Below are 144,179 nucleotides of genomic sequence, written 5' to 3'. Positions count from 1 at the left end.
CTTCCATTAAAAACTTCTTATACATATCCATGTGTAATATAACACTATTTTCAACTTGCTCTTTTTCATCAGCTGTTAGAGTGTCATATATTTTCTCTATGTTCTTCAATTTACCTTCCTCTGTGATTTCATTCAGTAGTATATCAAGAGGGGCCAAATCTTTGTTTGTCCTCTTCTTCTTCTTGGGTGTCAGTTTCTTCTTTGGTGTGGCCTTTCTTACCGGAGATCTCACTGCTTGTTGCTTTTGCCTTGTCCTCCTGGGTGAGGGTGAGGTTGCCGATGAGGGATCTCTTTTTCTTACAACTCTTTTGAAAGTTGCAGGCATGTCAATTCCTGAAGAAGTACCTACCGGTGATAGGTGAGTTTTAGGTTGTGGAGCTGCTAACTTATCCTCTGTTATACCGGTTTTCTTCAATACATCTTCTTTGATGGCTTTTGCTTGTCTGGAACCTTTCCTTACAACTGGCTCAACCTTTTTCACTCTCTTCTTAGATTGTATTTGACTTTTTATGGTTTCAGCACTACCAAATACTTCTTCTTTAGGTTCTCTGGGGGCTTCCAGAAGTGCTTTAGCATATGTTTCAACTATGTGATCATCTATTTCATAGCCCATCTCTGTTACCCAAACTATCCTTGGGATGACCGCTTCCATCCAGATTTCATCTTTCTTGATTACAAAGCATATTTCATCTTTGTATTTGTCTACAATCTTCTGTGATAACCTTATTCTTTTCTTCATTTTGGTCTTTAATGCTTGAAAGAAGTCATGAATATTGTTTTCCTTGTTCTCACCCATATTATTGAATAGTTTTGTTAATTTTTTGCCTACCGGTATATCATATCCAAGTTCTCTATAACCTATACCGGGAACCTATTTTGTTATGTGTAGCATCAGACATACTAACAGATTTCCAAACCTGAAAGTTCCTTTCTTGTCCTTCTTGATCTTTCCAAGGTTTTCAATTAATTCATCTTTTAACCATTCACATATATCAATTTTTGCATTGTCTGTGACCATGTCATAAGCACTCTTAATGCATAAGCTTGAAACTGAATTAAGTCTATTTGCATGAGTAGCTTTATATCCTAATATCATGTTGATGAATCTCACATTGATATATGTTACATCATTAACTCTTAGGGACCTCTTGTCGAACGTTGCACCAGTTAGGTTTATAACTAGGTCATTGGAAACCTTCTTGGTTTTATCTCGTCTTTTACTAGTGGCCGGTAACCCTGTGATAGCTTTCACAGCTTCCTTGGTGATCTTGTGGATTGCATCTAACCAGAAAAACTCTCCATGTACCCTACTCAAGACTATCCTAATCACATCCTTGGGAAATTCAGGAATGCTAAGGATCTCTGTAAATCCTAGGGTCTCAATGATCTTGTGTTCATTTTTTATATTTATGGTATTATCACATATCACGGTTTTATACATGGTTTTAATTTCTTCATCTCCTAACTCTTCAATGTTGCAGTGGATGTACATTCTGGGGTCTTCAGCATAAACAACTCCCTTAGGAATTTGAGAAAAAGCACCCAAGGTATCATCCTTCTTTGCTATCTTGGGAACTAACTGAAATACGGGCCTAGGTCTTTTTATCACTTCAACAACAGTAGGGTTTGCTATATATTCAATTGCAGAGGTGGATGCCATGATTAAATACCTTTTACTGCCTTTAGGATGGATGATTGCTTGGAGTGTTATTGCTTCTTGCTTGAAATTCCTTAGCTCGGAATCTTCACGCTCTTCGAAAATTTGAAATCTTGACGAAATGAAATGGAGCCAAAACCTTAATTTTATAGTGTCTTTTCGCCATCTACCACATTAATTGCATGCCAGTTAAGTATTCACTTAACATTGTTTGTCGTTAATAAGTAATTTTCAACTTCTTATCTCTAACTGAGGGAATAATAATAATACATGTGTCATTAGATTGCCAAACCCTCAAAGAAACTTTCTTCAAATGGATGAAGAACTTCCTGCCAACGGAGCACTGCTCTGTCCTACCGATGAAGCATCACTCTATCTTGCTAGTGAAGCATTGGTTGGTTCTACCGGTAGAGGAGTATTCCCAATATTTAGATCAGCTTTTCTAATCCATTGTTTTGAGAATTCTTGCTTAACCTCTTCAACTTTTTCTTTACCTTTCAAGCTAGAACTTTTGTTGTCTATCGGTGTTCCTTTACTTCTACAGAATTTAGCAATATGCCCAATCTTGTTACATGCATAACAGGTTACATTATTCTTTTGAATAGCTTTCCCATAACCTATGTCGGTTTGTGTTCTGCATTGATTGGATAAATGTCCAAATCTTCCACAAACATAACATCTCACATTCATTCTACAGTTTTCAGAATTGTGACCTACTTTGTTGCATTTAGAACATTGACCGGTGGGTGTGTTGATATTCTGATAATTTCTAGATCTACATTCATTTTCTCTATGACCATACTTATTGCAGTTAAAGCATTTACCATTGAATTTATAAGCATTAGGTTGTCTTACCGGTTTGATGTGATCCTGAGTATTTGCAGTCCCGGAGCTTTCACCAACTTCAAAGCCAATTCCAAAAGTGTCACCTTTAGGTTTTTGATTTTTCAGCAAGGTGCCAAGTTCCTCTGAGCTTTTCTTGAATTTTTCTTTGTGTTGATTTGCAGTTTCTAGTTCTCTTTCTAAGACTTCCTTTTGTCTCATCAGTTCATTTGAGTCATTCTGAGTATGCATCAAATCTGTCTTCAACATGTCATTTTCATAGGTAAGTCTTGTGTTCTCATTTGCTGCATCAATTAGTCTTTTGGTTAATTCTTCTTCATTCTTCTTCCTATCCTCAATATCTTTGCAAAATCTCATAGTCATATCCTGCACTTCATTTTTTGTTGTCATGATCTCTTGTTTCAACTTGCTTATCATATCATTAAGTGATTCCTTTTCATCATTCTCATTTTGCAATTTTTCACAAAGTTCTCTTCTCTTATTTCTTGCAACAACAAAATTTTCTTGAAGTGCCTGAATGATGTCCTGAGTTGCCCTTAAATCATCTTCTAGTTTGATATTTTTCAATTTCTCTGCATCATAGTCTGTAAGAGCTCCTTCAAGTTGCTTCATTAGATTTTCCATCTTTACCGGTGTCAAGATCTTCCTCAAGCTGTTAGGCTTTTGAAAATAGAGAACCATGCTCTGATACCAATTGTTAGGAATCCCACAGATACTGAGAGGGGGGGGTGAATCAGTATCTGACCGGTGAATGGAATTTCTTAACTTAAAACATGTAGAACATAATATAACAGTGTACCGGTATGCAAGAAATAATGCAATAAACAGAATCAAGAACATCCACATGAAAAGCACACCATAACACAAGATTTTAATGAGGAAACTCGGTGTGGGAAAAACCTTAGTGGGATTTGTGACCCACAATATTCACTCACTAGCCAATAAGAGAATATTACTTACAATAGGGGCCTGCACATGTAGGAAGGCCAACTGCCTAGAGCTCACTGCTCAATGGGAAGTCTCACTGACTTACAATAAGGATTATACAAATCCAATATCTTGTACTGCTTTACAATAGCATCTTCAATGCCTGATTTAGTACTGATTCCTCCTCTGTTCTTTACATATACCCCTTGACCTATATTTCACACAATAGGTCTGCCTAATATTTTCCTATAAATCTTCTACATATCATCATAAATGTCTACAATGATCTCTTTTATATATAAGATATAAAAGTCATTTTACAATTTGTCAAGTCGACTTACACATTTTTACAATAATAAACAAAATATAGTATAACAAAATCTTGTCGGCCTCTGTGCCGGTGTCGGTGTCCTGAGTGCCGGTGTATACTGTGATCTGTTGATGCCGGTATAATGCTTTTGTCGGTGCCATAAGATTGCAAGGTTGCCATCAATGACAAAACCTTCAATCACATACAATGTCTCATTGGAGTGTGCATATGCCAACAGGTAAAGTACAAGATATTGATGGTCTAAACGAAGAATTTTTAAAATGGGGATTTGAGCTCCTAGCTCCACATATCAAGAAGATCTTTAACGAAGTTAACCAAAACATTTTTCTAGTTGAATGGACAACTAGTGTTGTTATTCCTCTCCACAAAAGTGGATACATCAATAACCCTTTTTATTATCGTACTATTATAGTCAACCCTCTCTTTGGAAAGGATTTTGGGAGTATGCTAGAATGTAGGATTAGTAAATGGACAGAAAAAAAAGGGAAAAAGGGCTAGAGGGTTGTCTAGTTTCCGGCCTAAACACTCCACCATTGACCATTGCATTCCTCTAAGGAATTTCAAGGGTAACACGGGTAGAGGAAGAACGCAGACAAGGGTAACACGGGGAAGAGGAACATAGGTAGAGGAATGTAGGAATATAGGAACACAAAGAGTAATAGAAAGCATCAAAACTCTTAACATGAGGAAAGAACGAAACACAAGGCAGGCATCCTGGTAGGGAAGAAAGCCCATCAACTTTCTCAAGACAGACAAAAAGGGACAAGAAAAGATTTTTCTTGAAGCAAACAAGGGTAAAGGGTCCCACAAGCAACGATAGAAAACACAAAAGTTCAAGTTCACTATTGCCTTTTCCTTATTTCCCTTTATTTCTTTAATAGTTTCTTTTGTCTCCCTCTGCAAAAAAGAACAAAACAAACAAAGATTTATGAAAACTGGCAAACGCACACTTAAACCATGATAAATGATCAAATGGTAATCAAACAAAAGGGTTTGAATGAAAACTCAGACATGGCATGTCAAGGTTTTAGTAATGTAGGGGCTCAAAAATACACTTTTAAAAACCTCCTCTCAGGTGTAAACATGGGCTCAGAAACCCCAAGAGTGGTAAAATGGACACCAAACAAATTCAAACCAACACGAGGACTTTCAAAACCATTTCCAAGCTCAGAATGGGGAGATTTTGTCAAACTATGGAATTCTTGTTTACCAAATTTTCATCAGTTTAACATGGATATCATAAGTGATAATCTAATTTTTGTAAATGAAAAGCAATATTTGGGAATATTAAGACATAGGCAAATCCGTAAGAGGAGGTAGTTGTAGAAAAAGAGGCTTATTATGATTCTACCAAATTTAGCTAAAAGTAGCTCCACATTAGCTATTAAGATGTATGATCTAGCAACTAATCAGATATATCAAGAGTGGAACAATAACAAAAACAAAGAGGTGCTCGCTTTCAAGGATGAATATGAGACTGTACAAGCTAAAACTAAAACTTGTACATTAGACAAGGAGACAAGGGAGGAAGGTCATCAAGGAAAGCAAGACAATAAAGATTTATATAGTCCCACGATCTCTCCTTTGTTGTGGTCGTTAGAACTTTATGTAAGTGAGATCATGAACATGAAGAAGAGGATTGAAAAGTTAGAAGCAAAGGGGTAACAAGAAGACAAGAGAGTGAGGAAAATTATAGAAGTTAGTTGGAACCTTGAAAAGGAGAACAAGATGTTAAAAGAGCAAGTAATAAGTATGTAATACAACATAGAAAGTGGACAACAAGAGTTAAACAATGTTAAACAAGAGATAGAACAAGCAAGAGAAGTAGAGAAAGATAACTCATAATCAGTGAAAATAGATATCATCGCACAACTAGAGGAGTTCCAATAAATAGTACAAGACATGGAAACGAGAGAGAACAAGCTAAAAGAACAGATAAAAGAAGCCAAATCTTGGACGAAAGTGGTAAAGGAACCAACAATGGGTCAAAAGGAGATCATAGAAAAACAAATCAAGAGACAAATAAGAGAAGAAAAAGACAAACAAGACAAGGAGGTAAATATCATCATCAAGGGATTTTCTCAAGGACAAGCTAAAGTGGACAAGTTGTATTCAAATAACATATAGGATCAAAAAGAAAATAGGAGAAGGAAAGGATAGGCACATGAGAGTTACTCTAAGAATCTTGGAGGACAAATCTATGATCCTAAAAAATAGGGGGATTCTTAGAGGTACTTATATTTACCTAGATGATTATTTGAATATTGATCAAGAAGAAGAATGAAGGAAAGAATGAGAGAAAGTGAAATCAGTAGGAGATACAAGGAAATGGGTATGGCTGAAAAATGGGAAAGCTCAAATCACCAAGCGATGGACATGTAAGAAATAAGGATTCTAGGCCCCACTGGAGTATCTAGACATGTTAAATTGGAATTGCAGAGGTTACCTGTGGAGAAGAGGATCGAGGTTGGGGCCTATAATAGAGGGGAAAGACATTATTTTTCTTATGGAAACACATGAGTATTATGGGTGTAGGATTCTAGACTTTGAAGGACACATTAAAATTTTTGTGTGGAATGAAGAGACTGAGATATGTAAAGGGCATGGAGGGATCACAGTTTTAATAAAAGAAATATGGATTGATATTGTGAAGTTAAAGAAAGAGGACCCAAACAAACAATTTATATGGCTTAAAATAACAAATAATGAGGATACAATTTGGATGACAGTTTGCTATTTTGCTCCAAAAGGTTCAAAATTCTAGAAGAGGAATTTGGATAGCGAAGACCCTTATGCTACACTAAAGAAAGATATCTTAGCTTTTAGTATTGTAGGTGATATTATCCTAATTGGTGAATTCAATGCTAGGAGTGCAAACAATCAATCTATTCAGTTGAGTAGTAATGTAGAGGATGATAACAACCCTTTATGGCTAGGGTAAAATGAGGGACTTACAAGAAAAGAAAAAGCAAATAGAAAGTAATATCATAGATTCCCAGTGGATAGATTATGGAAAGCTCCTGTATGAATGAACAAAAAATCCCTTTTCCCTCTTTTTCTGCTTCATGGATTTCAAAAAAGATTTTGACACCATCCTTAGGGATAAGATTTGGTGTATAATGGAAGAACTTGGGGTTCTTAAAGAGTTGGGTTGATGTCCACAAATTGTATGAGCAATTTATAGCTAAAATTAGAACTAAAGATGGGATGTCTAAATGTTTTGGCAATGACATTGGAGTCAATCAAGGGTGTCCTTTATCTCCCACATTGTTTAGCTTATATATAAATAAACTTGAAGAGTGCTTAAACAATATGAATGGGGAAGGTGTTCAGTTGGAAGGATACGTGGTGAAATTGCTTTTATATACAGATGATCTTATTGTTGGCAATTGACACTCATCTGGTGGATACCGATGCTTGATTATTGGTTTAAGGGTTGTCATTGATGGCAACTCCTCATGGAATTATATCCAGTAGCTATAGATCTTGATAACAGAAACTGGATGTGAACCAGTAACCAGTTAACCAGTATTTCAAGTTGAGCAGAGCAGTTTTGGTCTGGAAGATTTCTAGTCATTGTGGTGTTATGAATCATTTATGGGATGATAGGGAAAACATAGAAACATCATTTTATCATCTTTTTGGGGATCCTCTTTTTTTTTGGTGATCCGGTCAAGCCGACTCAATTCGACACGTTACACTACAGGCCAACATGATAATTATCTATTTTGTGATTGCGGATATATAAGACTGGTGCAGAAGATATTTTGGGTGTGTGGTATGATAGTATGTGAGCAAGTAGTGATCAAGAATCCCTTTTGGCACTATTTCACATGCGCATTCTTGATCTGGTAGATGACTGAGATAGTAAATAAAGCAGAGTAGTAGAGGTGGTACAGTTAGAGTTTTGCATTTAATCGGAACTCATCCAAGCATTGTTAGATACTATTTTGGAGTTCATTCATTATAATTGATCTGTAAGGAAATGAATCTTCTAGGGTTGTAGCCCTTATTGTAATTGAGTTGTAAGCTCTAGGCAGTTTGCCTGAATGCTTGTGATTTCCCCTTCATGTAATATTGTTTTTCTACTCGCCATAGTGGAATAATATTGTGGGTTCAAATCCCACCGTGGTTTTTCCCATTTGGGTTTCCACGTAAAAATCCTAGTGTTATGATTTTATGGTTGATTGTTTTGTGTTTCTGCATTTCAATTTCATGCTTATTCTTCTGATGGTTTAAGATTAATTCAAAAAATTTAATAACTGGTAGAACACTAATTCACCCCCCCCCGCCCCCCCCCCTCTTAGTATTCCTTGATTCCAACAATTGGTATCAGAGCCTAGTTCCTCTAAGGAAGCCTAACCGCTTGAGGAAGGTCTAGGAGATTGAATCAATGGATTCTGGTTTTTAGAAACAACTTTGTGCGGTACTTGAGGATCTTGATGCAACAAGAAATGAGATGAGCTCCTTAAAGAGAAACCTGAATGCAAATAAAGACTTCATTAATGATTTGAAAGATCAAGTCAATACTTCAAGAGACAAGAGGAAGGAATTGATGGACAAGATGAAGGAATTGGTGGACAAGCTGAAGGAGAAAGAAGATCAATGCATGGAAAATCAAGACAAAGTTGACAAGCTTGAGAGAGAGAATGTTGTGTTGAAGAATGAGATGCAATCCATTGTGATGAAGCTAACTAAGGAGATTGAAGACCAGAAGAAAAATGAAGATAATTTGACTCAATCATTGAAGGATAGAGCAAATGATTGCTTCAGGCTTACCTATGAGAATGATTAGTTGAAGCTTGAGTTAGCACAATCAAAGAAGAATGGTCAAGAACTTGAGAGACAAATTGTTACCCTAAGAGATGAATTTGCTACTGCAAATGAATACAAAGACAAATTCAATGCTAGCTCGGCAAGGCTTGATGAGATGCCAGAAAGTCACAGACATGGAAAGGATGTGCAAGGACTTGAATTTGACAAGGGTGAATCCTTTGGATCTAGACAAGGCAATGTAAAATCTAATCATAAGAAGAGAAAGAATCCTCTGGTAAGACAACCTAATGCTCATAAATTCAATGGTATATGCTTTACTTGCAATAAATTTGGTCATACGGTGAATCAATGCAGAAGTAGGATGAATAACGGTCCTACCTTTATCGGTCAGTGTTTCATATGCAATAATTTTGGTCACAAGTCAAATATGTGCAAAATAATAATGAATAACTTTCAAAACAAGAGACGCTATGCTTATGGGATGTTTAGACATATCTCTAACTAGTGCAGGATGAGACCAAATAAGATGAACTTCAGACCTATGCAAAATGTAGTGTGTTGTGCATGCAACAAATCTAGGCACATTGTAAAATATTGCAGAAGTAAAAATATTAACAAGAGTGCTTGAAAGGTAGAGGAGATCAGAGACAAGCATGAGAAGATGTGGGTCAAAAAAGATGAATCCAAGGCAGATAATGGATCTGCACCTAAATTCGGTGCAAGATCTTCATCTAGTAACTAAGGCATTTGGCCTTAGGGGGTGGCATCTTCATGCAAAATCTTGTAGAACCCCCTTGGAGAGATCTATGATCGATCATGGTAGATTGCAGACATTTGGAGATGATTATTCGGATCTCTAAATCATCCGGTGAGTTGATTGATGTTGGACAGGGCATCCAATTGAACCCTATCAGTGCATTTATGTCAACTTGAAATTAGGGTTTGTGAGGTTAAAAAGGGCAAATGTGAATCATTTCTCACATTGTGATCGAAGAGTTTGATAACTCAATGATGAAAGAATAGTACCAAATAGGTACTAAGAGGAGGGGGTGAATCAGTACAGACAAAAACACACTCTTAAACCGGTTTGTCAGCAGACACTGTGCATTGACAGACAAATAGTAACACCAGTCCTAAAACAGAGTACAACCAGCAAAAACCCAAAATAGCTAAGACAAGCATAAACCGATTGATACCTATCTTCTCATATACTCTTCATTTCCATTTCACCCTAATACATGAACAAGTAATCTACCATCAAAGATATACATATGAGCAACTAGATCAACATGATTTACTGCTTGATAGAAAACAACAAAGCATCACATGAGGAAGACATCAAACATAACACACATATTTTTCACGTGGAAACCCAACTGGGAAAAACCACGGTGGGGATGAATACCCACAAGCTTGTTTTTGAACTCTTTAGAAGTCCGCTCTGTTAGGAGCCTTGTCCAATTAAAGACTGATATAATAGGTTCTATTAGGAATCGATCCTGTTAGGGATCACCCAGTTAAGGGATGGTAAGAATACCCGGTAAAGGGTTAAACCCCGTTAAAGGTTACCTTGTTAGAGGATTTCAAGAACTCAATTGTTTTGAGTCACCCTGTTAAAGGATTTGCAGCAAGCCAGTTAAAGCTACCCTATTAAGGGATTTTCCAACTATTGAGGTGGTTAGAGATCAACTGGTATTACAATGATCTGGTGATAGCACTTAATGCCAATGCAGATCCGCTTAAGCTCCTCTTCAGCTTCTGCACTTACACTCTACAGGTATCACTTCTCTCCTTTGGTCTGGCAAGAATCACGTATCCCTTCTCTTGGATACACACACATAACTTTTGCCAACATCCTTAGAAAGAATCACAACATCGACCTTATAGGAAAATAGATAGGTCGGTAGCATAAACCCTAAACCCTAAAACCTGTTAGGTTAAGGAATTCAAACGATTCAATCCTGACCGTTGAGCACACTGCATTAAATGCAACAGTCTTGATCCAATCTCCATCATCCATTTTTCACCGATTTCATAGCAGTTGATAACCCATCACACGTTATCACCGTTTACAGACTTTGCACATTCCCGAGGTAGATAGGAACAATCTCCTTCATGCAAGATCCTTCACGCGCACAAGGCTTACGTGGAAACATAATTTGTTCTTCGTTACCATGCTAACTCATCACACAAAGTCACCGGTTGAGCCACACAGGCTTGAAGCACTTCAACCAGAAACCCTGAAGTTGAGACTACCAACCGGTAGTCATACAACGCTTCCATGTGCTGGTTCCCATAACCATATGCTGGTTCGCCTTGAACAAACACACCGCTTCACTTTGGCACAAATGTCGGTTCACGGTGTTACACCGGTTCTCACATATGCCAGTTCTCACCTCTTCAACATATTGACATCAATGACAACATACAATGTCATTATGTCCTCATACCGGTTCACATAATGCCAACAGAGTTGAAGCAGTAGAGCTAGGTGAACCAATTTCCAAGGAGATCAAAAGATTTGAGGCGATCTTATAGAAGCTATTGTGCATCCATCATGAACAAAAGGTATTTTCAAAAGCTTATTTTAAACCCTACATTTCTTAGAATGGTATCATATTCTGTTAATACGCCTTTGGTACTTGAGGTTTCAGAGAGAGGAAGGTTGCAATTTAAGAAGCACCCATTTAAGTCTATAGAAGATGATCCAAACTGTGCCTTATCATCTGTGTATTACGGTGTTTTGCATGTTGACAATGTGAGAGCCTATATTCACTGCATCATTAAGGAGGAATTCAAGAAGCCGAAGGCTGAACTGGTTCCCTCCAAAGCAAAACCAAAGGAGACCAAGTCTACCCCTACTTTGGTAATACCATCAACAAGACAAAGCTCATCCAGAGTTTTGAAGCAAAAAGAGAAACCCAAACGAACCTATGTTGTTGTATCTCCGGTGGCATCTAAGACTGAATTATATGATGAAGAAGAAAAGGCCAAAAAGAAACGAGATTTTTTAAGAGTGGTAAGGAACCACAATCTGGTGGTGCAGTGCAGGGCAAGAAGGCTAGATCAAAACCAACCCTTATCAAAAGACCCAAGAGCAGAAGGAATCTTAGAACACAACTTGTTGATGATCTTGAAACTGATAATTTGCAAGGTAAATATACATTTGTTCCTCCAATGACAAAAGATCAATTGATTGACGAGATAATTGTTGATGGAAATTTGAAGAACATTGGAGCTTACTATGAAAATCTAGTTGAGGAAGATCAAAGAAAAGTTGAGGAAGCTATTATTTTGTACTTACACAACTTTAGTAAAACTTTGATTGAACTGGAGTGTAGCATTCCTAAGGATTTATATAATATTATTGATGTGAGGAGGTTGACAGCTAGTAAAATAGATAAAGAAATGAAAGAGAGAGAATTGATCAATGTTTACACATGTATCTCCCAATATGAATCCAAAAGGCTTATTGAGGAAGCAAATAAGAAGGAATTCATAAGCAGGAATAGGGTGAACAAGTTAATGATTGGCAGAGTTGAAGAAGTGAGGAAGGAAATTGAGGAAATCTAGAGAGGGATCATAAAGAACAATCCTTTATATAGTGAAGTAAAGGAAGGTGTTGGCATATGGACACTCCAATGAGACATTGTGTGATTGAAGATTTTGTCATTGATGGCAACCTTTCAATCCTATGGCATTGGCAAGACATTATACTGGCAAAGCATTACACAGGCAACCTTGCAATCCTATGGCACCAGCAAGACATTCTACCGGCAAAGCATTATTCAAGCAAGACAGTGCACCGACATCAGCAAGATCACTCTACACCGGCACAGAAGAAAAGATGTACACCGGCACAGAAGAAAAGATGTACACCGGCACAGAAGAAAAGATGTATACCGGCATAGAGGCTGATAGGATTTTTGATATGTAATATTTTGTTTATTATTGTAAGCCAACTTGGCAAATTGTAAAATGACTCTTGTATATAAAAGAGATCATTGTAGACATTTGTAAGACATGGATAGGAATCAAAAAGAAAATTATTAGGCAGACCTAATGTGCGAATTATAGGTCAAGGGTATATGTAAAGAACAGAGCAAGAACCAGTACTGAATCTGGCATTGAAGATGCTATTGTAAAGCTGTACAGAATATTGGATTTGTATAATCCTCATGTAAGTCAGTGTGACTTCTTATTGAGCAGTGTGCTCTAGGCAGTTGGCCTTCCTGCATGTGCAGGCCTCTATTGTAAGTAATATTCTCTTATTGGCCAGTAAGTGAATATTGTGGGTCACAAATCCCACTGAGGTTTTTCCCACACCGGGTTTCCGTGTTAAACATCTTGTGTTATGGTGTTCTTTTCATGTGGATGTTTTTGATTCTGTTAATTACATTAATTCTTGCATACCTGTATACTGTTACTTTATGTTCTGCATGTTTTATATCAAGAAAATTTCATTACCGGTCAGATATTGATTCACCCCCCCCCCCCTCTCAGTATCTATGGGAACCCTAACAAAAGGTGTCTTCGGTGATTAGAAAAATGAAACTCAGATAGAGGGACATCCGGAAGATCAAGGCCATGTAACCCTTGATGCTAATCCTCCGGTGCTAGAAAATATTGAAGTAGTCCCTGAGATCCCAAAGGATGACACTGATTCACAGGATAAAGGCAAAGATGTTGAGGAAAAGGAACCTAAGAAAATAGAGGTGTAGGGTGTTGAGGTAGATAAAGGGAAGAGAGTTGTTGATGCTCCAACAATTGACACTCCTCTAGTCAAAGGGACAAGGACCCTACCTCAAATCTCAATCAATCTTGATGGCCCTCTTGATATTGGACAAATGTCACCAGCTGAGAAGTTGATGCTTGCAGTAACTGTACAAGCTCAGGCCAGTCAAGATCTGGTCAAATCAAAAAATGAAGACAAAAATCTTATTCAGATGTCTGTTGATGTTTTGTAGAAAATAGTGTCGGATACAACACTAGATCCTAACTCTAACCCCTCCAGAAAACTATTTTAGTTGATAAGTAATATAAACACCAATTTTGAATCCTTGGAGAAGACCACCACCAAGCGAGTATTGGATAGGTTTAAAGAGGTTCGTATGCAAACATTTTGAAAAATGATAGAGTAAGATTGAATAAAAGTTTGTAGACAATCTCTGATGCACTAACAGAAGGTGGTGATTTATATAAGTCTTGTCTAATTTTGCCAAAGTTTGCAGCTGACATAGACAAGCAAAAAAGTATTTGCCAGGGTAAGCTAGTTGGTATTTCATAGTCTTTTGATTCTAATGTAGCCCTATCCAGCAATATAGAAGGGCACATAATGGGTCTCAACAATTAGATCTCGAGCCTAAATGCGGAGAAGGATAGAATTTTGAGAAAAGTCGATGAACTCCGGAATCTAATTGCCCTCAGATGGGCACCATGTAAAGTAATAAGGTTGATTGTGTGAAGGCTATGGCACAACCTGTTTTGAATGAATTGAAGGATGTGGAGATTCATGCCTATGTTTTCAGCACTCTCATTACAGTTTTAGATAGCTTATAGAGTGGGTGGGACACTCATCTAGGATTTTTGAAGACCATTTTTGCAGATATCTTCAAGTATGTATAAAGTGTCTGGTAGATACCCTTGTACATAAATTTTTGGACACCGCCCCTACTTTGGCATTATTGTCAAAGGGGGAGAATAAAGGTGAAAAATGTACAATGAATAAGGGATTAGAAGAGTGCAATGTGCAGAGCATGTTACAGGTTTTTGAGGTTTTGATCTAAGGGGGAGCCTTAGAAATTTTGATAGCAATTTTGATCTGGTGTACAGGTTTCAACACTTAGTCATTTTTCATGAGTGTTGCCATCAATGCCAAAGGGGGATATTGTTGGAAATTGACACTCATCTGGTGGATACTGATGCTTGATTATAGGTTTAAGGGTTGTCATTAATGGAAACTCCTCATGAAATTCTATCTAGTAGCTATAGATCTTCATAACCAGAAGTGGATGTGAACCGGTAACCAGTCAACCGGTATTTTAGGTTGACCAGAGCAGTTTTGGTCTGGAGTTTTTTCGGTGATTGCAGTGTTATGAATCATGCATGGATAGGGCCAACATAGAAACATCATTTTATCATCTTTTTGGTGATCTGGTCAAGCCAACTCAATTCTACACGTTACACTACAGGGCGACTTGATAATTATCTATTTTGTGATTGCAGATATATAAGCTCGGTGCAGAAGACCTTTTTGGTGTGTGGTATGATAGTATGCAAGTGAATAGTGACCGAGAATCCCTTTTGGCGCGGTTTCATGTGCGTATTCTTGATTTGATAGCTGACTGAGACAATAAACATATCAAAGTAGCAAAGGTGGTACAATCAAAGTTTTACATTTAACCAGAACTCATCAAGGCATTGTTAGATGCTATTTTGGAGTTCATTCATTGTAATTCATCACTGTAATTGATCTATAAGGTAGTGAGCCTTCTGGGGTTGTAATCTGCACAAGGTTTGAGAGAGCATTTGAAGGCTCTTGATTTATTTTGTCAAGAGGTCGGGATGCAAGTGAATACTAGCAAGACCAAAGTAATGATATTTTCTTTGAAAAAGAAGAAGCAACAGGTTTATTTTATATTCAAGGGAATCCCCTTAGAGATAGTGGTAGAATACAAGCACTTAGGAATTGATTTTCACAATAGGCTCAACTAGGAAACATGTAGATCAAAGAGGATTCAATGGGGTTGGAGAGCTTTATACTTTCTTCAAAATAGATGTAGGAAAGCAGAGTTGTGGGATTGGAAGACTAAGAAAACCCCTTTTGATTTGTTAGTGGTTCCAGTTATCCTTTATGGGTGCGAAGTTTGGGGAATAGCATGTCAAACCTCAAATGGAGACAAATAGAGATAATTCAAAAACATCTAATCACTAGTAGCCTCAAAGTCAAATCAATAATACCTTATGAAGTTCTTTTGGTTGAAATTGGTATGTACCCATTTGAGGCTTCGATGGTCATTTGGTCGTTATGCTACTTAAAAAAGGTAGAAAGTATGGATAAGCACCGTTGGCCCAACTTCATTGTTGAAGAGAAATCAAGTCATAGGAAAAATACTTGGAAGAAACAAAATAGAAAGTGGATGAACAAGAGGGACATAAATTTACATGGTTGTCCCAACTAAAAAGAGGAGATAAAAAAGTGGGTGTTAGAGAAATTTAGGAATGCCATGTGGACAAACCAACTAGGCAAAAAAAAACATAATGTATTCAAGAATTCAACCCTACTTAGGAGCATAATGAAAAAGAATACTTGAGATTTACGATCAATGGAAAGGCCAAAATTCTAATTGCACCATTAAGGATTGGATCACATGATTTGAGATGTGAAACAGATAGATGGAAGGTGCCAAAAGCAGATTGGGAAAAAGAACATGCATTGTTTGCAACAAGAGGGCAGTAGAAACGGAATGTCATTTCATTATGGAGTGTGTAGTGTGTGAAGACGCTCACAACTAGTTTGATAACGAATTAAAAGTGGACAGTATGAACGAGCTTTTTGAAGAGTCAAGGCTTCACAAAATAGTGAGTCTCTTAATCAAGATTCACAAGACAACTTGGAGCTTTTGGGTCAACTTGGAGCTTTTGGGTCCCTTAGGCCTTTGGGTCTCATGGATATCATTAAAATTCCTTCATTCAAATGTTAGAGTCTCTTTGCTCGTCGATGATATCTCGACCTCTTCTTTTCTCTCTCTATATTCTACCAATCCATGACAAGTGGGTTGAAATATCCCACCTTGTTTTGGATATTTGATTTTTGATATTTTTATTTTTTTTTGTATTTTTTGAGTTTTTGTGTTTTTTTTGTTTTTTTTTTGGTATTTTTGCATATAATAGAAATCAAAGTTGAAACTAGAATTAAACAAATTCTAACACTATGAAATTAATTACTTTATCAAACTGATTTTTTTTTCTTTTTGTATTTAATTAAAACTATAAACATACCTAGTCAATGCCTAGGTTTCGAGGCAACATTATTATTCAAACACTCAATTGGTGAATATATTTGTTGTTGTGTATTAGATGGCTAGAAACCAGATTTGGTACAACTCCAAGTCATGGACTTAGATTTAAAATTGGTACGGTCTAATTAGGTCTAAAGATGGATCGAAAATGCACGCCTGAGCCTCCACTTTGTACTAGGAATGTACGACCTTCTCTAGGAGATGGTATGACTAGCTGTGATGTGTTCTAATGCCTATAACTTGTGATTTATTCCTCAAATTTGTATGCCTTTATTTTTTGATAATTTTATTAATATTATTTTATGATTTGATTTCAATGTAGCATTGTGATAATCCCTGAATAAGATTATCAAATTAAGTGTCCTTAGGTGATCCTTCACACCTACAGACATTGTCCTTCTAAAGGGATTATGTTCTAAAAAATCTATGGCTTCCAACTAGAAAACCCTTGTTTCAATTCCTCTCATAAAATATGCATTCAAGAATGAAGAATGAAGCTCTCAAATGAGCCTTTATATTTCTCTCAATAACCCATGTACCTTTGGCTCATTAGTCATTAAATTGATTACTTTATCAACTTTATTGAATTTCTCCCAAAGTTGGCACCCACTTTGTCTTATTAAAAAGTCACTTTATGTAATGACTAATAAATAATCATTTTGTCCCTTTATAATGTCATAACATAAAGTCACTTAATTTAATTTAGTACAATAAAGTTGATGCTTAATGAGACTTTAATAAATTAAATTAAATTATTAAACCTTGGTAAATGGCCAAATACAAATCATGAAGCCAATCCCACCAACTTTCTAAATATTACCATGATGCCCATTGTCAATCATGTGACTTACTATAAATAGTATGCATGACTCCAAATGCTTAACTTGCTAAAAATAGTAAGTGTGTATCAAAAAGTCTTGAATGATCTTGGGGACACATTCCACAAATAAACTAAGATACTAAGCTAAATATTGTCACAATAAACTCTCTAAACTCTCCATAGGGTCCATTAAAGCCATAAAACTCCCTCCAAAGGGTCCCCTAGCCATGATGTTAGCCTATTGGGACCAAATTCATAGGCTAACCCCTAGGAACAATTGATGCTTAGGAAGGGGAAATTACATGGGCCCCTACCCCTATATTAACCATTTTATTGTGTGATTTAATTTTGGCGCTCGTTTGGCATATTCAACCAAACTTTGCACGTAGGCTCCACCATCTCATTTGCTCCATCTAGGCAATTTTGCTACCACAATAGTACTATCTAGGCTTGTTATTTGTTTTTCAAACTGGGTGGTCATTTTGGTAGCCTAAGGCTTAATCCAACCCCCTTTTTTCATTGGGCTCCATTTAGGTGATTTTTTCCATAGAGTATGTCTTGGGCATTCAAATTAGTTTTTCATGTTCCATATATCATTGAAAAGTTAGTTTCGCCAACTCTACTATGGTGCATGTCAATTAGCTTTATTTTTTGTCTATCAATATTTACTTTAGCTTGAATTCAACTTCTCTATGTGCACTTCTGAGATCATAATTTTTTGCCACAATCTTTAATTTCTATCATTCTTTACAACGTTGGAAAGGTATTGAGGATCTCTATCATTCAATCCATGCAATTTTCTATATTCAACACTAGGTACTATCTTTTGAGTTTTTGCATTTTAAATAATTTGCTTGATAACTTGGTCATCCTTGTATTTTGAGAAGTACAATTTTAGGGGAGCTTCATTTTATTGTTGCACATCATATTTGGAGATATCTATACTCATGTGTTGGTTTTATCTTTATGATTTTGAAGAATTGTCATAGTCTATAATCGGTTTTTCATTTCATCGTTATTTGATCATCATGAAGAGGGGGAACTGCAAACAATGGAGCGATGGCATTATAACTCATCTTAGATGGGATCATTTGTTGCCACATTTGTATGATCTTGTTCCTCTACCGAGCACACATAGTAAGACATTTGATTGAAATTGCAAGAGGGATCATTTCTTAGGATTTATTGCTATGCATGTAGATGATGACATTTTGGAGTCTATTATTGATTTGAAGTGTCCTCATTCTCTTTGGACTCACATTTGGGAGTTATATGGAAATCATAATATACAACCATTCCCAAATTATCCTATTTCAAATTTCAATGTGCCTCTTCACCCTTTAGAGATGATATCATATGATTGTGATACTATTAAAAAAATTGATACTTTGGAGTATCTTGAGACTTCATAGGAGGTTATTGTTGTCATAAAAGTTTGCACCCTTGCCTGAGCTATTAACTCAGGCAACCTTGTGGAACATGGAAAAAAATTCCAAGTGTGGGACCTTGACATGTGAGGTTGAGTCTATTAGACAGATCTGATACCGGGAGTAAAATGAGAGGGGGGGCGAATCAATTTAGTATTAGAAATTAGAACTGTCTAACAATTGGTATCAAAGCATTAGTCCTCTCTGCAGAAGCTTAACCGCTTGAGGAGATCTGATGGCAACTGCATCTAGTTCTACATTCAACCCCTACGAGAAGGAGAGTCCTAGATTTGATGGTACAAACTACAAAATATGGAAGGAGTGCATGAAGATTCATATGAGATATCTTGGAGCTGAAGTTTGGGAGATAGTGGAGAAAGGGTATATACCTCATGATACTAATTTTGGAACATCGACACCTATTGATGAACTGAAGAGAGCTGAAAAATGATGTTAGAGAAAAAGAATCATTGTTAAGCGCCCCATTTGATGAAAAGCTATTGAATGTCATAGAGTTGGAGAATGCAAAGTTGATCTGGACAGAGCTTGAAACTCTTTATGAAGGTGACTAGGCAATGAAAATTACAAAACTTGAAGTTTTTCAGGTGAGATATGAAACTTTGAAGATGGAAGAAGATGAGAAGACAAGTTCTTTCGTGGATAGAGTAAATGAGATTGTTATGCGAATGAAATTTTGTGGCGGATTAGTTAGTGAGGATGAGATTGTGTCAAAGGTTTTGAGAGTTATACCTTCGACTTATAAGATGAAGGCTACTACAATCAATGAACTCTGGACAATGTCAAGTACCCCTGTTACCAGAGATACACTACTTGGGAAATTGATTGCTTTTGAACTTGAGGAACTTGGAGATCAGAGTGCTACTAAAACAAAAATTGCATTTAAAGCATTTGCCTCTGGTAAGCAAAAGATAGATTGGAAGGAGATGTATGCTAAAGATTTGGAGGACATTAAGAGAGAAGAAAGAGAACTTGATGAGTTGGAAGCCCTAATTGCTAGAAGAATTCCTAAAGGACCAGTTGGAAGTAACTATGAAGGAAAAGTGCCTTTTTAAATATTTTTCATGCAATAAGACTGGTCATTTTGCTTCTAGATGCCTTGAAAGAGTTGCTAGGAATCATGAAATATTTGTGAAGAGTTATAAGCCTAATCCAGAATATCAAAACATACCTAGATTTAGAAGGAATAAGGATAAATCATGCTATTATGATGTGATGATGATTTTGGTATTACTGATGATGACAATGATGATGATGAACCAGTGAGTGGATCTGGCAATGGAAGCTCCGGTAAAGATTGGATTTTTATTGCTATCAAGGATGATTTTCCAGAACCTATCATTGAAGCAACTCATACTAAGGAGAAGGCTTTAGCTGCTAAAATTGAAGAAAAGGGTGAATGGGTTATAGACAGTGGATGCTCACATCACATGACCGGTGACAAGAGAAAATTTCTATCACTACAAGAATTTGATGGCGGATTAGTCAGATTTGGAGACAACAAGGCATGTAGGATCAAAGGCAAGGGAACAATATCATTGGATGGTAAGACTAATACTGATAATGTTTATTATGTTGAAGGATTAAAGAATAATATTTTAAGTGTAGGTTAGATGATGAATAGAGGATTTCATTTGCAATTCAAGGATAGAAAATGCAAGATCATCAATAGATCTGGATTGGAAATTGCTTTTGGAACCTAGACCAATGGAAACATTTTTCAGTTGAACTCTGGTGAGAAGGCTTGCTTGATTTCTTATATTGATGAAAGTTGGTTATGGCATAAAAGGATGTGTCATATAAATTTTGATTGCATAGTAAAGATCAGTTTAACACAGGTTGTCAGAGATTTGCCCAAGATTGTCAAACCTCATAATTCGGTATGTAGAGAATGTCAAATGGGTAAGCAAGTCAGAACTTATTTTAGAAGCATACATAATAAATCTAATGAAATTCTTGATCTTGTTCATACTAATATGTGTGGACCAGCAAGGACTAAAATCTTTCAAGGTGATAGATACTTTATGTTACTTATTGATGATTATTCTAGAATGACGTGGGTAGCATTTTTGAAAGAAAAATATGAAGCTCTTGAGAAATTTAGAATCTTCAAAGCTATGGTTGAGACTGAGACAGGATTGAAGATAAAATTCTTAAGATCAGATCAAGGTGGTGAGTTTACATCCGATGAATTCAACAACCTTTGTGAGAAGAATGGAATCAAAAGACAATTTTTTGCACCTAGAACTCCACAACAAAATGGGTTGGTGGAAAGGAAGAATATAACCATATTGGATGCGGCAAGGACAATGATGACAGAAGCTAGATTGCATGATATCTATTGGAGGGAAGATGTCAATATGACTGTATACACTTTCAACATAGTACACATAAAAGGTGATACCGGTAAGACTCCTTATGAATTATGGTTTGGTCATACTCCTACTATTAGATACTTTAGAATTTTTGGAAGTAAATGCTACATTAGAAGAGATGATGCATTGGGAAAATTTGATCCTAGAAGTGACGAAGGAATGTTTTTGGGTTATTCTACTAAGAGAAAAGCATATAGATGTTATAATAAAAGATTGAATAAGATAATGGAGAGCATAAATGTTAAGGTAGATGATCAAGGCAGTAATCAAATCAGATCATATGACTATAGATCGGAAGATGAATTTATCAGACCTGAATCGGTAATGCAAGAAGCTTCTCAGAACAGTGAATTAGTGACTCTGGCAACATCAAAAAATTCAACTGTGACTATTGAACAATAGAAAGAGTCAGTAAATCAAGAAAACTCAAAGACTCCTAGGTATGTGAAACTAAACCATTCTGAAGATCAGATCATTGGAGATAAAAGAAAAGGTGTGATGACTATAAGAAGGCTAGCTACTGAAGAGGTATATTTGATTTCTCAAATTGAACCAAAATCATTTATTAAAGCAAGTAAAGATGAAAATTGGATGAAAGCAATGGAAGAAGAATTAAATCAGATAGAAAAGAATAAGACATGGGAACTAGTTCCTAGACCTAAAGACAAAAATATTATTGGAACTAAATGGGTTTTCAGGAATAAATTGAATGAGGAAGGTCAAATTATAAAAAACAAGGCTAGATTGGTTTGCAAAGGTTATTCACAGGAAGAAGGAGTTGATTATGGTGAGACTTATGCTCTGGTTGCAAGAATTGAAGTAGTAAGACTATTTCTTGCCTATGGTGCACACAAGAACTACAAAGTATATCAGATGGATGTCAAATGCACATTTTTGAATGGATATCTTGACGAGGAATTCTACATTGAGAAGCCTGATGGATTTTCTTTATCAGAAGACAAGGACATGGTTTGCATATTGAAGAAAGCTTTATATGGACTAAAAGAAGCCCCTAGAGCATGGTATGCTAGATTAGACAAATATCTTTCAAAACTTGGTTTTAGCAAAGGTAATGTTGATAGTAACTTCTATTACCAAATTGAGCATGATGGCATACTGATCATTGAAGTCTTTGTGGATGATATTCATTTTGGAGGAGAAGAAAGCCTATGCATGAAATTTGTTGATGATATGAAGAATGAATTTAAAATGTCTATGATTGGCAAGATGAAATTTCTCTTAGGTTTGCAGATTACTCACACTGATAAAGGTATTTTCATTTGTCAAATTAAGTATGTGAAGGAGTTACTTAAGAAATTTAGACTTGAGAATTCAAAACCTGTCGGTACTCCTATGATAACTGGTTGCGAATTGTCAAAGGATGATGAATCCTCTAAAGTAAATCCAAGTAGATATAAATCAATGATTGGTGGATTGTTGTACTTAACTCAGACTAGACCTGATATAATGAATGTTGTTTGTATTGCTTCTAGATTTCAGTCAGATCCTAGAGAAACTCATGATATTGTTGTCGAGGAACTCATGATATTGTTGTCAAGAGGATATTCAGATATTTGGCAGGTACAACAAACCTTGGGTTATGGTATGCAAAGAATGAGATTTCAGATTATGTGCCTATACAGACTCTGATTAGGTAGGAGATGTGGATGACAGGAAGAGAACCACTGGTGGTGCATTCTTTCTTGGAAAGAAGTTTGTTTCATGTCTCAATAAGAAACAATCATGTACTTCATTATCTACTGTTGAAGCAAAATATGTAGCTTCTACAACCAACTGTACTCAGATTTTATGGATGAAACAGATGTTGAAAGATATAAGGATAAGTTATGATGAGCCTATTGTTATTCACTGTGATAATACTGTTGCTATTGATGTGTCAAAGAATCTAGTATTTCATTCCAAATCAAAACACATTTCTATAAGGTATAATTTCTTGAAGGGAAAGGTTGAAGCAAAGGAAGTCAGATTGGTTTATGTGCCTACTAAGGAGTAGATTGCATATATTCTAACAAAACCATTGCCTAAAGATAGTTTTGAGTATCTCAAAGATCAGTTGGGGGTTAGCAACCCTCTGGAAGAAACTTAGAGATGCAAAAATGCATCAATCCGGTAAGCTTATCAGATAGTTTCTTTGATCCGGGTTGATGAGATGATGCTACTACTCATGGGGAGTAGTCAGTTGTTTGGTTCAATATTTTTGGTTTGGTATCCATCCTTTGTCATTGATGGCAAAGGGGGAGAGATGGTATTCATGTGAAAACCAGTCATATCTTTGAGGGAGATTGTTGGCATTCCTTGGCACTTGGATGTTTTTCAGATTCAGTGTTGCCATCAATGCCAAAGGGGGAGATTCTTGGCATATTTTGGATTTGATTTAGTGTTGTCATTGATGTCAATATTGTATCACGGTTGGAGGCTATCCCAGTTGGACCTATCCCGATTAGTCTTGGTGATCATCTTGGTTTTGGCTATGATTTTCATCTGGTATGATCATTTCTATGGAATTAGTATTGGATGCTTACTTTGGATGGTTATATGTTTGCCACATTCTATTGGTTCATGATTTGCTTCTCTGGTTGCTATCGCTTTTGTTCCCAGTTGGTATTTCCTAGTATTGGTTAGCTTTACTGGTAAGTGATATTTGATGTTTTGATCAAACAATTTTGGTCCGGCTTATGGAATTGGTTTATATCATGTTGAAGGTGCTTCTTGATCATATTCTAAGTAATTGGTGACTTTGCATTGTGATGGTCCTATTTGGATCCAATTAAACTTTTTGTTATTTCACTAAGGGTTTCTACCGGTTGGTGAAGCATGCTGGATTTTGGTCTTAACAAAATTTTCGGCAGATATAATTGTTTGAATACTTGGTTTATGTCCATGGTATGTAATATAAATCATAATATTGGTCTGGTGATACCATGTAATATAATTTTTGTTATTATGGGTTTTTGGGTTTAGGGTTTAGCCGACCTTATCATAAGGTTGATGATCTGTATTTATAGGTGACTTATTCATGTAATTGATATATCAACGGTTTTTGGGATCGATGGTTATGTCTACATTATCAGAGGAAGGTTTATGTGCGAACAAGTGATATATCATTCAACATAAGGTTTTAGGTATTGCAAGGCAGACATATGTGCTTAACCAAAACTGTATCAAGTATTAGGAGATGCTACTTTCATAGTTCATTCTTTCCGGATTGGAGTCCGATGTTTTGTAAGTCTGTGAGATTTCTCTTTTGTGATGAGTAGTGAGCTCTAGGTGGTTGGCCTGATTGCAAGTGCAATCCCCATTATAATTATTTCACATACTGTTGCAGAAGTATTATTTGATTGTGGGTAGGGTTTGCCACCATGGTTTTTTCCTTTACTGGGTTTTCCACGTCAAAATTTTTGGTGTTGAGTGTACTGTGATTTCATGTTTTATCCTTCATTGTGTTGGTTTCTTTGTGCTCCGGTTCAAAGGTTTTGATATGCAATAGTTCTGATTTTTTATAGTAAATTAATTCACTCCCCTCCCCCCCCCGTCCGAGTTTACTCTCGGTATCAGATCTGTCTAACAAAGTCTTCAAAGAAGACCAACTTCCTTTCCAATCAGGGTGCAATGTTGAACCAACCCAACACTTATAAAGCTTACTCCTAAACCTATCTTAATGAATTAGAGGGAAAATGAGAGAGAGTATTGAATATGTAAAGGGGGTGATGCACCAATTTTAGAACTTTGATCCTCTCTTCCTATGAGTACACAAGACATCAATAAAACTACCCAAAGACATACACAATTTTTCACTTTAATCAATATCTTGAAGAGAATATGAAGGTCAGAGCTTAATGAGACATTGCAAGGAGCTAAGAACATTCACAAACAAGATCTATTAAGTAGTTTCACATATCATACAATCTGGAAATAGAGAAAAATGAATGCAAACAGAAAGGTAAGATACTTTACACAAAATGTTCAAACTAAAAGAGGCAAAAAACAATAACTTTATTAATGCAAGGTAAGGCAACACTTATAGTTACAAAAAAAGCATATTTTTTATAAGAGAAATAGGGAGAGGACCTCAATAATATGTTACAAAATTGCCTTTAAAGTGCAGGCATAACTTTGATTGGTCAGAACCGCTAACCAACTAGGGTTAGGTTACAATAGGAAAGAAGATATACATGAATCAGATCAAAGATTTGATTTCTTGCATGTTGAAACAAGTCCATATGATGGGAAAGACATTGTTGCAGTTAATAAAGGTAGGAGACATCAAAATATAGGTGGCTTTGCCAAGGAGATGGCATCTGGTTGTTCCCTATTAGGACAAGAAAGTCTTTTGTGCATAATAAATGAGCATGGGTAGCTTTGAGAAGCATCTCTAGAGTGTGGACGAATTAATAGAAACCACCTTACATCAGCTGGAAGTGGTTGGGGCAAAATTGGATCAGATTCGGGTCACCGACGAGGTCAAAAAAAAATGTTGACCTGCTAGTCGTCAACAACATCAGACAACCATTTGAATTTGTATGCCTTGCATCAAGTTTGAATGCAAGTCATTGGATTTGACCTTGTGGACAAATGAGAAGCCTTGATGCATCATGGAAGTCTTCATAATGTGCGATTAAGACAACATCATCGATCTAGATTTGTGTTGTTGAGATCGAGCCAGGAGTTCCTGTTGTAATACCCTAAAAATGGTCATCTAAACCATGGGCCCCTAATCTCGACTACATCACCAAGGTCCTAACCAAAGGCATTTAAATCAATCTTGAGCACCTAATTAATTAATTCCTAAATCATCAATGTCACATGGCAAATTAATCACTTCAATCAAATAAATCATCAAATCTCTTTAATCCATTATCCTATTTATTTAATTAAATATCCTAGCATATTTAATTAATAAATCAATTTGCCAATAAATCATCAAAAAGGAATTAATTTGAAAAAAAGGAATTAATCACCAAAAAGGAATTAATTTGAAAAAAAAGGAATTAATCTGAGAAAAGAAATCAACTTGAGATATTTTGAAAATCTAAATTGAGATAACTTGAGAAATCTCAGAAAAGCAATTAAATCAATTAAATCTCAAAATTGAATAAAAATATGCAATAAATCAATTTTCTTTGATTTTTAACTTAAAGCAAAACAAGTTTTTTTGATTTTTTTAAAATCAAACGAATCTTGAGCAAATAAAGGAAACATGCATTAAATCAATTCTTTTTAATTGATTTTATCTCCAATGCAAACTCAAACTTATAATCCAAAAGCATCAAATCAAGCTTTATTGAATTTATCTCAAGATCAACTCAATCTTATCTCCTCTAAAACTAAGAAAAGCACCCAATAATCTCAATTCACCTGGATTGTGCTTCTTCTCGGAGAATCTCGTCTGCTCATCAATCGATCTCGACCATTGGTCTCTCTTTGGATTTCTATAAATTCAGGCTCTCATCTCTCAATCCAGTATTCTAGAGATTTTATTGTTATCATGTTGGTTTTTCTCTAGATTCATTGAGAATATTGCACATTAAGAATATTGCATCTTAGCTTATTGCATATTAGCTTAATCATGTTAGCTTGATAGAATCATATAACTTGATAATTATTGCTTGCATCTATATTTCATATAGATTAAATCCTTTGTCTTGGTGTAGTCTAGTCACTAGTATTGCTTAGATAATTCTGAGAGCAAATCTATACTCGCATCTTTTAGGAGGCAATAGGTCGATTTGTTATGGTTTTTATATTTATTGATTTTGATCAACTAACCATGCATGCAATGATTTATTGAGTGTTTGTGTTTTAGATACAAATTCCAAATTTCACACACACATTTTTGGCGCCCACCGTGGGGCGGGAAACTCAAATTTTTGGCCTCGCAGATCATCAAATTCTCATCTTTCGGATTATGTTCGTACATTCTTTGCAAAATCTCGTACGACATTATATTCATTATAGTACGATATTTTATCTTCTGTCGTATGGGTAGGTGAGAATTCTCGTACGGTCAGGAGAGAAAGTTTGTATGATTTTTTGCTTTCTCGCATGAAAAACATAGTACTTTTAGGGATTTTTCTGGGACTAATGTTGACCCTGATTTGTTTTCTGTCTATCTAAGTGATTTTCACAGCCTAACAAGTTTTTGCAAAATGTTTGTCCAAGAATACGCCTATATCGCTAAAAAATAATATGATTACTGATTCGTTGTTTTTGCAGGTTGCCTAAGGAGATTCAAACAAACTTTGTGTATTCTTAATTGTTTTCTAGGCACCTAAATTGCGATGTGGTAAATAAACACATCTATTTTTTGTGTTTGAGAAAAGTCTTAAAGGTGGGATAGTATGCTCTTGTGTGCACAAACAATAAAAAATCCAGACCCTAAAAGCTTTTCTAGTTTGAGATTTGTGTTCCTTTAGCAGACTTGTCAAAGTGGGAAAAAGTAATCAACCTATGAGAACGACCCAAGTTAGTACAACTAGACCCAAGCATTCCAGCTCACTGTAATAAATAAGCCTCTTTGAGATTAAAGTCTCAGAGGATGGAGTTATTTGAGTTTTCTCTTTGAGATTTCTCATATCGGGCATTTTGTAGGGCCTCGCGGTCTCAATCACGCTTGCGTGACTACATATTGCTTGGTACCTTGTCGGGCTATAGGCCTCAATCATGCTTGTGCGACTTCAAGGGGTAACTTCGAATGAAAACCCTTATTAAGAACTCTAGGATAAAAGCTACCTGGTTCACCTCCGAAAGGGGAATAATCTTTGTGCAGGAGAGATAGTAACTCTCCCAAGATACTTTCCATATCGTGCCCCCATTAGTGTTTGGAGTTGATTATTACGGCGTTAAGAATCCATTGCGTGAGACTCAGCGGTCGTATTCTAATTAGCTACTGGGTGTGTACCTAAGTCTACAAGCAAAGGTTGTCTCTCTCAACCAACTTCCTTAGGATTTGTGTGATGTGCTTGAATTCACTTTACATCTTGCATGTTTGTTGTGTCTTTATCCTTGAACTATCTGAAACTATCACTGAACAACCTTAAACTGAAATTGGAAAACTTGAATAATCAATTGAAGCATCAAACTCAGTGGTTAAAACCCTATTTCCTGTCAAAAACTCAGTTCCTGTCTGATCTTATTCCATACGAGTCAAGACCTCAATTGCCCAGTTTGTCGTACTGATATCTGAGAATTGTCATATGAGCCTCTATGTATTGTCGTATGAGCCTAAAACTTTCACTGTCTTCTTTGCACAACTTTTGAACACTTATAACAACATCTCATACGAGTAACCTAGTTTGTCGTCTGGTTACCTTAAGTTTGTCGTATGGTCTTAGGAATTTTGTCGTATGAAAATCTATCTTCCTGAGTCTAGAAAACTTTGTTTGCATGATTCTGATATCTTTTATAGACCTCTGTCATACTTTCATGGTTAGTCCTAATACGTCACAGGACAACATATACCCGGTCTTTTTCATCCTAAGCATAGCATCTTGATAGTATGCCCCTATCGTTGTGTTACATGATTTTGTCGGTTATATCCTAGCTGGTTAAATCAATCATCCATCAATCTGATCAATCTGATCCACTCAGATCATGTCTTATACATGATAGATCGTTCTTGAAACTAGAATTGATCTCAATCTCTTCATCCAACCATCACCTCAAACAAACATCTAGCTTTGATTTGATCTTGATATATATATCACTTCTAGATCTCGGTCACATCGATTGTAAATGCCTGTTCGAACCAGGAGCTCTCATGAGAATTTTGACGAAAGAAAGAGGCAATCTTTCTCATTGCAAACTAATCCATTCTTTCAAGAACAACCAATCTTTGACAAACTTTCATCTTCAATCCAACCAATCTTTCACAAATCTTTGTCCTCAAGCCAACCAAGTATTGATCAACCTTCATCTTCCAATATGTCTAAGGAAAGACAAGAAAGAGAGGCTTCTAAACACAGTGCTCGCGATAACCTTAACACTCATGCTACTGATAGTGACGCCTCATCTAGTGATTCTGAACCTTCTAAACCTGAAGAAGATACTATAGTTAAATGTCAAAAGGACAAGGATTTCAAAAAAAATGATGAAAATTATCATGGCCCAGAAAAAAGAAAAACATTTTCTAGATTTGGCTAAACAAGGAGCCATAATTCCTACTGGTTACAACATTAAAAACATTATCACTAAAGAAGAAGAGACACCACTATCGTTGGTAACCAAACAATTGCAAGCATTGCAAACTGAGATCAAAGAAATGAAAGGCAAAGATAAATCTTCTATGCAGTATTCTTTGGACACAATCTGCCCGTTTCTATTCGACAAGAATCTTCACATGCCTCCATTTATTTCAAGAGCAAAAATTCCTAAATTTGATAAATATGATGGCAACTCGGATCCTCAAGACCATGTCCGAGGATTATGTGCTCTATGTAGGTAATTTATGCATGAACATACATATCTTATGCGTCTCGTCCCAAGAAGTTGAGGAGGACAAGCTATGGAGTGGTTTTCAAAATTGCCTACGAGAATTAAATCTTTTGAGGAGCTTGTCAAACTATTTCTCCAACAATACTCCTATAACATCCGTCATCCAATCACCATGATTGACCTCTGCAATGCAAAACAAAGAACAAGAGAACCTTTCCTCACTTTCCTTCAACGTTGGAGAAAGATTTTCTCTAGATATTCATGATCCATTCCTAATTCTGAAAAGATGGACATCTTTGTTAACATTCTAATTCCCGAGTTACAATATAATATTCAAATGCAAGTACCTCCTTCATTTGATAAGATGGTGGACAATGCTCTCAAAATAGAAGATGTGCTTGTGAAGAAAGGATAAATCTCACTTTATAAGGAAACACAACATGGCTCTAGTTGTAAAGAGAAAAACAAATACTAGAAATATGGCAAAGATAATAATAGAAATGTTGTGAACGATGGAGTAGTTGATATTGTTAAACCAAAATCAAACCAACAGTATTTAATCTGACTAGTGGCACACAGGCCCGCAAAGCTGTTGAAAGTGCTGCGGGAAACCCTCCTAAGAAATCGAAAGAGTGGTTTAAAGATAAGCCTTGGATTTCTAAGCCTAAACGTAATTTCACTCCTTTGGGAGAATCCTATGAAACAACTCTTAAGACTTTGTTAGCAAACAATCTGATCACATTGCCTGACAACTCCAAACCATATGATCTTGAAGTCAAACCCAAATGGTGGAGGGAAAATAATTATTGTGAATATCACCAAAACAAGGGTCACACAACTAATAACTGCATGAAACTCAAACATGAGATTCAAAACCTTATCGATAATGGCAAAATTATTGTTGGGAATCATGAAACCAACTTTGATCACAAAGATTTCAAAGATCCCTTGCCTACTTATGAGCAAGGAGATTCCTCTAAATCCAAGGGAGGTGCCAAGATAAATTACACCTATACCAAAAACGATAACGTCATCAACATGCTTGAACCTTCTCAATCAGAGCATTGCAATATAATCATAATCAAAGAAGAGCAAAACAAACTGAGAGTTGCAAACGTTGTGACCCATGCTCAAGGAAAAGTTACTGTCAAAGGAGTTGGTTCCTCATCCTCTGATCAAACATCATCATCAAATTCATCAACATCATAAAAAATGCCGACATCTTCAAACAAACAACCAACTACAATCACTACTAAGCCTTCTCCATCTAAACAGCTGGTTTCACCATCTTCTTCCAGTTACAACATTGTTGAACAACTAAAACGAACTACTGCTCAAATCTCTATTCTCAAACTGCTTAAGATCTCTCTTGCTCATAGAGAGATCTTGGAAAAATATTTGCTCACTACCAACGTCCCTACAAACTTAGATCTAGATCGGTTATAATCTATGGTGGGTCACCCAACCTCACCTCACTACATGTCCTTCTCTAAAGAAGACGATAATTCCTTGAACCATCCACATAATCAGTCATTACACATTAAAGTCATGATCCATAAACACCGAGCCAAACATGTTTTGATAGATGGAGGTGCTGGGCTGAACATTTGTAATTACAATCTACTCATACAATTGGGATTTTATGAGAATGTTATAGATCCAAGAAAAAAGATAACAATAAAAGCTTATGATGAAGAAGAGAGAACCTCTAAGGGTCTGGTGTTATTACCAATCAGGGTAGGACCCCTGAAAGAGATGTTATTTGTCAGGTGCTTGACCTTCCTCTATCTTACAACATTTTGCTGGGTAGACCATGGATTCATGATATGCAAGCAGTGCCATCTACAAACCATTAGTGCTTGAAGTTTCCCTATAATGGAGTTGAGGTCAGTGTTTCTGTTGATACCAACTATGCTTGCAACACATTAAAACAATGTATTGATACTCTTGTTCCTCACAACAGAGCAACTATAGCTGAGAGTTCAGAAGCTATGATGAAGGAATTAGAAAATAAATTGAAAATCACAGATGTCGGCATGGGTGGATACAAGATAGAACCTATACTTTCACTGATGTCTCTCCCCCCATCACCTAAACAGTCTGGAAAACCACATGAAGCTATGAAACCAAAAACTTCACCTGCAAACATCATCTATGATGGTACTTTTGTACAATCCTCTGCTTCCTTTGCAAATGAAATAGAAAGAGACATTTGTTCTCGAATGGATTTACAAAGGGGAAAATGAAGATAGAGAAGTGCAACGTTGTGAAATTTCCCCTGAACAATATGGTAAAGGCTATTAGATAATCCAACGCATGGGGTATTCAGGTACAGGTCCTCTGGGAAAACGTCAAGAAGGAATTACCGAACCTATCAAGCTTCAAACCAAGTCTACAAAGGACAAAAAACTAGACTTGGATACCATCTAGATAAACCATCAAGTCAAAAGCAAGAATCTTATCAGCCACATCAAACACTAAAGGAAGGAAACATACAACAAATTCAAGAAGAATATGAGAAAGAACAAGAAGAGTCGGCAATCAAAAGAAAAGAATTTTATAACCAAGTTCCAAAGGTACCAATAGGAAAAAGATCAAAAGTAGAAATTCTAGAAGAAATGAGAAAACAGGTGGAAAGAATCAAAGAAATTTTTACACCATTAAACATTCATGTCACATATAGGGGAATGATGTCAGAAGGAGATTTAGAAACATACTCAAATGAGTATGAATGGGGTCCAAAACCTCTATCAAATGCATCTACTAAAAAAAATCTTGAAGAATCCAATGATACTATAGATGAAGCACAAGAAATAGCACACATGAAGCTACAACGAGAACTATAGGAAGTTAGACTAAAAAGACAAGAAGTTTATGAGCAACAACTAAGAAAAAAGAAAGCACAAGAAAATCACTCGCCTACTGTATCTCCATCTAATGAGCCAAAACAAATCAGGTATGGGAACACAACTGAAGAACTGGAGGCTAGTCAAGTAGGACCAGTCATCAGTCCAGAAGAAGCTGAATGGGAAAGAAGACATAAACTAGCAGAGTCATCAAGGCTATGTGAACATGTATGTCAACTATAGGTTATCACTGAACTAGAACAAGAAGGAACTTGCAGCATAAAAGATGTTCATATTGATACCATACATGTTTTTATAGAGTCACTTGAAGAGGAGTCAGATGCTTCATCTTCTAACTATGATCAACTTGAAATAAGCTCCATCTATGATATTACCTATTCAACACCAAACTATGACTACTTTGTCATGAATGTTGAAAATTTGTCTGAAGAAGCTATTGTTGTTGAACCACAATACGTAGTCCAGTCTAAAGTAGGAGAAGGGTCTAGTGATAGGTCTATTGGGTTAGATTCTCTAAATGCTAACGTAGGCTTCAATAATAATGTTATGATTCTTCCCAGTCTCAAGATGCTAACGCAAGGTAGTCTTCTAGAACTCAACTTGACGGTCCAAGGTTGTGATGACAATACTGCGAATTCCCTTGAACCCATCAAATCTTTATCCCTTGTACACCCTGAGCTTATTGACCGTACTCTACAAGACCAACCCATGGATATCCCTACTTTTTCCAATGACTATGCCTTAGCATGTTACCTTAATGTAGTTGAACCCATGAACTCTTCCATCAATGAACAAAGATCTCAATCATCATTTTTGATCTCATTGTTCATCAAGCTCACGTTCAAACATTTTGTTATGGTTGAAATGTTTCTTAGTCGATCCTTGAATTTTGTAGCTTCATGATGGGATCTTTATTATTCCAACAATTTTAATGGATTCAATCGTGTTATTCCTATTATCTTGCCACTTTCAAAATCATTTTTCAATTTTTATGCATGCAAGAATTTTTTTTGAGTTGCACCAAACTTTGGATTCCTTCGTATAGGATGACAATGCATCACACAAATTTCCTCACATTGTGCTGGGATCCTAGGCAAAGACCTTCAAATTTGTGCTCCAAGTTCCTTATTATTCGTACTTTCTATTTTTGTTATCTTTTGTTACTTTTATTTCTTTTTTCTTAGATATTTTAACACTTCACTTCCTTTAAGAATTTTAGTTGATCAATTTTATTTTCTCATTAAAATTATAATTTTGAAAGGATTACCAACATAAAACATGAATAATAGGTTCAATCAAATGATAACATTATCAATTTATCTAAATGTAATGTGTGAAATGACTCTAACAAGAAATTGACCTTCCTTTTGTAATAGTCAAATTTCATGCACTACAATGTGTTTTACAAATAATATTACAAATTGTTTACCCTTTCGTTTTATATATAGTTATATCAATGTTTTCTTACATGCTCCTTGTCCATACGCAAAGCCCATATAAATTCTCTATTTAGTAGGAAGTTATAAATAATCAAACAAGAAAACTATACTAAAATTATATAATAGAATATCTTGTTAGCAACAACCAAGAAGGAAGACTGAGAGGGGGGGGGGGGGGGGGTGAATCGATCTTCATCGAACTATAAAACTTAATCACAAAACATAGATCAAATAAATTGCAGTAATAAGATAGATAAGCAAATTAAAAGACTAAGATTTTGACGTGAAAACCTGGTTAAGGGAAAAACAACGGTGGGAACCTACCCATAGTAAGATGATACTCTGTAGTAGTATGTGAAAATATTACAATGGAGAATGCACATGCATTCAAGCACATTGCCTAGAGCTCACTGCTCAAATATAATTGCCCGAAAGGCTAAAACCCTCAGGGAAGTCTCATTGACTTACAACAAGATTCAGACTACAATCCGAAAGAAATGAACTGAAAGAATAACATCTCCAAATGCATGATTACAAGTCCGGTTAAGCACATATGTCTACCCTGCATCACCAATCTCTCCTCAAACTCAACACCGAAGGATAAATCACTTGTTAGCACATAAACATCTCTCTGATAATACAAACATAACCTCGATGCCTAAATTACATGAATATATCACCTATATATACAATTCATCAACCTTGATAACAAGGTCGGCTAAATCCTCGACCCTCAATTACAAAATTACATCACACGATATAAAGATCGACCACCAGACCAATATAATGATTTACATATCATAACATGGACCTAAAACAAATTCCCAAACTCTCATCTCCACCAAAAATCACACCAAGATTAATCGCAACATGCTACACCACCAGGAAAAACCGCATAACACGAAAATCATCACCGGTTCATAGAAACCACCAATAAATCGCACAATGATCAATGTAGATCACAAAAACAAATAAGACATGATTAGGAAACACCAACAAGCACGTTAGAATCATTAGGAACAATTGAACCAACACCACTTATCAAATCTTCATCAATCAACGTCTGAAAGCACAAGAACACAACCAATCAACAACTATCACGAAGAAAGATAACTTGCAGAGCACCAAATCACGATCCATCTGAAATGAAGATACATAAGACCATCTCGAGCAATATCCCAAAAACTCAGCACAAGATCTGATCACACCAGAGGATACCGAATTCTGCAAAACAGTGATCAACAAAACCAAACTACAAACCAGATCATAAGATCTTCCCAATTTGCAATCACCAGAGCAATACATAGGAATATGTTGATATCAATGACAACAACATATCCTAGCAGCAACAATAACCAACAATATCCAGCATATCTCTGATCTAGTGAAACCATATAACCTAAGATAAGATCATTTTCAACATGCCTCCCTCATGTAGCTTTTTACGAATGATATTATCTACAACTCTTAGCAAATATAAATTGCAAAAAATATTTAAATTATATTACAAATTCAATCAATGTGATTACCTTGTGCTTTGATAATCAAATCAAATTGACCACATCTAAACATATTTATCTTAGTGAACATAAAGATACAAATGAAAGCATGCTCAAAACGTCTTGATATTGAATAACCATGTAATGTGATCACACTACATCCGTATAATATACCACTAAGTGCGATAAAAAATATTGATATAATTTTTTTGACACATGTTTTTTATTTTCTTATTTTTTTAATTGTGTAGTGGGTGTTAAGTTTATTTATTTAAGTACAAATTTGTTTAACTGTCAAATGGATGAATGACCTTGTTACATTCTATTTATTCTAGTTCAATGCAATGATAACAAAATGATGGAAGAATAAACATGCACCATTAAATCTTTGAGTAAAATAACTTATGGTATTCAAATTTTGATGACTTTGCTTGTTTGCTCTGCATACTCTAGTTTGTAAGGTTCACTATTATTTATATAAGACTTTAGGTCTCACACATTTCTTGTTTTCTAATCTCCTAATGAAATAAATATGTAAATAAGATCATTGCTATGTATTTTTATTAATTAAAAAACTTGTTAAAGTATATAGTTCTCTTTAAAAGTTTTATGAGTGTGATTAAGTTGTAAATGTTTAAAGCATTGCTATAACAAAGACTTGCATTCAATTCATCCATGAACTATTGGTCAAGCTTTCATAATTTTCTCAATGCATTGAAAAGCACACGTGTATACTTAAAGCTTTTACTATTGAAAAATCTTCACATTATGATTATGCTAAATATCAATACATTGAAAATAGTACATAGTATGCATGCTCGAAGATGGGATAGTCATAACACTATCATATTTTTTTTTATTAAACTGTAATCATGATGATTACCCCCATTTTATTACTTTTAGGAAAATATATTATATATGGATTGCGCACCATTTTCCTTTTGCCCTTACATTCCTAAATCTCTATGAATTTATAGAGCTAACTTGTAGCTACTATATATTCGTTTACAACAAAATCTTGCATGCATTCTCACATTCTATACCTATTACATTTGACCAATACCAACAAAATTTGGCACCACTCTAGACATTATACTACTATCCTAATATATAATAGCTTTCTATACCTATTACATATGTCCAATACCAACAAAAATTGGCACCATTCTAGAAATTATACTACTATCCTAATACACGGGGGAGGGACCAATAGGTGACAGGGGTACCAATACATGCTATAGTAGTTGGACAAAATGGCACTAATAGTGGAGCACTAAAGATGTCATGTCAATGCTTTATCCCCCAAAAAGTACCTCTAAAATTAAAAAAGAATCTGATCATGTGATGCCATATCAACACCCAAGTAAACACAACTTAGTGCACACCTATTAGTCTTATCACAAATTTGGACCATTTTGAACACCTTCACAAAAATGTATGCTAATGTGGTATCATATTCGACCATGTGACCTTGAAACTAATTTTTTAAGTAGGGGACTTGACAAGTCAATTGCTCTACAAAATTGAGAATGAATGAATGAATGGATGCTTTTAATGATGTCCATGAGGCCGAACAACCTATGGGACCCACAAATAACCAACAAATCGGATAAGTACAAAGGGACCACAAAGAAGAGACCAACAATCCATGTCTACTTAATTTCTTTTTCTTTTTGTATCTTGGATCTTCTACTATGTATCTTGATCAAGAAGTCAATGACTTTTGTTATCCTTTCTTCCTCAAACAAGTTAGCCAAGGTGCCCCCATTTAGTGTCTCAATGTAATTGCTGCAAATATCCTTGTAAGTTGAACACTCCATAATGTAATGTCATTCCATTTCTACCACATCTTAGGTACAATAACAACATTTTCTATTTGTTAGTTCTTCTTTAGGTATCATCCATATTTCAGTTTCACATTTGAGTTGGTGCAAACTAGTTTTCAACTGAGCCATTAACAAACTTTTGCTTTCCATTTTATTTTTGCTCCTATATAGTTTTTGGGAGTATGGTTGAATGTGGGACTAAAATGATTGACATAGTATATTCATTTCCTCCTAGGTTGCCCTGTCCACATATTTTCTTTGAATTTTAACACCCAAAGGCCTTAGAACTTTTTTGTCATGGGGCAGGGATGCAAGTGAACACTAGCAAAACTAAGATCAAGATCTTTACTTTGAAGAGAAAGAAGGTTCATAGGGAATTTGGTTTTGAGGGCAACCCATTACAAATGGTTAATGAATATAAATACCTTGGGCTCGATTTTCACAATAAACTTAGCTGGGAAACATTAAGAGCGAAAAGGATCCAATGAGGATGGAAAGCCTTATACTTGTTGCAAAATAGATGTAGAAGAGCCGAGCTATGGGACTAGAAAACTAAAAAGACTCTTTTTGGCCTTCTTGTGGTTCTAGTGGTTTTATGTGGTTGTGAGATATGGGGCAGGGACACTTCAGAAAGTAAATGGAGGTAGATAGATAGATTACAAAAATACTCAATCACAAATAGCCTCAAGATTGAATCATCTGTTCCATACGAGGTTGTTCTAGTAGAAGTAGGGGCTTTTCCTATTGAGGCAACAACTATGGCCCGGTTGATAAGTTATCTAAAAAGAGTAGAAAACATGGAGACACATCGTTGGCCAAATAGCAACAAAAGAGAAGCTAGAAATAAGAAAGAAAACATGGATGAAGCAAAACATTAAATGGTTGAATAAATGGAGTATTAGCATAATTGGCTGCCCAAATAACAAAAAAAAAATAAAAAAGTAAGTGCAAGGAAAGTTTAGAGAAAGCATGTGGACATGACAACTTGAGAGAAAAATGAATATTATATTAGACATTTCAATCCCACACATGACCATACACAAAATAATTACATAGGAATGGATATAAAATGTAAAGCAAAAATGTTAATTGCTCAAATCAAAACTAGTTCACATCAACTTAGGTGTGAAATTGGAAGATGGATGATACCTAAAGAGGAGTGGGCAGATAGAAAATGTAGATATTGCACCCAAGGGGTTGTGGAGACAGAATGACACTATATCATGGAATGCCCATCTTACAATGTTATCTGGATCCACTACATTGACATGCTAAATGTAAACACCTTGAGTAGTTTATTTGAAGAAGAAAATATAACAAGTCACATATTTCTTGATCGAGTTACACAATTTAAGATCCAAGATGCAGAAGGAAAAGGAAAATGAGGTTTAGTAGATTGCTCTTTGGTCTTTGCATACTCTTCTTTGCTGGCTACATGTGGGTCCCATAGGTTGTTTAGCCTTGTAGACGTTATTAAAAGCATTCATTCATTCATTCTTGTACGTACTTTTTTATTTCCCCTTTGTTATTGGGGCATTCCTTTATATTAATGTCCCACTTGTTCATCCATGTAAAAAATTCAAAATATCCACATAAAATTTTGAAAAGCGTAAAGTTAGAATGCACACATATAAGACCCTCTCCCTATCCTATACATTAAAATGAAATTATTTTCTCTCTCAAAGCATTCGCTTGGGGACGGGGATAGACATTGAATGCTTAACCAAAATTCAAATCATTAAAATATAACTCCAAACAAAACATCTTATCCCAAACATTTAAAACGCAGTTTAAACTACTTTGCTTCGACAGACCTCATTCCCTCGCTCTCAGCACCATATATTTGCGACGAGCCCAAAATATACCGACACAATTCTGGAAGGGGCCAACACCTCGGCCGCACAATGGCCTTCTGCATAAAAAATATGATGCCCATAGTTACGTGCAGCAGCGTAGACAGTGGTCACATGCTAAGAGCCGCAGAAATTGCAGACAAATCAGCAGGCTATACAGCCCCACATCCAAATGCGGGGTGTGTGATTGCGCGGGGTTCCAAGATTGTTGCAGAAGGGTTTCTGTATGGCCAGGGGACGAGGGCCGCGGAAATAAAGGCGCTAGAGCAGGCCAGAGAGCTTGCCAAGGGGAGCACAGCTTATGTGAACTTGGAGCCTGGTGATTGCCACGGTGATGATACCTCTGTTAATGCTCTCATACAGGCAGGCTTTTTTTTCCCTTTTTCTTTTTCTTTTTTCAAAATTCTTGTTAATTTCAAGAATTAACAAGAAATTTAGTATAGAAATGGTTCTAGAATTGTAACTTAAAAAACTTGCATAAATCCAGATTAAAATGCGCTACACAATTATACTGATATCAGAGGTATGGACAGCTACCAATGAAAAAATATCTCTCCATATTCAACTTGGAGGAATTAACTACGAACCTAATTTTATACATTGCTTGGCTTTTTGCAACTATATGTGTTGCTGTGTGGTCAATGGCTAACGAAGTGATTCATATGCAGAATTCAGAGGGTCATTTTAGAAGAAAGATAGATTTGTATCTAGAATCTTAAAAGACGCATGACAAGCATCTTGCCAAGGAAGGGAAGAGGATATATGGCCGTGCGAGACTCATTAAAATATAATCTTTCATTCTCATATTTTAAAGGTTTTTACCAATGTTCAACAGAGTTCTCCAACGGGGATCGGGTTTCAGGGATGATGTGGTGAGGGAGGTGGTAGCGTAAATACATATAGTATCTGAAAAATTAGTTATATAAATATGTGTAAGTAATATGTATACGAACTACACATGAAACTTTGTTACATTATATAAAGTTTACACTAATAAACATTAAAAACATGAAAATGATTGTCTTGAAAATTTGAAATTTGAACATTAACAATGGTGGATAAAGTTTTGGAACTTTGGGAGTAAAGTGCAAATCAAGAATAAGTTTAAGAACTGTAAATGAAACTTTGGCATACTAAGTGAAATTTAAAGTTTTAAACTAATAAACATAAAAAACATGGAAATAATTGCGTAAACAATAAGATTGGTGGGTGGAGGTTTGGGGTCAAGGGTCACTGCCCCTTGCGGGGGACTCGATTATGGTTTTACTTTTGACTATGAATATGTAGAGATTTGCAACAAGGGATATATATTATGTAGATTTTTATGATCACGATTCATCATTGGCCTATTACTTGCTTAGACTTATAGTTTGATGGGTATTTGGGGGCAACATCGAAACAAGGTTGAGGGTAGCACCCGTAGAGGGGGTCTAGGGGTGTATGAGAGAGTTGTATTGAGATAGGTCTAGATCTTGGGGAGAGGGAAGAGAGTGAGATAGAGAGAGGTAGAGAGAGGGGATATAGGAAGAGTGATAGAGAGATAGGTCCAGAGTTTGGAGGAGATAAAGAGAGTGAGAGAATGCTGATAGTAGCTTGCTGATTACTAAAATTTGAGTAAGTCTGAAAATGTATAAATCTTCTAAAACCTAGAATCTACATAATAACTTTTAGAGATTTGAAATCACACTCAAACATTCTGGCAATATATACATGAAATATAACTTAAAGTATACTTGAATGTTATATTTCATGTATATATTCTAATGAAGATAGCGAGACTGACTTGAAAACAAGGATGTCGTTTTCACAAAATTTTTACCATTTTTTTACTTTAGGGCCGAGTTTCTAAGTGGGGGCTATAGGAGACTCCTAGGCGTCTCAATAGCGGTGGCGATTTGGTGGGGGGATGTCCTTGTCCCATTCTCATGTCTTGGGGACATCCTCATCTTGGAAATGGGGGAAAAGGTGGGGACGTGTCCCTATGGTACACTGGTTTTTACATGTTTTTGTATTTTTAATTAGAGATCCCTTCCCAAGTTTCCACAAAATGTGATATTGCAAATCAAGGAGAAATGGCTTAGAAATTCCAATCACTAGTAAACAAACTGCAACATTAACAAGGTGCTTGTCTTAGGGGATTATGTCTCGAATTGTCGGGCCCTTAAATCACGTATTTGATATTTGATAAACATATGTGCTTACGTTAAGAAGTGATTCTCTTCTAGTGGGTTGGGGTAATCTATCTAAAAATTATTTGTAAGGAATCCTAACTTGGAGTCAACACCAACAAGTAGAACCTTTGTGATTCTGCTTGTTGCATAATTTACCATGATGATTATTAGAACACTGTATGAATCCATGCCCACTTCTGCCACATTAAACTACAAGCGATACGGCAAAACAAATGCCTTATATTTGTGTGGGCAAAATGCCTTACCCATGTTGGACAAGTTGCTTTGTTATTATTGAGGCATGGGGATTTATATCTATTAAGAATCTTCTTTAGTGTTAGTGGAATCGCATGGTTATTAGAAAATATGTTCAAGTGTATTTGAGATTAAAATTATTGGATTTATGAAAGGTTTGTAATTTAATTAGTTGATCATAATCAGTCAAGGTGATTGTATGTTCTTTGAGTACATCATTAAGAAAGGTTGATATCTTCTAGAAGTATAATTTTTAAGGAAGAATGTTAGGATCACGTCTTAAAAGATTTTGATGAAATGAAAGAGATATTAACTTACACTTGTGCTCCCATATAAAATTTTATAAATAATCAAAATTTAATTTAAAACCTTTAAATATAATTAAATGTATCTTTATCCCATAAAGATTTCAAATTATATGTTTATCTTTGAGAAGGCTTTGACTAGTGTCTTTAATAGCTTAAAAACAATTATTTTGTTGTGTTTTTCAAAATTGCAAAATGATATCTTCTATGGATAAACAAGGTGTTGATTGTTGTAAATAACAAGGGGTTATCATGCTCAGATATATGTTTATTTATCATCTTTTGTCAAAGTTAAATTTGTTTGTATCTCTTTGCATTCTATTTGCAGATTAATCAACTTTGGTCTTTTATTCCCAGCAGCAGGTTTTTCATGGACCTTTTGCATAGCTTGTTGCATTTTTTTTAATATAATTGACATAATCTTTTGACAAGAAACTTTTCTAAATTGGAAAGATTCTTTTGCATATCCATGATTTGCTCCATAGCGAGACTAAGTTTGTTACCCAACAATTCATCCTCATCCCTTAAATGTCGAATTTCTTTTAGGAGCGGTTACTGCTGGTTTTGGGACACTAAAAGGAGATATACATCTTGGCCTTGATTAAAAATATTTTGTTAGAAGGGGTCAGTTGTACGAACTTGTAGAGCTCATTGCTTAGGTTGATCGTGACATTACAAGTTCTATTGATGGACACTGTATTGTTCCCACAAATGTTGACTGAGTTGAACCTCCTTGCCCTCTAGGTGTGCCACTTGGTCTTATGGACGTGATATTGCTTGTCAATATGTTTTTGTGGAATTTCTTCATGTGTTGTTTAATATCATTTTTATACCATTATTGCTAAGAGTAGTCACCTTCACACCTTTACACTTAAACTTCTTATGACTTAATGATGGTAGGTTGCTTCAATTATTTTGACCAACACGAGTTCTATTTCTTCTTTCACGTGGAACCTAAGCAAATGCAACATTTGAGACTTTCTATTTCTCATGATCGCATTCCAACTTTTGTTGATAGGGCATTGACAACATGTGTGTAATCTTGCTCCGTTTGTTCTCGTCCTTGGTGCAATTGATGTGACCTTTTGTACTTATCCGTAATGACCGCTTCCTAACTAGTTTAGTATGGTGGACAATTAGCCTATCTAGTGGGTTCTCGTAGGCTAATTTGGTAGGGTTAGGGAACTTTGGAGACAGTTGATCCAGCGGGATGGCAGTATCAGAGGTTTAGTTGAGCTCCAACAGTTATTATGAGCATAATCCCTTTTTCTAGAGTGGTTTCAGATGAGTTCTCCCATACTTACTATTTTTGGTAAGTCAGTTGTTGGCATCGACACTGTCAGTTGTTACTATTTCTATTTTTAGATATGTCGGTGGAAGCAATGGTGTCTCAATATTGGGTATAATTTGATGATTTAAATTTAAATAACGATAAATTAATATTTTATAAAATCAAATTAAATATATTTAACTTTATCGTTATTTAATATATTTCAAATGAAAGACTATTAGGGCACCGAGATTAAAGTAAGAGTGTACATTTTTTTTAAATAATGGAACCTTTTTGGAGAGATGGATGCACTTTATGAAGATATTGATCTTATTTTAATGTTTTAAAAGGCAAATTAGTTAAAATATCAAAAAATAAACTTGCAGCAGACCAAAAAGATATAATTTTTACCTCCTAATATTCACCATTTCACATGATTCATGTATTTGAAGCAAAGTGAGCATACCCAACACCAAAAAAAATCCCCAAAGAATAAGGCAAGGCGAGTATATATCATGCCACAAACATCAATGCCAAAACAAGGAAATCATGAAGACTGCTGTGTCAGAAGTCTCACAGTCCACTACGCTGATAAAAGAAAATCCTGTTGATATGTTTTTCAGCGAATAAAGGTTGGTGTTTTTCAAAAAAATGCTCAAAAAGAATCATGACTCCTTTAAAAACACGACTTGACTTCATCCTATGTTTGCTGAAGAATATCCTTTTTTAAGCCCCTAAACTAATTTCTGATAAATGCGTCAGTTTTGTTAATAAGCTGCAAAGACTTTATAAGTTAGAAATTTAAATGAGCCGCCCAACCTTTATTTAGCATTCATCGCATAGGAAGAATTAAGCCACAACAACTATAACATGTACTGACTAAACTTTAAGACTGCTTGATTCAACATTAAAATTAGGCCATTGCATTAATAAATGTTCATGGGTGATGTGTCACTCAGGAGTAGACAAGCAGGCAGGTGATGTGGACAAACAGCCAGCTCAAATTGACATCTAAGTAGCTCAAACACATAGCCAAGTAGCTCAACCAAGCAACCAATTAGCTCAACCAAACAATCAATCAACTAGCTTAAGCAAGTAACCAAGTAGCTCAACCAAGCAACCAAGCAGCTCAACCAAACAACCAACTAGCTTAAGCAAGTAACCAAGTAGCTCAACCAAGCAACCAAGTAGCTCATCAACCAAGCAGCTCAAAGAGCTAGACAACCTTGATCATCATCCTTTGACAACAATGACAAAATGTGTAACAATCTCCTCCTTTATCATTGATGGCAACCCAACCTGAAACCAAAACAACTCTAAAACAATGTTGCTCCCCTGACTTACTACTCCCCCTTTGACATCAATGACTGAAACCAAAGAGAGTAGGGTATGTAATGTCCCCTTTTGGGACAATCCTAGATCTTGCCCCAAAATCATTATAACTTTACCAATTAAAATGTCTTTAGCAAGATAGATTATGGTTTAGGTCTTACAATCATGTTAGACAACATTTGGAATATAATTCATAAGACCAATTATTTCTATAAGGGTTAGGGATTTAACCACATATAAATGCATATATATTAATAATTATCTATAAATTGTGTAATAGCCCTTTGAACTTCAGAAAGCAAGCATCGATAGTTCCTTTTCCCATAATCAGCCATAATAGGGGTTGGAGAAGAAGCACAATAAGGCGCTTGGAATTCGCCACAACTAAGCCCAAGGGCGTGGAGCATCCAACCAAGATAACTCGACCCCTTGGCACAGGGTAGATGGATGGACAACCTATCCTTGGGTAAAGTTTGTTAACTGCGTGCATTTTTTAGCAGATACATTTCTCTGTAGTACCATATCTTTTTTCGACTTGGGGTATATTAGGTTACATAGCAGGAAAATTGAATATGTGCTAACCGTTGTTTGTGTAAGATAAATAGTTTGCATTTATTTCTCTGATGGTAAACCATCTGTATTTGTTTCTCTTGAAAGGTTTATTTTTAATTTAGTGCTACCAAAATCATGAATGGCAATTTAATTTAAGGGCAAAAACTGGGGAAAAACCTTTCTAAAAATCTAATTGTGAATTTCCTCTTTGTAAAAATTAAAATCGAGTCTAATTCATTCTTGTAATTTTTTTTGTATTATGGGTTAAGTAATCTATTATATAGGTCCTTTTGTATTATGGATTGAACAACGCATTATATAGGAGATAGTAAACATTATTTTCTCTGATCAGCTCTGAGATCTTGGCTTCCAAGCCTGCTAAAGTGACCTAAGGGTCTAGTTTATACTTTATCGCGTATATTGTAACTTGTTTCCTCCATATTTAATATAAAAAAAATAAAAATCGGGACAACTTTGGGATAAAACCAAATTTTAACTAATTGGAGAATTTGGCAGCGCGGGTTATAGTTTATGACTTAAACATGGCTTTCTAATATTGATTCATTATTTTCAAATATAAAATTTGAGAGTTTCATGTTAAAAATTAAAGTGTATTTGAGTTTAAATTTTCCTAAAGAGGGTCTTGGAACTGAGGTTGTCATATGAATTTCAATATTTCATTTGTTGTCAAATTTTCTTTCTCAGAAAAGACTAGTTCACATAAAATTGAACTGGAATTTTGTATAATTTGAAGACATGTTGATAAGAATCGATATGCAGTTCTAGTGACTAATTTTGGAAAGAAGATCTAATTTGAACTTTTACTTAATAGATGAATGTATACTGAATAATGTTCTATTTTGTCTATTGTTCATAAGGACTGATTAGTTGGTTTTCAGGCAGGAGTTTCAAAAGTAGTTGTTGGGCTTCGACATCCCTTGAAACATTTTAGAGGAAAGGCAATCAAAGCTCTAAGAGACGCAAGAATAGAAGTGGATGTGCTTGGAGAAGATTTGCAAAACAAAAATATTCAGGTAATGAAAATGTATAATTTTTGATGAAATCCTAAGTCTCAATTTATTTTCTTTTTCCATGTTTTGGAGTTTTTCTATTACTTTATGTGCTTACAGCAGTTTTATAATTTGTAAATATGCAAGGTTCTATAAGAAAGCACATTTTGCAATATTACTATTAAAATAATATTGTAAATGATTCTATAATGTTCATCTTAGTTTGTTTAGTTAGTTTCTAATTTTGGCTTCAGTTCACGATTGTTTCGTTTAGAAACATCGTCTTGTAATTTGTTATAAATAGAGCCTTATTAGAATAATATCTTTCTCTTTGTGTTATTAATGGTCATTTAAGTTGTTTCTAATTTCGCCTCTAGTTAATGATTGTTTCTTTTAGAAAAATCATCTTTGTAACTCTATTTAAAGGAGCTTTGTCTCCTTGATTAATTGAACAACATTGATTCTTTGAAATCCATATGCTTTTGCATCTGTATTATGGTATCAGAGCAAAAAGAAAAATTTTCGATTTTTTGAATTCAGTGCCAGTACCTCTTCTCAGTTTTTTCGTTTTCCGTGCATTGGGAAACGTGCAAGATGGCGTCATTGACCAACTTGATGTTGGAAGGCAGTCAGCGATTTAATGGGAAAAATTATAACACCTGGAAGCAGCGCATGCTGACTATTTTTGAATATCGCTGCCTGGATAATCTTGTTCTGGGCACGGAGTCCCGTCCTCAAACACCTGGAGTTGACCAGGACAAGTTTGATGACCGCAATCGAGAAGCTGTTATGCTTCTCAAGCTCTCTGTTATAGATGACCAACTACCTCAGATTCCTTCCGACAAGTCAGCTGCAGAAATCTGGAAGCATCTGAAGGAGTTGCATGAGACATCCGACAAGAGTCGAGCCTTTTTTCTGAAGAATCAACTGTTCTCCATTATGATGGATGAACGCATGTCCTTACAGGAGCATCTTACAAAGATTAAGGACATTCGAGATCAGCTCGAAGCTATTGGCCGGCAAATGGAGGAAGAGGATATGGTAGTCATTACTCTGAAAAGTCTACCAAAATCGCATGAGCACTTTATAGAGACTCTCAACATTACTTATACTAATGTTGATCTGAAATTTCCAGAGCTATGCACCAAACTTATGTAGTAGGATCGTTGGAAACAATAGTTTGGTAGCGGTGCTACTTCAGCCTCCTCAGAACATGCCTTTGTTGCGAAATCCTTTCACAAGGATAAAGGCAAATCCCAGTCATCCTAGTCCTTTCAGCAGAAGGGCTCTTCTCAGTCTCAGGATGGTTTCAAGAAAAAGAAGGTTCAATGCAATTACTGTCACAAATTTGGTCATATGATCAAAGATTGCCGTACCAGATTGGCTTCCGAGCAGCGAAAGCAGGGAGGGTCTCAGCCTAAAGCCAATGTTGCTGAGCACAGAGAGCAGAAAGAGTCTGCCTTTTATGCCTTCATGGCTAAAAGACCTGTAGATCATGTGAAGTCTTTTGCCTGGTACATTGATTCTGGTGCTTCTCATCCTTTCACTCATAGGCGTGACTGGTTTGTTGAGTTCTCCCCCTACACTGATTCAATTATTTTTGGAGGTGGTGAAGAGTACACTGTTGTCAGCAAGGGCAGCGTTCAGATATAGTCTGGAGGGAGGAATCTCATATTCCTCAATGTGTACTATGTTCTTGGTATGGAACTTAACCTCCTTTCTGTTAGTCAGATTATGCGGCATTCTCCTCAGCTGGATGTCGTTTTCAGTACACATAAGTGCTCGATTGTCGATCGTGCTTCTAGCACTACTATAGCTGTGGGCATTGAGGATCATGGTCTATATAGACTTGTGGATATTGGCAATTCTCTTGAACATGCCTTCGCAGCTAAATCTTCATCTATCAGCAGTCTCTGGCATCAGTGATATGGTCACCTGAACATTCATTATCTTGCACAGCTTGTTTGGGAAGACTTAGTACATGGTCTCCCTGATATTCAGACTCAGAATCATCGCATTTGTGAAGCTTGCCAGGCTGGGAAGCAACACTGGACACCGTTTTAGGATGGTGACTCATGGCGAGCCTCTAAGGTACTGCAGCTGGTCCACGCTGATGTATGTGGTCCTATGAATACTAATTCTGTTACTGGGTGTAGGTATTTCTTGCTTTTTGTTGATGGTTTCAGTCGTAAAATGTGGGTGTATTTCCTTAAGCAAAAATCAAATGTGTTTACTGTATTTCAGAAATTTAAGGCCTTAGTAGAAAAAGAGTCTAGTTCTTCTATTATTACTCTTAGGTTTGATAATGGGGGGGAGTTTTGTTCTTCTGCTTTCTCTACTTTCTGTGATACACATGGCATAAAACGTCAGTTAACCACACCATACACCCCTCAGCAAAACGACGTTGTAGAACGTCGTAACCGCACCATTATAGAAATGGCTAGGTCTATGATGGAACGTAGAAACGTTCATAAGAAATATTGGGTAGAAGCAGTGTTCACAACAGTCTATCTTCTTAATAGGTCACCCACTCATGCTGTTAAAAATAAGACTCCTGAGGAAGCATGGTCTGGTTGCAAACCTAGGATCAGCCATTTGAAATTTTTTGGCTCTTTAGCTTATGTGTGGATTCCTGATGCCAAGCGCACTAAGTTGGATTCCAAGAGTCAGAAGCTCATGTTTACAGGGTACAGTGACAACCATAAGGCTTACCGACTGATTAATGTAGACTCTGATCGTCTTATCTTCAGTCGTGATGTTGTCTTTGATGAAGAACGAGGACCATTTCAACTTTCCTCGTCTCAGTAGCATTCTGAGGATCAACCTTTGAAGGCTTCTGACTTAGGTATCCGTCTTCCATTCGGTTCACCTGATGGGAGGGATGATGCAGATTCTGTATTTGATGATGCACTACCTGAGTTTCCTTCAGAAGATGCTAATCTTCCTCCTACTCCTGATCCTGATCCGCTTCCTCTTCCAGTTATTCCTCTTGCTCTTGATGTTGGCACATCTACTCTTTGGCCTAAATGGTGGGCTAAGACCATCAGTGCTCTTCGTCCTGATGAGCTCATTGAGGGTAGAACTTCCAGAAATAAGGGCAAACAACAAAACATAGTTAATTTTTCTCTTATGGCTAACATCCACAGTATCTATGAGCCTCAAACATATGCAGAGGCCAAAGGGATTCCAGAGTGGGAACATGCAATGGATGCTGAGTTCCAAAGTCTTCAGAAGAATCACACCTGGGTTCTTTTAAATCTTCCTCCAGGGAAGAAACCCATTAGTTGTAAATGGGTATATAAGGTCAAGTATCATGCAGATGGTACCTTAGATAAATATAAGGCCAGATTAGTTGCTCGAGGATTCACACAGCGAGAAGGCATTGACTATGAGGAGACTTTAGCTCCTACTGCCAAGATGAGTACTATTCGTCTTCTTCTCGCCATTGCAGCTCAGTATGGCTGGAAAGTCCATCAGATGGACGTGAAGAGTGCCTTCCTCAATGGTGAATTGCAGGAAGAAGTCTACATGACGCAGCCTCCTGGTATCAAGGTTGCCGGTTGTTGTGCGAATCGCACACCCATCCCTGTCTTGGACAGGGACCCCCCGGTTTGTGCCTTTCTATCTTTGCGGAAGAGGAAGGGGATATGAAGGATCAAGTTGGTGAGTGATGGAGTCTGAAATGTCGTCTTGATCTTCAAATGCCCTGAAATTTGGCTGTCTGGAATTTCTTGACCCTGAAATTTGGCTAAGTCTGGAATTTCTTGACCCTGAAATTTGGCTAACTCTGAAAAACTGAGGAATCCTCCAAAAACTAGAATTTGCAATATAACTCCTGGAGGGCCAAAACCACTCTCAAACATCCTGAAAGTATATATGGAATATAACTTAAAGTATAAGTGACATTTCCTTTATATCTTAAATGTCACTTATACTTAAATGTTATATTCCATAAAATGTCACTTATATAACTTAAAGTATAAGTGACATTTCCTTTATATCTTAAATGTCACTTATACTTAAATGTTATATTCCATAAAATGATCCTTCGGCGAGATCTTGACAAACTTGCCCAAGTGCCCAAGCTTGCACTTCTTGCGAAAAACATTTAAAATCGCTAAAATGCCCAATTTCGGACCCTGGGGCAAAAAGTTAAAAAAGTGAAAAAGTTGCCAAAAGTGCCTTAAGGTCCGAAAATTCACTTAAGTTGCCAAAAGGTGCTTTAGGTCCGAATTTCACTTAAGTTGCCCAATTTCGGACCCTGGGGCAAAAAGTTAAAAAGGTGAAAAAGTTGCCAAAAGTGCCTTAAGGTCCGAAAATTCACTTAAGTTGCCAAAAGGTGCTTTAGGTCCGAATTTAACTAAGTTGCCCAATTTAGGGCCCTGGGGCAAAAAGTTAAAAAAGTGAAAAAGTTGCCAAAAGTGCCTTAAGGTCCGAAAATTCACTTAAGTTGCCAAAAGGTGCTTTAGGTCTGAATTTCACTTAAGTTGCCCAATTTCGGACCCTGGGGCAAAAAGTTAAAAAAGTGAAATGTTGCAAAAAGTGCCTTTAGGTTCGAAATTCACTTAAAACCTCAATTTCGGACCCTAGCTCCGAAATTTGAAATTTTGGCGAAATTTCAAAAATGTTCAAGAGCTCCGAATTTGCCAAAACGCGTTTAGCTCCGAAAATACTCCCAGTTTGCCAAAAAACGCTAAAGGTTCGAAATTCGTCGAATTTGCAAGAATAGCCATAGTGGTCCGAAGTTTTTTTCGATTTTCAAAAACGCCTTGGAACTCTGAATTTGCAGAGGTGTTCAAAGGTCCGAAAATTACCCTTCAGTTGGAATAAACTCCCAATGCTCCGAAAATATCTCTAGTTCGCAAAAAACCCCAAGCGATCCGAAATTCGCCAGGGGGTTAAAAATCGCAAAGTTCCAAACATGCCCAGTGGTCCAAAGTTTGTTATAAATTTGCAAAAGGGCGTGAATGCTTCGAAGTTCTTTCAAAATCGCAAAAATATGCCAAGGCATCCGAAGTTCGTCCCTAGGGTTTTAGAAAATGCAATTTGAAATTTGTAGAATAGCGCCAATGCTCCGAAATTCGCCATAAACTTCAAAAACTGCAACGCGAAGAAGCAATATAGGGAATTCGAAGTTGATAAACCCTTCCCAGGCTTCGAAAACCAGAAAAGCATGTGTTAGGATTTTTTAAAAAATTTGCAAGAGCTCTTCAAACCTCCAGAATCGCGCTATAAGAAGTTTTCAAAACGCCATAAATCCATTCAAAACGCCCAAGACTCCAAAGGTAAAATCACGCAGAAGCAAATCAACCAAGGATCAGATTTCACATTTGAACAGAAAGGAGAAGCATTTTCAAGATACATCTCACAAAGAGCTTCTCAAGCCAGACGTCGTAATTAAATTTAATGTTTGTTAAATTAAATTATTTAATTTTTCAAATTGATTTAATGAAATGAAATTGATCGTTCGCAGGTCGCAGGACGTCATTGGAGAACCATGAGAAGGCCTCAAACGCAAATCGAAGAAGGATCACAATTAAGGCCAGGCGCTGAAGACTGGAAAGGAAAAGATGCAACAGCGCGAGAGCAACCAAACATTGGGAACCGTGCCGCTGAACAAAGATAAAGTCCACCATCGGGACCAAAGACCAAAGAACACTCTAAATGCTGCAAAGTTTATGCCTTCTCGAGAAAAGGCACACAGTTGGATTTAAGTCCAGAAATTCAGTTTTAAAACTGAAACTGCTTTATTGTAAACTGCCTATGGGTCCCGCACAAGATATTTTTGTGGATAACTATTCCCAACCACCAAGAAGATTGGATAGACCTGAATTAAAGCCAAATGGTGGCAGGTAGTTGAGATAGTTGCTGGTTGGATAACTGAGAATTAATTCGGCATGGGTTAAAGCTGTCAGCTTCTAGAAGGCAGATCAGGACCCTTGGATGCAGTCCATCCTGGCCTCTGATTCAAAATTGTAAAACTATAAAAGGTAGAGGCCTTTCTTTTGTAAAGGGTTAGATAGTTGGAGACTTTTGTTAGATAGTTAGATAGTTAGATTTTAGAGTTAGAATAGGTTAGATCTTAGCAGTATCATAGAGATGCTGCAGAAATTGTTGTAATAGGCAGATGAAATCAATATATAGACATTGATTTGGTGTTAATAGTCTTGTTTTCATCCTGTTTGCATGGTTTCTTTTAGTATTTTAGATAGATCTTTTTGTTTTGGGTGTGCAGGTATTTGATAGATTCAGGCTCATACCACTGAGGATATACTGATAGTGTGTCCTTTTGTGTGGTTAACCAGAGCCTTCGACTGTGCTTAGTTCAATTGCAGATGTCCGTCTAAGCTGCGCCAAAATTGGGTGCTTAGCTGTGCGTCTCCAGCCTGAAAATCTTCCAAGTCCCTTTGAAGATTGCACTGTTCTTGCAAGGTTGTGAGCTATTCTGGCCAAGCAGGAATTGGTTATGTTGAATCCGTCTACCCGCATACTCGTGTTGTTAGTTTTAGATCTCCTAACCCTTTCCTTTTGCTCTTTATTGCGTAATTCGAGAATCACAACAGATTAGCTTGTTGCAAATCGTAAGTCCCCTTGTGTTTCCAGCATAAACACATCAAGCCACTGAAAAATCCCACAGTCAAGACCTGACAAAAGAAACCTTGAGGTTGTCTCCTCTGATCAAACTTAGAAAACAGCATTAGAGACTTCCTTATCTCAAGAGAGATTAGGATAATCAGTTGGCTATTCTATTCTGCGTTGGCCGTATGGAGTTTGCAGCAATGCAATTTCAGACTCGTCAACACCGGTTCAGAATCGCAAGTGTGTAGACTTCGGAAAGCACTCTATGGACTTAAACAGGCTCCTTGAGCATGGTACATAAAAATTGATCAGTACTTGGTTGCTCATGGCTTTCAGCGTAGTCCTTCAGACAGTAATCTGTATATCAAACACTCTGGTAATGATATTCTCTTTCTTGTTGTCTATGTGGATGACTTGATCATTACTGGGAATTCAGCACATTTGATTTCAGAAATCAAACAGGATTTGTGCAACACTTTTGATATGACAGATTTAGGACTTCTTCATTATTGTTTGGGTGTTGAGGTTTGGCAGACTGATAGCAACATCTTCCTTTCTTAGTCTATGTATGCCAGTAGCTTGCTTGACAGGTTTCAAATGCAGGATTGCAAACTTGCTTCCACACCTATGGAGACCGGTCTAAAATTGTCAGCCAAGTCTGATTCTCCTCTTGTAGATGAAACACAATTCAGGCAACTAGTGGGCAGTCTCATCTATCTCACTGCCACTAGACCTGACCTTAGTTTCGCAGTGAGCTACATCTCACGCTTCATGACGGCCCCTAGGGCTGATCATTGGGTAGCAGCGAAGTGTGTCCCGCGCTATGTGAAAGGCACCTCGGATTATGGACTTCTTTACACTACGAGTGATGATCCTAGACTCAGTGGGTTCACAGATTCAGATTGGGCAGGCTCAGTTGATGACAGGAAATCAACCTCTGGATATGTGTTCAGTTTGGGATCTGGTGTAGTCACCTGGACTAGTAAGAAGTAGCAGGTAGTGGCTCTCTCTTCGACGGAAGCAGAGTATAGAGGAGCTGTTAAGGCAGCTTGTGAGGTAGTTTGGCTTCGCCAGATGCTTGGAGATATGCAAATATCTCAAGCAGGTCCGACTCCCTTGTTTTCGGACAATCAGGGAGTTCTCAAACTTGCCAAGAATCTTGTCTTCCATGAAAGAACCAAACATATAGAACTTCATTGTCACTACATTTGGCAGTTGGTTGAAGACGGAGCCATTCAGTTGCTGTATGTTCCTACCTTGGAGCAGTCAGCAGATATATTCACCAAACCCCTCAGTCCAGATAAATTTTCTAAAATTCAGGGGGTCTATTGGTGTAGTTGATAGATTGAGCATTAAGGGAGGGTATTAGAATAATACTTTATTATTTTATTATTAATGCTCAATATTGTAAACTTAGTGTAAATATCTTTAATAAGATCTTGCTCGATCTTATTGGTAGTTTTTGTTTAGAAACTCGCCTTCTTGTAATTCTTTGTAATCCTATTTATTGAGCGTTTGCTCATTGTTAATATCACATTCAATTTTTTACTAATTACTTGTGTATTATGGTATCGGAGCAGAAAGAAAAATTTTGTTTTTTCTAAAAAATTTCATTTTTTTCATCACTGAAAAAACAAATCTAGGGCCTGTGATTTTTTCAGAATTCGAAATTCAATTTTTTTTTTCTAAAGGGTTTTCTTTCAGGCGGTTTTTTCTATTGTTCTTCGTGTTTTTTGTGGCGGATTTATTTTTAACCAGACCTTCGTCTCGCGATGCCATTAATCCTCTGTGCGTGATGCGATTTTTTCTACTCGCAAATTTTTTTTTTGCCATTTTTGGACGGAAATTTGCATTTTCGATTAGGGTTTTTACCCTTCAGATCATGTCAATTTTTTTTTCTGATTGCAGATTCTTGGTGGTTTTTCAAGATCTCAATTGGGTTGTTTTCAGAATTTTGTGGGTGCATCGTTTTCCGTGCCTCAAATTTCGTGCCAGTGGATTTCAATTCTGATTTCAGATTCTTTCTAGGTTGTCTTTGGATTTTTTTGGGTCAGCTGTAAAATTTTCTCGAAACCTGTGCCAGCTGTACTTCATCTGTTTTTTGAAGTCTGTATTTGTATCTGCCTCTATTTTTTGCATTGGAATTTGTGCCTGGACTTGTCTCAGTACATTGAACCTCGTACCTCAGGTTTTGTGCACTTAGCATCTTCTTAGTACCTCGCTTTTCGTGCCTCGAAAAGCGTGAAGATGGCTTATGGGCATCAATGTTTGTTTCGGTTTTTAATATTTTTTTACCTGAAATTTTTTTTGATGGGTTTTAATATTTTTTTCCCTTAAAAAAGTCTCTGGGTTTTTAAATATTTTTTGTCCCTGTAAAAAAAAATCATGGGAGGGTTTATGATTTTTTCCTCAAAAATTGTACTTTGCTGCAGTCTGTTTTTAGTCGCACCTGGAGTTGTTGTGTGAACATTTGCACTAGTCTCTTGTTTGCAGTCTATTTTCGAGCATCTTGCTCATCTGCAATAGTTTGGAGGGGTTGCCGATTTTTTCCTCAAAATCGTGAAAACTGTTCTTGGTGTGTCTCTAGTTATAGGGAGGAACAATTCTCCAACATCAGGTTGGACGGTTGGTGTTGTTTTGGGTATCTCCAGAAGTTCTCCAGTTTTTGGGAGGGTTGGTGACAGACTCATCTCAAGTGGCAGAGTTAGTGGTAGGCTCTTGTCTTTTGTTGTAGTGTGTTCTGAGAAGAAGGGGGCAACCTTCTCTGTTATTTCTCTTGGTAGTTAGAACGATGACCATTAAGGGAGGGTATTAGAATAATATCTTTCTCTTTGTGTTATTAATTGTCATTTAAGTTGTTTCTAATTTAGCCTCTAGTTAATGATTGTTTCTTTTAGAAACATCATCTTTGTAACTCTATTTAAAGGAGCTTTGTCTCCTCGATTAATTGAACAACATCGATTCTTTGAAATCCATATGCTTTTGCATCTGTATTAAGCCTTTCATCTTTATTGTAAATATTGATTTATAATAACATGGTATCGGAGTGGGTCAATGAGGTTTTTCAAGTTTTGGTGAATTTTTTTTAAAACTTTGTGGCCTCTTTATTGGAATTTTTTTCTAGAAATTTTTAATCAATTTTTTTTTTTATGAGAAAATCATTAGAGCAATTTTTTTAGATTAGCATCGTGAGGGTTCGTGGTGTTTTTCTTTGCAAACATTGAGGGTTGTTCTATTTCCACGACAAAAAGGTTTTACGTTGGGTTTATACTCAACGTCTGGGGTTACAATTGCTGATAGGTCTAGTTCTATTTCTGTGCATGTTATGAACATATGTTTATCGGGTGGTGTTTAATCTTCTCAGTCCACGTGGGCTTCTTTTTGCGGGCTTGTGTTTTTTCTTTACTTGCGATGGTGACGAACGCGAAGATTTTCTACCTTTATCCCACTTGGCTTCAACGTCTTTTCACGGATTTCTTCTCGCGCGACCTGCTCTTTTTTGTGATGGCGTTTTGTTTTCGAGGCTTGTTTCTGTGCATGACTACCACATTTAGGGCTTGCGATCTGGTTTCTTTCTTGCTTGACGGGTCTATGTTTTTCACCTCTTTTGTGCGACGACAACTGTTTTCTTCTCTTCGCGTGATGACTGTATCATTTCGTGTGGTGGTTTCCCAACCTGTTTGTGGGTTTCTTAGAAAATTGTGAGGTTTCCGTTGGGTTTAATAATTTTTTTGTAAATTTTTTTTTTGGGGTTTTATAATTTTTTCTTGAAAAAATATTATTGCTGGGTTTTTTCGATTTTCTCCTCAAAAATTGTCTATGTTTTTTTAATATTCTCCTAAAAATGGTGTCTGGGTTTTTTGATTTTTTCCAAAAAAGTCATGGAAGGGTTTGTCGATTTTTCCACAAAAATTGTGGTTTCTTGCAACTGTTTTGGGTCACCCCTAGTGGTGTTCATTTGCAAAAGTTTTTGATGATTTTTTGAACAAAATCATGGCTTTTTTTTTGAAGCAGTGGAGGGTTTGGCAATTTTTCCTCAAAATAGTGGTTTCAGTTTGAGAACTTGATCTTCGGGTCTTTGGATAAAGGGAGGGACAGCTTTGTTACCCAACACATGTTGGAAGGATTGTGGTTATATCTTGGTCATCTCCAAAAGTTCTACAGAACTAGGGAGGGTCTCAGCAGTAGGCTCATGTCACAGAGCATTCTAAAGAGAAGGGGGCAGCCTTCTATGTAGTTTTTTCAGTTTCTAATTCTGGCTTTAGTTCACAATTGTTTTGTTTAGAAACATCATCTTGTAATTTATTATAAATAGAGCCTTTTGTCTTTATTGTAAATATCGATTTATAATAACAATTATCTTGACTTAAAAATAAACCTAAAGGTTCAAGCCACCAACATATGTACGGAGCAATGAATGAAAGAGTACATGGGACTTCCACACAATTTTAAAAAGTAATGCTTAGTTTTTAGGCCATGTGTTGATGTGTTTTTTAGGCACAATCAAACACAAAATAAAATACCCAAAAGTATCTTATCCTCGCTTGATCAAAATCTTTCCAAATGCTGAGCTATGTGATCAATTGGAAGACTCCAAGGTTCCTAATGTTAGGTCACGATGTGTGGATAAGCACGGTTGGTCGTTGTGATTTTTTGGTATCACAAGGGGACTTACGTTGTACATGAATGCTTGAATAATACTGGAACTTGATCATCTGATATTGCAATCTTGTGATGCTTTCTTTCCTAAACTAACTTGAATTGGAAAAAAAAGGACAAAAGGGAAAGGGTTTTTCTTCTATTATAAGGCCTAGAATCCAAGAAAAGGGTGAATGATTCGATGGAATCCTACTGGGCAAGGTCAAACCATCAAATTGAACAATCTGACACAAGCTCAGTGCAATCATCTAAGGTATAATTCAAAGATGTTCAAATCATTGCCATCAAACATTGATTACCATTTAAGTTAATGCATAAACAATGGACGTATAACAATTGAAGTTAAGCTCATATAATTCCAATTGACCATGCAAGGCACACTTACAATCAGCAAGAGGCTAGTGGTATGGACTAAATGGATTCCACACAAATGCATTCAACAAATTCCTCCATTCAATCTAATCAATATGAAAGCAAATGAGAAGTAGAAACCATGTGACTTGTTGAAATAACACTTTTTACGATGACTTCAATGAAAAGAGTATCTCCATTTGCAAGTCTTAGCAACAATTCCTCCTCCTATTCTAATCGAACTTCTAACTACTATTAACCTCATATTTTCTATTAACCATTAACTGTTAACCTTTACAAATGAGAAGTTTGAGCCTTATATAGAGAGCTCATTATAATTCAAAGGCTCAAATCGATTTGGGATCAATGACCGAGATTACAAGATGAAAACCTTAATTAGGGTTGTTACAACAAACTCTTCTTAGCCAATGAAATAATTACAATATTTGGACACACGTCTTCTCTTGAATATTTGACTAATAGATAGTGGGGGTAGGTACATTGGATTTTGCGGCCCCATGGATGAGCTTGGTTCATTGAATTTGGACATGCTGATGTAGAACCCTCCGATTGGTGGAATGATGACTAGGATGACACCTCAGTCTGCTTGCAGACTTAATAGATTATCATAAAGGAATGTTGAGCAATATCTCTTGATACTCAACATCTCAAGCTCGCTAAATGTGGTGATGATGATGGGAAGCATCGTTATGGTCAAGTCATTCCTCCATCTTTGCTTGCTTATCTTGTCTTGGGATAATTGCATGCTCTCTCCTTTACACCCCTTTGACCTCTTCATGAAAGTTCTGAATATCTCGAAATCCGTCTTGTGTAGTCACCTTCCTTGATACCCTTGAGCTTGCCGATGAAGTTTTCCCCTTGAAGTTTCATGGTGGTGTGGGCCTTGCAATCCTCCTTCTCTTATTTTTTCAAGGTGTTGCTTTGCAATTTGCATCATCATCCTCTCACATCTACAAAACAAAACAAATATGGTATCAAACACATGATATATAACTTTTACACACCCTCTTAATTTGATATGATCTCTGATTTTTTGTGTTGCAAATCTGATAGGTGCATTTATAGGGGAGGTCGCTCCTTTCCATTGGCAAAGGAAGTGAGTTTGCTTCCTTCCAATGGCAAAGGAAGTCAGTTCGCTCCCTTCCATTGGCAAAGGAAGTTACTTCGCTCCCTTCCATTGGCAAAGGAAGTTAGCAAAGGTTCAAACCTTCAACATCATTCCATCAATTTGATCCTTTCAATGAGCAAAGGTGAGATTCCATGCAAGGTGAAGCATTAGAAATGCTTAAGACTTTGTTTTCCATTCATTCGAGTTCACTAAATCACCTTCAAGTATGCAAGAGAAGTCATGTCGCTCTCTTCCATTGGCAATGGAAGTGGCATCGCTCCCTTCCATTGGCAAAGGAAGCAAATTCTCTCCCTTCCATTGGCAAAGGAAGTGAGTGAAGTTGCACATACTTAGTCAAATTTTGAGATTGCTGATCGAAAATTGAATTCATTGCTTGACAAAAGGCAGTATATGATGATCAAAGGGTGCCTTAGACTTCCTAGAAGGCAAGGGGAGCGAATTCGCTCCTACCAGGGAGCAAAGGAAATTTTCCCATACTTAGTCAAATTTTGCTTAACTAACCTTCCTCACCTTCTATGCTCGAATCGACATTTCATCTTAGATTTTTGCCACTTCAAAGATGATGAAAAATCATTTATCTCCTAAGCCATTAAAGTAATCCAACCTCATTCCAGCCTAAGGAGAGAGAAATAACCGTACAATTGCCTAGCCACCTGAGAAAGTGCATTTCTTCAAACAAAAGGCTAATAGCAAAAGGCTCTACCACTATCCTAGAAAGCAGAAAAAGTGAGGGTCCCCATTTTCAATGGGGTGATGTGTGAAAACGTCACAACACCATGGCCAAGCCAAACATCAATTTGGCACATGAGGCTCCCTTTGAAAGCGTACTGGAGGATTTCTATTCATTTACCTTATATATTAATTAATTTTATATTTCTACGTTTTGATCGCTTGATCAAGCTCAAAAGTAAATCTGACTTTGTCATTTATCTACATCTGTTGTAAAAATAATTCCTTTTATGTTTGATGACTCATAAATTTTTCTTTTAGACATGTTTTGCTTAGTATTTACTTGAATTTGGATTGAAGCAATGTTATTTTTATTCATGTTTGAGATCTGTTGAAAATACATACAAAATGCAGACCTTGCATTTTCAGGTGGAGCCCAAAGATGTGGAGAATATTAGCACTATAAAGATGTAAATTACTGTGTAAAATATTTGATTAAAACCTAATACTCCCCTAAGTTTCTGGGATGGGGACAGTAAGGGATAGGGGGATGTGTTTTTGGTATAGTTTTGTTTTTCCATTTTCTAGGGGATTGTTGTAGGTGATGGCTATTAAAAAATAAGGGAAGTTATAAAAAATAAGAAATTTCAAATATTCATATGATAATATTGATTAAGCATTCATTATAAGCATCATAGATTCTTTGTGAGCATGTGTAATTGAATATGAATTTTGATGTTTTATATTAATAGGCAGGAGTTAATAAAGACATGCTTGTTTGGTGTGTATATTCAAGTGAGGGATTTAGTATTGAAGGTTTTCGTTAAAGCCTTCAAGACTGCATGTTTTGTTATCTAACTCGTTAACAAAGAGGAATATTGAAGTAAAAAGGTAAGTGGTAATTGGTTGTGTTCCAGGTTGACTACATATGAGATACTAATAGATGGAATTGTTCTATGGGATAATAAAATACCAAGGTATCTTATCCTCTCTTGAACAAAATCTTCCCAAATGCTAAACTACGTGATCAATTGGAAGACTCCAAGGGTCCTAATGTCGGGTCTCAATGTGTGGATAAGCTCAATGGTTTGATGTGATTATGTTGGAATCACAAGGGGACTTACGTTGCGTGCATGAATGCTTGAATGTTTGAACGTTATTGGAACATGAAAATTAACTTAACTTGAAAAATGAGCAAAAAGATAAAGGGTTTAGAGAGTCTAATCTAATCCTAGGAATGTAGGATGTAGTGAATGACTTGGTGAAACTCTACGAGACTTTGCTTTGACATCAATGAACAACTCCACAAAACTAGTGTGATCTTCTAAGGTAAATATATGATGTTCAAATTACCACCAACAACACAGACACCATAAGGCAATGTATATCAATGTGAATGGCAATTGAAGTTAAGCTTGAATAAGGATTCCAGTTGACCACACAAGGCAAGTTTACAATCAGCAAATTGCTAGTAGTATGGATATGCAAATTTCACCATTAATCATCCACAAAATCTTTCATTCAATTAACCAACATTAAAACAAAATGAGAAGTAGAGACCATGCAACATGTTGAATCAACATATGAAATTCACCATAACTTCAATGAAAAAAACAATGTCTCTTGCAACAAGATCTTGGCAACAATCTTTACCTTCTCTCCTAATCTACTTCTACTCTAACTTCTAATTCCTAATTGCCTTAGCAACTATTCTCTTACTCTTCTAACATTCTTCTATTAACCTTTACAAATGAGAGAGCTGAGCCCTTTTATAGAAGTCCCATTACAATGAATGGCTCAAATTGATTCACAATCAATGGCCAAGGTCAAAAGATAGAAACCCTAATTAGGGTTTGTTACAACCACCATTACATTGGCCAATGAGAGATGATGATAGGTATGATAAATAGAATTTGATGTAGCACCACGTGTCACTTATTCTGTCCTTGAATGAATGCTGACTTGGAACCCTTTTTATTGGACGAATGGTGACTGGAATTCCATCTCAGCTTGCCTTGTAGACTAAATCAATTTGCCTTGAACATTCTTCATGATGTTTGGAATTCCTTGTGATACTTTGCATTTCATCCTTATGTTAGGGAATTCCCCTTGAACAAATTCCTCCTTAACGTTCTTTGACTTTGAGATCCCTTTATGTAGTTCCTACTTTATAATGTGGAATCCCCATGCTCATGTCCTGGATTTGTCTTTCCTTCATTTTTTCACCATCATGGTGAAGTTTTCTTCATGTTTGAGCTAGTCCTCATCTTTGCTTTTGGAAATCCTTGTCTTGAAATCCTCTTCCAATCCTTGAAATGTTGGTCTTCCTCATTTGCATTTGTGATGTTGTCCTTGCAATATGCTTTGTAGAGTCCTTTCTCCAAATCATACCTTTATCTTTTCTTGAATTTGAACCTTGATTCCTCCTCATAGCACTGTTTGAGTTTCTTCATTCTTGCATTTCACCTGCTTGTCACTTCATCATTTGCTGCCTTGAAGTGTTGATCCCTTGGTATCCCTGCAAGCTGTATCCTCTTTCACCTCAAGCCATGATCATCATGCTTCCCTTCCTCGTAGCAGGCCTGCAAAACAAACAAATATTGAATCAAACACCTATGAATGAAAGCACCATCAATCCATTCACCACACAAGGATGGGAACTCGATTCCCTTAGGGACTTAGGAATCCTTTATTCCTTTCGATCTTTAATAGCTTTGAACCCCAATTGGAAAATTGAATCCTATGGGGACCAATTTTATGTTAAACTAAGTCTTCATGGGTGGGAATTCGCTGGCCATAGGGACTACTTTATCATTGATCCTTATTTGAATTGATTTGTCCCTTGGTGGAGAATCGATGGGTATAGGGACAAAGCATTTTGCACATTCCCTTTCAATCTCTTTGCAAATTTAGTCTTTATCCTTGATGCAACTCCTCATTGATCCCTGAGTGGAAAATAGAACCTCATAGGGACCTTTTGTTCCCAACCTTGTCCCAATTTGTGATAGGTAATTTGAACAATGAATTTTCCAGAATTAACTTAGGTTCTGATTTCAATTGATTTTCAGACTTAATAACTTTCTAAAATAAGAAAATTGGAACCATGTAACACAATTCTGGAAAATGCAAATGATTTGATCCAAATATGGAGATTTTGCCTTAAAGAAACCTGATTTTCAGACTTATGAAAGGTCAGATTATAATTTGTAAGTCTGAAAATATCCTCTAACTCAGAAAATTGAAGTGATATTGCAATCAAATTCACTGTCTCGAGTCTGATTTCTCAGTATAAAAGTCCGAAACACAGTCTGAAAATAATTTTTTATCAGCTGAAAGTCATCCTTTTCATTGCTTGATTCATGTGGTTGATACAAACTGTGTTATACTGGCTGGAAATGATACAATTCCCCTTGAAATGAAAGCTGGAAATAGTGCCCTCAGCTGGCAATGGCGTTTTGATCTGCAAAACGTCCTTAATGGTGGCATTCTCATGCTTGACGTCCTAGGCAATTTCACTCCTTCCTCTCTTCCAGCTGACTTAAACGATTCAATCCTTCCTCCTCCTTCCAGCTCCCTTGGCATCGAATCAGGAACTTAATAATCATTTTAATGCTTGTTGGCTGGTACTTTATTCAACATTTTACCTTTCATTGTCACCACACAGCAATTAACCCAGCCAGGTAGGAAAAGCGATATGTATGAGGATAAATTCAGCTTCATTTTCCTTTCTTTTGTCCACCAAATGAAATGGTCGAGAATCGATCTCCACTGGAACTGCTTTGTCCTCAAAATATTCATGTAATTTTGATTTTACGCCTCGCGGTGGAAATTCGAAGCTCATCAAGACTCCTTATTTCCTATAAAGTTCACTTGATTTATGCTGAGTGGAAAATCGAGAGTCATCAAGACTCTCCACGTTTGTTGTTTTTGCATCACCTTGATCATTTACTCTCCAAGTGGAAAATTGATCCTTGTAGGGACTAAATCAGTCCTTGGAAATTTGCTTGATTTGTCCGAGTGGAGATTTGGTGGTCATAGGGACAAATCAGCACTTGTATCACCTTTGTTCATTCACCCACTTGCAGCCTTATTCACTTTTCCTCCACTTCCCACAACACTGGGATGCATGTGGGACAAAATATTGCTTGAAGAGGAAAATTGAAGTCCATAGGTACTTTTTACTTTTAAGGTGGAAATTCCAAGGTCATCAGGACTTTCCAACTGGACATCTTCATTCCTTTATTAACTAAATCCCAGGAGTGGAAAAACATGGGTCATCAGGAGTAATGTATTTTTTGCCTTGTAAACTTTCTTTCCATGTGGAAAAACGACTCTCATTAGGACTAAACATTCCAAACATGTCCCAAACTCAAAATAGGTGATTTGGTGCTCAAAATGGAGGGGAAAAATGACCTCCATTGGGATTGATTGATTTTACCTTAATTTCTCAGTGGAAAAACGTCTCCCATGGGGACAAAGCAGATTTTCATGACTTCCATTGCTCAAACTTGACTTTGTTCATTCATTTGTGAAGTGGGAAATCCCATTCCATCGGGACTAATGGATTTTAACTCTTTAGCATAGTGGAAAAATGATCTCCCTACTATAAGGATTTTTAAAGTTTGTATTGCATTGTTTTGTGTCTCCAAGAGTGGAAAATCATAGTTCATCTGGACTTTCACAAAAATCACATCGATTTGCAATAATTTTATCATTTTGCTCAAAATTTCTAAGGCAAAGTGGAAAATTGACCTAGAAGGATAAATTGTCACGCAAAAGTGACTTGACACTTAAGACTATTTCCTTGCAACTTGACAACCTTTGCACTCTGACTGACACCCTCTCATAAGCAAAGGCCAAAACTAGGAAACTATTGCTAAACCTAGGCAAAACATCTACCCTAAAAAGTGAAAAAGTGGGGGTCCCCATTTGCAATGGTGCGATTTGTGAAAACGTCACAACACATCCTAAGAAAGGCATTGCACAAAGCTCATAGGGTGGGATTTAGGGGTACCATTGCACTAAAGATAGCGCAAATGAAGTGCCTTTACGCACAAGATGTGAATGTTAAAGCCCCCTTTGGTTCAAGACTTAGTCAATTCACCGCCTGGTCATGAGGTTGGATTTGATATTAATGCACAATTTACCCCCCTAAACCATGTACAAACTTGTACATGCCAATAGGGGGTTGAATTTTACTTAGACAATTTTTCATGATTTCTCCCCCTAGGCCTTGATGATGTGGACTTGAAATACATGACCTTAGGTGTTGTGCTTGTAGTTTTGTCAATGCAAGCAAACTTACCACCGACGTGCAATCGTCAACCTCAAATGACATCGTGCTCTCCTAGCCACTTGGCAACATTTGACAACATTAGCAACTTCAGCAATCTTGATAACTCTACCTCAACTTTCAATCCTGACACTTACAACACATACCTTCTCTCAAAAGCAAAGGTTAACAACTACGGTTACTACAAGTCTAAGACGACCTAAGTAAGACACCTAAGCTAAGCAAAAAGTTGGGGTCCCCATTTGCAATGGAGCAATGTGTGAAAATGGCACAATTGGGTCAAGTTCAAAATTAAGAATTTCAAACACCATTGAGGTCACATTGGCTTCTATAGTTGGTTTTCTATAGATTAACTATTTCTTTCTGTCAATCAAAACTTTGACTGGTACATTAAATAATTAATTGAATGAAAGATAAGAGAAATCAAGCATTCTATGGTCATATAGAGATTCGTTCTTTCAAGAGAACAAAATATAAATGAAGCAAATGAAGAGCACTCGAATATATTGAGGGGGGGGGGGGGTGAATTAGTATATTAAGAAATTTTATCCTTTAGAACTTGATTAACTAATAGTAATGCCTTTTTAAAACTTAATCAACACATATGAAAGCTGTAGCAAATAAGGACATCAAAGGGCACGAAATTTACATGGAAACCCTAATGCAAAAAACCACGACAACAAATGCTTATATATGAATCTCTTCATTGACAATGTTTGTAGGCACCAACCTACTAGAGGCACCAACCCCTAACTTTGTTTGTGAGCACCAACCCACTAGAAGCACCAACTCCCACTTTTGAATTTGTAGGCACCAACCTACTAGAGGCACCAACCCCTAATTCATTTGTGAGCACCAACCCACTGCAAGCACCAACTCCCAATATGAGGCAACAACCTCACCAATATGAATTTCCACCTTAACAATGTTGCTATCTCAACAGATGATGGACAATTGCAAACTCCTCCACAAACTATGTCTTCTTCAAGGGATGACAAAAACTTTTTCTATGCCTTCATAAAATTTCCTTCTTATTACCTTCTTAAATCTGATATGAAGTTTCTCTTATATCTGCTTTGAATCTTCCCCAAATTCTCTTCCTAACCTCGTACCAATATGCTGAATAATGTCTTCACTTTTTTCCTCTAATTTGTGTGTATTTTTTTTGCATTTTTTTAAACACCACACAATGTTCTTCACAAATCTGATCCAAATCATGCACAATCTTCTTTCACAAATCTGATCATAAACATGGCAATATCTTTACATGGATTTCTTCTCTTACTTCTTATATATGTCCTTTATGAATCTGCAATTTTCATCGATCTCTTTGGTGCACATTATTGTAATGTTCAATGCTTTGTCATGTCCCCATCGTTAACCCAATAATCAGATTAACAATTGTATATAGTACTAATATTTAACTGTATATCTATAACAAACGTAACATAAAGGCATTGTGGAAAACATAGAGAATAAGATGAAGTGGTGAAGACAAGGAATTGATATCCACCCATTCCCATGAGCAAGGAATGAAAACTGGAGAACATACTGAATCGGTGACCATAATACTGATGTCACACAATTATTCATGAAGGTCTCGTAGGCAAAACCTTATTGGCATAACAATGAAGACTTATCATACCTGAAGGTAATTCCTATTGGCTACATCCTATCGATTAAGCCATTAGCAAACACATAGTTAGTGGCAGACCAGATCTGATGCATGTCAGATCTGTCTGCCTTTGCAACCATTAATTATTAATACATGCATTAAAAGAGAGCAGCGGTCTTATTACTAGGCAGCAATCAAGATAGTATTAAATTATTAATAATGAAGACCAATTGCTATGATGGGTATATTTAACAAAGACAATTATATGAATTGGCGGCGATTGTTATACTAATCACAAATTAACAACGGTTATGTAAAGGTATCCCTATGGTAGCGATTCAGAAATAAAATTGTATTTATCAAGGGACGTCACCTTTTAGGGGGTTGTGTGGTTAGAAGAGACACAAATTTTCTATCAATTGAAGACTATAAAATAGGTTAGGATGGGAAAAGTAAAGGCATCGATGAAGGAGGAGACAGCAGTTTGGTAATGATATCAACTGCAGTATAGATCGATCATAATAAGAACAGCTAGACTGATATATTGGCAGTCCTTAGTTTATATCAACATTATTGGTAGCAGCAAATTGATATGCTGTATCCTACCCCTGGAATTAATGTTTATTTATGATATTGCACAATGAATACTGCTAGGAATAATAGGCCAATACACTGCATGCACTAATAAGCTATTCCAATTATTCCTACAGATCTATATCTGTATTATAGACTGAGATAATATCAATAAGATTTATAATAATATCTGAAATATAAGTGAAAGAATATATATGTATATATATATAGTGTCTTGATCAGAAAAAATAACAATATTAGATTGTAAATCAGAAAGAACTATTAAGATAATAAACATTAAGAGAAATATGTAAATACAATTTCATTCTTGCTGCTATTATCAGTATTTAAGAAGATGGGGATGGGATGTACCAAAGAGGGGCAGTCTAAATCCAAGCAATAGGTTAAGTTCCAATATAGGGTGGGGATCAGCGACCCATAAGCCTTAAGGGTATAGACCCAAGATAGGTAAGGGCTTGGATCTGTAAACTTTGAGGGAACCTACTGTATTTGGTCTCTAAGTGCTTTGGTAACATAGACCCTTCTCCTTTAAAACTGAAGTAGTAGCAGGGTCTGATATCTATACTAAGAACAATAAATGATGAAATTAATCATCTAATGAGGAAAATAAATAAGCACTTGTTAATAACTAATAAACTGAAGAATATCAATGACTGGCTTCATGATTAGTCTCTCAATCAATTTTAGTATATTGAAATAGATTAATTATGTTAATCAGGTAGGGGATATTACATGCTTACACACAGCACTCTTGTTCTCCTTGCACACTTCAAAACAATAATTTGAATCTCTTTTTATATCCTTCATATAACCTTTCATAGAAAGACTGTGTCTTTTCAACAACCATTAAATGGTTGTGTCTCTTGTTAACAATCTTAACTCTTAATCGTTGCCTTTAATTAAGACATTGTGTTGCCGTTTCATAAACTAATTGCTGCTGTTTGAGAAATGAATCGCTGCTACCCATAAAGATAATTACTTCTTTATGATTTGCTACCACTAAATATAATTACTGTTTGCTGTCTCACTTTATGAATATTAATTGCTTCTTCATTCAAACATAATCGTTGCTCTTAATTTAATTTCTTTTAAGTTCTTTGTTAATTTATCGAATGCTGTGTCTTTATCGCTGCTACTGCAGAAAAACACCTTTAGGACTTTTGTCTTATCTGCTTTTTGTTGTCTTATCTACTTTTTGTCTTATCTGTTTTTATCTTCTAATGCCACATTTTCATGAAGTAATATGAATTGCTGACTTATGAAGTGCCCATTCATAACTTTAAATAAATCACTGCCATTTTAAACTTAAGCGCTGCCTTGTAAATTACTTTTATTTCCTAATAATGATTGTTTCTATCCATTATAAGATATTCGTTGCCTGGAATGATAATCATTATCTGGATAATACATTTTATTTGCTCCTCTTTAATTATTGCCATCGATCACCTTCTAATTGCACCTTTTTTAATATAATAAAAATGCTACCTCTTTTGTCTTATTAATTTTTGTCTTTATATTCTTTTGTTGTATTACCACATGCTTCCTTAATAGCTGTATATGATCACTTATTATTATTTATTTATTTAATTTTCTTTACTTGGAAAAATATATGCAAACCTGTGTGGTCAGCCACCAAGGAGATAACTCCATATTATCATCTTTCTTGTTATGCCATTTTCTACCTTATACTTTGTCTTGACTCTTTGCTATCTTGATGCTTCTTAATCTGAATCATCATTTCGACCTTGTCTAAACTCTTTCAATTGCTGCATATCAGAATGACAGAAACTGCATACTAGTTTGTTCTAGACTACTAGAGTAATCTCAAAGTTAGCTGTTCAATTTGATTGTTCAATCAATGCTTTTCTTTATCCTTTGCCATTGCTCTTTATTAGTTTATCATTGCTATAACTTATCATACAGATTAACACTGCATTCTATATCTATTTTAATCTTTTCTTTCAATCTCACCTTCTCAACTTTGACATGAATATCAACTGAGTACTAATGACATCAATGACAATATTTCCATTTGGATTGTGTATTAAGCTCTTTGATATAAATCACAGCTATCCAATTCCTTAACAACTAATGACATTCTCACCTTTGACATCAATGACAACATTCTAACAGCAAATTTCTAGACCTATATGCGAGTTCTTTTATTTTTATAGGTAGCATTGAGAACTTTTGAATTTCTAAATGATCTATTGCTCACTAGAGATGCCTGTTGATGCAATTTCATTCATTAGTGTTCTAACTAAAGTGCAATTAGTTGGTTACCATATATCTTTCTTGATGCATATTTTTTGCTCTGGGAAGAGTTTTCTTGGTACTTTATAACACTTACATTATATTATTTCAGGAAGCTTTGAGAGCTTGCCAATTGGTAAATGCTCCATTGCTCTACAGAGAGGCTTGTCGGATGCCATTTTCAGTTCTCAAATATGCTATGACCCTGGATGGTGTGCTTCTTTACTCTCCTCAGTTCTGTCATGTTGGTACTTGTTTACCTTTAAGAGGCGAATCCTCTTCTGGAAAGTGAGCAGTTCTTTAGCTCTGCTAACATGTTTGTTTTTGTTGTTCCTTCTCAATTAGTAAGCATCTCATTGGAGCCTTTGCAGTTATTAAATTGCTAAATTGCTATTAGTAAATTATTCCTTTTTGTTTTTCATTTGTGCTAACAATAAGCATCTTTTCAATAACTACCAGGAAAGATTGCTGCTAGCACAGGTCATGCAGCTTGGGTAAGCAGTAAAATGTCTCGTAAAAGGGTGTTTGAAGCACGAAGTAGAAGTGATGCCGTTATTGTGGGAGGAAATACTGTGCGTCGTGATAGTGAGTTTTCCTACTTCTGATATAAATATGTCAACTACTTTAAGTTTGCCTTGCAGCTGATTTGCCTTGTCCTGTATTCAGATCCACGTTTGACAACAAGACAGGAAGGGGGTCATTTACCTGCTCGGATAGTTATGTCAAGATCATTGAAACTCCCCGAAGAAGCAAATCTTTGGGATGTATCTGCGAATCACACCATTGTAGCGACACAACATGGGGCCAACAGGAGCTTCCAGCAGAGACTTGCTCGTAAAGGTGTGGAAGTTGTGGAATTCGATATGCTAACACCAAAAGCTGTCATGGAGTATTGCTATGACCGTGGTTTTCTTTGTGTCCTGTGGGAGTGTGGGGGAGCTTTATCTGCCCCTGCTATTGAATCTGCTGTTATCCACAAGGCAAGTTGCAATCTTGGATAATTTATGCAGTTTACTGATGTTACTTCAAAATTTCATTTGATTGTATATATTTATTTGCGCACTTTTGAATGTTCAATTTTTGGCTACTTTTTTAGTCATAGAATGCTGTGTGAAGCAAGAATTAGGAAGTTGTATCCTTGTGCCTTAAGAACAATTATTGTCTCCATGGAAGAAGGAGACTCTGCTAAAGTTATGACAATTATATTAATGAGTGGTTGGCAGAGGCTGTAAGTACACATCCATGACAATGAAGTATCCTTCCATATCTACTTAATTTTTTCCAACAGTAACATTTTCTTTAACATGGAAGGGAATAGCTAGGGAAACCAAAATGTATAAATTGCTTTATTGCCTTATTCCGTGCTTTGGATTATACATTTCATGTAATGCTTTTGTTAAAGATATTTCTATAGTAGAAGAAGATAAACCCCCTTGTATATGTGCCCCACTTTCTTCATCTTGTATGAATGGCAATGGCAGTTGGAAGGAGACTGCTTGACTTACAAATGCTCCCCGTATTTTTAGTTGCTAGCTTCAATCTATGAAATACAATTTGTTGGGTAAGATTTATTTTAGTATATATGTACTTATTTGTGTTGCTTCACCCAGCTATAGTCCCCTTTACATTTTTTGAACAAATGTTGCACTTGCATTGATGTGACTTGCCCAAATTTCAGGGGATTTACTTTCCTTTTGTAGAGCTAGCCAAACTTGGGGATGGACAAAGTTATTTTGTCGCACTTTGTTTTATATTGTGTGTCCTTGTCTCCACAATGTGACAGCCACTTCAAAAAACTAAACAGGGAAAAAATATGTGGCTGCCAATTCTCCTTGGAGACACAACATCGTTGTTCATTCAATTCTTTTTTGTTTTGTTCGGGTTTTTTATTTGATTTTTTAAGAAACAAGAAATCTGAAGTTGGAAAACTATAAATAAAGTAGATTTTTTTTGAAAAAAACTTACCAATAGTCATTAGCTTTGTTTTTTCCTCTTGTGATGGCTTTCATTGGGTTCAAAGTCTTCTTCTCTTTCAAAACATTTTTCCTCAGTTGAAAGTGATTTTCAAGGGCTGAGAATGTCTCTTGAATAGCTGAAAATGATCTTCTCTAACAAGTTATAAATAAAAAATGCAATTGAAGCTTCTAAATAAATAGTGTGCAATAAATTATCAGTAGTGCTACTCAACATTTCAAGTCTTTGTCTAGTTTTTCTAAAGCACTTAAAAAAAGATTTTATTTGCATGATCCATTTTAGAGCACTGTTACTTGAGTATGAAATGAAGATAATGCTTAAACCATCTCAAAATCGTACAACTTGCCATTATAATACACAAGAACCAAAGAAAATGTGTAAACCATCTTGAAATATTACAACTCACCATCACAATATTCAAGAACAAATACACCCACAACAAATATTTACGTTAAAAATTAAAATGGTTAGGTGTGAGGAGCAAAAATGAGTTTTGTGACTTGAAAAGATGAAAAAATGTCACACGAAAAAGGAGTGCAAAAAGCTAAATTGTAGATAGGGCAGAGTGAGTGGCTATGAATCCATCTTATTGTATAGTACTCAAAATTGGAAAAGTCCCAAAGGGATACAATCTAGAAAATGAGAAACACGTGTATAAATGTAAGAAGCACTCCCAAATAATTCTCATTGTACAATTCAAATCAAACCTCAAAACATAAGAAGACATTAACTTATGATGAAGTTAGCTCTGCGGTTGTGCATCCAATACATAATAGAATATAAGCTGACCATTGAATCTCTGTTAATCTGCAACAAATAGATAATTTAGCAACAAACAAGCATTAAAAAAATCCATGGCAGAGAATTCATCACATTATACCCTTAGTGATGCCTCTGAATCATAGTTTTTACAATTTAAAAATCTAGTTGCATATACAGTTATTATTAATTCTGTAGATGTTAACAATCAGAGTGAATCTCCTACTGCTCTACAACCAAGAAAATGTTACGTTGGCAATTATTTATTTGATGATTCTAAATTTGCATATACACTGTCTGGACAGAAAATTTACAAGATATATCTAACTAAAAGTCAGTAAATAGATAGCTACCTTCATTGCTCGGTATCCCCTCACAAAATGAAATAAAGACTATATCAAATATATACTCATATTTTTAGTTCCATACTTCTGCTCCAAGTTGATTGATGTGACACATTCAATGGATTTGCCTAATATATCATATTATACTCAAGATACAAATGGATCAATATTTACTGAGAAGTTCGGAATTGTATTCACATTTATAACGGCCATGGTTCAAACTTCAATCCATTCACATTTAAGAAATTGTCTCTATCTATAAGTAGAGACCAAGGAAATATAAATACTTTAATATTACATTCTTTCAAGTGCTAGCTAACCCTTTATACATACAAATTGGCTAATCTTCTACAATTTTATGTTGAATGTGATGTCTGGAAAAAACAGACGTGCAAGATAGTGGTGGTGGTGTTAAATATTTATAAGCAAACAATTATTTTTAAAATCTTGGACTTCAGGAATCTCAAAATTATGAGTGTCATGTTTATCTACTATTTCTAATTGTTATTCTAGACTGACGCTTACTTTAGGTTGTTAACATCATCTCATTGCAGTTACTTTTTCCATCTCCTCCCTTTTATTGTTGTAGGTAATTGCATTCGTCGCCCCTAAAATTATAGGGGGAGTAACTGCACCAGGTCCAGTAGGTGATCTTGGAATGGTCGAGATGTCACAAGCACTAAATTTGTCAGATGTCTCATTTGAACAGGTTGAAGGTTTGAAACTCAGCAGATAATATATTTTGTCATCTTAATTTTAAGGATCTGCATTTCTTAAAAGTTAGGTTTGTGGTTTTATTGTATTCAGATTTTTCTTTTGAGTCAGAAGTTATTATGAACCTTTACAAGTTGACATGCTGTGTTATAGATAGGGCCTGACATGCTAATAAGTGGGTACCTACATCCTATTCCTGATTTGCTGCCAATTATTCCAGCCAAGGAAGCAACTACCCCTGAGATGATGCTTTCAGCATCAGATGAACCAAATATAATTTCCTTTTACAAGGCTTGGGATGCATATGGAGCATTCTCTAACTTTTCTGCACATCCTATTAGAATCATTGGTAAGAGTGGAGATTATTTTACATGGAAAAGTGTTGAGCACTATTATCAGGTGAGCTTGATACTTTCAGAAATGCTTAAAGTCATTCCAAGCTATACTAGTTTTTGGAAGTCTGTCTTATATAACTATTTATATGCACGTCTTGTCAGAACCCACTGCTTGCAAGTAAGGCTGAAGTCCTTCTCTATTTTGTAGGCCCAGAAGTTTGAAGGTGTACAAGATTTTATGGCACAGGAGTGTATTGAAAGAATAAAATCTGCAGAAAGTCCGGAGGAAGCTGCAAGAATAGGGAGGATTTTAGAGAGGCAACGGCCTGAGTTGGTAAGTCTACCAAATTTCCCTTCATGGGTGAATATTAGCCTAATGGCAATTTAAAAAAAAAAGATATTATGAAAAGTACATTGAGTTTATATATATATATATATCACATTTTTACTAGCTGACTCATTGGTTTTAAGTTTTCACAAAAAAAATCAACTCCCAAGTCACCCAAAAGATTCTGGGTTGATTTTTTGGTGAAGCGTCAAGCAACTATGAGTCCCCTCTGAAAACCCTCCAATCACAACTGGTTTACATGTCCAAGTGTTTGATATTTTGTTTGTGACAGAAAGTGCAACTGCATATACAAATGCCCTTCCCATGGCTGTAAGACACCTTCACAACTACAAATAAAACAACGGCCACAACTGCAATTAAAACAACCTAATGACTGCAACCTAAAAAAACCTTGTTACAACAACTTAAAAAAGCTAACAAAAAATAAAAAATCTTTATTTCGGCTGCAATCTCATGACTCCACCATGTTTTAAGAAATTTAGGGTTATGTTAGTGCAATTTGATTTGTTTATGTAAGTGATACTTGCTTGTAAGAGTTAAATTGTAAGCTAAGAAAAATTATTATATGATTCAATGTTTCTGTGCTTGTTTATGTGATGTCCCTAAAATTTGAAAGAAATTAACCAACACCCTTTATCCAACACCCCTCATACATCTCCCATAGAATTTTAAGGGGAACAAAAGAGATTAAATGTTTTTGCCAAACAAGACAAAGCATATCATCGACACTAGAATACAAAAGAATAAAAAGTTACATGTTTTATCAAACAACATTAAGAAAGCATCGATTGGTTTTGAAGGGGCAGCGATTAGTAAAGGAGGGATGCTTCATTAATGAGAAGTTGTATACCTTGTGAAAGTTGTGACTCTTCATCCCTTCATAGGGATTATATAAGGTGGATCTATTCATTGGAAGAGGCATTGAATGATCAAGGAAATTAAAGCAGAAAATAGAAAAGGAATTAAGGATTCAGAGCTGAATTAAGAGCAGCAATAAATATTTATAGTAGCAGCCACTAGATTAAAAGATAAATCTGTGAATAAAGTAAATTATAGGCATATATATATGCGTTCATGCCATAGTGATACTTGCAGAAATTATTGATCTACTCAAGAAATACTATCATGATCTTGTAACTATTAAATAGACCATAAGTTCTTGAGTATACATGTATCTCAAATATACTATCATGCTACTTATCCAGTGTTCATCAATAAAACAATAATTTCCTTTCAAAAGAGGAGGACAATTCTTATGTTCTATAACTCTCACAGAATAATATATTCAAGTATATAGACACGCATAAGAAGGTACACAGACACGATTCCACATGCATATCAAGCTACTGTTTATACTGATAACACAATAATATCTAATTCCAAACAGGTTTTTCCATGTTATCATACAAGTATTTCAAATTTCAATTAAAAGAGGCATTTCCTTTTCATATAATGTCAAACCATATAATCAAATTGAAGAAAATGACTTCCAAGCTATGTTACCCCAAGTTTCTAGGATGGGGATGGCAGAGGATGGGGGGATGAAGTTTTTGCCAATTTTGGGCACGACAAGGAAATGGCAAAGGGGATGGCTATATAAAATATAGGAAAAATTTAAAATATATAGGGAAATATTAAATTTTCATATGAAAACATGGATATAGCATGCATATGAAAACATTAGAGAACCTTAAGTTCTTTGTGAATACTCAATGATACAATATGTATTCATTATTCAGAAATTAGAATTCATTGTCAATATGCATGTGATATAAAAAAACTTACATATAAAATGCCCAAAGTATTACGAAGAAGTAATTGGTAAAAACCTTTAATGAATTAAATGAAATGATCAAGAGATCAAAACATGGATATAGCATGCATATGAAAACATTAGAGAAACTTAAGTTCTTTGTGAATACTCAATGATACAATATGTATTCATTATTTAGAAATTAGAATTCATTGTCAATATGCATGTGATATAAAAAAACTTACATACAAAATGCCCAAAGTATTACGAAGAAGTAATTGGTAAAAACTTTGAATGAATTAAATGAAATGATCGAGAAATCATTTAAAGAATTACAAAATCGGTGTTTATAAAAAGAAACAATCGAAAAAAGAAAGAAACTAATTATTTACATCATATTACATAATTGACCATTCATTAATAATATAATTATTCTAATACCCTCCCTTAATGGTCAATTTGTCAACAATACCAAGCTGCCCTTTGAATTTAGCAAACTTTTCTGGGCTGAGAGACTTGGTGTGAGAATATCTGCAGTCTGATCCGCAGTTGGAACATATTACAACTGAACTGATCCGTCTTCAACAAGCTTCCGAATAAAATGACAATGAGTTTCCACATGCTTGGTTCTTTCATGGAAGACAGGATTCTTGGCAAGTTTGAGAACTCCTTGATTATCACAGAACAAGGGAGTTGGACCTGCTTGAGATATTTGCATATCCGCAAGCATCTGGTGAAGCCAAATTGCCTCACAAGCTGCCTTAACTGCTCCTCGATACCCTGCTTGTGTCTAGGAGAGAGCCACTGCCTGTTTCTTTTTACTAGTCCATGTGACTGCACCTGATCCCAAACTGAACACATACCTAGATGTTGATTTCCTGTCGTCAACCGAATCTACCCAATCTGAATCTGTGAAATCACTGAGCTGAGGATCGTGACTCCTAGTGTAAAGAAGTCCATAATCAAAAGTGCCTTTCACATAACACAACACATGCTTCACTGCTACCCAATGATCAGCCTTGGGGGCTGTCATGAAGCGTGAAATGTAGCTCACTGCAAAACTGAGATCAGGTCTAGTGGTAGTGAGATAGATGAGACTGCCCACTAGTTGCCGGAATGTTGTTTCATCTACAAGAGGAGCAACTTGGCTGACAACTTCAGTCCTATCTCCCTAGGCGTGGAAGCAAGGTTTACAATCTTGCATTCGAAACCTGTCAAGCAAGTTCCTGGCATACTTAGACTGAGAAATAAAAATGCTACCATCAGTTTGCCAAACCTCAATACCTAAACAATAATGGAGAAGCCCCAAATCTATCATGTCAAAAGCCTTGCACAGGTCTTGTTTGATTTTTGCAATGAAATGTGTTGAACTATCAGTAATGATCAAGTCATCCACACAGACAACAAGAAAGAGAACATCATCACCAGTATGTTTGATATGCAAATTTTGGTCAGAAGGGCTACGCTGAAAACCATGAGCAACCAAGTACTGATCAATCTTGATGTACCTCGCTCAAGGAGCCTTTTTGAGTCCATAGAGTGCTTTCATGAGTCTATATACTTGATGTTCTTTGCCGGCAACCTTGAAACCGAGAGGTTGCGTCATGTAGATTTCTTCCTGCAACTCACCGTTGAGGAAGGCACTCTTAACATCCATCCAAATTGAGCTGCAATAGCGAGAAGAAAACGAATTGTGCTTATCTTGGCAGTAGGAGCAAAAGTGTCCTCATAATCAATGCCTTCCCGCTGTGTGAATCCTCAAGCAACCAATCTGGCCTTGTATTTATCCAAGGTACCATCTACATGATACTTGACCTTATACACCCATTTGCAGCTAATGGGCTTCTTCTTTGGAGGAAGATCAGAGAGAACCCAGGTGTTGTTCTTGAGAAGGCTCTGGTATTCTGCGTCCATTGCCTGTTCCCACTCTGGAATCCCTTTTGTTTCTGAACGATCTACCCTCAATGAGCTCATCAGGACGAAGATCACTGATGGTCTTAGCCCCCACCATTTAGACCGGAGAGTAGAAGAACCAACATTAGATGCAGGAGGAATAACTGGAATTGGAGGTGAAACAAGATCTTGAACAGGTGGAAGATTAGCATCATTCAGAGGAAATTCAGGTAGTGCATCATCAAATTCAGAATCTGTATCATCCCTCCCATCGGGTGAACCAAATGGAAGACAGACACCCAAATTAGAAGCATTCAAAGGCTGATCCTCTGAATTTTGCTTAGACGAGGAAAGCTGAAATGGTCCTCGTTCTTTGTCAAAGACAACATCGCGACTGAAGATAAGACGATCAGTGTCTACATCAATCAGCTGGTAAGCCTTGTGGTTGTCACTGTACCCTATAAACATAAGCTTCTGACTCTTGGAATCCAACTTGGAGTGCTTGGCACCTAGAATCCATGCATATGCTAAAGAGCCAAAAACATTCAAATGACTGATCTTGGGTTTGCGACCAGTCTAGGCTTCCTCTGGAGTCTTCCCCTTAATAGCATGTGTGGGAGACCTGTTGACATGTTTTTTATGACTACGTCGAACATAGAATAAAGTTGCCTAACGGTCACTTCACTCTCTCTTGATCAAAGTGCGATTGTATGCTAAGGTTGCAAGAAGTTCAAACAATCGACTCCAAGGTTCCTTTATGCTACGGACGTGACTCAGTTGGCTGATGCAATTGCTAGTAATCCAAGGGGCCTTACGTTTGCATCATTCTTTCACTTCTTTGTTGTGGTTGGAACTCCATCATCGAACATGGCAATTCTGCAGTGCTGCTGCTTCGAACGGACTAAAATGAACTAAAAATAAAGGGGAAAAAGGGTTTAGAAGGATCTAAATCTACTCCTAAGGGCAGTGATATCAACAGTTAATGCTTCGGTGGACAAATTCCAAATAAACCAAGCTCTGCTTCGCCAAGATCAACTACAACTCCGCAAGAACCGATGCAATCTTTTGGTGATGCTAGAGGATTTTCAAATTGAGAAAGTACACTTGAATACCCAAAAATGACGCAATCTAAACGATTATCCACAATCGATCTCAGCACGAATTTAGGGGGCTCAGACTAACTTTACACTGCAACTTACAATCAGCAAGATGCAAAAAGTATGAACCATGGAAATTCATCAAACACCACATTTTCCATTGAGATCAAATCACTATACTACTTCTACTCTAAGTGAGGAAGGTGAAACCATGCAAGCTTTGAAAAAATAACTTAAGTGGACACCATCAAAGAACAATGTTTCACTGTTATTATCTCAAAACATATCGCAACAATTTCATGCAAAACCCTAATTAGGGTTTCACCCTAGAAGATTTCCCACTCAAGATGCAACAAGGTGGGAATCAACAATAAATACCCCATAAAGCCCATATACAATTAATTACAATCTTGCCAGAAATGGCACCCATAAAGCATTAATTAACCATTACATTCAAAAAGTGCCCACTATGCAATGAATGTACCCTCATGCAAAAATCGCCCATGATGCCATAAATGTGACGGCTGCATGCAAAGAGATGCTTCATTAATTCAGCGTGCGTTGACTCGGCTACCACTTGGCGAGAAAACTTTGGAGGGAGAACACTTCATTTGGGAAGAATTTCCTGAGATTTTGAATTTTCCTTGCCTTGGAGAAGATTTTTCATCAATTTTGCACATTTCCTATTTTTTAGGAATTTTCCACAAATTAGGGTTTCAAGTCCAAGAGGGAGAGAATTCTCCCATGATTCCAAATCTGTAAAAATTTTCGGATTCTAACAAGATTTGGTGTCTAAAAATGGAAATTTCAAAATTTTTCCTGAGGGGATTTCTACTTTTTTACCTTCAATTCATCCCGGCATGGAATTCATGTTGTGAAGGAATTATCCTTCGGAAAGAAATTTGTTCCTTTCCCTTGAGGAAGGAAATTCCTCATGCCTTAGGCAATTTTTTGAGTTTTCAATCCTGAGCATGGAATTCACTCTTCATGGTGGAATTCATCACTTCCAAGCCTTGGAAGAATTTTCAATTTTCCTGACTGGGCATAGGATTTTGACTTTGATGGATAAAATTCATCCTTTCCATGCTCTTCCTTGATACCTTGACTTGGGCACCTACCTTTGAACTTGGGCAATGATTTTGCATTGGTAAGGAATTTTGTGATTTTGAAGCTTTCCATGACCATCAAGTTTTGGCATCCTAGTACCTTCCTTACGCACAAATCTCACTTGGTGATGGAATTTTGAACCTTGGATTTTCCATGCCTGGGCCAATTTGACACTCTCCTGAGGAGAAGGGGCAATTCCTCTCAAGGCGTGGAATTCACTTTGCCATGGAATTTCTTCCTTCCTTTGATTTTCTTTGACTTAGCCATTTCATCATCTTTTCCTTGGCCAAGTTGTTTTTTTTTTAAATTGGAGGAGGAATTTTATCAAGTGTTCATTTTCCATGCAACCCCCACTTTGGTGCCCTTCATCACCTTTGGGCGCAATCTTGCATTTGCCATGGAATTCCATCCACTTCATGAATTCCATGGACCTTCCATTTTGGTGCCCTATCACTTTCCAAGGCGCAATTTTGACTAAGAAAAGGAATTCATTGATTTGCTATGAATTCCAAGACTCATTGATTTTAGCGCCCTTCATCACCTTAGGGCGGCATTTTGCATGTATCATGGAATATTGTGGTTTTTTGAATCCTCCATGGCTCCTCTAGTTTGGCGCGCTTCATCTTTGCTAGGCGCAATTTTGCACTGGGCATGGAATCTTGACTTTTTCTAGCTTTCCCCTGCTTCCTTCATTTGGCGCCTTCCATAGTGCTAGGGCGCATTTTGCTCTTGATCATGGAATTCATACTTTTTCCATCTCTCCATGCATACCCTACTTTGGCGACATGCAAATGTCTTGGGCGGATTTTTGCTAGGAGGAAGGAATTTTGACCATGGAGGAATTTTCCTTTATCAGAATATATATATGAAATAAAACAGTTAAGTATAAGAAAGGAAAAAGACATTTCTTCTACTTTAAGTTATATTTCATATATATTGTCAAGATGTTTGAGAGTGGTTTCAGGTCCCTAGGAATCATAACACAAATTTTGGATTTTGGAAGATCTTTCAAATTTTCAAACTTAGTCAAATTTCAGGCCATTTTCGGATCAAGATGACATTGGTGGATTGATGTGAATTTCCAGACTTGGATGATTTTGCATGCTTTCCTCTTCTGGAATAGGAGTTCCAAACTTAACCATTTTTTTTAATCCAACTTGTCTGCCTTTTGACTCTTCCGGATTTAGAAATGATTTTCAGGAGCGTTCAGTCTTCAACGTCTTTAGGGATGTTCAGTTTTCAGTGTTTTCCTGTGAAGAACCTGCCAAAAAAAGATTTTCCCAAATAGTAAGTGTTTCAAAATGTCAAGGTTTGGGCAAAATAGGTCAGGAAAGCACTTACTAAAAATAGTAAGTTTGATTTTTGGCAAATTAGACCAATCCGGGAGGCAGTGAAACTTACTAAAAATAGTAAGTGCTCAGAATTCGCTCAAATTTTAGTGGGAGGTTTCTTGAAGGGTCTCGATTCTAGCTCTAAGTTCAGTTTTTCCAAAACCCTAAAGGAAACCCCTAAAATCTACGATTGAAGGCAAAAACCCTAAAATTAACAAAACGAGTCCTAGACTTATCAAATTCACCCAAACGAAAAGCAGACTTGACCAATATGACCCCCAAACACTCGCAAACTTAGAGAGAGATCGACGAGACTGCTGCGAAAAGACCCAAAAAACAAAGCCAAAAGACCGGAAGGATCTAAAAAGTAGGGTGTCTCCATTTGCAATGGGGCGATGTGTGAAAACGTCACAACAAGACTGATTAAGGAGATAGAGTGCAGTGTATACTGCTTCTGCCCAATATTTCTTAGGAACATTCCTATGTTCCAACATTGACCTAGCCATTTTTGAAATGGTGCGGTTGCGACATTCTACAACGTCGTTTTGTTGAGGAGTGTATGGTGCGGTTAATTGACGTTTTATGTCATGTGTATCACAAAAAATGGAGAAAGTAGTAGAACAAAACTCCCCCCCATTATCAGACCTAAGAGTAATAATAGAACAAAAGAGACTCTTTTTCTACTAAGGCCTTAAATTTTTGAAATACAAGAAACACATCTGATTTCTGTTAAGAAAGTACACCCACATATTACGATTGAATTCATCAACAAAAAGCAAGAAATACTTGCACCCAGTAACAAAAGGTGTATTCATTGGACCACATACATCAGCATGGACCAACTGTAGTACCTTAGAGGCTCGCCATGAGTCACCTTCCTTGAAGGGTGTCCTGTGCTGCTTCCCAGCCTAACAAGCTTCACAAACTCGTTGATTATGAGTTGAATTTCAGGTAGGCCATGTACTAAATCTTTCTGAACAAGCTGAGCAAGGTAGTGAATGTTCAGGTGACCATATCGTTGATGCCATAGACTGGTGATGAGGATTTAGCTGCAAAAGCATTTTCAAGAGAATCGCCCGTATCCACAAGTTTGTATCATAGAAACAAGACTTAGACTCGGCTCGGCAAAAAAAACTCGGCTTGGACTCGGCAAAGTTATTGTCGGCAAAAAAATCAATTGAAAACATATTGTAAATTGTTTTTTTTAAAACTTAAAATGTCATTGCCATCGACCAAGTCTGGGCGAGTCCACGTGAGTCTGGGCGAGTCTCGTTGAGTCTAGGCGATTTTGGGCCCTAGACTCGGCCGAGTCCGAGTTTGAGCCCCTTGGACTCTCCAAGGCCGACTCGACTCGAAAATCGCCCAAATTCGGCGATTTCTGGCGATTCCTGTTTCTCTGGTCTGTATAGACCATGATCCTCGATGCCAACAGCTGCAGTAGTGCGTGTCACATGATCAACAATTGAACACTTGTGGGAACTGAAGATCACATCAAGCTGAGGAGAATGCCATGGGAACTGAAGATCACATCAAGCTAAGGAGAATGCCGCATAATGTGACTCACTGAGAGTAAGTTTAGTTCCATGCCAGGAATGTAGTATACATTGAGGAATATGAGATTCCTTCCTCCAGACTGTATTTGAATGTTGCCCTTGCCGACAATAGTATGCTCTTCACCTCCTCCAAAAATGACTGAATTAGTATAGGGAGAGAATTCTGTAAACTAATCACGACTGTGAGTGAAATGCCAAGAAGCACTAGAATCTATATACCAGGCATAAGACTTCACATGGTTTGCAGGTCTTTTAGCCATGAAGGCGTAAAAGGCATACTCTTTCTGCTCTATGTGCTCAACAACATTTTCTTTAGGCCGAGACCCTCCCTGCTTCCGCTGTTCAGAAGCTATTCGATTGCGACAATCCTTGATCATGTGGCCATATTTATGACAATAGTTGCATTGAATCTTCTTCTTTGAACCATCTTGAGACTGACTCGAGCCCTTCTGCTAAGATGATTCAGATTTGCCTTTATCCTTGTGAAAGGATTTGGCTGCTGTATATGGTGAAAATGGATAACAATAATAACAATATTGAAAGGCTAAATGAATTCAACCACAAAACCCTACCCTAACAACAACAAAGATCCACCATAACATATGAAGAATACCTAAGACAATGCAAATCAAACGAAATCACAAAGATTATACCATCACATGTCCAATAGGGTTTGGATCTCCATTCTTCCTATCTCCATTGATCTTGCTTGATATATTTGCTCTCAGATTTTATGTGTGCACAAGAGCTCAACAAAGAACGGAATGTGGTTGCAAGTAGGATCGTAGTGTAGTCAAGTCATTAAGATGATTGATTAGGGTTGATAATGAAGGAATTATCTCCTTATATAGAAGACACTATATGAAATGGAGGGATAAGATTGAGAGGTGTAAAAGGAGGTCGGCTATGATTAGAGGGTAGGTAAAAGAAATAATAAAATAATGAAAGGGGTAGGTAGTGTATGAATTAAGAGATGAATGACATGTGTCATGGGTAGAAAAGGTTAATGAATTAATTAAATAAATAAAGATTTATTTAATTAATAGAAGAAGTGGGATCAATTAAATAAATAAAATATTTATTTAATTTAGGAAAAGGATAATTTAAATAAATAAATGTATTTATTTAAATGAGAAATAAGGCTAGAAGAGGATAAATGAATTAATTAAATAAATAAGTAGATAATTAAATAAATAATAAATAATAAATAATATTTATTTAATTAGACTGGACAATTTTGGGTGTCTACATTTTGCCCCTCTTTGAGACAATGCGGCTTGTCACGTTGTTTCAAAGAAGATAAGATGAATTGATACAGAGTTGCCCCAAGATGGGAATGATATGCCCCCTCAAGAGATTGGATGAAAATGTCTGAAAAGATTGCAGACAATCTCTCGATAAGAAAGAGAGGCTAGAATGGACTGATCGGATAAAGTGACAGAGTCACGGGATAATGAAGACTGACTTGGGAAACGAGGGCTAGGGCAGTCTATAAGATAGACCACGAGGGAAATACATCCTCATTGTCATCTACACCTCCAAGAGATTAGAGTGCAGAGAGAGAAAAGAGTAGCAGCAGTCAGCAGCGATGGCTTTGGTTCACAGATTTGACCGCATTCGCCGATTCCAGAGGCCAGCAGAGGCAGGAGAGCCAGTAAGTACCACAGAACCTCCTTGTACTTTGATGCATTTATTGTTGTCATTAATGCATATTAGGTAATGTAATAAATGCGCGTTTATGTCAGGAAAGCACGTTTGTGTCCAAAAATGTGAATTTTTGTCTTCTAGGTCAAATCGGCAGTTCTGTGATGAACATATGCTGTCGATTGGATAAGCTGCTGAGAGGATACACTCAAGCAGGTCCTCTAGGGAAGACTAGGATAACAAATAGGGCTAGGATTGACAATTCTGTGATAGAACATACGTTGCCAATTAGGAAACTACTCAAGAGGATTCACTCAAGCAGAGGCCCTAGGATAGGATAGATCAAGGCACTTTGTGATGAATAGTGAGTACCAAGATATAGTACTTTGTGATGAACAGGGAGTACTAAAATATGAGCAGCACTTTGTGATGAACAGTGAGTGCAAAACACGTAGTACTTTGTGATGAACAGGGAGTACCACTAGGATAGAAGCAACACTTTGTGATGAACAGTGAGTGTCACTAGGACTGAGATGATTGATTTGTGTGACTACAGGAGTATTTGCCTATGCTGGAGTCACGGGAGATATTCCCATTGACTCAAAGGTTGCGACCTGAGTTGACAGCCGAGGACCGAGTTGCGATTGAGGCTATGGGACTGAGACATATTCTGTATGTGCCTGAGTTTCGGGCGAACATGAGATTGCTGACTGCACTGGCGGAGAGGTGGCACTCTGAGACTTGCACTTTTCATTTTCCGATGGGGGAGATGATAGTCACCCTGGAGGATGTATACAGGATTCTGCGGATACCGATCGATGGGGAGCTGATTCCATACGATCGAGACAAACAGGGATGCCCTTAGATGAGTGTTTCAGGATCCAGGACTAGAGATGAGGGCTGGACACGTGGCATGGGATACCATGACATGGACAGGATTAGCACTACCAACAGTGTTGGCAAGAGTTATCAGTGGGTTCCTCTGTCCGGATAGGGCGACACGAGGGGTGGCTGCAGAGGACACAGGGGCCAGGAGAGATGATCTTGGGGCGGGTCCTTCTAGGGCTCAGACTCTGCCGAGGCCAGCCGGCTTTGAGGGAAGGAGTTCATCATAGCCGTAGAGGGCTCCCTATGTATCAGTATTGTACCATTTTTGTATGATGATGTAGACACTTGCGGGTGATTGTAGCCATATGATTTTGACATCATTGTATCATGACATTTTATATATATATATATGAGATGATTCATCTTTGCGGCAGCTATATGCATGTGTACCTATGTGATGAGATGTTCTTATGTGATGCTTATGATATGGATGCAAATATGTATATGATGCAATGCAATATATTTTTTTTTTGTTCTTTTATGTTTTATATGTGTATGCATGATGCAAATGTGAATGTATGTAATGCAGATGAATATGATAATGCAAATAATTATTTACATGATGAAAATGTGAAATGTGCTAACATGTGTTGTGTGTAGGATGTGATGCAATTGTGATATCTATATGTATGTATGAAATCCTTATATGTGGTAATGCAGGTGCAAACTACATGAAATGCATATGTTTTTGGTGTGTCATTATACTTAGTCGTGTGATAGCAGGCTACGCGGATTCGAGAAGGACGATGGAAGTCAATCAAGAAAGGGGGATGAAAGATAGAAGATATGAAATTGAAAGAGCTTTTTGTGCGTTATCATCATTGAGCTTTATTATGGCAAGTAGGTTATGACAATCGAGGCATATGTTTGACCCAAAAAGTCATTGTACCCGTTTGCATGGAGATAAGACAGTCACAAACAAAGAATGCCCTAGTTCATATTAGACTCACAGTGTCCTCATATCCTTGGACAAGTCATAGCATTACTAAGAGACAATCTGTAGACAGCAAAGAAAAATAGGTGATGATACCCCATCCTCGCCTTTCTAGTCAAAGACATCTTGGGGATAGAATCTCTAGTCAGAGACATCTTGGAAAAGCTAAAAGACATGTCACCAGAAAGATAAAATCAAAAGAAAACCAAGACTCGACACCAACATCCACTGTAGTCTTCAAATTTAGTGTCTCTTGTCACTTGTATAAGTCTTATTTGATTGTGGTCACAATGTTTACTTTCACAGAAAGGATAGATAGCACTGAACCATAATGTTGTCTGAGTCTGTTGAAAGATTTGATTTGTTGAAGCCCATTGTTGTTGCTGTGTCTCATCTGAAACTGACTGAATCCATGAAACTGATACTTTATTGTGGAGAAGTTGAAACTTTATTGCGGATGTGTGATGCAAATGTTGCTTTATTGCGGATTGTGCGCGAATAAACTGAAGAAAGCTGGAAGAAACTGTACTCCTCGAAACATGTGATGTTCTCAGCTCCACACCCATTAATAGATGTAGGATTTGCCCTAGCCACAGATAGGAGCTGATTTATTATGGATGGAAAGGGAGGTGGAAAGGGAGGTTTATTATGAATGGCTAACCAATCTTAGGTAGATCAATAACAAGCCATGATGGGATTGGGTAAGTTTATTATAGATGAAGAGGTTGTGAGTGTGTGCAAAGTGAAAGGATGAGATGGAATCCTGAAGGAGGGAGGAGCAATGTCCCTACAAATGGCGCCGGTGACCCGGTTTTCACCATGGTACTTGCCTAGGGCGCCACCAAAGTGGTTTTCACCGTTGGACGGATTTCTTTCTCTTTACTTTTTTTTCGATTTAATGTTTTTTGTGTCACAAGGCACCTGTTTGCCAAGTTTTCACCAAGTAATGATTTTTTTTGTTTTATAATTTTTTTTCTATTTTTTCTATTTTTGATTTTTTTGTATTTTTGAAATTTTTGATTTTTTTGTATTTTTGAAATTTTTGATACTCTGAAGAGCTATGTGTAAAACCTGCGAAGGTGCATGTTGTTGATAGGATCCTCCAAAGGTTCACCTTCTGTAGTTGAGAGCTGATATGCTCCAGATCCATATGCTGCTGTAATGATGTAAGGACCAAGCCAATTTGGTTTGAACTTGCCTTTCTTCTCTCTGTCTTGCTGCTTTTTGGGGTTTTCTCTGAGAACCAAGTCACCTACCTCAAATGTGCGAGGTTTGACCTTGTGATTGTAGCTGCGACTCATTCGTTGTTGATAAGCCTTGAGATGATTAAAAGTAGTTTGTCTTCGTTCATCCAGTAGTTCAAGTTCTTGTAAGTGGGAGACCCTATAGTCTTCATCACTGATAATGTTTTGCAAAGAGACTCGTAAAGAGGGTAGCTCGACCTCAATAGGCAAGATGGCTTCAGCGCCGTAGACAAGTGAATAGGGTGTGGCTCTTGTGGGTGTGCGAACACTTGTGCGGTAGGCCCAAAGTGCAGGATTAAGTTGGATATGCCAATTACGGCCAGCGTCGTCGACTGTCTTTTTTAGGATTTTAAGGATTGTCTTATTAGACGCCTCAGCTTGACCGTTACCTTGGGGGTAATATGGCGTGGAGAAATGATGAGAAATATGGAAGCGGTCACAGTTCACGAACATCCTAATTTTTGAAGGGGCGCCCGTTATCAGTGATAATGGAAACAGGAATACCGTATTGGCAAATGATATAGTTGAGGATGAACGTAGCAATCTGTTTTCCAGTGACTTGTGTGAGAGGCACGACTTCAATCCATTTTGTGAAATATTCTGTGGCAGTGATAATGAATTTATGACCATTGGAAGAAGGAGGGTGAATCTTGCCTATGAGATCGAGTCCCCACTGACAAAAGGGCCAAGGAGACGCAATTGGTTGAAGTTCTTGCGCTGGCGCATGTATGAGGTCTCCATGAATTTGACATTGTTTACATTTCTTGACAAATTGATATGAGTCCTTTTCCATATTGGGCCAGTAATATCCAGTCCTGATGAGTTTCTTGGCTAAGGTAGGACCACTAGCATGTGGACCACATATCCCTTCATGTACTTCACGTAACGCAATCTGAGCTTCGTCGCTTTCTAAACATCTAAGAAGAGTGCCATCTAGACCTCGCCGGTATAGGATATCAACTAAAATGACATATCGAGAGGATTGGCGAATGAAAGTGCGACGTTGGTTATTGGATAAATCAGGAGGTAGGGTATTGTCACGAAAGTATGTGAAAATGGAACCATATAACTGGGACTCAGGACCGACGACACATATCATCTTAGTAGGAACGATTTCATATGAAGGAACCAAAAGGTTATCCACCAAGAACTCATAGCGGGTCTCATTTGGAGGTAGATCAATCAGTGAAGCAATTGTAGCCATGGCATCTGCGGCTCGATTCTGCTCTCTTGGTATCTGCTCAAAATCTATCTTTGTGAAGTGTTGTTTCAGGTCATCTACCATTTGTTTATAAGGCATTAATTTTTCATCTTTTGTTTGGTAATCATCAGTTGCTTGACGGATTACAAGTTGAGAGTCCCCAAAAACACGAAGTTCCGGGATCTTTCACTGAACTGCAATCCGTAATCCAGTTGTTAATGCCTCATATTCCGCTATATTGTTAGTGCAAGGAAATGATAAGCGGTATGACTTTGGTATAGAATCCCCTTGAGGAGTTATAAAGAGGATGCCAGCTCCTGCCCCATGCTGTGTGTATGAGCCGTCGAAGTACAGTTGCCATGGCGTTGCATGTGACATTATTAAAATGGATTCATCTGGAAATTCTGAACTTAGAGGAACATCATCTATCATGGGGGCATCTGCCAATTGATCTGCGATGGCTTGTCCTTTTATTGCTTTTCTGTCCACATACTCGATGTCGAATTCACTCAGGATCATGACCCATTTGGCTAGTCGCCCAATAAGTGTTGCTTTATTGAGAAGGTATTTCAATGGATCGATTCTTGCAACCAACTTAGTCTTATGAGTGAGCATGTAATGTCGTAATTTCTGCGAAGCAAAGACCACGGCGAGACATGCACGTTCAATTGGTGTGTAGTTTAGCTCATATCCCACCAATGTGTGACTGATATAGTATACTGCTTTTTCCTTGCCCTCAGCAATTTGTTGTGCTAAGAGTGCCCCCAGTGCTGTTGGAGTAGCTGATATGTATAGTAATAGAGGCTGATCTGGAACTGGTGGCATCAAAACTGGTGGATTCAAAAGATAATCTTTGAGTGTTTGGAAAACCTGTTGACAGTTATCATCCCATTTGAATTTGATGTTTTTATGTAGCAAGTGTTGAAAAGGATTACACTTATCTGCAAGTTGCGCAATGAATCTTCGTATGGATTGGAGTCTGCCTTGTAAAGACCGAAGTTGACTGATATTTTTTGGTGGTTGCATCTCCAAGATGGCCTTGACTTTTGCTGGATCAGCTTCGATTCCTCTTTTGGATACAATGAATCCTAGGAGCTTCCCGGAGGTTACTTCAAAAACACATTTCTTGGGGTTTAATCTTACTTTGTATTTTTCCAACCGATCAAAGACGACTGAAAGTATGTCCAAATGTGTATTTCTGTCTATTGATTTGCCGAAGAGGTCGTCGACATAATCTTCCACAGTTAGGTGCATGAGATCATGAAAGATAGTAGTCATGGCTCTTTGATATGTAGCACCTGCGTTTTTTAGCCCGAAGGGCATAACATTCCAGCAGAAAGTTTCCCAAGGACAAGTGAATGATTTTTTGTGTTGATCCTCGGGCGCGATCTTTATTTGATTATAACCAGAGAATCCATCCATCAACGATAACATTTCATGACCTGCTGTGAGATCGACAATCAAGTCAATATTTGGTAATGGGAAGTCATCCTTTGGACAAGCTTTGTTGATGTCTCTGAAATCTGTACATATTCTGATGCTGCAATCTGGTTTACTGACAGGCACTAAGTTGGAGATCCATTCAGGATAATCAATTGGGTGTATGAATCCGACATCCAATAATTTCTCAAGTTCTGCTTTGACTAGTAATGCCACTTGTGGATGCATCTTTCTTAATTTCTGTTTCACTGGTTTTGCCCCCGGTTTAATTGTCAAATGATGCATTACCAAATCCGGATCTAATCCGGGCATATCAGCGTATGACCAGGCAAAGTTGATTTGTCGTTCTTTGAAGAAACTTATGAATTTTGACCTTTCTGACTCCATCAACGATTGAGCCAGGAATATGTTGTGTGGAACCTCTTTTGTACCAATGTTTGTTTTGATAGTCTCCTCTACCAACATGGATGACTTTTCCTCATATGATGCTGGGAGAATGTCGAGTCTTCCATCTTCGGGTGCCTCAGAGAGGTTTTCGCCTTCAGATACTTCCTTTCTTTTTACTTTTTTGGGGTCAGACAGCGCCACAGTGTGGTTTTCGCCATAAGACCCTTGGTTTGTTCTTATTTTCACATTTTTGCAACTGGAAGGTCTGACACCCTCACCAAAATATGCCATGCTATTGAGTTCTATAGTGTATCCCGCTTTATGGTCCCCAGGAGGAAGATCGTCTCGTATGCCAAGATAGTCAATAAAAGCTTCATCATTTTGGAATGTGTCAAACTGTGCAGGTCCTTCATGATCCTAGTCAATGAGTTGGTGGTGAACAAGGGGAAGGCTTTTAATGTCTTCGAAGTTAGCGGGACTAAGAGTGAAGATGCAGTTATATTCGGGTATGTCAAGGTAATTATCGAGGTCATCGATGGCACTCTCCTCATCAGTCTCGATCGCGAACGAATCCAAATTATCATCACTATTAGCGCATTTTGGGATAGGTGTTCTCATCCTATGTGATTTCAACTTAGAACCTTGAGACAAGGACTGTGTGGAATCCTCATGGGTTGTTTCTTGACCAACTTTGAACCTTTTATAAAATTCCTCCTCTTCCGTGGGTTCATCTGGCTCTCTAAATGTCTCGGTGAGCTCGTAGTCACTGGAAGACTTGTCTGAACCCCATTCCCATTCGTTGGAGTATGTGGAATAGCGACCTTTTTGTTGAATTGTGGCAGCTTTGATTTATAAGGCTTCTTCTGTCTTTTGAGTGTGGATCTTGGAAGTCAAGAAACCAAGTCCTTTCGAGCGTTCCTTTTTGAAAGTCAATTCAGGTTGTAAAGGTTCAATGATGCCTTCCTTTTGTAACCCAAGAGGGCTTTTTCCATCATACCCGAATTTTTGTAGGATCTTGAAACCTTTGCCATATTTCTCACATGGTAGACTGATGTGATCTTGTGTATCATCTTCAATGTCTTTGTAAAGCATTTTGTGTAAGTCTTCCTCTTCCAGTTCGCCCCATCTTTGAAAGATAGTAGGGTCCCATTTGAGTACCATGATGGATACTTGCTTCTTAGGATGTGGTCTTCCATATTCTTTTGGTGAACTCATGACTTGTCGTAAGTACATGGTCTGATTTAAAGTGTATTCCCCCATGCCCTTGTCCTGAAATTTGCCTTTAAGCTCACCTTGTTTTGATGTCGAAGGTTTTAATGACTCAGGATCAATGTATGCCGAAGAAGGAACAGCTTCGCGATTACTGGGAATGATGGTCTCAGTTTTTGATCTCAGGTTGTTGCAGTATATGAACGGATTAGGATCACCGTTAACTGTTACCTCCACTCCATTGTGAGGAAACTTAATGCATTGGTGATATGTAGACGGGACTGCCCTCATTTCTTGAATCCAAGGACGCCCTAGCAATATATTGTAAGTGAGATCTAGATCTAGGACTTGACAAACCACATCCTTCATAACTAGCCCAATTCTGAGAGGTAAGGTGATTGTGCCCTTGGATGAACGTTCTTCATCATCATATGCCTTGATAGTGATTTGATTTGTAGAATTCACAGCTTTATCAGAATATCCCAATTGTTTAATTGTGCTCAATGTACAAATGTTTAGACCAGCTCCTCCATCTATCAGGATTCGTTTTATTCGATGTTTGTGTATGAAGGCTTCAATGTGTAGTGGTGCATTATGTGGCTAACTTACAGAGGCGTCGTCGGCTTCTGTGAATGTAAGGGAATGTGGAATGGAAAGGTATCCCACCATGGCTTGAAACTGGTCCACGTTCAGATCAGTAGGACCAGCAGTTTCTCTCAAGATTTTGTCAAGAATGGATTTATGTGCAGGGGATATGCGTAAGAGCTCAAGAATGGAGATGAGCGCTGGTGTCTTCCCTAACTGTTCTACAAGGTCGTACTCAGGTTTGGCTGATGAAGAAGCGGTGTTTTTAGTTGGAGTACCTTGCAAAGTGATTTTACCTCGACGAGTTGTGACATGACATTCACAGGTAGGTTCGGAAGAAGATCCAACACCTTTTAGGACAATCTTGGGTCTCTGGGTAGAATTCTCAGGGTTTTTGTCCTTGATGATAATGGTAGAGACATAATTGTCCATCGAGATGTGATTGATAGTTGAATCATAGTTATAGGTTGCTCTGGTATAGTTGGTTTGGTCATCTGTGGCTTTAGCTTTTCCCTTGTCATGTTTTGGGAATGGTTCCTTAAACATCTCATGTTCTTGATTGGATGAGTGTCCTTCAATCTCAATGTCACCTCTATCAATAAGATCTTGTATGATGTTCTTCAATCGATGACAATTTCCTGTCTTATGACCCTTGCTCTTATGAAATTCACAATATTCATCATCATTCCACCAATTTGGTTTAACCTTTGGTTCATATGGAGGAAAATCTGGAACTGTGATTACTTTGTTTGCCACTAGCTTCTTGAAAACTGACTCAAGTGGTTCTCCCAATGGAGTGTACTTCCTTCGTGATTTAGAAGTTGTTTGAGTATTCACTTGATTGTTTGTAGAGCTTGATCCAGAAAAAATGAATTTGGGTCGCACTGTGTTGGCATCAACAACACCATCATTGACTGTGTTCTTGTTTTTATTCCAAAATCTTGGCTTGTCTTTTTCTTTAAAGTCATCTTTGTTTTCCTTGAATATCTTAATGACTCCTTGTTCAATTAGGACCTTTTCTGTCGCTAAGCCTTTTTCAATGAGGTCCTTGAAGGTAGACAAACAAGCTTTCCTTAGATCATAGCCAATGTCTTTGTTAACATTTTGGGTGAACATCTCTACCATTTGTTTTTGTGGAATTTCACAAGAGCATCTGCTGGCTAGATCTTTGTAAAAATGATGCAAAAGACTCTCCCTTTTTTTGCTTGGTGTTGCACAAAGTAGTGACTGATATGTCTGTCTCTATATTGTAGGAGAAATGTTGAATAAATGCCTCTGCTAAGTCACCCCATGACTTAATTTCAGGTGGAAGTTGGGAGAACCATTCCATAGCTTGATCGCCTAAGCTCTGTGGGAATAATCTCATCAAATATGTCTCTTCTGCTGCTATCTCAATGCAAGCTGTGAAAAACTGTCTTATGTGTGCCTTAGGATCCCCTTTTCCCCTATACTTATCAAATTTAGGCGTCACAAAGTGTGTAGGAAAAGGAGGCATTGGAATGCTCTTGTCAAATGGATAAGGACATATGTCTCTCATTGTGTATGTTGGCTTTAGTGTATTTATGTCCTCCATTTTCTTTTGTAAGTCCTTGATTTGTTGCTCCAAATTGCTCTTAGGTGGAGATCGACTTCTTGGACCATACCCTATGCTTGAGGCACCAATTGGAGGAGAAGCATGTTGCATATATGGATGATATTGATCATACACATGTTCATATGGAGGAGGTCTATAGTGATGCTGCGTATATGGACCACTTGGTATAGATTCATGTTGAGGAACACCATATCTATTTTGTCCATGTATACCATACTCTACAGGCATGTCATGTTCTAATGTGTTGCCCCCAAATTTGACACGGGGTTTCCTTGTGTCCAAATTTTGAGCATGCCTTTGAATATCCAATTGCTTTGGTGGTTGATCCTTAGCGTTGATATGTGATTGAGCATATTTCTCTGCATAAGACTTCCATAATGGTCTGCGAAGGTGAGTATCATATGCTTGACCATGTGTGTATGGGACCTCTGGTTTTTGAAACAAAGATGATGGTGATTCAAGTACCATATGTGGTCCTCTATTGCCTCCACTATTAGGCCTTCTTTGATCCATGTTGGAGTGAGGTTGTTGCAAAGGTCGATTTTCCATTATTTGAGACATGTCAAAATCATGATGTATCTTGGCTCCACTTTGTGCCATCATTTGTAAGAAGTATTGTCTATCCCTCCTCATTATTTCCTCAATCAATCGATTGAAGTGGGGGTCCATAATAGATTCTTCCACATCTGCTGAATGTACGGAAAAGTTGTCCATATTGTCATTGTGTGTATCATTGTTGTTTGTAGTGTCCATGTTCTCAACATTTGGAATGTTTCTATAGGCATCCATGTCAGGTAATGTAGTATGATCAGAATTGAAAAAGATATCATTGTCATACTCCTAAGAACTCATGTTTGCGGACTCTTGAGCCTCTTTAGTTTCTCTCCTAGATTTTTGGGAACGGGTTTCAACCATGAACTAGGTATTGATCGAGATGTGTGAGACTAGATGAAAATGGAAAAAGTATGGAAGACCAAGGGTTGGATGGAATGTAAATGAATCTGAAATGTACTTGCAATGTCCAAAGTGTAAGACCAATTATGTATGTAGTAGAGTAGGTGTGACTTCCAAAGAGAGGATAGTTTCTCTTGATGAGGTAAGTTGACCTTGACTCTAAGTAAGACCAAATGAGACCCAAAGGTGAGAGACCTTGATGAGGGACCACTTAGCAAAGTGTTGTTGTATGTACTGTGTTGACAAAGTATGATGAGGACAAGCAAGTGACCTTTTGACTCAAGTTTAGACAAATGTGAATGTAATGTAAGGTGTAAAGCAATGATGGACTTTGTGAGACCCAAAGACAGGTTGAATGCTAAATGAAACCCTGGAGAAATGACCTAGGAAGCTCAAGAATTCTGAAACTGACTGTGTTTGTTTGCTGGACTGTAATAGTTTTTTTTTTCTTTTCAATTATGAACACAGACGCGCTTGTATACTTCACAGACGCGATTTCCTGACACAAACGTGGTTCTGTTTAACACAGGCGCGTTTCTGAGATTTTTGTAAAATGCACTGTTGATTGTGGAAACACAGACGCTTTTCTGCCCTTCACAGACGTGGTTATACAACACAGACGCTATTATGTCCGACACAGACGCGTTTCTGCAAAATTTGTGCAATTTTTTCCAATCTGTGAAGTCGTTTTGTTGTGACCAAATCTGACTGTTTGACTGTTTTTCGTGACAAGAGGACATAGTGTTGATGAAGACCCAATGTTTGCAAGTGTCTAGACTCAAAATGACTCCAAGAAAATTGTGTTGTTTGATGTAAAAATGTTTTGCATACACTTGAAGACACAAATGACACAATGTTTTGCTGTTTGGTCTTGAATGTTTTGAATGTTTAAAATAAGTCAAGCACAATTCTTATGGCTGGCCAAGACAATAGTTGTTGATCCCACATGAGGTTTTACCCCCGAGGCTACGCTATTCAGAGCGGATACTTAGATGCTTGACCTCACTAGCTCCACCCTCGGCACTCACTTCTCGGGTTAGCCAAGCATCAGTCCCCACGAAAACTCCCCGTGGCGAACTTTGTATCTCTACTAAGAACCGTATGTGTGTGGGCCGCTACCAGAGGTCCGACCTCTTGCCTCAACAACTAGAAGGATTTGGGCTTCTAAAACAAAAAGGTGCTAGTAAGAGCATCCGCTCGTGTGGCCATACATGCGGCACTTTCAGCTCTGTAAATACAGAAGGCTCCCAGCTGGTAGGGGTTACGCCCTACAAATGATCAAATAAATTTGATCAAACGGGTTTATGGGGAGACATAGTGTCGGTATGAACTAATCAACACACGTTATTCATAGTTTTCACCATGAATACAGTTATTTATAGTGGTTTGGAAGAAGATGGCTTTTCTTTTGCTACCCACTTGGGTCGTTTACTTCTCACTAGTAGTCCTAATGACCACATGGGAAGACAGACCCTCTAAAGATTAAACAAAAAGAGCCTATTGCTCAAGACACAAAAGACAATGATTCAATTTTAGTGCACCAATTGAAGTGTTTGCTAGTCTATGAAAACAAGGCACACAATAAAAACTTAAAAACCCTTGTCAAGGACCTGCAACAAAGGGTTGTTAGTAGTTTGGATTTGTTTCAAATAATCACCCCTTCCTGCAAGCACGCAAGTTAGGTAAATTTTAAATCCAAAAGACTTTGTGAAAATAGGGGCCTTCAACAAAACGATTTTGCTTTCAAGACAAACTGCACCAATTTTGTTAGCTATATCTGAAAATGTTAGCTCAAAATAAACCAGATCTGAAACATAAATGCAAAACCCAAGACCAAGTCAATAAACCCCCAAAAAATTGAAGCCGATGCACACAGACGCGGTTACCTTCGACACAGACGTGACTTCCTGACTCAGACGCGGTTATGTGAGACACAAACGCGGCTATAGAACCCAGATGCGATTTTTGGACACAGACGCGTCTAAAAACACCGCAGACGCGATTGAGGAATACAAACGTGGTTTCCAGAATCTGCAAAATAAAATGCTGTTGATAACATAGACGCGATTCCAGATGTCGTAGACACGCCAGAAAATCAAAAACGCGATCCAAAAGTATGCAGATGCGAAAATATCAAAATGCTGTCGAAAATGTCAGATCTGCAACTTCAAAACACAAAATCTGCAACAAGGATGTTAAATGCAAAAAGGGACAAGTGTCCCACCGGGCATGCCAAAATGTATATGGTAAAAATGGATAACAATAATAACGATATTGAAAGGCTAAATGAATTCAACCACAAAACCCTAGCCTAACAACAACAAAGATCTACCATAACATATGAAGATTACCTAAGACAATGCAAATCAAACGAAATCACAAAGATTATACCATCACATGTCCAATAGGGTTTGGATCTCCATTCTTCCTATCTCCATTGATCTTGCTTGATATATTTGCTATCAGATTTTATGTGTGCACAAGAGCTCAACAAAGAACGGAATGTGGTTGCAAGTAGGATCGTAGTGTAGTCAAGTCATTAAGATGATTGATTAGGGTTGATAATGAAGGAATTATCTCCTTATATAGAAGACACTATATGAAATGGAGGGATAAGATTGAGAGGTGTAAAAAGAGGTCGGCTATGATTAGAGGGTAGGTAAAAGAAATAATAAAATAATGAAAGGGGAAGGTAGTGTATGAATTAAGAGATGAATGACATGTGTCATTGGTAGAAAAGGTTAATGAATTAATTAAATAAATAAAGATTTATTTAATTAATAGAAGTGGGATCAATTAAATAAATAAAATATTTATTTAATTTTGGAAAAGGATAATTTAAATAAATAAATGTATTTATTTAAATGAGAAATAAGGCTAGGAGAGGATAAATGAATTAATTAAATAAATAAGAATTTATTTAATTAATAGAAGAATTAAGCTTTAGATATTTATTTAATTAGACTGGACAATTTTGGGTGTCTACAGCTGCAAAGGCTTTCTTTGAGGAGGATGAAGTGGCACTGCTACCAAACTATTGTTTACAACAATCTTGCTGCAGAAGTTTGGTGCACAACTTTGAAAATTTCAGATCAACATTTGTTGAAGTAATGTTGAGAGTTTTTATGAAGTGCTCATAGGATTTAGGTAGACTTTTCAAGGTCATGACTACCATATCCTCTTCCTCCATTTTTCGACCAATAGCTTCGTGCGGATTTCGAATGTCCTTAATCTTTGTGAGATGCTCTTGTAAGGATATACGTTCATCCATCATGATGGAGAACAACTGGTTCTTCAAGAAGAACGCTCGACTTTTGTCGGACGTCTCATGCAATTCCTTCAGGTGCTTCCAAATATTTGATGCTGTCTTGCCAGAGGGAATCTGAGACAACTGGTCATCTGTGACAGAGAGCTTGAGGAGCATGACGACTTCCCGATTCTGCTCATCAAACTTGTCCTAGTCTTGTCCAGTTGTAGTAGGACGAGACAATTTTCCCAAAACAAGGTCATCAAGGCGACGATATTCGAAGATTGTCAGCATGCGTTGCTTCTAGGTGTTATAATTCTTGTCGTTGAATCTTTGACTGCCTTCCAACATTAAGTTGGTCAATGACGCCATCTTGTACGCTTCCCAATGCATGGAAAACGAAAATCAAAGAAGAGTCGATAGCGTAGAATCCAAGGCATGAATCCCAATGCAAAAAAACAAAGGCAGATGTAGGTATAGACTTCAGAAAACAGATGAAGTACGACTAACACGAAACCCAAAGTAAAATTTTGCGGCAAACCCAGAAAATTCTGACAATGACCTAGAAAACTTCTCGAAAAATTGACAAAGCATATGTAGGTTAAATCTAGATCCGACCAAAAAAACAGGGGATTTCGAAGAAACCTGTTGTGATGTTTTCACATATTGCCTCATTGCAAATGAAGACCCCTACTTTTCGCTTTCTAGGATTGGTCCTCTTAGCTTAGTTCTAGGTTAGTGTTGAGTCTTTCGCTATGAACCTTTGCATTGAAGACGTATAGTGGGTCAAGAGGTCAGAAGTTGATCAAGTTTGTCTCTTTAAGATGAATCGAGGTTCGACACTTCCTTTACCTAGCCAAGATTTTATCACTTCCACTTCTCCCAACACTGCCCGTGGGTGCCTAGGCCCGATCACTCTCATTTCCATTCCTCACCTTCGCCATCACCATTCCACCCTTTCATCCTTTCGTCTCTCTCTTCATTCCATAACCCTCCATCTTGACGGCTTTCCACTTCCCCTTTCCTACCATTACCATTTCACCCTACCCTTTCCACTTCCATATCCCTTACCTTCTATCTCTCTTTATCTTTTATCACCTTCACCTAACATACTCATCTACTACCCTTCACCTACATTTAGACCTACCACTACACCCCTTAACCTCCATCTTACACCCTCACCTCCCTTCACTTAACTTAAACCTACCCTTCCATCTTACACCCTCACCTCCCTTCACTAACTTCCTTTCCACCTTACCCCTACCCCTACCCCTACCCCTATTCTATCCCTCATACCTTCTATCTCACACTCCCTTTAGCCTACCATCCACACTACCTACCCCTTTACCCCTTTATTCCCCTAAAATCACCTATTCTAACCCATATCCCATAAGTCTCACTTCCTTTATTTCCCTAAGCTTACCTCTACCTCTACCTCTACCCCTACCCCTAACCTTCTTACCCATCTATCCCACCTTCCTTCCCCTAGTCTAAACCTCATCCCATTATAACCTACACCCCTCTACCCTTTCATTACCCCCTCATACCTCCCATTGCATTTTACTCCCTAACCTTCCCTAACTCCAACCACTACCTCTTTTACCTCCTAACCCGACGCCTCTCCTACTTCCATTATTTATATCCCTTATGTCCCCCTTTCCTCCAACATCCCATTTCCCCTCTTTCTCCACATAGCAGCTTCCCTTACCACTTCCCTCACATTCCTCTCATCACCTTTTTGGGCCCCACTTTAAACTCAAAATGGAGAATTGTATTAACTTTTTATTAAAGACTCTTGTCGGGACCCACCAACCACTGGTTTGGGGAATTTAAATGTTTTTTTTGTCTTTGATATTAAACGGGCCCCACCAGAAATTTTGGAATGAAAGAAAAGTTCTTTTTTTTAATAGAAATTTTAAAAGGGAGAGCATCCACCTCACTCTACCCTTCCACCTTATTCCCCCGTGGCACTTCTTTACAACATCACCCTATCCTCTTTGCCACCACACCCTCTTTATTGTTACACCTTTCATCCCTTCTCACATTCGTGGCATGTTTTGGACTCCACTAAGATTCAACGATAAAAAATATAAAGCAATTCACTTTAAAGTTGATTCAAAACTTCTAGGTTTGTACCTACAGATCCATCTTGAAGGGAGATATTAATCACTGATTGGCTCCAAAGGAGAGAAGATTTTCAAGCAAAAATGAGGTGAATTTTAAGGGATAAGCTGTGTAAGAAGAGGTTCAAGCAGGCTGGTTCCTAATCACGGGAAAATTTATCAGATCTTCAGGAAGAGATCAGGCCTCATTCACTCTTGGTTTAAATGCAATTTCCAGCGGAATAATTTCTCTGAGTTTAGACCACAATCAGATCTAAGTATTATTTCATACTCAGAAATATGATTAATGTACATGATAATTAATTCAAGTTTTGTGTCTTTGCAGGTATGGTTGTAAACAAATAATGGAGCACAAGGAATATAAGATGATGATAAACCAAGAGTGGGGAATCCTCCACATAAGGGAAGAGATCTGATCTGTGCATCTCCACATGAAGAATGCACTAAGATAGAATTAATCCTGCAAATACAGAAAGTCCTAAAATCAGACCAAAGTTTATGAAAATCAGGCCTGATTCAATTGTGGAAGCAAGTGAATTTGATTGATCAATCATCTGCTACAAAAGAACCTCTGATGGCCGATTCAGTGAAGAAGGTTTTGACAACGAAAGATGAAGTTTTGACTGATGTAATGACCGATTTGCCTTAGGGATTAAAATTTGATGAACTTAGTTTCTAAATCTGGATGAAGCTTTGGAAAACAAATGGATTTTCTTGAGGTTAATCTGATATGGATGACTAAGACTCAGGATATGAGTTGATGGAATGAGTTTCGTCAAGTGAAGAAACTGTCCAGTATTCCCAATTTGAAGCGAAATCCCTCCTAAGGCCTTTATTAAAATGTTGATTTGATATTTTTCACATTGGAGTGACAAAGACTTGTTTGAACGAGTTATTGATCATGAACAATGAGGAATTTGCGCTAGGGCATCAAATTCGCTCCTGACCCTTCCAAAGGTACAGGGGCGAATTTTCTTAGAACACCTTCTTGCTCCTTACTTGGATCCAAACTCACGCTTTCAGGGCTTGATTGAAAGAAATTTGAGTTATGTGTGCCTTTAGAAGTGAATTCAAACCAAGTTGAATGATGAAGTCTGGAGAATTTGAACAATATTGTCAATTTCGCTCCTAACCCTTCCAAAGGTACAGGAGCGAATTTTTCTTAGAGCCCTCCATTGCTTCTAAGTTGGACCAAAATCCTTGCTCCTATGGCATGATTGAAGAGGAAATGATGTAGGCATGCCTTGAAATTGAATTGAGACAAGTTTGAATAGCAAAACATGAGGAATCTGAGCCAAGAAGCAAAATTTCGCTCATGACCCTTCAAAAGGTACAGGAGCGAAACCCTTGAAAGGTCCTAATTTCTCACTCAAGCAATTGAACGAATCTTATTAGGGAACAAACCGACTTGATCATGATGGAAGAAGGATTCGAAAGCTAAGTTCAAGGTGAAGTATTGAGGAATGGTGAAGGAATTAAATCAAAAGAAGAATTTAAGTATTGAGGAATGGTGAAGGAATTGAATCAAAAGAAGAATTTCGCTCATGTCCCTCTCTAAGGGTCTAGAGCGAAATCTCTTGGAAGGGCCTCCTATCTCACCTAAAGCACTAAGAGGATCTTGTTTTAAGCAAAGTTGGGAGTAGATCGACTTGAGCACGATGAGAAGAGAATCTGGAAAATCAAGTCTAAGGCAAAGTGAAAAGAATTGAGTGTGAAGTGAGCAAAGAGAGAAATTTCGCTCATGACCCTTCCAAAGGTACAGGAGCAAATTATCCTAAGGGTCTTGTCCCTCTCTAAGATACTAGAGTGAAATTGTTTTCAAGGACATGTACCTCTTGAAGGTACAAGAGCGAAGTTTGTTGAGAGTAAAGTGCTTTGTAATAAACTGAAAAGATCAAGAGAAGACTAAGTGCAAGTCAACCTAGAAACATTTGATGCATTAATAAACCAATCTCACTTTGGCGGCAAAAGCAAATTCGAATTTTTAAATAGAAGGCGGCCAGCACTAAGAGGGATAATTTACAATTTTGTTTACACTAGATCAAGTCGGCCTTGCATCCCAAAGACATGTCTCTACCCTAGGCCACGCATATAAAGGATTTCATTAGATCATTTTGTAAGCAGCTCCAACAGTCGGTGAAAAGAATTCAATTATTAGCAAGGCGAATTTACCAACGAAGCAATAATATCATTCTCACAAAGGCAAATCAGACTTTGAAGGTGTAGACCTGATGATCAAGAAAGACAAATCTCATCATTAGACAGCTCAAATTCACCCTTAGACAACAAGGATACTTCATGGACAGTGAATTCACTTATCGAAAGGAGGAATCTCCCCTATAGAAACACATATCAGACCTGCAAATGTAGAATAAGAAATCAAGTCAAAGTGGGAGTGTATAAAGGTTATATATCATGTGAGATTGATACCCATTTGTTTGTTTTGCAGGAAGCAAGGAAAGAAATCAAATGGACCAGGTTAGAGGAAGATTGGAGTAAGGATCTAAAGGAAGAGATCATGCAATCACCCTAAGGCAAGCAAGCAAGGATGGAAGAAGGGCCCAGCTACATCAATAATTCTCATCATCATCATCACATTAAGCAACTAAATAATGTTGAGTATCAAGAGATATCTCTCAACATCCCTTCGTGATGATGAATCAACTCAAGTCTACAGAGCGCAAGATTGAGGTGGCATCCTAGTCACTACTTCACCAATTCGAGGGTTCTACATCAACATGTCTAGATACAACGTACCTGACTCACCAGTGATGGCACAAACTCCGAGGCACTTACCCCCGTTATCCATTGGTTGAATATTCCAGAGAAGACGTGTCCAAATAATGCAATTATTTCATTTGGCCAGAATTGAGTTTGTTGTAACAAACCCTAATTAGGGTTTTCATTTTAAAATCTCGACCATTGATCTCAAACCATTGAATTGTATTGAGAGCATTATAAAAGGCTCAAGCTCTTCATTTTGTAAGCTTAATAGTCGATGAATAGTCAGTAGAATAGTTAGTAGCAAAGAAATAGTGAATAAATAGCAATTAGAGTAGATTAGGAGAAGGCAAGAAATTGTTGCCTAAATTGTAAATGAACTCCATTTTCATTGAAGTTATGGTGAAGTGTGTTGTTTCTTTGCAATATGCATGGTCTCTTGTTGGATCTTCATGTTAGATGGTAAAAAATTAGATTGAATGGAGAAAATTGTTGAATGCACTCGTGTGGAATCCGCCTAGTCCATACCACTAGCCTCTTACCGATTGTAAGTGCACCCTGCGTGGTCAACTGGCATTAAAGAACTTAATTTCAAATTGTTATACGTCCATTGTTCATGCATTAACTTGGATGGTGATCAGTGTTTGATGGAAATGATTTGAACATCTTCAAAATTCCCTTAGAAGATTGCACTGAGCTGGTGTTGAATTGTTCGGTCTGATGGTGAAGACCCAGCCCAGTAGGACTCCACCTAGTCGTTCGTCCATCTTCTTGCATTCTAGGTCTTAGATTAGATTCTTCAAACCCTATATCTTTTGATATTTCTTTATCTTCCAGCCAGTAGATAAGATTCAAGTTCCAATAGATTAAATGCTCAGGCAGTCGAATGTAAGTCCCCTTGTGATTCTAGCAAAATCACATCGTACCGCAAAGAGCTTATCCACACGTAGAGAACCTACATATCAGAACCTTGGAGTTACTCCGACTGATCCTTCGATGATATCTTCAGCAGTCGGGAAACTTTGTTCAAGAGAGGATAAGGTACCTTTAGGTATTTTATTCTGTGTTTGGTTGTGTACAAAAGACACATCAACAAAACCCTAGTCGGTTGAAACCCTAGGTCGCCAAAATTTGTGCAGGAGCTGTAAATAATTTTATGGGTTTGATGAAGAAAAAATTGAAGGGTTTGGAAACCCTAGGCGTCGAAATACAGAACCCATGCAAAGAAATCGCGACACGAAAGATGCAGAAAATAGACCACTGAAAACATGACCTCGTGTCAGAAAATGGCCTCGAAATGAGCGGAGGACACACAACAGTCGCGTGGAAAATCGTGCAGAAGGTCGTGCAAAATGAAATCGTGTTACAAAAAATCACGACGTGAACTAAAAGAACACTTCCCGACACAAAAAATTGCGAATTTTTCTTTTCCTTCGCGTGTTGTTGCGGAATATTGCAAAAACGCGAAGAATCGTGTAGATTTCCGACACGAAATCCCAACCAGAGAGCCGCACAATTTTTAAATCGCGTCAACACAGACAAAAGATCGTGGGAGGTCGCGAAAAATATCGCGAACAAAAACGCGAAAAAAATGTGTGGAGAATAGTTGCGGATCGAGGGCAAAATCACGTGACGCAATTTGCAGCAAAACAATCGATGTAGATACGAACGTGGGAGAATAGAAACGCGATTTTCAGAAAATTTTAGCAAAGAGATTGTTTTTAAAATTTCTTAAAAATTCCTTTCGAATTTTTTGAAAAAACAAACTTATTTTCTTTCTCGCTCTGATACCATATTATGAAGAAGTAATTGGTAAAAAACTTGAATGAATTTGTTAGAGTTATCTTTTATTAGCTAATAATTATTTATTTAATTATTAGTTTATTATACTCTATGCTTAAGCTAAACTTAGAAATCTTATAATTCTTTAGGGTTTTCTCCTTTAGGGTTTTGAGTATCCTTTTATAAGGATTCTCTCTTTGTATTTTCATAACAACTATAATTATTGAATTGCATTCTTGTTGCACAATCAAAATGACTCCTCTTTTCTGGATTTCTGAATTCTGGCCTTCATAGCTTTTTTGCTCCTCTCATTTTGTGACAGGTTTGCATGCAGGTGATCTTTGAGAGCTATAGAGTTGATTTTTCCTCAACTCCAATATGGTATCAGAGCTCCAGATTTGCATGCCCTTGTTCTCTTCATGAGAGTTTTTGGACCTTGTTCTTCAGATCTGAGTATTCGGGGGTTTGTGCAGTTGCTTTTTTCCATTTCTGGGGGTAGTTGATTTTTTTGGTACATTTTGGTGCCAAAAGGACCTCAGTTGGATTCAGAAGGCTGATTCCACGAATTTTGATATATAATCCGACCTATTTCGGTGACAAGGGCATCTATGACATGATTTTTTTATTGGCATGCTTTACGAGGCACAAAAATCCGTACGGCTGTACCTGCTGATGCGTCTAAAAATTTTCGTCAAATTTTTTTTTGTTTTGTTTTTGTTTTTAACTCTTTTTATGCCCTAAAAGAGGGTTTTTTTCTTCTTTTGGTCGTAACTTGGTCATACGGAGACATTTTTTGACAAACCTGATATCGTCGGAAAGCTCTTTCCGAGCTCTATCCAGATCTGGAGGTTTGAACTTTTGATTTTTCTTTTTTGATGACATTTTTTTCTGTCAAAGTCAGAGGTTCCTTTTTGCACTCCGAGAGACATCACTTGAGCATCCGAACTCCATTTTTTGAAAACTTTATATTGTTGGAAAACTTGTTCTGTGTACTTTCCCGTCATGAGTTTTCTTTCCAGATTTTGCTCCAGGTATATTTTATTTAGTTTTTTGCTTTTCAGCACTGGTGAATATCTTGGATGTTTCAGGTCCTGGGATCTCTTTCTTTGAGTAGGATGTCTCGTCTTTGGCTTTTTGTTTCCAGTCTTCTGTCTCTTCTGATCATTGTAGCATTTTATTTATGCAAACGCACTATGAGATAAAGTGCCATCAGACATTGTATACTTGGGATCTTGCACATCTTGTGCCATATTGTACATGCACTACTTATAAAGTGCCATGGGGGGGTTGATGTTTGTCTTGTTTGCCATCTACCTTTGTCAAGTGAGTGTTCCTTCTACGACACTATGTACTTTCTTTGCACCTTCGATATTCCTGGTTCTTTGTCATGCAGTTCTTGTTGGCCGTTCTTTTCAGTGTACCTGTCTCTCTCCCTTTTCAGCATTATGGGGAGGTTTGTCCTGTTGTTTTAATGCTTCCTTGGTTCGATTGATCAGCTCTTCAGGCTTTGGTGTTTCATGCCATCTGTATCTTCGAGTTCAATTGTTTGCCTTTGTTTTCCATCTGATTTGAGTAGTGTCATTTGAGGGCATTCATGCAGATTACAGTCTTCTCCACCTGGTCATGTTCTATTTCAGTGGAGGTTCTTCAGATCAGCAGTTACTCTTCAACAGTGTTTGCAGCTATTTCATGCTTCAGTGGTGTTCTTCATTCTCTTTTTTTATTCCTATCTTCTGGAACACTCTTGTTTGGAGGCTTCTTAGTCCTTCACTTGAGCTTTCATCTCTTCTTGGAGAAGAGTTTTGTTCCCACAGGGTTTTCTCCTTTTTCTCCACTTTACAGAGATTTTATTGTACTTGGGTACCTCATCAGGCCTAGTTGCTGAGACCCATTGTTGCTTTTCTGCATTTTTTACATGTTTTTTTAGTCCATAGTTGTTTTTTAGCTACTCTCTAAGTTCATCTTAAGGGGGGGTGTTAGAGTTATCTTTTATTAGCTATTAATTATTTATTTAATTATTAGTCTGTTATACTCTATGCTTATGCTAAACTTAGGAATCTTATAATTCTTAGGGGTTTTCTCCTTTAGGGTTTCAAGTATCCTTTTATAAGGATTTTCTCTTTGTATTTTCATAACAACTATAATTATTGAATTGCATTCTTGTTGCACAATCAAAATGACTCCTTTTTTCTGGATCTTTGAATTCTGGCCTTCATAGCTTTTTTGCTTCTCTTCTTTTGTGACAGGTTTGCATGCAGGTGATCTTTGGGAGCTGTAGAGTTGATTTTTCCTCAACTCCAATAGAATTAAATGAAATGATCGAGAGATCATTTAAAAAATTACAAAATCAATGTTTCTAAAAAGAAACAATTGAAAAAAGAAACTAATTAATTATTTACAATATATTACATAATTGACCATTAATTAATAATAAACAATATTATTCTAATGCAAAGGTTACATTGCTGCCATATAGTTTCATTTTAAAAATGCCAAAAAAAGGTATAATAATAAGATTTTAAAATCATGGCAAATGCAAGGATTCTAGCAAAATTAGTCTCCAATATCATGGTCTTGCAAGGCTGCCATGAAGTTTCCACTTTAATATTCAGGTTGTAAAGGTTGTAAAGGAGTACAAAAGATTAGGATTCACAAAGATTATAGGTTGCAGTACTTCAACTTTAAATTTGAATAAACACCTTTGACTGTAAGCATTTTCTATATCAACAATATTTATTACTGGAGAAGCAATATAGCAAAATTGCCTAATAAAAATTACCTCCCAAAAATTTATTGTTTGATCTGTAAATATAATGCAACATACCTTCCAAAATGTGGGCCACCAATAGATTCAAATATGTAATAACTTATTTACTGAAACAAACTGAACAAAAATGACAACCATTAATATTTCACTCTCAAAATACAGTTAATCCCCCATCTTGGAAATGTACTATTGCTAAGGTGTGGGGACCACAAAAAGAAATTAAAAAATATTTTTATTAATCCTTTTAGCCTTTTTAAATTTTTAAATGTGCTGAGAAAAGGGGGATGGTTAGGGGACGTCACAGGCGTCCCCAATTGTCTAGGGGACGGGGGGTCCCCCATTTGAGAATCACTGCCATCCCCAAGTTATCAGGACGTTTCCCACAGATTTTGCAACTTTGGGGATGGCAAGGGGATGCCCTCTGGCCATCCCCAAGTCTCCAAAACGTTCCCAGTATGGGGACATGGGATTTTAGCCTAGGGATGCATCCTCGAGTAACGTAGCTTCCAAGTGGATGGAGAACATGCCTGGATAATGCTTGGAAAAACTTGAGACGACAGAAGACGTGAGCCTTTGAATCCTTCACAAAGTAAGCTCCCTCAATATCCTTCCCAAATTTTTCAAGTAGAAAAGACAAATGCAAAAGGCTCTCTTCTCTATCCTTACTACGAATGAGAGAACACCAAACCAGCTAATTTCCCTTGCAAAACAAAACTGATTCTCCTTTTCCTAAAATTTCCCCCCCAAGCACAAAGTAAGTGTCCCCACTCCTCTCGAAAACACCCCCTTTTATATTCAAAGGAGAAGAAATTATTAAGCTATGACAGCCTATCCTTTTCCCCCAAAAAAGTTCAAAGTTTGTTTTAAAACAAACAAAATAATGTTCCCATAATCATAGATCTCCAATCAACAAGGATGAATTCTATGTAATTAGTTATGAATTCAAGCCAAAAATAATGCATTTTAAATCCCTACGTACATCCCTTAACAAATTAGTTTAAAAGGCCAACATAAAGTGGATCGACCACATAAGATTCTACATGTTCCATCAAAGAGGGCAGTACTCCACAAACTTGTTTTAATAACTACACAATGTGGTTTGACCTAAGCTAAAAACGCCACTCACTTTCTATGACCACATGCTACTAAAAGGGTGGCGTTTCTCATAGATTTAATTCCCCATACTCCCTTGGGAGTAGGGGTGTGCCACCTTCTATGATGGTCACCCCCCCAAACTCCAACTACCACCACATTAATACCACTACATGGTATCTCTCCACTACATGGAAATTAACATGCTTGCCCTCCTTAACTTCACCACTATGTGGTGATAATAACCATGCTCTCTTTTAATTTACCACTACGTTTTATTTTATTAAGCCATATGAATTCGATTCTCAAATGCTTTTGATTTCTATATATATATATAGATAGTGTCGTGTGTGTGAAGTAGGGTACCTGCAGCTGCAACACAAACACTCAATAGATCATTACAAGCGTGGTTAGCAAATTGAAATCAAATGAAAGATAAACCATGACAAAGCGACCTATCGCCTCCTAAGAGATGCGAGTGTGGATTTGCTCTCAGATTTGGATAAGCAATCCCAGTGACTTGACTACACCTAGACGACGGATTTAAAATGATATGATATGCAAGCTAGATGAGATTGATTATGCTAGATTGATCCAAGAGGCTAATTAAGCTAATGATATGCATGATTAAGCTATGATGATGATGCAATTCAGCTAGAATAGAGATTGATTATGCTATATGATTCAACAATTATGCTAGAATATGATCAAATTAAACTAGATTTAAGATGCAATTGCCTATGATAACAATGCTTAAATGATATGCCAGAATGGATATGCCTATAGTAACAATACCTACAATGATATGAGATGGGATCCTTTGTGCTCCAAAATGGGAGATATTTATAGGATTTCCAATGCCAGGAATCAAGGGTCAAGATTGAATCTGAAGATATCAAGGGTCAAATTGGAGGAGGTTGGAGGGAGGGACACTTGTCATCTTTGTGGTGACAAGTTTCAAGGAATCTTGCTCACAAGAGGGCAAGTGTCTAAGGGAGGAGACATGTGGCAAAAGTGCCATGTGTCTCAAGGGGATATCCAACCCATAGGAGGTTAGGATAAGGAGGTTAGGATGTGCAAGATTGGATAGGGTTAGTTAAACCCAAGATTAGGTGGAATGAGTTAGGTTAGAGGGTGGTTAGGTTAGGTGGTTAAAAGTTAGGAGTCATGTGCTCATTTGAATTTAGAAATTCAAATAATTGGAAAATGGTAATTAATCTCAACAAACTTGAGTTTGTTAATTTTAATTAGGGATTAGAAGAATTGATTTTAAATGGGGGGAGTATTAATTAATTTAGATTAATTAATCAAAAGGGGATATGAAATGAACTATATAAATCAATCATGTAGATTTATTTATTAGTAGATGAATAAAAGAATTAATCAAATTTGCTTGTGAATTCGATTAATTAGGAAGGGGAATTAATTAAATAACTGCGTATTTAATTAATTATCTTTAGACCATTTTTAGGTGTATGCAGATAGATAGATAGATAGATAGGCATGTATTTTCAATAACAAAATTTGATACATTCGAAAAGCAATAATTTATATTATTGTATGCTTACACATAGATATATAAATACTTACATACATTTATGTGTTTCTCTTACGTATGTATATATGTATTTATATATATTTGTTCGTAATATAAGTCACATTCATATATATATATATATATATATATATAGAGGTATTCCTTTACGTATACACACAATGACAACTTACAAAACGGAATTGACCTATAACAAACTGATTGCGACACTTTTGACCATTGCAATTTAAGTGTGTTTGTGTGTGTGTGAAGGTCTCAAGACGTCATCGACACATTTTCCCTCTATCTATACTGCTCTCCCGGATGATACTCTCCTTGTTCTTTTGGTAGGATGAACTCAACGATCTCCTCCTTGGATATCACTTGGACAATCAAACACGTGATTAGACCACTTTCATACATAAAGTCATATTCCATAATATAACTTTCTTGCATTTCAAATTCATCGCAAAATGAACAATTTAATCTATACCTTTAATTGCGAGTTTCAAAACACATTAGAAATCATATTGACATCATAACACATCATTAATGACGATTCATCCAAATTCATAGTGATTCTATCTTTATAACATGAAAGTTAAAAGTAAAAACCATTCAGAATTGGAATGAAATGCTAAACAAAATTTGGGGATGTAACAGGTACATAACAATTTACAGAAAACTTGGGGGCAGTTTTTTGTGCATAGGTTTAATGTTCAGAAATGTTGCCTAGTTTTTCTGAGTCTTACCTGATTAATGAGTTTTTTAAATTATGACAGACACACACTTGTAGTTCTAGGACAACTTAGCAACTTCCCGTGCATTTGCATCTGCAATGGAGCCAATTGCACATATTATGAGCTCTGATTGGGTTGAGTTTGATGCAACAATGCTTTGCCTTGAATTAGATCTGAATACCTCTCATCAAAAGATAAAATTTAATAACATCAGAGGCGAAATGATCTGTAAGCTATGATGGATATTCCAATTGATAGTTACTCAACAACAGAATTTAGGAAAGAAAAGAAGTAATGAACTTGTCAGTTGCAAGAACTGAATTCTGAAAATGTAGGAGAGCAAAAATCATGCACATATAGGGAAGGAAACAAGGGCATGAGAGAACTCCAAAAAATATGTCAGCTACAACTAAATCTCTCAATTCCAAAGTAAATCGCTCGATTCCAATGGCAATTACAGTTTAAGAATTCCTGGCACTCAACCAAAACTGAATCTCAAGGATTTTATCTCTAATAGATTAGCTCTCTACATAGCCTATTCATCTTACCATGACCTCTGTTTTCAAAGAGATTTCTTTAACTCCCCGCAGATATCTTTGGAACCATTTCGAATACCAATCCTTCTATGTTTTATATGATTACAAATAGATTTATTAGGAGTTGGAAGAATCAGGAACTGGAAGTGTTTTAGTACATGCATGGACCATTTGTGAAACAAATAATGAAACCATTGTTTGACATAACGAAACCACTGCTTTTTGGGTAAAACCACCACTTGTTCTGTACAAAGCTTCTGCATGTTGAGGCAAAACTGCTCAGCAGTGGTGAAAGCACTGCCTGTTGTAAGCCTGTTGTAAGCCACTAGTTTTGCACAAAGTGCTTTAAATCTTCAGATTTACCTAATTTTCTCTCTCCTCTTTTCCACGTTTCTAGAAGCTGTATTGTACCTTGCCATCTTTTTATGAATCACTATAAATCTTATCATAGAGGTTTGATTGCACTCTTATCATATTTGTTTCAAATAAAGGAATTGGAGATGGTCAGGCCCCAATGTTAACCAATCCTCATTGATGCAATTTATATTGGAATAATACCTATGTTATTGGATCTATCTATGGAACAGTTGGATTTGGCTCCAGTTTGAACCAGATCCACGATCCTGTCTGATGTGCTTGTGGATATGGTCAGGATGTGGCAAAATGGGGTGCAAACCTAGGAAGGAACCCAGTAAGCCAAGTGAACCTAGGGCAAATCGGTCAATTCCCCTATGGTTTTTTTTCTTGCTTTTACTTTGACTCAGGTGCTCAAAAATTGATTTCAAACCCTCAGTCACTTCTAAAGCATTTCAAACACCAAAATAAGTTTATTTTAGTTCAATTCTATTGCAAAAAACTGTAAATGATGTTCAATTTACAATTCAGTATGCAAGTTATATTCTAGTTTATCTTTACTTGATCTATGTATTATCTATTTATTTGATAAGTCTGACTATCTTCTTTTCTATGGCAGGTGAGAGGAGCATTTATTGATTTCGATGTCCTTTCTCACAAATGCCATTTGATATATATATGCAAGCTGGGTACGATCAAGCAATGCCTTGACCGGTCATGTCTTTTAGACATGACTGATCAGGACATTACTTGATCGTGCCCATTTGCTAATTGCAGTAATAACAAATGGTGTATGTTTAACAACCGATACCAATCGGTGTATGTTTATCTTAACAACCGATACCAATCGGTGTATGCTTAACTTCACAGCCCGATATCAATCGGTGCGTATTTACCTTGCCACCCGATATTAATCGGTGCATACATAACCCGATATCAATCGATGCAAGCTTATATTGACACCCGATACTAATCGGTGTTTGGTTGATCTGATAATCATTTGTTTACTATTAAATATGTTAACCTATGTAAATCGGATTGCATTGGTTAGTCCGATTTAATAATCAGTGAACACAAATAATGTAACCGATATTAAATCGGGATTCTATGCTATAGGATGATAATCGATAGTTAAGCATTTAATCGAACTAAGTAGATTGATCATATACAAATGAAGAATGGTTATCAAATGAAGGATTAATAGCTTGAAGTTTTTCATCATAATTATCGATAGGATAAATGATTGAATGAGAGACTTCATTTATCTCATTCAATCATTTATCTTACCGAAGCTATCATGCATTAACAAAAACAAATACCATTCAAGAAGGCTGAACTTTCATTTTTTCTTGTCACTAAACAAAGGGTTTTGAAGGCTGATGTTTGAAATTCTACAATGGTTGCATTGCCATTCCTATGTATCTGCAAGTTTCCATTTGCCTCCAAGTAGAATGTTTTTGCAAAGCCATAAGTATTTTGCAATTTTTTCTAAGTTATTGGGTATGCCCCTCAAGGTCTTGGCCTTGTATTGAATTTGTCAGAGTAGTAGTCTCTCGACAAGAGTGGCTCGAGTTCACCTAGGATTCGGCTTGGGTGCCTTGGATTCTTAGGTGGGATTCGGGTTGAACCCGGGTTGCTCCTAGGGGGACTCAAGGGCTGCCTGAACAAAAAAAGATTAATTAGATATTTTTTAAACTTTTTTATAAATAAAAAAGTGCCCCTTAAGTGATTAAATTGTGAAAATGATGTATGCCTTGAAGGTTTGTGTGAAAATGGAGTTGCCCCTTGATTGGCGCTACCCCTCATCCTTACTAGGGGCGTTGCCCCCACCTTCCCATGAGGAGCACTGCTCCTCAATTCCATTGGGGTCTCAACTCCCAAATATCCATTAGGATTTGGGTCTAGTTTGAATTGGATATGTGATCTTGATCAATCCGTTTGTGAGTATGGGTAGGATGAGGTAAAATGAGGTGTGAACCTGGTAACTTCATTTTTTTATTTTTCTTTATTTTTACTTTGACTTTGACTTGGGCGCACTAAAACAGATTTCAAACCTTAAAAGTCTCTTTTCAAGCATTTATAACAACAAAACAAGTTCATTTTAGCTCATTTCTATTGCAAAAAACAAATACCATTCCAAAAGGATAAAATTTCATTTTTGCTTGTCATTCAACAAAGGGCATCGATGATTGATCGTTCAAGGTTCCACAATCGTTGCATTGCCATTCCTATGTATTTATAACTATCCATTCCCTTCCAAAAGGATCATAGTAGAATACTTTTGCAAATAGGGCAAGTTTTTTTTTTTTTTTTCTAAAATGTTTTTCAAAGTTACCAGGCATGCCCCTGAAGGTTTTGGTCTTGTACCAAACTGGTTTGAGTACTAGTCCCTTGATAGGAGTGGCTTGAGTTCACCTAGGGTCTCGCTTAGGCACCTTGAGTTCCTAGGTGATATCTTGGGTGAACCTAAGGGGACCCAATGGTTGCCGAAAAAAAATAAAAAACAAAAAACGTTTTAATAAACAAAAATGTTCCAAATACCTAATTTTCATGATAAAATTGTGAAAATTGTGTGAAAATGGAACCGCTCCTTAATTAGGACTACCCCTCATCCCAACTAGAGGCATTGCCCTTAGCTCCCCATGAGGGCATTGCCCCTCAACACAATTGGGGTTTCTACTCCCAAACCTCCATTAGTTATTGGGATGTCTTGTCACATAAAAAACTTGATTACAATAAGGGTGTCATGAGGGATTGGAATGTAACGCTTGAGTGTGTTGACTTAGATGATGTTATTACACTTGGAAAAAATCTCTTTTGATGAGGCAACTTCTACATATGACATGGCTAGTAGAAGTGGCATTGTAAGTCAATGTGTTTCAAATGAAATTGAACCAAGTGTTCACTTTGAGGCTCTTGATGAAGAGACATGAAAACTATTGATTGTAATTTCATTGTGTATTGACATTTGACGAGTAACTGAATTATGAATTTTTAAGTTTTTTTCTTTTTTTTTCAAATTATGAGTACCATTGTTTTTATACTTAATAATTAATTTTTTTTTGATCGATAATAATTTTAAAATTTATATATCTATATATATATATATATAATACAATTGTACATAGTCGTATTGTACCCTATTTTTTTGCTCAATCGACATACCGAATCCTCGTCGTACCTTGCACTTGTACCCGACCCTGTACTAGAACTGACAACTTAGAATTTTTTTCCTTCATTTTTGTTTACAAGCACGAAACAAATTGTTTGTGTTTTTTGCTTTCATTTTTTTCCGAATGTGCCACTATACTTTAAGTTTTGAAAGAGCTAGGTTTTGCATATCTATTTTTAGTTTCAAAAGTCTATTTCTTTTGATTGTGTTTGTAAAATTTCTTGCCATAGGAGTTACAATGACAACTAGTTCTAGCTTCTAACTTCACATATTGACCTAATTTTTAAATAGATCTGAGGTCATTGTGGAAGTATCTTGATGTGATACAACCAATTCGAAGTGGTGGAGGCTATATTAGGATTTGCTAAGGGTGTGATGTTAGATATTCAAGTTCATATGGCTGGGTGAATGCCCATTTGTGTGGAATACCTAGATATGACATCAAAGGTTGCCTTGGAAAGAATGGTGTAACTATACCATTGGAGCAAGTAGATCAACTTGTAGGTTGTAGAGCAAATCATCCTTCAATAAAAAGAAGATCAAAGGGAATGAACAACCCATTTAAGCCCATTGAAAGTGAAGAACCCACTACAAACAAAAGATCAATGGGGAAATTGCATTTCAAAATGAGATTCGAGACTTTATTGATCAACACATAGCAAGATGTATTTATGCAAATGGGCTGACTTTCAATCTTGTTTGCTCACTATATTAGCAAAGAATGGTGAGAAAAATTAATGAGGCTCCAGAAAGGTACAGGGACTTGGGTTATGGGTGCATGGCACCTTATTGAACAAAGAGATCAACCTCATAGAAGATTCAATTAAGCCCATAAGGGATTCATACCTTGAGATAGGGGTGTCTAATCTTTTTGATGGGTGGAAAGTTGGTAAAAGTCGGCCTTTGATCAAATGTCATGGCAATGTCCTCTAAAGGGGCAATGTGTTTGAGAGTCATGGATTGTGAGAGATAGGTGAAAGATGGCCAATTTATTGCTAATATCCTCATCACATCCATTGAAGAAGTGGAATGCTACAACATTGATCAAGTCATAATGAACAGTGCAAACAATTGTTGAGCTGCTAGGTTGTTGGTTGAGGAACACTGTTCACACATTTTTTGAACACCTTTTGCAATCTAGTTTCTCCATTTTATGCTATAAAATATTGGGAATAAAACTGATTGGATCAAAGAGTTGTATGCAAAGGTTAAGGAGATCAAAATGTACACCAATCACCACATGTCGCAAGGAATAGTTAGATCATTTTCAAAATTTGAACTATTGAAGGTAAGTGAAGTGGTATGAATTTTATATTTAGTTTCAATTTAGTTACTTGAATTTTTTTTAAACTCAACTACTCAAAACATAATTTAACGTATATTTATTTTTTCTTTAAAGTTTGTTTTTAATTATTTTATTTTTTATTTTTGAAGAGGTTGTTGACTAATTTCTCCTCTTAGCACACTTGTCTTGAGGTGACTTGTGAAAGTTTGAGAGGCACTTTCTAGCATAGTCATTAGTCAAATTTGGTCAATATGGAGGCAAAGCAACAATAAGAGGCCAACAAATATTAAGTGGATGTTTTTAGATGACTCTTGATGGGACCATTTGAAGTATCACTTTAGTTTCATTGGGTGCATTTTGAGTATGTTTCGTTATACTGACATGGACAAGCCTTGCTTGGGAGGGATATATGATGGCATAGTCTCAATGATTGACAAGATGAAGACCATCATAAATGAGAAAGAGTAAGACTTTAAAAAAAGTTGTTTCAAACAAGTGCAGCCAATTATTGAAGAAAGATAGAACGCGATGACCACCTTGGTACATCTTGCCTTTACATTGAGTCCAAAATACTAGTGTTCAGATTTTTTTGGTGCCAATGAGGTTGCCTCATATAGAGATTTTGAAGTCATTGAAGGGAACAAAAGTAGTATCTCATACTCTTCCTTGATCCCAACTTGTAGGATGTAGCCATGAGCGAATTTATTGATTTTGAACACTCAAATGTTCGAAGTATTGAAGCCCTTCATGATAACTTCAAGAAGGATACTCACAGTTGGTGTTACTTCCATGGCCAACAATTCCAACACTCACAAGCCCTCACAATTAAAGTTCTATTGCAAGTAAGTTTATTAGTTCTTTTGTTCATTTATAGTTTTTAGTTTTTTTTTATAGTGTATTGTCTCCCTCTTGTCCCTGTTGAGCTTGACAAAATTCGAATGCATCTTGATCTTGTCTCTTTTGATGCACTTGGGTGCGCAATGGCCCTCGTGCGATGTTCCTAGCTGACGAGAGCTCCCATGGCTCGAATTGATCCAAGGGCATCCATTAATGTGATCAAGATCTATGCCCTTGTCTGAATCGACATGCGCCCCAATTGTGTCCCCTTTAGTGTGATTGGACCCTTTAACATGACTAGATGAGTGCACTTTGTGTTGGAGCTCGAAAGCTCATTGGCTGTCGAGATTTCTACAACGAGGAGCCTCCCGAGGCCATCCGATTGATCCAATGAAGGTGAGTTTCGTGCTGCGCAATCCGCACTTTTGGAAAGTTCGCAAGATCTTTTTAAGGACTGCTCTCTTCATTGTGATTCATTCTATGCGAAATATTTTTTGAGTCAAGTTGTAATTTTGAGCAGAGCGAGTAAGTTCTAGGTCGGGTTTGAGTGCGCCTAGGACTTGAGCATTTTGTGGCTCTTAGCGAGGGTTTCGTGGTAGAGCGCACTTGCTCACCATGGTGTAGTTTCTTTAATTTCTTTGTTGTAGTTAAATAAAAGTAACCAGACACTTTTGGCAGAGCCCGACTTGAGCTACTAGGAGTCATTGTCATTGTAATTTGCAGTGCGCCTATAATGGATAATGAACAGATCTTCTTTGCCCTAATATGTTATGGCTGCATTGCTGCTTTCTTATATGCGTTTGTTCTTAGCATTCTTTAAATTCTCAATGCACACTTTCTTGTAGTTAAGTTTCTTGTCAATTTCTTTGTAGGTTTTAGTAATTAATTTGTTTTTAGTGTATAATTCTCTCTCTATTTTGTCTTTATAGGTTGCTAGTTCATTTGCATATGAGAGGAATTGGAGCACATACTCTTTCTTGCACTTAGTAAAGCACAATATTTTGCACTCAAAAAGAGCAAAGTATTAGAATATTTCAGCATATCTATTTATTTAATGGTCTGTAATGTATTTTAGGTGTAATATTAGTTTAATTAGATTGTTTCTAATTTTGCACTATGTGAACGATTGTTTCATTAGGAAACATTGTCTTTGTAATTGCCTATATATGTACATTCAATTCCTTTAATAAAATATGCAATTATTTCAAAACTTTTCTGTTTGATGGTATCAGAGCTGAAAGAAAAAAAAAATTCGTTTCGAATTTTCTAGTTAAACATATGGCTTTGCGAACTTGCGTGCTTTCCTAAGAACTCTACGCAGGTGTCTATTTGCGAGCCCTTTCCGTCTCAGTGTGGGTTGTTTTTACCCACGAAGGGTTTCTACTTGCGTTTGACAGATTCCTTCTATGTGCAAAGGGATTTTTGTTTTTACCCGTGTGATTTTTGAAGATCGCGACCTGCTTTTCGCTACGTCGTTTTTTTCTCCTGACAGCTTCTTGTCTCTTCCTGCATCAGCTCTTTCCAACTTACATCTCCTTTTGCACAAACATGGTTACAAGGAATGTGACACAAAGTTGTGGGATATGGAGCTAGAGAATATTGATTTGGTTGCTTCCTTCCTAGCATATTGCACTTGAGGAGTCCAAAAGTGAGCACACTTTTAGTGTGAGTGGTAGTGGCACTACTTGTGATTCTTCAAATGTTCCTACATCTAGTGTCAATGATGATGATAATATTGATGATTTAGAAAATCTATTTGATGTTGATAACTATTTGTTGAACTTGATATTATATTTTTAATATTGAACTTGAAGTTTGAACAATGAATATTTTATAGAAGTTATTATTGATGTTTTAAATGAATGTTGAGTTTATAGTGGTTTTGTTGGTATTTGATGCTGTGTTATTCTAATCTTAATTCTTTCTTTTAGGCTGCATATTTTTTTGCATGGATGAACCCAAACAAACCCAACCCAAATTCTCTTTTTCCAGATCCACAAATCTGAACCAAGATCCATACCAAAACTATTAATATACCAATAACCATGGAAAAGCTTTGGCCTTGCTACAGGCCTGGAAATTGCTAAATATAGGTATGGGATGACCTATGGGTGAAATGTGACTCCATGATCACAATCAATGCCATGAACAAATATTTAAGTGGAAAGTATGGATACTTAACAAGACAGTGAAGGAGGAATTGGTCAACAAACCTTTCTATCCCTGCTCTTGTCAGATGTTGATAGATTATGATTGAATGGCCAAGCGATTAGTGGTTTCTGTTTGAAATAGATTTGGCACTTACACCTTTGTACTTGCTTTGACTGTTGCTTCTATCAGCTTGCTTGTGCTTTGATTAGCCAATTTCAAGCTTAAGATGTATGGTTTTCAGTGGGTCCAAATTATTTATTTATAGAAAGATATTCTGTATTGGGAATGGCGTGTGCTTGGGTATGGTGCTGAATCTGCCTCTCTTCCTATTGTAGATACACAGCTCCTCCATTTCCCTCTTTTGAACTCCATTCCCCTTTGTCTGAAATTGTTTTTAGAAAATATTTTCCTTCCAATGCTCTTAAAGATGATTTAAGTAGCTCCTCTTTGTTCGAAAATTTCTTAGATTTGTTTTGGTTATGCTGAAATATTAGTATTTGCTTGCTTTTCTTTAATGAAGTCTTAGAATTGGACTCCTAGCTGATTCTTATTTTTATCCTTAAAATCCTTAAGAGTTCTAGCTTGAGTCAGCCGTTTTTTGGTGTTTTGCTAAGTTTCTTGCATTCTGTTGAATGTGTCATAGATGGCATGTGTAGTAGGTCAAGGGGAATATGCTTGGGAGATGGTGGTGGAGGAAATGACTAAGCAAAATTGGAGTTCTTAGCTTGCTTTTTCTGGATAAAACTATGTAGTATTTTGATGCCCAACGTTTTGGATCAAACTCTATGATCCATCATCAGGGGAAACGTTGATCCGAAACGTTGGGCATCAAAATTCTACACAGTTTTATCTAGAAAAGCAAGCTAAGAACATCATGGACTGTGGAAATTTCATGGTTATAAAATTGGAGTTCTCTATAGTGAGGATGAAAAGAAAGACGATGGATCCAAAAAGGCACTTTTGACACATAAATATGTTTGATGTAGTGTTCCATTGAGATGCACCCCATCGAAAAACTAGATGTTTCTAGGATGAGGATGTCCTTGAGATGTGGGAACTTTGGGGAAGTGCCCCCCTGCTATTTTACAATACCACCAAGTTTTTGGGGTTGTTTTAGAGAGCTCCCCGTTGTTGTGACGTTTTCACACATCGCTCCATTGCAAATGGGGACCCCTGCTTTTTTGCTTTTTAGGGTTTGTTTTCTAGGTCTTTTAGGGTTTTGTTAGTTAGCCTTTGCATTTTGAGTGTCGCCAAGGGGATCACCTGGATAGCATGTCCTGCTTGGGTGAAGTCTTGATCTTGAAATTTTGGCTAAGTCTGAAAGTCCTGATCCTGAAAATTGGCCAAGTCTGGAAAGTCCCGATCCTGAAATTTGACTAAGTCTGGAAACTAAAAAACCTCAAAAAACTAGATTTTGCAATATAGCTCCTGGAGGTCTGAAACCACTCTCAAACATCCTGAAAGTATATATGGAATATAACTTAGCGCTCCTGTCCCTCTCCAAGAGACCAAGGCGAAGCGCTCCCGTCCCTCACCAAGGGTCCAGGGCGAAAAAGCTTATTGGAGTCATTCCTGACCTTGTTTGGTCAAATTGAAACATCAAAGGCATGATGGAGGACGAAATGAACGTGATAGAACATCCAGACTTGATCAAAAACGGTGAAATGATGAAGTTTTTGCCTAGAAAGTCAAAAGTGCTCCTGTCCCTCACTGAAGGACTAGAGCGCTTTTGTTTATATGCACATTTTTAAACCTTTCTTGGGCTTGAACTCTTATTCATGGCGTATAACAAGATGATATCTTCCTTAGCCAAGAATTTCAAGATGAAAGATGAAGCATTTTGGCCTAGAAGGCAAAAAGTGCTCCTGTCCCTCATTGAAGGACCATGGCACTTTTTCAAGTTTCTCCTCTTTGTTTGATATTTTATGGCAAAACTTGACTTGGATGGGAAGGACGAATGATGTTTTATGCCTTAGACGCAATTGAGAGGTTTAAAGAACAAAGAAGTATGCCAAGATGCAAAAAGTGCTCCCGTCCCTCTCCAAGGGTCCAGAGCGATTTTCCAAAAGTGCTCTCGTCCCTCTCCAAGGGTCCAGAGCGATTTTCCAAAAAGTATGAATTTCTTGCAAAGCCAAGGCAAGTTTGTGATTGAAATGAATGGAAGAAGACATGATTAGCCCATTGAAGATAATTTGGAAGGCTAGCAAAGGACGGATAGGCTTGAAATTGCAAAAGTGCTCCCGTCCCTCACCAAGGGACCAGGGCGAAAAACATATTATCTAGCCTTTCTCGCCAATTTTGGACAAACCTAGGCCAAGGCGCAAGTTTGAAATGATGTTTAAAATGCTTCGAGGTGGAATTGAGATGCAAGAGTTGCAAATTTTGATGACAATTGGCAAAAGTGCTCCGGTCCCTCTCCAAGGGTCCAGAGCGATTTTCCAAAAGTGCTCCCGTCCCTCACCAAGGGACCAGGGCGAAATTTCCAAATATGCCCATTTGCCTTACATTTTGAAATGATATTTTTATTACCAAGACTCGAGAAGTAGTGAAATGTGATATTCTACGCCTGGAGGGTAATTTGAAGATTAATGTGATCAAGAATTTGCACAAGGACTCAAAAGTGCTCCTGTCCCTCACTGAAGGACCAGGGCGATTTTTATGAAATTAACAATTTCCCTTCGAGATTATGCTAAGGCAAGGTTGTGCGAGATGGGAAGGATCTTCTAAAGCATGGTGAACAAGGATTTGACTTCAAAACTTGAGAATCCTAGCCTAAAATACAAAAAGCGCTCTTGTCCCTCTCTGAAGGTCCAGGGCGAAAATCCTTGGAACACTCATTTTGCCTTGCAAAAACGAGTTGGGCATGCATGGAACAAGTGAAAGAGATCATTGCTCACTCCACAACAAGAATCGACAAATGAAAGATGAAGGATTGAGGACAAAAGTAAAAAAAGTGCTCCTGTCCCTCACCCAGGGTCCAGGGCGAAAATGTCCTAAGGCACGTCCCTTCTAAAAGATCAAGTGAATTAAACTCAAGACTCCAATCAAAAATGTCATTTTAAAATGCCTAGATGAAGTTTTGAACGTGAAAACGAGGAATGCAAGGCTTGGATTGAGAAAAGTGCTCTCGTCCCTCTCCAAGGGACCAGAGCGAAGTTAATGGCATTCATTATTTTTTACCATATTTGGGCGTTAATATCCTCCAAATCGCATTAGATGCCAAAATTGCTAACTTTGGAATATTTGAAAAAATTAATTAAATTGGCATTTAATAAATTAATTTTGGGCCTCAAAAAATCGAATTTCTATTATAAAGGCATTTAAAATTAATTTTTGTGAAATTAAAAATTAAAAGTTGAGCGCACAAGGCATTATTTTGCCTTTATTTGACAAGTCGGCCTACTCCTTTTGAGGTTTTATTTATTATTTCACCTTTTATTTGCAAGGTCGGCCTCATGGGTAAGTGGAAGGTGAGCGCTCTATATATTGGAGGTGTTGTTTCACAATTCAAATCATTCAATCATCCTTTCAAGTGCGATTTGGAGATCAAGAAGAGGGTGCGAAATCTGGTCTAGGTGGGGCGAATTTACCTCAGGTGTTGAAGACTAAAGGTGGTGGAGTTGATGCGTGTGAAGACTAAAGGAGGCGCATTTTATCCAAGGGAGAGCTTTGATCTACAATTTGCCTAGCAAAATTCATCTATTTTTACATCATTTCTTAGAGTTTAATACTCAAGAGGAGGTATGGCGAAATCATCTTGACACCCTCATTCAAGGTTTGATTTTTTAAGACATTTTTTTTGGAAAAATCTAAGTATTACATGGTTAATTAGGAAATGATAACTCAAGATTTATCATGAAGTTTCCTAATTAAAATCTTGAATCTTCCTTTTAAAGTTTAATTTTTAGATTTCAAGATATATTACTAATTGTGAAATGTTGTGTAGGTATCAAGATGGCGACTCCCAAGCTCGAAGGATCTACAAGTCGGAAGGCTCTCCTCAAGGAAAATCAAGCCAGGAGAAGGGCGACCTCCTCCAGTCTAGCATCGACAAGGACGACCTTCTTCGATCAAACATCAACAAGGGCGACCTCTTCCAATCCAGCATTCCAAGGCGAGGTACATCATCATCCTACAAATCAAGGACACAAGAAGTCAGAGCAAAGGGTTCGTTGAAGAAGCAGATAGTTCCAGAAGAATTAATTAAGGCTAACTTCTCAACGTTACTAAATTGAGTATCAACCAAGTGTCGAATGAGGTGGCATCCTAGTCATCACTCCTCCAGTCGGATTGATCCACCTCAACAATGTCCAGATTCAATGTACCCAACTCATGGGAGGTGGCACAAACTTCTATGTACCTACCCCAGCTATCCATTGGTGGAATTTTCCAGAGAGGACATGTGTCCAAGCAATACAATTTTATCATTGGTCAAGCATTAAATGTTATGTAATGGTTGTAACAAACCCTAATTAGGGTTTTCATTATTGAATCTTGGCCATTGATTTCAAATTGATCTAAGCCATCGAATTGTATTGAGGGCACTATATAAGCCCTGGCATTTCATTTGTAAAGGCAATAGATAGAAAGTAAGTTAGAGAGTTAGAAAGGAGTTAGTGAATAGAGAGTAGCTAGCTAGTTGATAAAATAGCAATTAGAGTAGAATAGGAGGACAAGGCAAGAAATTGTTGCCATTGATTGTAAACAAACTCCATTTTCATTGAAGTAATGGTGAAGTGTGTCGTTTCTTGCAATATGCATGGTTTCTTGTTGAATCTTCAATCCTAGATGGTAGATGATTAGATGAATGGAAGAAATGTGCTTGATTGATGGTGAAATTCGTATATCCATACTACTAGCAGTTTGTTGATTGCAGACTTGCCTTGCGTAGTCAACTGGAATCATTCAGCTTAAGCTCAACTTCAATTGTTGCTTCTTCATTGATATGCATCAACCTGATGGTGTCTATGCCTGCAGTGATGATTTGAACATCATAAAGCTTTCCTTCGAAGATCGCACTAACCTTGTGGAGATGGTCCCGTGATGTCAAAACAAGACTTAGTTAGAATTTCATCAAAGATCATTCATTGCTCTTACATTCTTAGTGTTAGGATTAGATCCTTTCCTCGCCCTCGTCTTTTTTTCTTTTTTTTCAAATCTAAGGCAGTAAAATCTTGTGTTCCAGCAATATTTAAAGCAAATCAGAAGTTCAGTCATCAAGTGTAAGTCCCCTTGTGATTCCAGCAAATCACATCATACCACTGGTGCTTATCCACACGTAGAGATCCTACAACGAAGAACCTTGGAGTCATCCTGATTGATCCTTTTCCGCGATATCTTCAGCAATCAGAGGCTTTACTCAAGAGAGGATAAGGTACCCTTGGGTATTTTATTCTGTGTTTGATAGTGTACAAAATACACGTCAACACCCGTCAAAGCGCAAGGGATTTTTTTGGGATGTCCCCCCTATTTTTGAGACTCCATAGAGACGTCAAGCCATCCTCAAGATCCTTAGGGACTCCTTCACATTTCTTGAATGCACTAGAGACTCTACGTGTCGACACCTCAGGTCAATGCAATCAAAAAGTTCGTTTTTCTAAAACATAATTTTATTTCCAATTTTCCTACCATTTGCCCTAGTTATAATGATTGATGGGCCCACCCACACCCTAAGTAGCTGTATAAACCATAAATTGACATCTAAGCCTCACTCCCAAGTTTCAACAAGGTCGATTGCCCTAGTTCTAATGATTGATGGGCCCACCCACACCCTAAGTAGTTGTAAAAAAACATAAATTGACATCTAAGGCTCATTCCCAAGTTTCAACAAAGTCGGAAGTTGCAACAGCAAGTTGCAAGCTTGCAGACATGAGCATCAAGATAGGAAAAATGAGAGCACCAAGAAGTGCGAGAACATTAGGAAGAGTGAGACTAAGAGCAGAGGACGAGAAAGCGTGAAGTCTTCATCAATCAATCATTGAATCAACACATTCTCAAGCCTTAATGTAAGCTTTGACCCATCATACTTGATTCCTAAGTTGGAAATATCAAATTAATGATCATATGACAATTTTTAAAATTTTGTTTGTTTGTTTTAATTTTACAATTTTCAAATTTTGTCAATTTATAATTCTATGTAGTAGGGTTGAGGTGTTTGAATTTATTTATTAAATTGTTTTCGAATGTTAAATTAGGATTTTATCTTTTGTGTATTCTTTGCTTTCGTGCTTTATGCGACTTGAAATAAAAGAAACAAGTGGAAATATTTGTTTGACTAAGGTTGAAGAACAAGGATTCATATTTGTGTATCCTCTGCTTTTGTGCTTTGGGCAACCTGAGGTAAGAAATACAAAGAGAAAATCCTTGTGTCTTGAATTTGTGCATAGTTCAATGACATTATGAGATATGTATGGTAACTGAAAATATAATTGCTTGTAGTGTCACTATGAGTTCTACTTCTTATAGCATGAGTGAAGAAGAGGATGAGACAGATCGTATGGGGGTTGAATCTGAGATTGAGTATAGATTTGGGGAGTAGGGGGATGGAGTTGGGGAGGAAGCGATAAGTTCTATTGGTAGTGTTGCTCATAGTTGCCATTCCAAGTTATTAGAACACTTTGCCAAGGATCCCTTTGTCAAAAAGTCACCTGTAATGCAATTTGCAATCAAACTACAAGCAAAACTTGGGTCTATGGGGGGCACTAAGTTGTGTAGATGTAATTTCTATCTTCTTGAATTTCAAGGCAGCAGTACAAGAGTTAATGCACATCTTCTTCATGTCCTAGGCAAAGTTGTAGGAGTGTGTAAGATGTTGTCACATGAATAAAGAATTGAAATAAATTGATTGTGGGGTTTAGGTGATGAACAAACATTTGTACCTGGTTCCTACTTGTACTAGGATTGCCCAAGATTCATGAGTTTCAGTTCATTCTACTATTAGTTTCCATCTAATTCAAAGGAAGTAGATCCTAAGGGGAAATGTAGAATGACTACTAATGATGCTAGCAGTAAAGTGGCAAAATTATTTAATGTTCAAAATAGGGATGAGGTAGATGATGCAATTCCCAAATTCTTCTTTGTCAAGGGTATTCCATTCCATTTAGCTTGCTCTCCTTATTATAAGGAGGTTGTTGCAAAAATAATAATAGCAAGACCCTCATATGTGCCACTGGGGGAGACAAAATTGTGGACGACAATCTTGGATAAGAACTGGTTCAAGATTAATATTCTAATGGAGAAAATGAAGGCTATCTTGGTCACTAGTTGCCCACTCATCAACTTCATGGTCACATGCATAGAGGACCCTTACTTCCTTAGGGCTGTTGATTATTCAGGGCACAACATGTCATGTCCCTTTTTCAAAAAAATCTAAAAGTAGAACTTTCTAATAATAGTAAGCGCAACTATCCCACAATAGTAAATTGGGATCATATGACAGTTTGGGAAATAATATTAATTTAGTATTTGTTGGTTGTTGCAAATTCAAATTTCTCACAACAAACAATGTTAAATTAGTAACTTCTTATTTTGGGCTTGGATTTTTAGAAGCAACTTGCTGGCTTTGGCAAGTTGGCTAGTAGTGGGTGGTTTCCAAAAAGTTTCCTTCGCATCGTTGGGCAATTTTGGCAACTTGTGGCTTTGTAATGGATTCTTATGAATGTTGCCAAAAATGATCATTTCCTTTTCATGCAAGTTTTCTCTATTTCAACTTGTTAGATTTTGGCGCCCAATTTGATTTTAAATTTGAATTTCATATATATTGAGAAATTCGGGGATTTGCAATTCATTTAGAAATTGATTTTCAGTTGAGCTTTGGCTTGTTTCCTCGGTGGTTGATAAACTAGTGGAGATGGAGATTGTAGAATGAGAGTTTGAAAGTTTCCAGGTGATCTAAGGATAGAAGTCAGAGGATTACTAGGTGATATAAGACGGGAGTCAAGAATTACCATAGAATAATCTCATTTAGAGGTTATCTTTGTGCTGATTTGTTAAGGATTTCTTCAATTTTATAGTTTGATCATTTGTATTTGAGTGTGTTGTTTGTAGCTGAAGTCTAAGGCAGCCTTGAGGCCGTGGGTTTGCTGCAAATATCATGTATTTTGCTGATGTTTATCATATTAAACTCATTTGTGGAGGCTATTGAAGTTATCAGTATAATAGTGTAATCTGCAATGAGTTTATGTTTTGGATTTGGACTTTATTTGGTATGCAGCTCTTTGGATTGTATGTTTGCTGCTAGCAGCAATTTATGACAGCAAATAAGATGTTATTTATTGATAATAATCTGAAATATACCTTGCATATGAGTTTCAGGAAGTTTTGGTTAAGTTTCTTGCATGTTCAATGTACATTTTATGAAACTAGTTTCCTCCAAATTTGGTTAGTTGGAAAAGATAATTTGAAGGAGTTTAATTAGTTTACAAATCTGATTTTTATTTTTGGAAAGGGACATTACACAACAATTTCAAATCCTTTGAAATGCCATTGATGAAGTTGGGCTAAAGATTGTGGTACAAGTAGTGATAGATGTGACATATGTGTGCAAAGTTGCAAAGAAATCACAGCCTACATGCTTAGTTGGTGAACTGTTTGTTGTGTGCATGCTATGAATAATGCATTCAAAAACATGGGAAAAATCAGTTGTATTAAGGAGATGGTTAATGATGCTAGAGATGTCTTTAAGACCACCTCTATAGAGTTCTTGAAATTTGTAGAGATTAGATATGTATCATACTTCATTATCTTGCAAAGAATGCTTGATTTGCAAGAGGCATTGCAACTGATGGTCATGACAATATAGTGGAATTAGTGGCTTAATTCCAAGTTAGAGTAGGGGAGGATGGTAGAGGAGGTGGTGAAGAGTTAATTTTTGGGTTGGAGCGAGATACATTATTGCTATCGTTTCTTCAGTCTTCAAAGGTATTAGATATGGGGATGCTAATGTGCCTAGCCTTGGAGAGGTGTATGAGTGCATGGATAGTATGCTTGACCAAATGAAGGCCATTGTACAAGAGAAAGACCCCTCATTGTCGTTTGTCATTGAACATATTCAGTCAAGCATTCATTGCTGATGGTAGAAGCTAAACATTCCTTTACACATGGCTGCCTATGCATTCAACCCAGAGTGGTATATGAAAGGTCTAGTAGAGTTACCTCTATGTAAGATATTGAGGTGAATGTGAGGTTCATGAAGGCCATACAAAAGATGTATGATTCTCTATAGGCCAACATCATTTGTATTAAGGGGACAAAATTTGCCACTCTTAGGGGATATCTAGAAGATGCCAAGATGGATAGGGAGATGCATAGGAGGATCCAATTTTATGGTGGACTATGCATGGGCCTAAGTTTTAGCCCGCACTAGCCATCTGTTTGTTGTCCTTGGTTTCCATTTCTTCTGTTGCTGAGAGGAATAGTTCTACTTATAGTTTTATCCACTTTATGAAGAGGTGCCATATTTGCTCGAGGCAAATAAGTTTATAGCTGTATATAGCACCTTGTGGCCCATTGACCACAACACGATTATGTACAAAGATAGATTGGCATCTTGATGGGATGTAGAGCCAAAGGAGCCAACACAAATAGATGAGATGATTATAGAGCATAGACATGGATGGTTGGTATTGGTTTGGAGGAGCTTGACCTTGAGAGGTTGAATAGTTTGAGTGATGAGGAGTTTGGCATGGACCTTTGGGATGAATGATCATTAGAGGTATTGGGCCATAGCCAATTGTATTTGAATTTTGAATGTAAACATCATTTGAATAAATGTTAATATATTGATATTTGGCACTTTTATTGTTCAATGAAATACGTTTGAGTATTTCAAATTTTCATTTGTTATTTCTTATGCATATGTTTAAACTATTATTTTTAGTATTATATATATATTTGCACTGCAGTCCCCACGCCATCCTTAAATCTAGGCCTTTGGTGCCCACCCCAAGGCATGTGGAAAAAAGGTTTGATGTGGCTGGAAATCTATCCACTGCAGGGATTCTTACAAATTCTGTAGCTAATGTTCTGTTCTGCTTCCTTACAACCACTTAGGCTACACCTGGAGAAACCATCAGCAAACAAACAATAGGACATTAATGATAGAGTCATGTGGATCCAGTTTTGGATGAGATCCCCCTAAGAAATGGTTATTATTCTGGTTGTTCAACTAAAGCTTGTATTTCCAGATTATCTTACCAAACTTTCATATTTTCAGCTAGGCCATCAGAAGATCAATTAATCAAAATTGAGTCCTCTGATGAAAAGAAGAATCATTGTGGTTTATTGAATTCTAGTTTTGAATGTGCACACACGCTCACGTACACACACGAGTATGCATTATAATATCTAGCAGCTCTTAGACTGAAAGTGAGGCTCTTTTTTGTTGATTTTTTAATGCAGTCTGTTCTTCAGTATATATTATATTTTGGTTGATGCTTTTCTTTCTTGCAATCCCAGTTTCTACTCTGAACAAGAGACAGTCTGGATTTTTGAGTAAGGTAAGGAAAGATTTTTCAGTCAGTTCGAATGCTTTTCTACTATAATTTTGGCTCATGTTGTACTATGTTGAGATTCATCTGCATATTGGGGCTTAGATTGAAGCCCTGAAGAAAACAAGGAATGTAGTATGGTGGCTAATAAGTGTGTTACCTGTGCTTGATTCCAAAATTGTGATTCTTGGCATTCGACATTGGCTTAGGTTGGCATCTATTTTAATCCATTTAAGATAAGCTGTTAGATATCTATAGCTGTGGTTATTTGGTGTATCTCCAAGTTCCTTATTTGCTGTAAGGCTGTTATGGGGTGGCTTGGCATCTTCTGTAATCCATTTAAGATAATCTGTTAAATAGCTATAGCTGTGGTTAATCAGTGCATCCGCAAGCTCTTATCTGCTGTCAGGCTGTAATTAGGTGAGTGGCTTTCTGGTATAGAAAAGGGTGTTTATTTGTCAAAAAGCCTCGGGCAATTTTTCAACTGGGGAAACTCCTTTAAGTTAATAAGGTCAATCGCTGGGTTTGGAGTCCTGTTTTTGTGTGTTTTAAAGTATTTTACTCTCTTGAACAAAATCACCTCAGATGCTAAATATCTTATCAATTAAGGCAATTCCAATGTTTCTACGGTCAGTTCTTGACATGTGGGTAACTCAATGGCTTGATGTGATATTACTGTTTTCACTTGGGGACTTACACAATTGTTCAGATGAATCAATCTTATCATGGATTTGGAATAGGCTATGTCGATGACTTAAGATTTTGCACTATGAGCTCAATCTGCTCTAACAAAGTTTTTTTTAAAAGAGGTACAAAAGGAATAGGGTTTATAAATTCTTTTCTAACCTAGAATGCAAGAAATGGTGAACAATTCAATGGAATCCTACTAGGCAAGGTCTCACCATCAAATGGACAATTTGACACAAGCCTAGTGCAATTATCTAAGGTATATCTCATAGATGTTCAAATTATTACCATCAAACATTGATACCATCAAAGCAATGCATAACAATTGGCCTAGTGCAATTATCTAAGGTATATCTCATAGATGTTCAAATTATTACCATCAAACATTGATACCATCAAAGCAATGCATAACAATTGGAGTTAAACTCAATAAAAATCCCAGTTGATCACACAAGGTTAAGTTACAATCAACAAGAAGCTAGTGGTATGGATTAAATGGATTCCACACAAATTCATTCAACAACTCTCTCATTCAATCTGAAATGCTTGAAAACAAATTCCAAGTTAAAATTCTAATCTAACTTGGAGGCAATGAGAACCACAAATGCATACAACATTTAAAATCTCCAAATCTCAATGATTGTATTCAAATATGCAACATGTAGACGACAATTCTCAAAAATCTTTTAAAAATGAGAGGCAATGGGGTTTATATAGAGCCTCAAAATAAATGAATGGCCAAGATTCATTTAGAATCAAGGGCCAAGATCATGCCAACACAACCCTAAAGTTGTCCTAATTAGGGTTTACATAAAAGAGGAATCACCAACAAGTGATCCAATGGAATGATGCCTAGTCATCAAGTAGCGAATCTTTTAGAAGATTCTAGCTTGCATTCCTCTCTTTAGCGGCATATTCCAGGAATCAAGCCAAAACTGAATCTAACTGCTCCATGGTAATGCTGGGCAAAGCCTCTCGCTAAGCATTAATGACATCCAACGCATCGGAACAAGCATCCAAAATACTCTCCCAATTTGGCATAAGCTTCTGCGAACTATGGACATGGATCAGTAGGTAAACCAAATCATCAATTTGATTCTTCTTTAAAGAATCCAACTGGCTGTAGTACATGAACTTCATCTTTTCTCTCAATTCTTCTAAGTGTAGACCACTGGAAGCACTGACATCTACCCTAATAGTTCTTCAATGGATGTAAGGATTTGGGATTGAATTTCTTGAATCGATCCTTCCATCTCTGCACAATCTCTCTGTGCATGCTCATAAGTAGATTTCCGCATGGGCAATGAACAATACCATCCCTGGAAATCATAGATATCTCCCTCATTCACAACTCCCTCATGGATCAACATGGGCATAGGAATTCTCTTCAGCACCCTGAGGTGGGGAATGGTCTTCCCCTGTATAGGTTGGAAATCATCCCAAACTCCCTCCAAATCTTGTATCCTACATGTGAGCATCGTCGTCCTGTCAAATGCCTGGACCCAAGTTGCTGGTTCTAGTTCGGATTCAGGTTCGGATTCGGGTACAGATTCGGCAAATTTTTTGTTTTGTTTGGGTACGGGTACGTGTTCGTCCGTACACACACACACACACACACACACACACACACACACACACACACACACACACACACACACACACACACACACACACACACACACACACATATATATATATATATATATATATATATATATATTTTACGCCGAAGGCGTATCTTTTACTGGAAAGGGACGAGCTAATTTTGCACATCAATGGTTTGCAGCATCGGACAGACATGCAAGACGATCAGAAGCAAGCCCACCGTTAGATTTTATTATCGGATTTTTATTACTTTATTTTATGGTTCACTGTGTTTTCCTTTTTTTGTGTGAAGTAATACTAATAGGAATTTATGCATTAAAAATAAATGCAGGGTGTGCATGCAAGGAGTGCCACATAAATAGAAGTATAGATTCCTATTGCTGCATACATAGGAATTTTAATATTAATGTTATTTAAATTTTATTATAGATAGGTAAATAGTAATAAATTTAATATAATTATTTTAAATAATAATATAATAAGCTGAATTAAATAAATTCTGGATTGTTTTTAATTTAATTTTATTTAAATTTTTAAATTTTGATTTTATTTATAATTTTTGGTTTTCAAGTTTAATTTTAATTTTAGTCAATTGAATATAGTTTATTTTTTGTTTTAATATTTAATAAGAATTATCAATTTAATTATTTAAATTTGATTTATTTAAGAAATTAATTATATTTATTTTTCAATTTATAATATTTTTTATTTGTCAATATTGAGTTTTTTTTTTTATTAATGTCAATATTGTGTGTATTAAATTAATTATAATTTTAGGTATAATTCATTAATATTTTAATTCTAATTAGAATCATCATTTTAATTATTTAAATTTGATTTATTTAAAAATTTAATTATATTTATTTTCTAATTTATAATATTTTTCTTTGTTAATATTGAATTAATTTTTTGATTAAGGTCAATATTGTGTGTGTTATATTAATTGCAATTTTAGATATAACTCATTAATATTTCAATTCTAATAATTAAAAAACTAGTTTACTTTTTTATTTAATTAATTATTAACTTAACAATTTATTAGTCATTGTTAATTTTAAAAAATATTATTTTTATTACTATTTAGACGATATATCATTTGATATCCACACTAAATGCACAAATATATCATTTTGTACGATTATTCTTGATAAATTCCTTCCCCATCCCCATTACATATCTTTGAATTATTTATTATTATGTTTGAGTAGATTGACCCAAGACCTTCCCCATCCTATGGAAGGCCAAGAGTCACAACTTAGAAATCCACTTCAGATGTCCCTATTGGGAATTGAACTTGGGTCTCCACAGTGAGAACCCAGTGTTTTAACCAGTTAAGCTCAACCCCTTGGACAAATCACACAGGTGACTTGATAGATATACAATATGACATAATAAATAATAAATATATTGTATAATTAGTCAATTATATAATTAGAAAAAAATGATTCTAAATAAAAAAATTTAAAAATATTATTATTTAACTTATATTTGTCCTCTATCTTTCCCAAGTTATATATATCTCTTTGTCTCTCATTTTTATCCCCATCTCTCCCTCTTTCTATCTCGAGCTCTCTCCCTATTTCTCTCTTTCTATATCAATACACTTCTCTCTCCTCTATATTTCGCACCCTCTCCCTCTATCTATTTATACATATCTGTCTCTCTCACTCACACACACACACACACACACTCCCTAATTCCACCTCCCTATATCTATCTCTCTATCACTCCCTCTCTCTCTATTACTTGTCTCTATCACCTTTTTCTCTCTTAATATTTCTCTCATCTCTCTATCTCCCTATCTCTCTCTCCCCTTCTCTATCAATATCTCATTATCTCTGCCTAATACACACACAATCCCTAATTCCTCTCTCTCTCTCTCTCTCTCTTACAAACATAGCATGGTCCTATTGGTTATGGATCCTATTTATCTTCTTGATTTAGAGGTTTTGTTTCATTTGTGTTTGGATCCCTCACTTGTGCATTGAAATTTTTTGTACAAACAACATGGATTTTTAAATGACCTACCAATTGACCTTCCATGCCTCTTCGGCATACCCATTGCACACCAAGGTGCAATTGCTAGTATATATATATATGTTCAAACTTCAAACATCAAAATTATATATGTTCACAGTTCAAACATACAAATATGAAACATACAATGTAACTTTCCCATACAATGATACATAAATGATAACAGATAAATCATAAATCATAAATCCATAATTGCCAATGCCAATAAATATTCTGATATTGATATATCATAAATCATAAATGTAATATCATATTCATAATTTGCAAAAAAGATAATATTCAAGTTTCAAGTTACAAAATGTTAAAATAAGATTAAAATTTTTGTTTTTTAATTGTTTTTCTTTGTTTTCTAACCTGTGGGCCCCATTTTTGGGAACCCACGGGCTTGGGTTCACTCGGATCCTCCCTGGGTCGACCTGGGTCCTGCCCAGGCGGCTGGGTTCCCTGCGGGTCCTCTTGGGCAGGACTCGGATGGGACCCAGGTCGAACCAGGTTGAGACCAATATCGGGCATGAACCAGGACCAGGACCCGACCATTTTTGGCAAGAACCGGTAACTGAGGCCTGGACAAACTGGGTTAGGAAATCATCCGCCTGTTTCGTCACATCTTCAATCCATTTACCAAATTCTGCATGTGTATTCCTCGCTGCCTCATTTTCATAATGAAGTCCACGGTCAACTGCGATAGGCGAGACAAAGGTGGGATCCTCACTCTTTATCCCTACAATATACTCCTTAAGCTTGATGTTCTCTTCCTTATACATATATTTCTTCTCTATCTCCCTATCCAAATTTGCATTGATTGCCTAGATTGTATCATCAAGTTCTTGAAACTCCTGTGTCTTTGTAGTCCGTTCAAGGGCGACTGAAGTGATTTGGTAATCCATGGGAGTAGTTGCATCTCTGGTTACATCACCCATTGGGATAGCCACTTGTGCAATTCACACGCCTGTTTCATCTCTAGCTATGTTTGAAAATATCTTATCCTTCTTCGGTTGTTTCTCCTTATCATTTCTGGCTAAATAGTCATCAATGTCATCAATGGGTTGTGTCTCTATCATCTTCTTACTTTTCCCCATGCTTCACAACAACCAATCGGGAATGGTGGAAATTTCCATCCCATCATCAAGACACATCTCCCAATCAAGTCCTCTCAATGCTAAGATAACATCATCATCTTCCTCCTTGTCCTTGGTCAAATCATAAACATTATTGCCCAAACTTACCTCCAACTGGACAGTGGGAGATCCTGGCTGCTCTTCATCTTCATGCCGTAGTGTCGATGTTGCAATAGCATGCAACTCCTAAATATTCTCTGGCACAATCACTGTATTAGAGCATTGTTCAAATCCTTTTCTCTTCTTTGGTACATCTACCTCCTTCACTGATGAGGAACTAACGGGAGACAAAGGAGTGCGGGGTTTTTGCTTCTTCTTGGACTCCTTCCCTTTTGTCTTGGATTCTCTAGGCATACTCTTCCTTTGCTTAGGAGCGTGACTCTCCTCGTCTGCATGAATCCTCACATCACTGATTGTTTTTTGATCATCTTCAAGGGATGACTCCTCTTGTTTCATTTTCTCATAAGTGAAGACAATGCCCATATCTATCAATTTGTTCATATACTTGTCTACCCACTCTCTGGAGAAATCAACAACTTCTCTCATAAGTACATTCAAATCTACTACTTTTGGCTGTGACCAATTAGGTAAAAGGATGGGTTTATTTACTTCATTCTCATATTGCGGATGAGTATGATCACTATCATCCACTAACTGATCCGGAATGAGAAAAAGTTTACATTTCCTCATGAAATCAATTGACATTTTGGACCACATTCTTTTTCTTACTACTTGTTCATCCATGAGATTAGCCTAGTAATCCTCAATGTCAACCTTGTGTATGAATCTTTCCCCCTTGATCCTTTCAACACTCTTATGTGGATCAAATTTGTCTTTGCTCTTGTAAGTTCCAAGGCGATAAAATGCAATCTCATCAATCACTGTACGAGTTGCAGCGGCAGTGTGGCACACCTCCAAAGTCTTCCCTATTGCAATAGGGAAAGTCATCCCCATTCTATGCTTCTCCTTTTGGATGAAATCAAATTCCAGAAGTTGTCTCACCACCTGAAGTAGGATCATTCTGTCTGTAGGATACCTAGGAAATTTGTAAGGTGCGGATCTGAATCCTTGAATCCGTAGGTATGTGAAGGTGGGAAATTGTATGTACCATGATCCATATATCTCAACTAGCTTCGTTGCTGCCTTGGACAACCTATTGTGGATCCCGCCTCACAACATTATTTTAATAAACATGGTGAAAGCATTGTTCACCCACTTGTAGTCTTCAATTCTATGGATAACATTGATAACTTATGTATTGTCCTGGTCCATTCCCGACTTCGCCTTTGCATATCAATCCCTTGTATGTAACCTATCTTGCAAGTAGGCATACAAGACTGGAAGTTATGCCGAATGACCTAGTCTTTTCCACATTCCTCGATTGAAAATCGAGATTGTCACTTATAATCTTGGCCTAATTGACCACTGTTCCTCTTATACAATCCTGGATAAAATAAAATATCCATTCTTCGAACAAGGCATCTTGTGGCATCCTCATCACTTGATTGAGTAGGAATATCAGGTGGCTGTATTCATCCTTGAAATTTGTATAGATAAGTCTTTTAGGTGCCTTGGAATGATGAGGCCTTGGTTTGATCATCCATTCCTTGTTTACAATAGTCTTGCACGCATCCTTTCTTTTTATATTTTGTTTCATACTCATCCTTTGTTCTTTCTTTCATATCTGTACTTCAGGGAATTCCAAATACTTCTGTAATTGCATCTTCAGCGAGGTAGGCAATAGTTATCCCCTTGGGAGTTTGGATCATCCAGGAAATTGGATTATAATGCCTTGCACACTCCAAAACAAACTCATTGCATTGTATGGATTGAGGAAACCCAGTGGCGTGGTATATACCACTCTTCATGATATTGGCGGAAAGGGGAGAAGGAATTTGGTTCTTCATTCTGAACATTCTTTGCTGCATCCGCTGCATATTCAGGAACTCCATGTTCGTGTCTGTCATTCCCTTCCTTCGGGAGGACAATTGGGAATCTGGGTAGAATTCCTCTTGAACTATTTTCAACTGATCCTTCCTCGCAACGATTCCGGATTTAGACATGGTACCTGTATGAAACTCGAAGTCAATATCATGAAAATTATCCGAATAACCTATTTTCAGAATTGTATAAGTTCTGATTTTTTATGATTTAGCCAAACTTAGAGATAAAAATCAAGAATTTTATCCATATTCATCATGAATTCTGTAAATAGAATGAAAATTTGACAAGAATAGGGTCTAAAACCCTCATAAAATCCTAAGTTTCAGACTTGCATAAGGTCTGATTTCAAAATAAAGTCTGAAGACAAATGTAGTATACTCAAAAAAATGTCAAATTTGGTGTCCGGAAGTATACCACAAATCTGGAAATGCTTGGAAAAGGGTATGAAATGTCTGATTTTTCACTTTTCAATGTCTGAAAACACCCTTCCAATATCAATGATGGCTGCCCAAAGTCTGAAGACAACCTGCAACTTATAAAAATCAGTCATTTGGAGAGGTTGCAATCATGTAAAACACTCACATTTGATAAAATTTACCTTCCCAAAGTCAAAATGGTTAAGTCAGGGCACAAGTAGGGGGCTGGAAATGAAGATCTAAGTCTGAAGACAACCTGCAAATGGTGTCTTAGACCTACACCAGCAATGGTGTACTTAGAAAATGCCTCCGAATTGCTCCCAAAATGACTTTCCAATAAAATTGCCTAAGTGTGGAATAGCTGGGGAGTGAAAATGAAATCTCTAGCCAACAACGGTGTCCAGGTAAGCTCCAACAATGTCATCAAACTCAGACCTGAGTGCAATGGCAGCCCTCTAGCAACAATGGCGCTCAGCAATATCACCAAATTTGCTCAAAATGTGGCAAAATCTGCCCAATAAACCAAAATCACAGCTTTCAAGTCATGGCGCCATCCTCCAAATCTTTCAATGTGGCCCAATCAACAACAAAAGCTTGCTGTAGCTTCCTCCAATGGCAGCACCTAGGTGCAATTGGGCAAAATCGCCCCCCAATCTGAAACTCCAGCTCACAAATGGTGTCCAATGGACACTTAGACAAAATCGCCTAGCTGGGAAACCCTCCAATAAGCCACTTCACTGTCACAATCAGTATTTATAATATTATTTTAATGCTGGGCTCGGCTTTTTAAACTACTTTTTAACCTTGTCAATTCATCACACAAGCAATGTGGGATAAAACTTCGCCTTTAAAGCAACCTGAGAAAATCGATTTGCCTTGAGAAAATGTGCAAATCATTAAATGATCAGTGCAAATCATTAATTAATTGTTGCTGATTCTTAAATAATTGTTTACAAGGCAAAAAACATTAAATTCCAACCACATTTGCATTAAATTTGAGCCAACTAGGGAAAATCGATTCCCATCAGGACTAAATTCATGCATAAAAATCACTTCACTTCGTCCAAAAATCTGTCTTGGGGAAAAACGTGGCTAATCAGAACAAAAATCCATGTCAAAAATCTCTTTATTTTGCTCATCAAGTCCAAAATTCATCTTTTGGGGAAAATCGATCCCCATTTGGATGATTATCCAAATCAAAAATCATCATAAGCACTCTTGGGGGGAAATTCGCCACCTATCAAAACAATTATCTGCATTAAAATCCATCAAACTTTCTCACAAACTAGGTTGGGGGAAAATCGACCTTTATCTGCATTAAAGTTCATACTTCAGTCCAGGGGAAAAACGTGGGTCATCGGGACAAATTCCAACATAGAGACAAAATTTGGGCCCCTTGGTGGGAAAACAACAAATGTTAGGACACTCGGGGAAAAATCGCCCTCCATCAGGATTTTGAGTGGGGGGAAATCATGGGTCATCGGAAATTTGCTCAAAACTGGGGTAAAAACGCCCCTCATCAGGATTTTTGACCCTTAGACTTCAATTTAGTGGATTCCCATCAGAAATTTAATAATTTGAATTTCCACACTCAAAAACACCTAGACATGTTAAATTTCATCATTACGCATTGGGACTTAGCCAAATTTAATCCAAATTTGAGCGAGAAAGTAGGGGTTTCATCGGAATAAAGTGCAATTTTGACTTGAATAACCTCCTAGGAGCAGGAAAATAACCCCTAAAGGACCTCTTGATGTTTGAGTACAAAAATATCACCGACTTGAATACATTTAAAACTCAATCACGCTAAAAATCTAGACTTAAACAAAATTAGGATCACCTAGACATTTAACATTTTATATGCACTCGATCCTATTCAAAATTCGAAAACCCTAATAGCACTTAGGCATGACCACACTTCAAAATTCAAGACTCGGGCACATAGAAGCTCAAAATTGCCATCTACTGCCGAATCCCTAAACTAGCAAGACACGGAAAGCAAGAAAGAAGAGGTCCCCGTTTGCAATGGGGCGATGTCTGAAAAGGTCACAAGTCCCTCAACTCTAGTTGAGCTAAGTGAGTAAAAACTTTACTGAAGAACAGCTAGTTCCAGTGTCCAGATTTGTTTGTCCAAGTGGTTGGAACCTTATTTTTGAGTGCCATAACATCTCATGTTTAGCAAATTCTATTTTACTAATGGTAGTGGATTTGGTTTGTAGCTCTGGTCATATTTGCTTGAAATTTTTCTTCTTTTAAGATCTGGCTATTGCATTCTTTTGTGTTAAACAACGTTTACAGTGATTTTTGGCTGTTTGGCGTTGGTGTATCTGCACTGCTTTTGAAAACAAAAACTACTCATACTGCTTCACTGGTTTTATTATGGGATGGGACAGTTGCCCAAGAAAACTATTGTCACATAGGATCAAAATAATATTTAAACGCTCTACAATTCGTGGGTCTATATAATGTTCATACACTTCTATTGCACGTTAGAGTTTACAAAGTATTTGCCTTTTGTTCATATACTCATCCTGCTGTACGTTTTGTTTCTGTAAAAATATTGTTTTATGGCTCCATGGTATATTTGAGTTTATATGCCTAATTTTGGATATAATTTGTTAAGATTTTGTAAACGAAACTATTTTCATTATGAAATTTGAGAATTTTCTGAAATCCTAACATCTTACATAAAAGATCTCTATTGGAGAAGTTTTGATTGGTTGGACTTTGGCCCTGAAGATATCAAATTTTGGCTTTGCAAGCTATATCAATTTGAAAGGTTCATCTGTTCTGAAAAATCACCAGATCTTTTCATGCGATTTAATAGTAATTTCCATCTACTCACTAACACAGGTACGTGATAAGTGGGAATCAGTCAAGATCGATGTTATGTATAGGGCTTTGAAATGCAAGTTTTCTATGTATCCCCATTTATCTTCTCTGTTAGTTTCAACTGCTGGATCTATTCTAGTGGAAGCTTCTCCGCATGATCTCTTTTGGGGTGGTGGTCAAGAAGGAGAAGGCCTGAACCACCTCGGAAGGTTGCTTATGAGGATAAGAGCCGAGTTGCTTGAAGATGATTCCGGGAGTAGTAGAATAAACTTATCAACTTGGTCCTCTACAGTCTAAAATAAAAAATACCAAAAGCAGCAATAAGATCTTCCCACTTATTTATGTATATTGTCTTCATAGTAACGTATAGTTTATCAAGTTCAACATGGAATCATTGCTCATGGTTTTAATACTGGGATGCATTTAACTGCTATATTATTCTTTACAGCACTCTTGCTGTTTGCAGTTCCACTCAGGAGTGCTGCAAAGTTCATGCTGGCTCAATGTGTACTTTAATCCAATAGCTATACATAATGTCCTCTGTTTTTGTTTCCGTGAGGAAAGGATTAGAGAGACTCAAATAACTGAATAAGTAGACATGCAATCTGGTTTCTTAAATGAAATGTAATGTTAGCATTCACTAGCATCTGTTAGAGTCTACTAAGGTTAAGATTTTAGATTATAGTTTATAAAATAAGAGTAAAAAGGGAGATTTGCCTACTTATAAAGGAAATTCTCCATGTATCTGCTCAAAGAGGAGGCAATCCTTCAAGCATTTACTTAAAAGAGGGGAGTGCTTCTCGCAACAAAAATAAGACATTTATTAGTAGTTCAACTTATAAATGAAAATTGGAATTGATGTGCGTTTCTCATTGATTTTTGTTTGCCTGTTTGACTTCATCTACCTGTACTTTGTCCAAATCAACTAATTCCAATTTTAAATTAATGTTGAAATTGTATGTTCTCGTTGATTTAAGATATATGCTTGCCTTCATAAGCAGACTCACGCATATTTAACAAAAAATAATACAGAATATTATTGATTTAGAAAAATTACACAGGTAAACATTGTTTCAAATAGTTTTGTATATTTATTGTTTTTTTAACATGGAAACTTTAATGAATACCCTGGCTTAACATCTATGGTGGTTATCTTCATACAAGCATTCCCAAGGTGAACTGTTTAATGCACTTTATTATAGTTTTACATTGCTTGAATAGATATAAAAATGATCACATGGGACACTTTATTTTCAACCTGAATCTTCCATCTCGAATCCAAAAAACTAACATGTAATAATCACCCTTTGTTATTACCATTTCTTTTCTCTTTCGTTTTCTATACAGTTATATTGTTTTTTATTAAAGAAGCAACAAAAAACAAGGGTGCTGACCCTTAATACAACAACCCATAGACGGTAAAGACAACTTACAAGGGTACAAACCCCCAAAACAACAATGCCTCACAAGAAAACAAGACCCTGTCAAACCAGAAACAACCCAAAACCCAACTCAAGAAGGGGGGAAACACCCGAGCCATGACCAAGAGGGTTTTGGGGGGTGGGAGAAGATTTCCCTTTTTGTCTGCGACAAACCACAGTCCAAGCAATGTTATCATTGGGCTCAACAAAGGGAGAGTTAGGCAGGGATGGACTCGCAAAAAGATGATCAACAACAACAACAACAGGGGATGAAACAACTTCAGGATGTTGTAGAAGAGAGGCTTCATGAGCAGAAACAACCGAAGGAGAACAACACTGCAGATCTGGAGGAGTCGCAGGGACAAAGGATGCAATGGCCGAAGAAGAAAGAGGGTCTAAAGCTTTAGCAACCAAACCGAGGGGACGTCATCCTCCTAAGAGGAGCCCACAAAGTTAGAGTCCGAAGCATTGATCGTCGGGTGGTCATTAGTAGCATCTTTCCACCAAGAGGGTTTTGGGGGGTGGGAGAAGATTTCCCTTTTCGTCTGCGACAAACCACAATCCAAGCAATGTTATCATTGAGCTCAACAAAGGGAGAGTTAGGTAGGGATGGACTCGCAAAAAGCTGATTAACAACAACAACAGGGGATGAAACAACTTCAGGATGCTGCAGAAGAGAGGCTTCATGAGCAGAAACAACCGAAGGAGAACAACACCGCAGATCCGGAGGAGTCGCAGGGACGAAGGATGCAATGGTCGAAGAAGCAAGAGGGTCCGAAGCTTTAGCAACAAAACCGAGGGGACGTCATCCTCATAAGAGGAGCCCACAAAGTTAAGAGTCCGAAGCATTGATTGTCAGGTGTTCATTAGTAGCATCTTTCCACCAAGTAGAAACACCTTTGTGTCGAGGGAACAGACAATCAAAAGCAAGATGACTCGTGGCGAAGCATCTCTGACATAGGAAGGGGAGGCCCCCAAAGTCTAGGCTTGTCCACATCCCTAGGGAGAGGTGCAAAAATATCAATATCAACTAAGATGTGAGCAAAAATATTTTGATAAATTATTTATTTTAAGGAATGTGAAAAATGTGTCAAATTAACTATGATATTTTTTCTATTGATGTTTATTCATTTTTAATTGTTTAAAATAAAACATATTTTATATTTTGATAAATTATTTATTTTAGGGAATGTGAAAAATGTATCAAATTAATTATGTCATTTTTTCTATTGATGTATATTCATTTTTAATTGTATCAATATAATTTTAAAATTTATTTTAATTAGAAGTGTTAGCTTTATAATTTTAATTAATCAATTGTTTTGTACCAATCTATAGTGATCATTATTTTTGTTTTCCAAATAATTATGATTTTTATAAAGTTTGCAATGTATTTTTTAAAACTTAACAATAACAATAAAACCAAATATAATTAAAATTTAATTAAGTGAATGAAGGGTCAAAAGACATGGAAGGAAAAGTTGTGACTTCCTCAAACATGAGATATAAAAAGGAGAAGAGAACGTAACTTGGGGGATAATTTGGGAATTAGAAGTGCAAATCTGATTTAAATAAGAAGTGTAGGTTTGATCTTGAAAGGTTGTGTCCGTTTCAAAGGGCAAACATAATGAAGAGTTGCACTCTTTCAAAGGGTGCTAATGATGGAAAGGGTGTGTCTCTTGCCAAAAGGGCATACATGATGAAGAGGTTTGACCTCTCCCTCACATTCAGAGATATAAAGGAAAGGAATAAAAAACATCTAGTGGGATCACCATCGATCAGATCAGATCAAATCATAATTCTTATTAAGTTACAGACATTAACACCCTTGTTCTTGGTGGTATGCATGGGGATGTGCTTAATATGTATGCTGGATATATGAAGCATGGTAATGTTCTTATGTAGAATTTAATTGTAATATGAATATAGACCACACTTATGTATGACAGTGTCATACCCCTACCCAAAATTCCTTCTAGCAAGAAAATTATCTTACAAGTTCGACCCTCTCCCTCTAAGGACAACAAACTTATGTTTAGTGAAAACAATTAATTAATTAATGCATTATTAATATTATTAGAAATGAGGATCAATTAGCACAAATTAAAGAAGCAAGTCATTAGTTATGGTTGGCAACAATTAAACAAGAAGGGTCGTGTCTCCCAAAATAGTTCTGACCAAATGGAGAGGCATGTCTCCTCACTGCCTATGAAAGATACATAAAGCCATTTTAGGTACAACAAGGCATGGAAGGATAGAAGATGGAACAATCTTGGAAGGAGAGAATAAAATAAAGAGATCAAGTCTGCAGCTATTGTTAAGTTAGGATGATATTCTGGTATGACTTCTTGTGCACATACATGTAGACTTTGCAACAATGTTATAACTTTTTTTGCATGTAAATACGTATATATTTCTGCATATCCATTATACCTATGTTCTACATATCTATTTTATATATTGTTGAGATTATGAGATCCATGATAGATAATACAATGTGTTGATATCTATTATTATAAATCTGAAATATGATATATTTCTGAGGGTTTATTCTAAGTATTACTGAACATGATAAATGGAGAGAAGTTACAGTTAGGAAAACGGTGTTGGGGTTATCTTGTAGGCATGCCACCTCATGGTTTAAGATCGAGAAGTCCCATTAGGCTAAGGGGTAACAAAGATGTTGCCCTTTGGGCCTATGAAGAATAGACTTCTTGGGCTTCTTACTGTAACAATCCTCATACCTTCTATCATGTTGAATGAATGTGTTATAGGACAGATATGACAAGTGGAGGAAAACGGTAATGGGATGCT

The 144,179-nt window shown here is 36.9% G+C and overlaps 1 protein-coding gene across 5 annotated transcripts; it reads left to right on the top strand.

Annotated features, from left to right (window-relative positions):
• The first annotated feature begins 39,061 nt into the window (after positions 1-39,061).
• On the top strand, positions 39,062-140,497 carry LOC131050453 (riboflavin biosynthesis protein PYRR, chloroplastic). Of its 5 annotated transcripts, none has more exons than XM_059220788.1 (9): positions 39,062-39,497; positions 45,919-46,049; positions 69,301-69,400; positions 69,648-69,773; positions 69,855-70,168; positions 72,855-72,974; positions 73,133-73,378; positions 73,523-73,648; positions 117,597-117,725. In XM_059220788.1, the coding sequence occupies exons 1-9, from the start codon at positions 39,182-39,184 to the stop codon at positions 117,693-117,695; spliced, it is 1,578 nt and encodes a 525-aa protein (XP_059076771.1). In that variant the 5' UTR covers positions 39,062-39,181; the 3' UTR covers positions 117,696-117,725. The 5 variants fall into 5 exon arrangements, with proteins under 5 accessions (XP_059076771.1, XP_059076767.1, XP_059076763.1 ...); XM_059220784.1 differs by lacking the exon at positions 117,597-117,725 and adding an exon at positions 111,993-112,410; XM_059220792.1 differs by lacking the exon at positions 117,597-117,725 and adding an exon at positions 118,183-118,540 and having other exon boundaries at positions 39,063-39,497.
• Positions 140,498-144,179: the final 3,682 nt, after the last annotated feature.

The sequence above is a fragment of the Cryptomeria japonica genome, chromosome 1 (assembly GCF_030272615.1).
Source record: "Cryptomeria japonica chromosome 1, Sugi_1.0, whole genome shotgun sequence".
In the NCBI taxonomy this organism is placed as follows: Eukaryota; Viridiplantae; Streptophyta; class Pinopsida; order Cupressales; family Cupressaceae; genus Cryptomeria; species Cryptomeria japonica.
This window is presented reverse-complemented; position numbering and strand designations above follow the sequence as displayed.

Coding starts and splice junctions, on each gene's coding strand:
- LOC131050453 (XM_059220776.1), top strand. CDS start 39,182: ATGGCCTTCTGCATAAAAAATATGATGCCCATAGTTACGTGCAGCAGC. Junction 69,774..69,854: donor AAATACTGTGCGTCGTGATA/GTGAGTTTTCCT, acceptor TCCTGTATTCAG/ATCCACGTTTGACAACAAGA. Junction 73,649..139,965: donor AGAGGCAACGGCCTGAGTTG/GTAAGTCTACCA, acceptor TCACTAACACAG/GTACGTGATAAGTGGGAATC.